Here is a 115,982-nt window from a genome sequence, read left to right on the forward strand (position 1 = left end):
GTGGAAATAATGTTCAGCAAGTGAAGCCGGACCGCCACCATTTTAGCAGGGGCAAGATAAAACATCAGCTTACCTGACACTCCCCACGAGTTTAAGATGGCTCATTTTGCCGTAGAGATACTGGCCGACGTGTATCTTTTATGTACTGGTACGTTTTATGATCAAACTTGAACGTCCTGGCAAATTTTATTGGAGAACACGTCATCAGTACTCAGCCCAAAATAATTACTTTCGTCGGGAACAACCAGAGGGAAGCGAAGCCCCGCTGTCGCATGCATGTAAACGCAGCTTATGGTTACGGCGTGAAAACATTTTTTGCGTCAATCGGCGAACCATGGAGCATAAACCGACAGGATATGACAACCAGAAGCTGAGCAGACGACGCGGAGCGAATGAGCACATCTCCTGGGACATTCGGTCTCTCTATCGGCTAAGAATTCGTGTAGCTTCCCCAGTGCTGCAGGAAACTACTGAGATAGAGTAATAATTACCCCCCCCCCACCACCAGGCGAGAGAGAGAGAGAGAGAGAGAGAGAGAGAGAGTAAACCTTTATTGCATATAAATAAAATAAGGCACGGTGGTTGGAGCCCCTATTCCAGGGCCCCACTGGCACGAGCGGCTCGCTGGGCTTGGTCCAGAAGAGCCAACTGGCTCTCCCGACCCTCGTCCGCAAGCCATGCCTCCCACTGCCTATTCCTCATTAGTGGATGTTGGTGTAATATGGAGCTGTCTATGTGCGGAGGCCTCCTGGGGCACTCCCATGTGATGTGTTTTAGTGCGGATGTGTCTGTGCACCACGGGTACTCGCCAGTGAACCTCGTGGAGTGTATTCTGTGTAGGTGGTGCAGGTTGGGGTATGTATTCGTCTGAATACGACGCCAGTCCCTCTCCTGTTGGCTGTTTAAATCGTAGTGAGAATGTCCAAAACGTCTCCGCTCCTGCCTTTGCTGTAGGAGGATGTCACGTGAATTCGGTGGAAGGTCGTGGCTAGGCCATGCCGTTGCTCGGACGTTTAATCCTCGAGCAATACGGTCTGCCCTCGTGTTTCCTGCCAGTCGCTCGTGTGCCGGACACCATACGATAGTGTGGTACCCCTCTAGTTGAGTGCCTAAAATTTTGATTATTGATTTGGGTGCCGTTCCGTGTAGAAACAGGCGGCAAGTAAAGTTGTTTCTGTCTCTCTCCACTCCACCCGGTTCCTTTTTCTCTTTTGAAGACGAGGCTGCATGAGCGTTAACGACCAAGATGACGCGTCGAAAAATCACTTTCCCAAAGCCTCCAAAGAAATTTTAAGAAAGGAAGGTGTCGACGAAGAAATCGTCCGTTCAAAGGAAGTCCTTGCTCTATTTTTCATGCTATGCCAATCGCCACACGCATTGTCTATCATCATCATCACTAGCTTAGAGTTTGTTGATTCGTCGTTTCGTCTGCATGTCCGCACACGTGAGAGTAGTGGAGAAATAGCGATAGAAAATAGCTTGGCGTTCTATATCACTATACTATGTCGTTACGTGTTTTCCCTTCGTTATTTAATCGTGCTGCACGCTACATAGGGTGTCGTCCTGCGATGCTTGTGTGTGCGCGCAAAAGTATGCATGTCCACGCAGCTTCTGAGGTATGGTTTCGTGTCCTCTCCATACTGGTCCTCAGCTTAAATCTGCATGGATTTCGCTATTTTCAGAGCCCAATACGACCAGCGGCTTCTGTGGCAGTGGGTTCAAGGTGGGAAAGAATAAAGGCACGCCTGAAATGGCAGTTTGTAACTCAAGATGTGAGTATACACTCACATCATAATAATGTTGCGGCTAGTGTGTTATTTTAACCGCAAATGCCCGACAGAAGTATATCTGGTTATCCGCACAGGCAGTTGCGTGCTTTCAACCTTTACTTTGCTCATTCCTGACAGGAAACCAGAGTAGGGTCTGTTTTCATCTACGAAAGCTGTGTGGACAAGGTGGACTTCAGAACATTCTTCTCTTGTAAGTGTTCTGTGTTCGACGAGTTACCGAGCGTATCGGGTTTACGGTGTCGTTTTTGGTCCTCTTCCGGCAGACTTCAAGCTTCAGGACACCTTCTTATCGTGGTTTCTTGTCGCGGAGCTTCATGTGTGGCAAGTGTTGGCTCCCTCCGGTCACGTTATCGTATTTTTATTCAACAGTGACTTACACCTTGAGAAGTGACTCACAAACCACTTATATTTTCTAGGATGTGCATGACGCGCGCTATGGCAGAACTAGACGATCGCAGAGCGCTTTGCCTGCAGCACGAGCTTCCTCGTAACCTCTGGAATGATACGGAGAAACGTATCGGAAAAGTTGGGGTAACGTCCTTCCTTTTACTTCATTGCATTCTGCGTGCGCTGGAAAAATAGTGCCTTTTACAATTCTCTGCTTTGTTGTTTCCTTGTCTTCAGTATATGCCAACAAAACTAAAGAGAGAATCCTTAGCATACCTCAGCGACCACTTCAATGCCATGCTGTTACTGTATGACGAGGTAAGTACCCTTATCTTAAGCTTGTGTAGAGTATCTTATAGCACGTAACTGTCATTTAATGTTTTGATCAAGCGGCCCTTGGTCACCAGGAATACATGCTGTTGTTTCAAGTGAGCTTTGTAAAATTATCAGGAACAGGCTTGTAATGATGGCAGCTGACGTTCTCTTACATCTGTTGATCACATGGATGCAGTTTGTTCCATTGCATTTGATATTTGTTGAACTTTCCCCATGCAGTATCTTCTGCTGCCCACGCGTGCTACCTGAAGGCATCAATGTTGCCGGATTCGAGACCCTCGTTATGTAATAAACGAGAAGAAAGGGAGTTAACCGGCAACATTAATGCCTTCAGGCAGCATGTGTGGCTTTATTCACCGGTTGCCTTCACCCAAAAAGATCACGTTCTCGTGACGCCTGCGGTAGGAAGGATGTTCCACATCCACTGCCAAAATCTGCGAGTGGTGGCGCTGGTTAAAACTCCCAGGGTTCTACTAGGAAACATAAATACCCAACAGAGTGGATGGGGAAACAGCGCCGCGGCTGCTCAATTGGTAGAGCCTCACACGCGAAATGCGAAGGTTGTGGGATCATTCCGCACCTGCGGCAACTTGTTTTTTCATCCACTTTCATTTACATTAATTTATTGTTTCTTTATTCTATTCATTAAGCACAAGTAATTTCCCCTATTTTGTCCTCAGTGTCAATGTTTGTTGGCTTCTTATGATATTTGATATATCCAATAATTTGTTGATATCCGTGATTTTTATTTCGAGGTGCAGCTGCATTCAATGAGACTGTCCTCAAGTAAATTTTACCAGAACTAAGATGGTTCCGCCTTCAGATAACATCACCCTCAAAAGAACAGAAGGATGCGCTAAGTTGGTATTGCATTAGGTGAAGTGTAGTGGGACGGGCTACAAAAGACGACAAATTGCTTCGTCTTCATTTTTTCTGTTGTCTTTCATACCCAACTTGCATTACACATCACTTAATACCATCTTGCTGGGCAAAAATAAGCGTTAAGAATACCGTAGGCACAATGTTTCATTGTCTCAACTGTTTTTGTGCAAGCATACCTCCAGAACAATAAAAGCCCGTTTAATCTTCACACATAAAAGCTGGTCAACAGGAGGTCAAAGCGTTTCTTGTGTTGAGCAGTGCAATTGAAACATGCGTCACGTGGGTGCTATCTACAGGGTCTCCAAGGAGATGACAAGGCACTTGCAAGCGCCCTTTGGCGTGTTTTTCTCATGTGTGAAGGCAGAGATCCTGTGGCACTAGAAACACTCGTGCACTACGTCCGAAAACAGGTTTGTGTCGTTCATAATCAAAGTAATTTCTAACCTACTTCATCAATCCAGTGTAGTTACAGTTGGTGTCAGCTATGTTTTATTTATTTCTCAGACAATTATTGCTTTAGGCATACAAACAACCATCCGCTAGGTAATTGCATTGTCTTGTTTTTGATGATAGTCAATGAGAAGTTTCCAGGCAAAGAAAGCTGAATGTTGAATACATCTTATTTTTTGTAAATCCTCTTAAGCGCTGTAAATTTTGTGTTAGTTGGCAGTCTTAGCATTACGACAGTCTTTCTAGTATAATTGGCAAATGTTTAGAGTAAAGCATTTGCATATCGTGCTTTAGCAGCTTTTCGTTTATTTCCTTTTTTTTTCTTTAGACAGCACCTTTATTACGTCTATATGACAAAAGCAACAAGCAAGCAAAACAAGCATATAAGTAGAGCTCAGCATTTTCAGTTCTTATATTCCGAAAATTCAACATACTGTCTTCCACGCATTTTTTTTTTTTCATTGAATGTACGTGTATTTTACTAGTTGACCTTTTGCCAACTTTTTTTTTCGTGGTAGATGCCTCACGTCAAAGTCATTGCTTTGCTTGCACTTGCGGCCATGTTGCCTAGGCTCCTTTTGAAAGTGCTAAAAACACTGCAGTCATGTTTCATCTGTAGAGTGCAACTCATTAGTTCTCTGAAGTAGTCCTGCCAATTGATGGCGTCATTCCCACATGTTACCACCAATGCAAGAGTGTATTTTCTTTTTTCCAGGTTCATATGCTCGACAACATGACATTGGATCAATTTATAGCAGAACACAGCATAAGCTGGACTCCTTTGTTGGACTGCGAGAGCAAGAAACAGTACTAGTGCCCGAAGATCCACAATGCGTTAGGAGTGTGCATGCCAGCATGTGTGCGCATGTATATAATAATATAGGTAATGTGGTGCCCAAATTCTTGCAATTGCTGCTGGGTTCAACACATCCTAGCCTCGTCTGTTGTTTTATTCTGGCATTAGATAAGAAACATTTCAAGGCACTTGGTGCTGCTATATTGTGTGTAGCATCACAAGTACTTTTTTGGGGGGTAGTGATGGGGGTTGAATTTACACAAGCATAATAAAGAAAACAGAAGTGTGTAGCTCTGCATTGTGCAGGAACTGCAACATTGTCTCCAAGAACTTATCTGTCAGCCTTTCATAATATTTTGAGGCTGATGGCATGTGTCCCACTGCAGAGCCAAAGCAGGTGTTGTGTCAAGCATATCTGCAATACACTATGTGCTTTGTAAACAGTGTTACAGATATATGTGAATTACCAAAGCGCCACAACATAAAATTATGTAAGTTGCATTGCATTGTTCTGTGCTTGTTGTAAGTAATGGCATTACTTCAGGTTGTAATCTGGAATATAAGCCTTTCACATGCGTAATGTACAGAAATTCACACTTAGGCTGATTGGGCTCACTTGATCTGCAATAACAATTGAAAATGGCTCATAGGAAGCCTTACAGAAACATCACCTGCGACATGATGACACTCCAGCTACCGCTATTGGCCACTTTATGCCAAATGCAGTTTATTACTGGATTTATGCATTCGGAAGGCTCGGGTTACTTACTGTGTCATACCTAAGCCTCAAGTACACAGATGTTGAAAGTTAATTGTTGATGTGGCTGGCCTCAACAAATGGTTCATACTGACGAGGAGGATTGGAAACACTGGAGGTAGTGAAAAGTACTCACAACAAATAACAAAATGGGAAAAAGAATCAAAAAGGAGACATTGGGCAACTTAAGCATAACAAAATTTTGATAAGACTTCTTTCACAAAAGAGAAAGTACACCATTGTCGCGACCTAGCAACCTTCAAATTTGTGCGGAGCAGCTATAATAGACCTATGGCTAGCACTTGACATGTGCCAAAGACAATGGGTTTGTTGTTAATAGAGTTATACTGAGCCTATATTATTGATCAGAAGTACGAGAAATATTCTATGGAGAAGCCAGGACAGGAATGAAAGTAATGCTCGATTCTTCCCAGAAGTAACGGGAGCATTTTGCGCCAACGACCTCCTCTTCTTTTTGGAAGTAATGGGCAGTGTTATGTAACACATGCCAGAAGCCATGAGCATATCAAAAAACACTCACTTTGGCCAATTTATGGATGACGCTAAGTATGAACAGCTGGGCTAGTTGTTTGTGATTAACATTATGAAACATCGTTCCAGCACACAATTGAACACGGGTGAGAAGAGAAAGACAACACGAACGCCGGACTTCAACTGAATTTTATTCATGGAAAACAGGGCTTTATGTACACAGGGGGAGGGGGCTGCTAGTGTGCAGGACCACCCAAAAATATTTTCTTGGTCCAGGCAACAGTCATCAGAAGCGTCAAAACCAAAAGAAGAAAGGAATAAAAGCAAAAAGTTCCGTTTAGGGCTATTGTCACTGAGAAGGGCTCTTGGCAGGGCATCTTGTCAAGGTATCTGCAGAAGCAGCTTAGTACCATTCTGTTAGAAGACCCTTTTCTGGCAAAAAATTCTACCGAGGTTATCAAATATTTTTCTGGCTGTGAAACCTTGTGTCAGAAGAGGTTCGCTTGTTCTATTGATGTAGAAGACCTGTTCTACTCATTGCCTCATCCTCAGCTTTTCTGCGCCGTTAAGGGTCACTTTGAAGACACGGCACCAGTGGCCTTCCAAAACATGACTGGGTTATCAAACGACAATTTTTTAGAGCTAATATCGTTTTATCTCCCATCCACCATTATCACCTTTAATGGCAGCTGTTTTATCCAAAAAGAAGGAGTATGTATCGGTTCTTGCCTAGCTCCACTTTTAAGCGATATTTTCTTAGCAAGTATTGACAAGCGCATTCAAGCGTCTCTTTACAACGCAGGCGTGCAGAAAGTTTTTAGATATGTCAACGATTATCTCGTGATAATCGGTGTGACTGATGCCCAGGATAGAGGCAATAGCATAATCATCATTCTCAATATTTTTGCTAGTAACGCCTTTAGAATGAAGTTCACGCACGAACTGCCACAGGATGGTCGCATCCAGTACTTGATGTGTCTTATTTTTCATGGAGCACGTGTGCGCTGGCAGTACAAGCCACGGTCGAAAAAAGAAATTCTTAATTATCAATCGGCCCACTCCAAGCTCGTAAAAAAAGCTACAGCAATAAACTGCATCCGTTCTGCTTTAGAGAAGTCCTGTGAACATCAAGTTCGTGACAACGTCGACGTCCAGCTAAGGCGTCTGGAGGAGGCTGGGTTCCACGGAGAAATCATGGCCTCGGTGGTAGAGAGCCAGATTCACGAGGTAAAGGTTGGTGAGAGGCGCAGCTGGAAAAAGACGCGCGCCTGCTACAGCGCCCTGTTGTAGTGCCCTATTGGCACCAGGTTTCTCACCGCCTCAAGAAGGTTGACTACAGGTGCAGGGTGCATGTTGTGTTTTCAGCACCGGAAATGCTGGGACGAATGTTTCGCTTAGTAAACGAATCCGAGAAGAAGCCAGCCTGAAAAATAAAGCACACTAAAGCCCTCGTTAAATGTGACGGTGTTGTGTATAGTATTCCCCACGCCTGTGGGAAATGCTATATTGGCCAAACTGGGTGCTGTCTGAATGAACGCCTGCTAGAGCATCGCAGGAATGCTACTTCGCTAAGTGGCGCTGGTCACTTAGCCGACCACATTCATCGTTGCTCGCACAAGCCAGCATGCAAGGCGTTTTTCGGACGAACGTGTGTGTTGCGCAAATTTAGCAATCGGAAAACCCGGGAAATTTTTGAAGCCTTTTGTATCTCCAGTGAAAACGATTACTGTGTCAGTGCTCCTTCTGTTTTACTCAGGAAAAAAGAACTTGATTATCTCACGGCAAACGTGTGTTGAATCAGCTAAGTAGGGCGGGAGATGAGCAAGATTGTATGGAGTGATGTGAAAAAGAGGGGAAGAAAAGAGAGAAAGGTTTTTTCACCTTTTTTCATTTTTTGCTTTTATTCCTTTATTCTTTTGGTTTCGACGCTTTTTGTTGCCTGGACCAAGGAAATATTTTTGGGTGGTCCTGCAAACTAGCAGCCCCCCCCTCCCCCTGTCTACATAAAGCCCCGTTTTCTATGAATAAAGTTCAGTTGAAGTCCGGCGTTCGTGTTGTCTTTCTCTTCTCGTCCGTGTTCAATAGTGCACTGGAACGATGTTTCATAATGCTTATGGATGCCGAATTTGCGAACACAGAACATATATGACTGCAGCACGTTTTAAAAGTGTTAGGTAATTGTGATGAATAAAATGTGGGTTCTAAAAATACAAAAAATACGGCGCTCCACTTCTCACGCTTTTGCTACATCCTCCACTTTCCACCTCATGTTTCCCTGCGCCCTCCTCTGCTTTCCTCCTCGCACCCTTTCCACTATCGCCACCTTTCATACCGTGCTGCGCTCCATGTTCGTTCTTTCGTCCTTCATTGTGCTCGTTCACTCAGTTTTGCTGATGCTTGCCGCAGGAACGGCCGCCTAAGAGCTGCACTCTAAAATTGTTTATTCACTTTCAGCCTGTCTTGATGCTGAGAGCACCTCAAGCTCAGAAGGCTTACAAGTGTTTAACAGGCCCACCAAGTGACATTACCCAATTGCCTATGCAGCGTGGAAATTTTCATGCAATCTTGCATCTCTGCAAATGCTAGAATTCTGAAGAAAGGTCTTCACTTAATTATGTTATCTTGCTTTACTAAGGTTGTCTTCCTGCCAAAGGCTTTAAAATGTTATTGTAGAAGGCATAGAAGCAAGATTTACCAGGAATCTTGCATTTAGCTATTAGAAAATATATGCACTGTAGTGAATAATATTATTGATACTTGGAGAAACAGAGTGCACTGCTCATGCAAGAAGATGGCGATTGAGAAGCTTGAGGCTTTCACACTGTTCCCTGCCTTTGTCAGTGTCTGTTTCATAAAAGGAGTAGATTCCAAATGCCCCCATTATATCTGGTGGAGTTTGCTGGTTCCCTATAACCCTGGATCTCCGCAGCCATACCTTGCCTCCTGTTTCTGCGATGGCCACGGACAAAGAGCAGCCAGTTGCCTCCCAGCCTCTGACTGTGGTCTGTTCTGGCACAGTTCGGCAGCGCAACCCTGCTTTTTTCAGCGGAGCCGACGATCAGGGCATGGAGGATTGGCTTACAGCGCGTGGAGGATTGGCTTCACGAGCAAGTTTCTAAGGTGCTACCTGCAGCACCTGTGCTACCGGTGACTGCTCCGCTCAACTACACAGGATCTGTCGTCACGCCTCTGCCTCCGTGCACCTTCACTGACGCTGTAGTCACACCTCGGCCTTTACCTGTCGCCAACTCCTACATGCCAACATGCACCTTTCTTGCGTTGCCTCAACCTGCACACCGGGCTGTCCGTCCTAGCTCACCACCAGCACTTCGTTCTCAAAGCCCTTGGGGCACCCTTGGCAACCACCCCATATGCTACTCATGCGGCATCCCAGACCACATAGCGCAGTTTTGCCACTGGTGTGGATTTTTCTCTCGTGAATACTTACACCCACATAACTATGGTTTTGCATCGACACCTCAGAATCCTCCATATGGTCCTCCTTCTGCTTCGACTTGCCGAACTTTCAATGCACGTCGGTCACCTTCACCACATAGCCGTTCCCTTTCACCAGTGCTGCGACCCCTTCAGCCTGTCCCTGAGGAAAACTAGAAGCTGCAGTTCCGGGGCAAGAAGTTTGCAGCTTTCGAACTCTTCAGGACCTCGTTTGTACCCTTCAAATGTTGTTGCCGTCTGCGTCAAAGCTGTGCCTGTTCTAGGCCTTGTTGACACGGGAGCCGCAGTGTCTGTAATGACTGAAAAACTTTGCCATGAACTCCGAAAAATAAAGACGATGCTTTCTGACTTTACATTGAACACTGTTAGCTCGTAACGAATCCACCCTCTCACAGCGTGCACAGCACACATCATGATTCAAGATGTTTTGTGCACCGCTGAGTTTGTTGTGCGTTCACAATGCTCCCACGATGTAATACTGGGCTGGGACTTCCTTTCCGCTCACCATGCCATCATCAACTGCTCACACCGAAGTCGAGTTTTCGCCGTTGTGTGACCTCTTCCTTTTGTCGACTCACCGGCTCTGCCTGCAAAAGTGTTTGTTGCTGCTGACAGTGCGATACCCCCTTTCTCATCCACTCTGGTATCTTTTTCTTGTGACGTGCCTACTGGCTCAACCATGCTTTTTGCTGCTTCTGAAACCGCTGTCCGTCGCAAGTGCTTTCTGGTTCGTTTGCCGTACTGACAATTGACGATACTTATTTCCACTGCCATCTATGTTTCCAATCCGTTACCCTGCACCTCCATTTTACTGCGGTGCGAGGGGCTTGGCAGTGTTGACGAACTCGATCCATTATCTACATGCGTCATTCCTGACCCACCGTCTTCTCTTCAGACTGGCACCATTGATGCTTCTGTTCTACCCTTTACTGATGCCCTTTCTCGATGCGTCAATGCACATCTTACACAGCAGCAACATGCACAGCTGATCTCCTTACTTGAATGCTTTCACGCCAGCTTCAATTACAACCTTCTTTGGTCCATATTACAATCGTAGCTCACCACATCGACACTGGTCTCCAAGCTCCTTTACGTCAGCACCCATACTGTGTGTCAGCCTCTGAGTGCCGCATCGTCGCAGGACAAGTTGATAAGCTTCAGCGTGGCGTCATACAGCCCTCAAATAGCCCATGGGCCTCACCAGTTGTTCTCGTAAAGAAAAAGGACTGTTCAATAAGGTTCTGTGTTGACTACCGCCGGCTGAACATCACGCACAAGGACGTCTATCCGCTGCCTCGCATATACGATGCCTTGGACTGCTTACGAGGTGCCGAATTCTTTTCTTCATTACACCTGAACTCCGGCTACTGGCAAGTCCCAATGGCTGAGGCTAACCACCCTGAAACAGCCTTTGTTACTCCTGATGGCTTCTATGAATTCATTGTGATGCCATTAAGGCTCTGCAAAGCACCTGCCACTTTTGAACACGTGATCCATAAAATTCTCCACGACCTCAAGTGGCAGACATGCCTGTGTTACCTGGACGATATTGTGATCTTTTCACATGCTTTCAAGACACACCTTGAATGCCTAGAAGCTGTCCTCACTTGCCTCAGTTCCGGTGGCCTGCAACTCAATTTAAAGAAGTGTTGCTTTAGTGCTTGGAAGCTGCTTAATCTTCTTATCTTAGAAGCTGCTTATCCGAGTATCCTAAACCGGCCACAGTGAAAGAGCTTCACAGTGCTCTTGGCCTTTGTTCATATTTTTGTCATTTCATTCGTAACCTTGCCTCCATCACAGCACCTTTGACTGAGCTTCTCCGCAGCAGCCGCGACATTTTGGAATGGTCACCAGCATGCGACAATACATTTGCCACACTGCACCACCTACTTACGTCACCTCCAATCCTGTGACATTTTTTACCCATTCACCTCGACCGAATTCCACACAGATGCTAGCGGGGCTGCCCTCGGCGCTGTGCTTGCCCAGTGTAAACCTGGGTTTGACAGGTACGTCATTGCTTACACCAGCCGTGCACTCACTAAAGCCGAAACTAACTATTTGGCTACAGAAAAAAAGAGTGCCTAGCCATATGTGTGCCTAGCCATATCATATGCGCCATAGGAAAGTTTCACCCTTACCTTTACAGCTGCCAGTTCGACGTGGTTACAGATCATGCGTTATGTTGGCTTTCCTCCTTGAAAGATCCATCTGGTCGACTCGCCCATTGGGCATTACGGTTCCAGGAGTACGACATTCACGTCATTTACCAATAGGGACACAAACGTTCTAATGCGGATTCTCTGTCTCGCTCACCTCTCCCACCCAGTGTTGTGACCCTGTCTGTGTCTCCCTACAATGTGTCCTCCTTAGCCATCACCGACATGCTTCAGGAGCAAAGGAAGGACCACTGGCTTGCTTCCCTTATCGACTTGTTTGTTCAACCCACGCTGCGTCCTGTCTCATGGGAAATACGCCGTCAAGTGCCCCACTTAATTCTTCGTGACGGTTTGCTATACCATCACAACTGTCTTTCCAAAGCACACAAGTGGCTCTTGGTAATTCCCCGCCATCTGCACTCTTACATATGTGCCGCCTTCCACGCTTGCCCACAGTGCGCACATGCTGGAGTATTGAAAACTTGCACCCACCTTTGCCTCCGCTACTACTGGCGTGGAATGTACCACTTTGTTCGCCATTACATCCATTCTTGTCTCACCTGCCAGTGCCAAAGCCCTGCTGCTGCAGCCCCCCTGCTGTTCAACCGCTCCTCTACAACTGTTGCCTTGTCCTGCGCGCCCTTTTGACCGCGTTGGCGTCGCCTAGTATGGACCTCTTCCCATCACCCCTCCTGGCAAATGCTGAATAATCGTTATCATCGACCATCTCACGCAATACACAGAGACTTCGCCATTGCCACCTGTATCGGCAAGTGACGTTGCCTCCATCATTTTAGCACACATCATTCTACAGCATGGTGCGCCATGTATGCTGCTTAGCGACTGAGGACGACTTTCTGTTGGACGTTGTCGAAGCAGTTCTAAAGCAGTGCCACCGTTTTTTCACCAAGCTACCACTGCCTGCCATGCTCAAACGAACGGTTTGACAGAAAGATTTAATCACACATTGGGCGATATGCTGGCAATCTACGTCGCTTCCGACCACTCAAATTTGGACCATGTTTTTCCCTTTGTGACGTGCACCCATAATACCACTACACAGACCACTACTGGATTCTCTCCATACTTAACTTATGGGCACGAGCCCTCGTGCACACTAGACACCATCCTTCCGTACCACCCTGACATAAGTGAGTCGACTACAGTCTCTCAAGCCGCTAAATACACTGAAGAGTGTCGCCAGATTGCTCGCTCGCTCACCACTGCTGATAAGCAACGCCAGAAACACCATCGCGCTGTCTCGGAGGTTCCAATGTCTAATACCCCCGACTCACTTGCATGGCTCTGGATCCCATCAACCAGCCCCGGTCAGTCGAGGAAACTTGTTTCGGAGTACCATGGCGTTACCGTGTTGTCAAGCAAACTTCACCGGTGAATTACGTCATCGAGCTACTTGAGCCACATTCAGATCAACGACGCCGAAGGCATGAGATCGTGCATATAGGCGAGCTAAAGCACTACTATGACCCTGCTGTCGTGTCCTGTCCCTAGTAGCCAGGATGGCTCTTTTCCGGAAGGGAAGTCAATGTAGTGAAGAATATTATCAATATTATCAATACATACTTGGAGAAGCAGAGTGCGCTGCTCATGCAAGAAGATGACATTTGAGAAGCTCGAGGCCTTTGCGCTGTTCCTTGCCTTTGTCGGTATGCTGACAACAGTGTCTGTTTTATAAAAGGAGTTGATTCCAAACGTCCCCACCGTAGCACAAACACACCTGCTGAACAATAACTGAGTTCCCATGTTAAACACATCGTCATCGTGTTAAACTGCAAGGCTATGATCAGAGTCCTTCTTCTCTGCTATGGCCTAGCTCAGAGATCTATGTACCTCTGCCCTGCTGACAAATATTCTATTCTTATCTCATTTGCGTTCACACGCAAGTGTATTTCCCTTACTTGGACACCCATTATACTAGGCTCTAATAGACCACGAGTTCTACACTCTCAGTCCACGCAACTTTGTTAACTTTGCTTCATCTTAGGACTTTCATCTAAGGTGCCCAACCCAACTTTGCATCTTATTAACAGTGCTATAGAGCAACATTGCATTACCTAAAATGCCGCTTTTCTCTTTATTATTATACCCATGGTTCTCTGCTCAGTGTTCTATGTCCAATCTTAAGATTGCTTTGTTATCCTACAAGTTGTATATAGCAGTTGTATACTTTTCGAGGTTATCCATTTGTTGGGAATGCCTGCCAAATATACTACAGCCCATTTTGATCCTTTTGCTAACTCCTCAAGATTTGAGTCCCCTGCAACTACTAAGCCTTGATAAACATGCTGCTTTTGTTGTACAACCACAAGTCCAGTCTTTTGTAAAGGGGTGCATGCTTGCAGGCATTCAAACCATCTGTAATCTAGAAGGCAACTTGGTGCACACTACCAAATTTCTCAATTTATTTCACATGGCAACATTTGCATGTGGGCTTTAGTGAAACAATCGTCTAGATCCATAACTAAGGTCAAAGGCCAAAGAGCAGCTCCAGCGCCACTGCTACCATTTCCCAGTGCAACATGGCATTGTTACCAATAATCATTGGTTTTGCAACATTCTTCTTCAATGTTTGAAGGAAATTCAATCATTCCAAATGTGCACAAAAATGATCATCATACACAACGTGAAAATACATAACAGATATGATTATACAATCCACTTTCTTTGATTTCTTGAATAAAATATTTCAGTTGGGAACTACTAATGTACAAGCTATGCTGCTTATTTAGCTTGTTTCAGGAGAACTATCTGTTGATCCAAGTTTACCTAGTAATTCAGCTACTGACATGATGCATGACCTTTTCCAACTGTAATATCGTATGGAGGCTATGGCTCTGCGACATCGATACCATGCTAACATGAACTCATTGATGCGCTGTGAAAACGTTGGCTGCCTCTGTGTATATATATATTAAGATCGGCTTGCTTTAGAGATGGTGTGTAACAGGCACAAACACCAACTCAAGAAGGCTGGAAACATGCACTGTTAGTACTTTACATTTATTGTAAACGATCACAGTAAGGCCAAGAGCTTGCACTTTACCCTTCACTTTCCCAATCATAGTCACATGCATAACTAGAGCAGCCCCCCACTGAACCAATATTCAACACATATCTGATTCAAGACTTCTTATTTTTGAATCTACATAATGACTATTGCTGATAAAAAGATTCCTACAACAAAGCAATAAGTTATAACCACTTTACATCAGGTAAAAAATTTTTTTTATCACTCTTCACCGAGTTTAATGTGAAATTCACTGCGATCAAAGACAAGCTTGCGTGGTGCGGCCAAAGGCTGCCAGTCCACTTTGTGCACCAAGTCGAAGAAGCCTGTGCCAATGGCCATAGGGACACCTAGGATGATACTCTCACTGACTCCTGAGATCTCGTCTGTCTGCCCATAGTAGGCAGCATCAAACAAATGGTCCGCTGTCTTCTCAAATGAGGCCAACATGAGCGCACTTTCTTTCATCCGTGCCAAGCCATGCCGTGTAATGCCGAGCACCTCTCCCCTGAAAGTCATCAGATCTGCAAGAAGCATAAGATGCCTGCGATCCACGCTGATTCCATGGCTTGCCATTGTGACGCCAATTTCCCGGATAATTGTGGCTCGAGCAGCTTCAATGCCGAGCGTCTTCTCTACCTCTGAGGTGTTGTTGGAGGATGTATGCGTACCCTTGACACCATAAGTGGCAATCACTTCCCGCAGGCCATCCCCTTCCACGAGAAGCCGATACCTGGTGCCCCCAAGCGAGTCATCAGCATGAATGACTGCCCGCGAGCTGCTCGGGATGCCCTTGATGACGACCTTTGGCAGCTGCTCCATTAAATTCTGCAATGCATAGTACAAGGATGCCTTGGAACTGGCAGTAGGTCGAACAGTCAGCAAGGAGGCACCAAGGGCCTTAATGTTTTGGCTCTTGATGCGAAGCTTGGATGTTGATATTGAGTAACTGATCGTGTCTGCTGTAACCTCCAGCTGCAGCAGCCGAATTCGGTCAATGTCAAGCTTTACAAGCACAAAGCAGTCATCAGGCAGAAAGACTTCCTCCAGGTACTCCGACACTTCGCCCAGCAAGGTTTTCTCAATGCGACCCTTGACACACCGGGCAAACTCGGCATCTTTGTCATTCATCAGGGCAGCTGTGATGATTGGCGTGCTGATTGACTGCATAAAACATACACACAATTTCTGTTATAACTCGCACAAATGACTTGATATTAAGCAGCTATTCTCTGCATTTAAACTGGTGTTCTACAAGAGATAGCCTAGCAAGAAAGCTTGTAATGCCATACAAGCATTGCGTCTGGTTGGTCCAGCATACGGGTGTTAAGGTTATTTTTTCGGCTTTGCATAAGCTGTTTGAATTGACAAAGGGCAGCTGTCCTGTTAAACCAGGAAAGCTCGATGCAAATTAAGCATCACATGCAGTATTTTAACTGTGTGCACAAAGCTGTTCGCAGAATACTCTTTTTGCTGCAGTGTCTTCTACGTAGGACTGAGCGGGTGTTTGAAAGGCCAACTGCAAGGCACCATATCAATATGTAAAATGGGAACGAGGGCTTCTTAGCAGTTCATTGCCAGGATTGTGGGTGTAGCCCACTGCTTGAGAATACTTCTGCAGCCAGCAGGCAAAAAGATGCCGGCTACCTGTAAGCCAGGAAAATAAGTGTATACTCACCCACCAATATTTTCACAGACTATGTACTGGCTCACGTGTACGCACACTCATCTGTACTCACTCACGTTCCTACTCCTCCTCCCCCCCCCCCCCCCCATGCCCAATCATACTCGCCAACACTCATTTGCATTCATAGGCACTTCTATACATACTCACTGGCACCCAACTGTGTACATACTCACATCTGCTCAAAATCACTGTCACCGATTAACCAGTTCTCATTCCTCTTCCTACTCACCAGCACTCCTGCTTATACCCACGTCCACTCGCACTGTTCCTCACTATCTCACGCCAGTAAAACGAGTCTGGAGTGATTATGAGGCGCCACTTGCGTGAGTGAGTATGCTGACCTATGCTGCCACCGCATCACTGAAACTGCATTCATAGCACAGGAAGAGGAATGTTGATTTTTGGAATGTGCAAGCAAGTATGTGCAGTCATAAATTATTTTTTCATCATCCAGCTTTGTTGTTTTCTTTATGTTTTCGTGTTCATGACATTTTTCTGTTCTTTTTTTTTCTAGGTTCTCTACTTATGTCACTTCAAAATAAACCTAACCAGTTGGAAGATAGTGCTTGTCCTCGCGTCTTCCCGTTCCTGTGTCTCCGTTAAATGTTCACCCTTCACACAAAACTGATGTAACATAAACTAGCCCAATCAGTTACGCTACCAAATGGTGAGAATTTAAGAGCGATTTCTACCTGTTCATACCCATTTTCAGCTTGTGTTTGATGCCCCTTTGTCTGTTCAAAAGCCCATACATAAATACATAAAGCCCATATGATAAATTTGTCATAAACATATTAACCTGCACAACAGCAGCAATATGCTTTGGTCAGTTACTTTCAACATGCATTACTGGCTGGCTGTATCATGGTGTACATTTACAAAGGACATCAGTGTTTTGATGATAGCCCCAGGTAGTACATGTGCATATTTGCTTCAGTCTCTGTGTACAAAACTTCTATGCAAAACAACCTATATTTCTTCTGTGAAGAGGATATTACACCATCACATACATTTTCCTTCACCATACCTAAGGTGAACCTGTTTATCTCGGTTCATTTTGTTCACGCCATCTACATGCAACCAAAAAACTTAAAGCCTACCTTGCTGGCATTGATGATTTCCTTTATCCGAGGCACGCCCTGAGTAATATTCATGGAAGCAACTCCAGCAAAGTGGAATGTCTTCAGCGTCATTTGCGTGGCCGGCTCTCCAATGCTCTGTGCACACACAGCTCCGACAGCAGTGGCAGGTTCCATGACAGAACGCAGATATTTTTCTCGACAGGTATCAAAGAAGCTGCGCAGCTGCGATGATGTCAACCGGTTCAGCTGCTTCAGCACTGGAATGTTCTTTTCCTTGACTTTGTACAGTGCATGCGTCTCTGCAACACCTTTAGCGTAAGTGTTCAGAAAATCTTCAAGATCGTTTCGAAAGCTCTCTCCACATGCACTCATATCCTGGCTGCCCAGAATCTCCTCAGAGAGCTGCAAAATCCCATCCATGTCAAGCGGTGGCTCGTCCCTGTGAGGGTTCCGAGCTCGTGTCACTTCCATGACTCTCCCAAAGTCGACAGGATTGTCCTCCTTGCCTTCCATAGAGGCAGGGTCCAACCCATCAGCTCCATAGCAAAACTGGACGATTTCACCGCATGAGTTGCGCACCGATCTGTCATAATGGCAGCAGAGGTCCTCCAGGGATTTGACCAAGCGGCGCTGCATGTAGCCTGTCTCGGCAGTCTTCACAGCTGTGTCGACCAGCCCCTCTCGACCTCCCATTGTGTGGAAGAAGAACTCAGTTGGAGTGAGACCAGAGTAAAAGCTGTCCTCCACAAAGCCTCGTGCCTGAGGGGAGCGGTCGTGCTTCTCGAAGTGAGGCAGTGACCTGTCCTCGAAGCCATTGGGGACACGATGACCACTGATGGCTTGCTGCCCGACACAAGCAATCATCTGGCTGATGTTGATGAAGGACCCTTTGGATCCACACACGGCCATATTGAGCGGGCTGTTGGTTTTATGCAACTCGCGCAGGCAGGCCTTGCCTGCGTGGTCTCTCACAACAGAGAGCTCCTTGAGACACACTGCCTCCAGAGTCTCCTCCTCATTGCAACCAGGCTGAGCTTGAAGCTTGCCACACTTCAACTGCTGGATGTATTCTTCACAGCGGGCATAGCCGGCACTCACCAGGTCCTGCTTTGCCTTTATAAGGCCAGCACCCGGAGTCACGTCACCTATGCCAATGGAGAATCCTCGATTTTGAATATAGTAGGCGGTGAGGCGCACCAGCCTCCACATGGCGTCGGCAGCGTACTGGTCGCCATAGTCCCGAAGAAGAATGTAGAAAATGTTGTTCTTTGACCCAGACCCCATGGTGCCCTTGTCCATCGTTCCACTGAGCAGTTCACTGTTGCGGATTAGGACGTATGCATCGTTGATGCACATCTCTTCTCCCGATGTATATGACTTGCCCTTGGCTCGTAGGCAGGCCATCACTGGAGATGAGCGACTGGGACGCATGATCAAGCTGAAGATTTGCTTGCCTGTCCACAAGCACACTGGCTTTAGAATTGCTGGTGGCGGGAGCTCGACACTCATGTTGGTGTCCTTGCCTGCAAACCACAAAGCAGTTTTTAACACTGAGACACATCACTGCAAGCCCAATGATGAAATAAGGCAGCCTTCACTCACTGCATATGCTTAACGCCAGTGAGTATACAATGAAGAGAGGAAATTGTCATTGCCCATTCTAATGCTCACATACTGAAAGTAATATATGCTGAAATGGCACTGTATGGCTGCAAAAATACTGCGCTGACACTAGCCATCAGCCACTAACATAGATTCCAAGTAGATAGCATGGTCAACTGGGTAATTCCATGCCAAAGGTACAGAGATTTATCTGAGATCACAGTGTTGTATCACTGTGTAATTACTATTCTTGTCTGTTAAAATACATTTCACCATAGGCACAGGAAGAATTTTTTCTGTAATTTTATTGGTTTAAAGTTTGATTTTACAACAGCGAATAACATTGTTTGCCAGGCACATGTGACAGCTCATGTAATGGACTTATTTGTGATTTTTGTCATCTTCTGCAGTTAAAAAAATTAGATTGGGAGAGAGTTATTTGCATTTATAAGATGGAATTTGCCAAGTGAAAGCTTTGCTTTTTGTTGTTCATGTCCTTTATTACTATTTATTTGTACATATCTTCCAGTGCATGAGCACAACAGATTTATTTTGAGTACCACAGCACAAGCAAGATCTGGTGCCTGACTTGTACTATTTTTTGTCCTTCACGTTGTGCTGCCCTTTCCAAATGAAAAGGACAAGTACTGATCCTGTCGCTCCTGTATAGTTCTCTTTATCTCACCTATGTAATTTTCCGTTACCTGCTCAGCAATCCTTCCTGCTGTCACAAACAAATGCATAAAAAGGAAGAGGTGCTGTCTGATCCACCAGTCATTGAACGAAAGCACACCCAACCGTAATTGACAGTCAGTCAGCTGTGGACTACCACTACAGGCAGTCTTTCCAGTATTATTATCATAGTGGAACTTGCGGCGCAGGCAGTGGCATAGTCAGGGGTGCCCTTCCCCTCCCTGTGCACCCACCCCACCCCCAACAAACATTTCTGGCTATGCCACTCGGTGCAGGTGAAATCTATCTTTAGTTAGTTAAATGGGGTTTAATGGCGCAAAACCGGCTAAGGCTATGCTGCGCCAAACACGAGGTGTTTTAAAATCCAGTTTATGAAGGAAAAGGCTGTGGTAATAATCTATATTTTATGTAAAAATCCAGTGAAATCTATCTGTTCACGTAACAAAAAGAAGTTGATCATACCTGCAAGCATACAGGACGCCAGCTGACCAGCTTTGGCTCTATCCAGGAAGACGTCCTTTTGAGTGATAAGGTAGCCACCAGTGATGAAGTCCTGAATGGCAGCTATGAGAGGCTCGCCGTTTCGTGGCGTCACTAGGTTCGCACGTGTTCCCATTAGCACCAGGGCTTCGGCACGTGCCTCCTCTGTCTGGGGCAGGTGGAGGTTCATCTCGTCCCCGTCAAAATCAGCATTGTACGGCGTGCAGACGCACTCATTGAACCGGAAGGTTCGATGAGGCAATACCTAGAAGAAGAAATTTAAAAAAGACATCTGTGTCCCATAGCTGTCGGATGTGTGGACAGGAGAGGCAGTACAAATTGCCACTTTGGATGTTGTGCCATGCAAAAGTGAAAGCATGAGAGTGATTGTCCCATGACACAGCACCAGGGCTTGTCCAAAGCTGACCTTTATTTGTGTAATGTTCCAAAATTTTAAAACACTTGCACATACTAATTGCAACAACAAAAAAGGACACTTTGAAGAGGCCCATCGGAAGAAGAAGCTGTATTGTTCAGCACAGATAAGGGGTTAATAATGATTGTTTTGCACAACAAATGTCATAAGGTGTGCTGCAATAACTTGGAGATTGTTATACCTCCAGCAATTGAAATGAAGATGAAAATGTCATATCCACACCTACGATTAAATAAGCAACAGAGCTTCATAACAACCATCACTGGTTTATCTATAAGCCTTTGCAAATCAAGTTCACTGGCAGTCCCTAGGCTGCTGTAAGCTCGAGTAAGCATGTGCTCAAATGCACTAGGGACAGCAGCAACATGTGCACTTTGTAGATGCGTGAACCGCTCCAGAGAATAAGCTGTGGCAACCCAATGAAGATGTGAACGTCTATTAATTGTTTCACTTCGAAAGATAGCTACAGTGACAGAAGATTACTGTGGTCTAGACTGTGTGTTTTTCTTTTTCACTTTTTCATTGTACTTTGATTTTACTTTCTCCCACTCTCTTTTTTTTTCTTTCATCATACTATTCGTACTGAAAATTATAGGAATAATGGTGCCTGAAATGTCAGCTTTTTCTTCTCAATTCTTTTTTGCTACAGCACTTGGGCTCTGAGATATTGATCATCGACTTTGAAACTCGGTACACTAATTTCACATTCACAGGCGGCACTCCCGACATGAAAACAAGCCCCCTATGTGACGTAACTCATTCCATGTAGCAAGCCAGTCTAGGAACTGGGTGGAGCTGATAACAGCTGTGCCCCTGCGCTCGGTTGGCAAAAACAAGACTTTATGTCAAGATTTCCACCTCTGAATGCTAATTTAGCATACTGAGCACTAAATTTGATGATAAGTGTCTTAAAGCACAATTGCTTTAGCAGTTATCAAACAAAATAAAGTTCGCTTCGAATACAATTGTCAAGTTTCTAATACAAACATATATCGTAATCACAAAATTTTTAAGTTATTTAACACATGCCTGTTAATTATTTCCTCACTCTTCTATTTTCTGAAACTTGTGTCCATGTAAGCACATAAGTTGCCTATGCAAGCAACGTTTGCGTAGCCGGCATAGTGATATCATTTAAATTATTGATACTTTAACTCTGAAAGCAGTGTAAATTGAATGTAGTTCGCAATTTTTTTCTTTTGTGTACTTACATGTGTATCAAGATGCTAATATCTTGCTCAATATTGCAGTACTCATAAATAAAAATAAATAAATAATGTAATGCAGGTGCTACTCGAGCTGACTTCTTGTTTCTCTGCAGAACAGTTGTTTCAGCTATCACAAGAGCAATAGGCAATCAATGAACCTTTGCAACATGAGCCATGATGCTGAGCTTGTGCAGTGAAGGCTGCCGGTTGAACAGCACAACATCACCATCCCTGAGGTGCCGTTCAACAGTGTCGCCTGGCCGAAGTTGCTGGGCCAGCTGTTCTCGGTTGCCATAGCGCAGGAAACGCTTGAAGCCAGAACCTCGGCACTCCAGAAAATTTGCACCAGGATGAACATCACAGCCATTGCGGATGAGCTGCCGCATCAGCTCAAGGTTGTACTGGGTGACTCTTTCCGGGTAGGTGAGGATCTTGGCCACGTGGACTGGTACACCAACCTAAAATTTGAAATGCAAGGATCACCAATCTTTTCACACACATTCACATATTTAAAATATGTTCTTGCCTTCTCAACAATATTTTAACATTTATACCCAGCTGCTGAATGAGGCAGAATTCTACAAGAAAGAAAAAATAACGCTAAGTTTGAGATTTTATGACCAAGCGGTGATACGATGGTAGGCTCTAAGGTATCTGACGAACGTGTGCATTCATGTTTTAATCTGTGCTGAACGAAGAAAAGCAAGCATATGGATACTGTGGTTGTGGGCCATATGGCACCAGCCAAACAGGCAGGCTGCTTACCTCGTCAATGCGCAGATTTGGATCGGGCGAGATGACCGTGCGGCCCGAGAAGTCCACCCTCTTGCCCGAGAGGTTTCCCCTGAAGCGACCATGCTTTCCTTTCAGCCTCTGAACAAAGCCGCGGGTGGGTTTCTTGGGTTGCATGTTGAGCGGGATGCCGCTCGTCTCGCTGTTCACGTAGAGCGCGCACTGGAGCTGGAGGAAGTCCCAGTCCTCCATGATCATCTGCATCCGGGCGCCGGTGGTGCGATGCTTCTGGATCACGTCGTTCAGGAATATGATCTCGGTCAGCTTCACCGTCACGTCGTCCTCATTCGTGCCCGCCTTCAGCGCAGACACGACCGACGGCCGAATACAGAGCGGCGGCACTGGAATGTGCGTGAGCACTAGGTCTTCAGGACGTCCACAGCGCGCGTCCATCAGCAGCAGCGGTACGTCCTCATCCGGTATCCTGCGGAGCAGGTCGCGAACGACGAGCGGGTTGAGAATATCGCTGGTCACTTTGTTGATCACCGTGTCGATCTCGGGATTGTAGCCGCGGGCTTCCTGGTAATCATCCTGGAGGTCTTTGATGACGTTTTCGTTTTTCTTGTGAGCCTTTAGGCGCTCGTGCACGAACTTGAGCAGGCTGCACTTCTTCACTTGGCCGTTGACGACGCCGCAGTACGGGCAGCTCGCCTGCTTGCGGCACATCTCGACGATCCTCTTGTGCAACGACTTCTTCGTCAGGAAGGAGGTTGACGGGCGCTGCACCATGTCGAGGAAACGGGCCCGGTCAGCTGGAGGCAACATGACACGCGCACAGGTCTTGCACACGGTGTGTAGGATGCTGTAGACCGCTTTGAAATAGCCGACGTGAAACACGGGCATCTCCAGGCTCACCTGGCCAAAGTGGCCGACGCAGTCGGTGAGGCCCTTGCCGCATGTCTCGCAATTCTTGTCCTTTTGGCTCGTACCGAGCTTGTTGTCCAAAACGCCATACGGCACAGACTTGTGCAGAGATTCTCGCTGATAGAGATTCTTGCTGACGCAGTGCACATGGCTGAGCTGCTGGATGTCGTTCGCGTTGAGAACGCCGAAACTGATGTTGGCTATTTTCATGGAGGTGTCCGCCTCGCGGAACTGCTCTTTGACCATCTTGACCGTCTTTGCCCGCAGTAGCAAAATGGTTAGTTTAATTATAGTAAAACATCGCAGTACCTGTCAAGAATTTTGAACAGCTCTTCAAATGTGATCACTGCGTTATCTTGCCTGTGCTCGGAACCACTCGGAACAGTACATGTTTTACAGTCGCGCCGAGACACGACTTCTAGCGACTTCAACTTCTTAACAATCACAAGGCTGCCATCAGTAGCTCACTGCACGACTGTACAGACTCTACCATAGAATAAAGAACCAGCTTTGACTGTACAAAAGTGAACTAGAAAGCCCTTCTAGTTCACTATAACTGTACTACAGAACACCTATACAAACTTACTGTACCATCAGTGCGTGCGGTTCTGCTCATGCAGGCTGCCATAAGTTTTCATAGTTTCCAACATGTCTTGGAAGTTGGGTCAGTTTTAGAGTCTACCGGGAAATTTTGTAGAGAAAGAATTCGCGCGACGTTTCACAATTTTTACGCGTAAAAGCTCTTACAAGCCAAATCTTAATAGTGACGTACTTTTTGTTTTCTCCAGCACATTCGGTTGCCAAGGTAATTATCGTCCCCATTATCGTGAACCTTGTATACCCCGCCTATCGCACCTCCTAGCCTGGATACGCTTATCACTTCTCACAAGTCCTGCGACTCGTTAGGCTGCTTTGCGAACTGACGAACCTGTTCTCTAGTCCCCAGTCTATTTAAGCTAGTCATTTTTATTCAGCAATTCTCCACGACAGCGTCAACCATAACGCACAAGGAGTACGAGTCTCTAGCGGCGAAGCGGTGCACCATTCCGTCGTCAAAGCGAAACAGCGCGGCGGGGCCGTCTGCTTCAGCGCGCCGCGTCCGCATCGGAGCCAAGTTGTACTCCACAGTGCCTGCTAAAAGGTGAACTATACGCTTACTGTTGTCGCCCTCATTACTTGAACAAGTTAAACTTGCTTTTATCTTGATACGCAATGCATCACGAATCACCCAGACGCGCGTTACCGGTATATTCACTTTCTTGTACGTTCAAGCATTGGGTTCCCAATCATGGTTTTCCGTTAGCGTCTACTTCACGTGCAAAAGAATGGCCCAGTAATCTACCCCACACGAAAGCTAACATACCGAAGTCACATTTCATTGGCTGCAAGTGACCTTTCTTCTTCTCTTTATTTGTATTTTTCCTAGAACGAAACTGAGGGCTCACGGCTGCAACGTCGCTCGCTTGAGCTTCGTCTCATCACGCGACAGTTTGCTGCGTGACACCAGAAAATCGTGCAACGGTGAGTTAAGACAATCTCAATGTTCCTGGTGTCCGCGACTTCCATGCCAAGCCTGAACGAGAGAGCCCGGATGTATATATAGCTTTTTGCGCGTTATTCACGTCCGCCCTGAAACGAAATGTGTAAAAGCCCGAGGTAAGTCGGCCCGCATTGCATGCGAAAGCGCAGTCTTCCACGCTTCCGAGCACTGAACGTTATCTCTTGGTTTACTTCTAGGCTTTATTGCGAGGCTGCGGTCTCTTTCGCGCTCCGGCACAATCTCTGGGCGCTGGTGCTGTTCACAGGGGGCCGTTCTGTCGCTCTATCACCGGCGGGTCACTAAAGCGTGGCTTCCGTTGAAGATATGCACACGTGCGGCACTCACTTTGCAGCAGTCGCGTGATTGGGAGTACTTTGCTAATCTTCCCTTTTTAATTGTTGCTTCCACTGCATACTTTTATTTATCAGCGCTTCCTATCTCTCTCTTCGCGCTGTGAAGAGCGCGGTAGAGCTATAAGGTATTGTCCAAATACACGCAGTGCTTATCGCAGGTACTGAACGACATATCGCGGGGCCTGCAAAGGCATAACGATACTCCTTAATATAGCCGAGGAGAATATCTCTTTAGGCGGCTTATTTAGCAATATCAATTCTTATGAGCACTTTGCAAGACGTGTCCTTGCTTCTATTAAATGCATATACGCCTATGAACGTGCTCCTGTCTACTCTAACTACACACGATTTCCATGAAATAGAGTGAGAAAAGAAAGACTAATGCAGACTTCACAGGCTGTCGGATTGGTGCGTACCCATTTGTGAAAGACGTTCTCAGTCGATACTGTGTCTAACCGTTGTATTGAGCCCTGGTTGCTGATTAGCAGATACCAAACTCTTCAGCACTAATAATAGGCTTTGTCTTGAAACAATCTTTCGCTCTTGCAGTCCTGCCTTTAGCAAGAAATGAACATGCTTGCATGTTACATGTAACCTTTGATTCGGAAATTTTGAATTGCGTTGTATTATTATTATTATTATTATTATTATTATTATTATTATTATTATTATTATTATTATTATTATATAACAGAGAGAGAGGGCTTGGAGGAGGGAGCAGTGAAATAATTTTATTTCTTTTTTTTTTCGAGCTTATATTTTGGTGGGGAGGTGTTTTCTTTTCAAACACTGCTCCGGTTAGCTTTGTTGTTGTTGTTGTTGTTTTCCTCTCTACCACCCGTGAAAGGGCAGGGTCAGTAGTGGCGTAATTAAGTAGATACAGGTTCATCGGTATTACAGGACATAAGGCAATCTAGTAAGCATAAGTTTAAAAAAAGAAGTTGCAATGCTGCTATGGGACCATGGTGCCCGATTTCGAGATTAAATGAGGGAGGGGGACAGATCGAATCCAGAAGATGATGACAGGATACAGCAAACCAAATGGTATTGTGCTCGTGCGACGTGCGATATACACGCAAGTCTAGCCCACACTGTTATTTCACCGCACACAGGCGCCTGGCAAGCGACGCTTCTTTTGTGTGTGTGTGTGGGGGGGGGAGGGCTTATCTTAATTGTCCTCAAACAATAATCGTCCTCCATCTTGCGTGCAAAAAGCGCCCGGTACTTCCAGGTCACGAATGGCACGCGCGTTATCAGCGCGACATATAGCACTCTCGAGTGCGAGCGCAGAGCTTTCAAGAAAGGGAACGCGAGCAGGATAGATGACGATTATTGTCTCGAGACAAGGTATACCCCACAGGGTGCAAACTTCTTACATTCTAAAAAAAGTTGGGGTGTATATCTGCCACACAACGATAATCATCATCTGCCTTGCTTGCGTTTCCTTTCTTGAATACGCCGCGCTCGCTACTTTCCTGTCGGCAATGCTATGTCACGCTGATAACGCGCATGCCGTTCGTTACTGGGAAGTACTGGGCTTGCAGCATTAAAGTAAATGCGGACAAGACAGGTGACGATTACCGTTGTGTGGCAAGATACAACTCAAAGGGTGTGAACTGAGAGAGTACACTCTTAAAACGGGGTTGCACCCTTTGGGGTGTATATTTGTCCCACAACAATAAGCGTCGTCTGCCATGCTTGCGTTTCCTTTCTTGAAAACTCGGCGCTCGCTACTTTCCTGTCGAGCATGCTGCGTCACACTGATAACGCGCATGCCGTTCGTGACTGGGAAGTACCGGGCTCGCAGCGTTAAAGAAAAGAAACGCGGGAAAGACAGATGACGATTATTGTTGTGGGACAAGATAAGCCCCAAAGGGTGTAAATTTTTCTAAGAGTGTTCATATGGGGGTTCTAAGCCGTTCTTTACCGTTCACCCAAAGCACGGTACGCGAGCATTCTTGCATTGCTCCTTCGTCGAGATGCGGGCACCGCAGCCGGTTATCGAACCCGCGACCTCGTGCTCCAACAGCGCAACGCCATACACTTTTTAAAATGCTTGCACCCTTTCAGGCTTATCTTGTCCCACAATGATAATCGTCATCTGTCTTGCCCGCTTTTTCTTTCTTTAGCGCGGCGAGCCCAATACTTCCAAGTCACAAACGACTTGCGCGTTATCAGCGTGACATAGCATTCTTGTCTGCGAGCGCAGATATTTCAAGAAAGGAAACGCACGCAAGGCAGATTACGATTATCGTTTTGGGACAAATATACACCCCATAGAATGCAACTGTTTTAAGAGTGTAATTTCGGTGTACTCCCTTTGGGGAATAAAGGCTTTGACCATGGTATACACTTCAAATTTTAAGCTTACATCCTTTAATTGGTGTGTATTCTTCTCCCAAAACAATCATCGTCATTTATCTCGCTCGTCACAGAACGGTGACGCGAGATAAACGACGATAATTATTGTGGGACGAAAATACGCCCTAAACGGTATGAACTGTTTTTTTCTTTTTTAGAGTGCACAATATATGAGTCCGTTACGCGCTAGCTGGCGTTGCTGCGAGGAAAGTACAGGATATGCGCAGCGCTAAAAAAAAGGGGGGGGGGGGGGGGCGTGCTCAATATCGATGACAATTATTGTTGTGTCAAAATTACGCCAGTGGGGGCGGGAAATTTTGAAGTTTGTATTTCGTCGGAACGCGGTGCAACATGGTCTGCTCGTATGTATGTATGTATGTATGTATGTATGTATGTATGTATGTATGTATGTATGTATGTATGTGTTTCTGATCGCCAGGCGAGGAGGGGGCGCCCCCCGCCCTTCCTCGGCCTCACCCCCCCCCCCCCCCTGACTTTGCGCAGCTGGTGACAATGAATTACGTAGAAGCTCCGCCCACAAAACCGCACTACACCGGCCTTCTGTGCCTCCGTGCTCCAAAACATAGTTCCGAGAGAAGCCGGTATTGAACGAAGTTTGCGCAGACGTGACGTCATAAAAATGAGCGAACGCTGTGACATTTGTAGACAATTCTCTTCGAGTGCGACAGCGGCGTATTTGCCACTGCCTTTCTTAGGTTGTTACCAACCGTAATGTTCCTGCAAAATCCGTTGCCTGCAACTTACCTTGCTGGCGTTTGACTCTATGTAGCATCGACTAGGCTTTGATAAAGACGGTATTGGGAGCGTAATACAAGTCGGTGCAGTAATTTCTTCTGATAGCTGCTGTTGGGAACTGCTCTGGCAGGACCGCGTACGTGATCCTATTATCTCGCGGCCTCACGATTTCGCTTGCTTGCGTATATCCTTCGCGTTCCTCCAATAAAAAAATATGTTTCGCTCACATAGCCGCCACTGTCTGTGCTATAAGTTTACTGACATAATCAAAGGTAAAACCGGTTTTATTATTTCTTCCGGCGCCAGTGGTCATGCCTATCCGGCATACATGCATACAGTGCGTTTCACAACTACTTCCCGCTAATGTAGCTTCCGCACCGAAGTTATTAAAACTTAGTTTAAAAAAAATTTTTGACGATAATCGACCAACTTTCAACCTACCAGTTTTGGCAAGCAAGAATTACCATCCCGTGTTGCAATTCCCTAATTCTGATAATGGTAAAGATTTGCCGCTGGAACTCTCGATACACTGATGATGCCTTTGTAGGCGTAGTGGTGCGGATTTCCTGCCCTGTATAGGGACGAGGCCACATGGCTACGCCTGTCTCGCGAGGGTGTAATCCTGTTGGTTCGTGTTTTGTTCCTCAACAACCGTCAAGTAGGCATTGTGTTCTGTGCGCCCTTCGAGTACACACGACTTCTGTAAAGAGGCGACAAAAGAGCTTGATAAGAACCTGGAAGTGCCTGTCCACGTCTGTGCCGTTTGCCCGATATGGGGATGGCGGACACAGCACTACACTACGCGCTGCGACAGCTGTAGTTCCGAGACAACGTTCACTGCGTCTAAAGAGCAACTTCTGTCTCGGGACGCGTATATGCATTGTACGTATATATCGTATAAGCAGGAGTGGTCGAGCACATCCATGACTGCTGGAACGAGACATTCCTTTGGGTTGGAACTCTTAGCTTCAATTACTTTTTTTTATCTCAAATACTTCATTTACACGGCGGTGGCGCGCTCGCAATACATGCCACACAAGCACGGTCGTTTCTGCTGAGTTCATAATAGGTGCGCGTGTGTTACCAGCTAGGACTTCAGCAAGTGTTAGAAAGCTAGCGAACATGTTATAGTGTCAGAGCTTACTCCCTGGCAATGTCAGTGACCTCAGATTTGGTGTACCTTAATGACTTCCTGCCACAGCGTCGTCTGTGCGCACGTGCCTGCCGGCTCACACCCTCAAGGCAAACCACTGTAATTGCTGTCAGTGGCGCAACCAGGGAGTGACCAGGCACGTAGCCAGTTTCCCTTGATTGGTGCGTAATAATACAACTGTTACCTTGAACAGGCCCTTGGTCTGCCTGAAAGCGTGAACCATCCTCTACCTGTGTGGGGCGGGCGTTCGAAGGATATGCGCCTTTGTTCAGAGGCGACGTGCCAGGCATAAAAGGGAGCAAGGCACCGACCGGAAAATTTCGGGGGTGGGGCTGAGGCCCGGTCACCTCCTCCCCCTTCTGGCGATGCCACTGAGGGTGGCATACTGGGCACGTAGCCCCTTCCCCGAAACTTCTGTGTTTATATAGGCAGCCCTCGTATACCCCTTCCCGGTCAAGTGGATGGCCCCTCATTCCCCCCCCCCCCACCCAAAATAAGGAAATCTGGCTACGCCACTGACTACGATCCATTCCATGATGCTCATACCTGAGCTCGATTTCGAAACAATGCAATCGCACATTTAATGTAAAGCTGTACAAATGCGACGATTCTATTACAATTCCATTCCGGTTCGTGTTAATTTCGATCATCAACATGTGCCTTACGACGCCTCATTGCCAGGAGCGACCAGTTGGCGCCATCGATTCTTGCACTGGAGGTTATATAACGGCTCGTAAAACTAACCGTTCACTAGGCCTCGCGTGTTTCGTTCGTCAGAATGGGGCTTTTGATGACAAAATCGCGATTCTGACCAATGCACGCGAGGGCAACGAACGGTCCGTTTTTTGAACTATTCTGAGATGGCATCCCAGGTAGAATATAGCCACACTACCCGACGACCCAGGCAGTGCATAAAATGCACCCGAACGCCGTTGGGGACACTGTCAAAGTCGCCATTCTGGCAACTGTGTTTGGCTGAAAGCGTGAACATATCGCGGGTTTTCTGCCCATAACACACGGAGGAAGGAAAGGACTGAAGGAGCGTTGCGCAACACGACTGAAGCCTAACCGGCCTAACACCTGATCGCCACGTCACAGCGCGCGGTAGGTTTTAGTGCTCCGTGACAACTGCGTCCCGGAATGAGGCCAGACTGTGCAGCTTGCGAGGGCGATTGTATGGTGAGCAGAGACCTTTTGCCGAAAAAAGAAAAAGGAATCTCTAATTATTCCATTATGCTCGATTCTATTACTTTCCTAATCGTTCACCGCTCGGTCAAGTGGGGCGCCGTTCGGAACTCTGGCGATGGGCGAAAATTAGGATAGTTCGAAGATCGCTGATCTAGCAGTGATATTGGGGGCGAGCTCCACCACTGGAAAAGCTGGCGCTGCCGTCGGCGTGACGCGGCGTGAGGGGTCATGTAGACACAGCGGCCGCGTCGGAAGCGCCAAAGCAACCTGATAACGAAAGCTTTAAAGTCCCACCTGCGCTGCAGTTCTGTTTAAGTGGGGAGGTTTTTCCGCTTCGGGTGTCTATTTGACAACACTAGCACGCACTATAATATGTAGTAGCTGCCTTTGAAGGCGTTCAACATGGTGGGCTACTACTCGGTGCCGCAAGCCGGACTATACGCAACGGAGCCCGGTGCCGCCTTCACACGTATCCGCGGGACAAGAAGCTGCGTGAAGCTTGGATCGCGAAACTTAGAACCAGCAAGCAGCCATCAGCTACAACGTGGGTGTGCGGCAAGCACTTCCGCGAGGAAGATTTCTGCTACGGCGTTGCAGTTGTGATGTTCAGTGAGTGGCAGAAAGCGCGGTTCGAGAAGCTCGCCCGAGCGAGCTGCCCGGCTAATGTCATGAAGTTTTGATCTATGAACTTGTTGATGCTAGATACTGGCAAGTTCAATAGAACTGAACGGGAACGGCAAGAAGCACAAAAGGAGGCATGGCATGTGTTCGTGTTAGCACCAAACAATTAATGTATATTGGATTAAGAAAAATAAGTATGGTGTAATTGCTCGCTGAGAAGACCTGGTATACAGTATGGTGCAACTTCAGAAATAGTGATATTGAAACGTCCAAGAATTTAGAAAAAAAAAACGAAAAAAATATTGAATCGTCGCGACGGCACATCACAAGTCACCATAGACGTCGAAGTCCATAGTTATAACGATATTATTTTTCAGCAGCTCTGATAAGCGTCTACGCAACACTGGTTGCTTGTGTACAGTCAAACGTTCATATGCTGAGGCCTAAAGCTCACGGCGCGATGCGAAAACTCGCTCGCAGCGAAAGCGAAACATTGCGAGGACGTGCACGCAGACGTGAAATCGGCCGCTGCGAACCGTGCGATCTCTGCATTGAGGCTTCATTCTGTTTACGTTCCATTTGGTTATACAGACAGCCATATTTCACATAGTTTGCTCTCAGCGATTGCCGACGTTTCACGCAAGAAACTTTCCGGGGGCTCCATCGCGGCGACCGCGGGCAGTGGGGGTTCATTGTACTGTACGTATTCGGTAAAGAGATAGCGTCTGTAAACCATTCTGTGCTTTCTGTTTGCAGAAGAATATTATTTTTACAGTAAATAACTTCTGTTGTTTCGAGAGTACTTACAGAAATGTCCAGGAGGGCTCCCGCGTGGTGTTTTTATTGAGCGTCGACAGCCATAGTATGAGGAGCGCGTCAAGCGAGGCGCAATTCCAATTGGTCGCGACTCGAAGTCCTCGCCGCCAATATCTCGCCAAAACATCTACACGAAGGTCTTCGGTATACAACACGGTGCATATTCCCGACACCATATATCGCATATTTCGCCGCAATATTATTTGCAGAAATCGAGTCGTGCGAGTATATATTTCCTTTGAAATCTCATCCCAGCCTGAAAGCAGAGGACCTGAGATTATTATAGAGGCAGGCGGTGCAGAATCTCTCCGGGGCAATGACGGTGCGCACAATAATGACGCGGCTTTTTTGGCGTGCAATGGTTCTGACGGCACCCAGGACTTCCTTCTTATCGGGCTCACAAAGGGCCATGCGCGCGCACGGAGTGACAATGAGAAAGCCGTTTACGACAGCGCGGCGATCATGATCAGCGCACGTGTGTGACGGATGCCTGCGCGCGCAGTCGCGCTGATAAGACAAACTGGGACGTTCCCAGGTCGTCCTTTTGTCCGTAGTTTGAAAGCGCGTGCATGCGCGTGGCTACGCCGAGGTCGCCGCGCAGTCGTCAAAACAGGCACGCGCGCGACACGACGCGGTCTGCCTGGGGCGTCACGTCCAAAGCAGACTCCGTTCGCCCATAAAGATGGCATAGCCAGGTCCGGCAAGGTTCTGACTGGCGTTGCCGAAAGTCGTGGGGTGCCGTAGCGCTGAACTTAGCGTCACAAGTTGACGACTGGATGCGATAATATTTATTTAGTAGTTTTTTTTTTACTAGTTGTAAAAGCGTGTCATTATTTCGTATTATTGAACACCAAAGCTGGAACACAGACTGGTCCGTGGGTTGGGGTTCGCCGAGGTCCCAATTAATTAATACACAGACTGCTCTGCTTCCGGCTTTGACCACTTCGATATCCCCGCTGCCTTTTGATTGCCCCGAAGAGATTCTGCACAGCCTGCTCTATTATAATCTCAGGTGCTCTCCTGACGCTTCCACTTGCCACATTTACATGTGCACACCTGAGCAGTAGTTGTAAAAAAATCCAATCTATCCTCATGACAAAAAAAGTGCCCCACAACATCTGCAACATGAGTCAGAACCTTGCCGTTAACTTCTTCTTTTCTGTCTCATCAAAAAGCTTTCCCAGAGAATGCCTAGGGCTTTACCATCGCGACAGTACAGCACCATCTTGAAAGTACATGCGGAACCGCTTGTAGAGCCACTGTACCTCTTTATGGCACCTCTGGCAAGAGCTGCTGGTGGTCCTACAGGTGGCACAGAGAGGGTAAAAAAGATGTTTGTGTGAGAGTGAGTGAGAGAGACCAAGCAGCCATCACTTCCTGACAGTGGCTGGCTAATGACAACAGCCAGCAATTAGGTGGCAGCGGTGTTCAACAAATGATATCACATGATTTTGAGGAGTTTTGCCTTTAATGGTGCACCTGTGCCATCAATTAATTTGTAGCGACACTGCAAACATAGGGAAGATTGAACATGTTTCAAACTATATGTGCTCAATGTTCTACAATATAAAATGTTTAGGGAAAGTTGCATAAATAGTCATGCCATTTCAAGGTAGCCAGAGATATTCAGCTATTGTCTGTTGAGACTCGGAAAAGTAAAAGCCAGTGATTATTATTCATTTTTTTTTTTCCAGCCATGGCTTCCATACCCTACACAATGCACTCTGCTGTGAATCTACACAAGAAGCTCACAGAAGAGCAAGAGCAAACAAAGAATCTTGGCGTCATCTTTGAACCACCGACCAGCAGTAAGTTCCAGAACTGAATCCACAAGTCGTAGCAGACTGTAGCACACAGTGCTTGTGATAGTGCGAAAAGACATTTCTATCTCACGGTCACATACCTCTCAGGACTGGAGTAGCTTAACCTACACACTTTTGTATTGTGCAGCAGTTGAGACAACACTGCCAAAGTACAACCCGAAGCTGATGAACAGCATCTGGGGTCTCTACAACCGCTATGCTCCGCACTCTTTCCAAAAGAACTGCGAAATCCCCAGCTGCTCCGTGCCCGGGATTGTTGGCGCCCAGGACAAGTATGAAGCACTTGATTATTACTTTATATGTATAGAGATTTCTCATGAATGTGAAGAGTCCTCATGCTCGCTTCTTAAAGGGATACTAAAGAGAAAAACAAGTTTAGCTGTATTAGTAAATTACTCTAAAATAACAGAAATGCCACTAATTATTGTGTGAGGAGGCTTGAAGGCTTGATAAGGCAGAAAAGAGGCAAAAATGAAGTACTGGTGGCGACACTGCCTTGAAGTTCCCACACTAGCTCACCATGATGTCGGGCATGTTGACAACTGTGCGGGTCAAATTAATTTTGTTTTGTTTTTTTGACCGGAAAGATGGACTACATTTTGTTCTAAAAGAACCAATCACTGAAGTTTTAAGAAGCTTTATTGAGCCACTGAACAGTTCAAATACGAAAAGGCACTTTTAAATCTATGGTGTCACAATGATGCGCCAGTGCTGGAATTTCAGTGCAAAATAAAAAAAAAAAGAGAAATTTCATACTCTCATTTAATAATCAACATATTACTGTGAAATAAAAAAAAACTGTACAATGGAAGAATAATTTATCCACATAAATTGATCGTGTTTCTCTTTAGAGTACCATCAAGAGGCTTTGCAACACACCTGTCTGCTCTTTTTCTATGTATTATTGTCTGTGTGTAGCATTATCGTGTCTAGTGTCCGTGTTAGCATCAGTTGACCATTGTTTTACCAGCGCATTTCTGCTCGTATACAACAAGCTCATCAAATGACCAATCTGACGCCGAACCTGCATTCTGTGAAAGGTGTAGACATATCTGTGAGTACTTGCAATACATTTGTGCTGCTATTCTACGGCCCTGTGGAAAGATTGGCTGTGAAAGCACGCTTCATGTTGTAGCTCCATTATTGATGTGAATAATGTTTGCCTGGGGACCTTTTGTGTTGATGAGAGTGTATGAAGAATTTGTGCTTTGGGTTATACAGAGTGCAGTTTGGCAGAAAATATGATATGTAGCAACATTACACTGGGTGCACACCGAAAATTAATTGTTACATTTCTTACACAACCAGACTGGTGTCAACAAAGTCAACCAAGTCTATGAACAATACTCAGTAGTGACACTTTCATGTGGGACAAATGTGCATGGAAGGTTGGTAGAGGGATGCACGTTGGAACAGTGGTCACTTTAGAATTATTCACAGTAACTTATCTTCACTGTCGCAAGCAAATATGATGGTAAAGGTGAAAGCCACCAGTGGCAGTCTTACTAGAATAAGAGAATATGGCACATGAATGAAATTGAAGGTGAAAAGGGGAGAATGGTTGTGCATGACTAACTGTACATTGCAAGCATTGCACAAGGCCTTATCCTGTCCATTGCACATATCCAACAACAAGAGAGCTAGGAAAGCTGTGGAGGCAAAAAAATGGCTGCTTCAACAAAAAGTTGTTGCAGGGCATTTTGAAGAAAATACCCTCAATGAAGAGCAACCACAAGTGCACTTAGTCTTTGAAAGTTTGCCACAGGAACATTGGTGGAACAGCTGCCTACCCTAGGGAAATTTGCTTAGATCTAGGGATCCTAGGCCTTGCCTAGGGATATTTTTACAAATCTAGGAAAAATTTGTGCTATGACATGGAGGAAAGAAAAGCTCGGAGACTTGAGAAACCACTGTAGTGATGCCTCAAGAACTTGTATGTGGAAGTACTGACGTGACAGTGTGCTTTGATTTCAGTCAGCCCAAATTAATTTTGTATTGGCATGCAAAGCAAGACTTGTGCCGTACTGTAGTGCAGTGAACGCCTCTCTTCAAGTAAACGACAAGGTGTGAATGTTCCCCTTTAGATCACATATTTATCTGTAACTGGCAAAACAAATGTATGCTGCTATGCCAAACAAAGCAGCACTTGCAAATCTTGGCATGAGCGGAAACATATACCAAGAACTGAGCAAGACCAGGCAGTCGGGGTGCTGCGTAGCCAACTATGCACTGAAATTTACTGTCCGTAGGCAGAGCAACAGACTCTCATTGTAGAGTCCCAGTGGTCATGTGTGTGGGTTCGTTTTGGCATAGAGGAAGGAAAGAAGTGCACATTCTTTGCTGCAAATGACTTGTAAGCATGCAAATGTGGTGCTGCTATGTTGGCAAACCACAAAAGCATGTAAACAAAATTTATTTCACATACTTTATATTGGTGACACGAAGGGACACACTGCTTTGACACATTCTGTAATCCGGTGCCAGCTTCCCTATATTTCAAATAAGGCTCTGTGTCAGTCTGGACATTTTTGCTGTTGTTTAAGTTTGTCTTGCACATGGAGCGAGTATGAATGTGCCGACGTCCTGTTCTGTGAACGTAGTTTCAAGCAGGAGGCTGCATTGTTAGCACAAAGAACTCTGGTTAGCACTGCTCGCACTGCAACATTACTTCAGCTTGAGTGCAGCAACTTCATTATTTAAATTTATAAAACGAGCTTGGAAATAAATTGAAACTATAAATTTTCAGTCTACTTGCATAACAAAAAGCAACATCTTTACGAAAAACCATATTGAGAAACTGAACATATGTATCTTCGAAAAACTTTAGAGAAATCTAGGGAATTTCTTTAGCCAATTTATAGGAAAACTGGCTTTGGAGGTTGGCAGCACTAATTGGCAGTTACGGCCAGCTGTTCTTTAAGACAATAATATTTTCTCTTGCAAACACAAAAGAAGAAAGTTGCACTTTTTCTGCCTGATTGAACAGAGTGGTGTCCAAGATAACTGTCCAGCAAATCACAACAGGAGTTTGTTTTGCTAAATGTACATCAACTCCAGACAGTTATAACAATGAGCAAGCCACTGCGCTCACTAATATTTTACTCCCACATATTGCAGGCCATTCGGATTGTCCCTCTGGAACCGCCTGCACTGAGGTAATTCAAGACAAGTTAAACTATACCATGAAACACAATGCTTCAGACAAGTTGGACTTGTCCAGAAGCATTCTTACAAAAGCAGGTGCTGATATGTCTAGCTCATATGCACATTGTTTTGTTTTTAATAAGTCCAAGTAAGTTTCCTGGCTTCTGTTGCATAATAATATTTCAAGCAATTCCTTTTTGCAACCAGCAAGCAATACAAGTAGCCCGAAAAACCTCTCATACACACAAGCCCTTTTGTAGCATTTGTCTGGTGGCACAGTCCATTAATGCCTTGGTCATCTCAAAAGTTCTAATGATGTTCTGGTAAAGCCTAATGCTCGATGATGTAGATGAAAGAAATTTTAGGTTTCTAATGAATTTTCATAATTTACTGCCAACCGCTCACTTGAGATGTGCACTTGATAATGCCTGTGTAACAAACTAATGTGAATGAAATGTTTCATTCAGACATGGAATAAGAATATCTTTTTGTGGTTTTGTTTCACTGTCATTTAAAGGGCTAATTTTTAACTTAATTCACCACTCTGTGCATATAACCCTATCACACGGCAAATCTAATGTAATTTCCAACAAATGACATTTGTTGAGGTTAATGTGATTATCACTGCGCGCTGTCACATGGCGAAAACTAAAGTAATTTTAAAACAGTGAAAATGACGATAGTAAACAAAATAGCCAGAAACAGCATCAAGCCCACTCTTGTCCAATAATTATTTTCCAATGTGCTAAATGCCATTGGAATGAGTTTGGCAAACTCATTTATTTGGAAATTCATTTCCAACGAATGCCATTACATTTTACCATATGACAGCAAACAAATGGCATTATGAGCAAATATCATTTGTTGTAAATGACATTAGATTTGCCCTCTCACTTTAACCAAAGCACTACAGAAGAAAGAAAAATAAGTGCCTGTTATTGTCCTCACATATTTTATTCAATTTTTTTCCAGCAAATGGCTCTGAATACCCCGGTAGCATGAAGGAGCATCAAAGCACTCACAGATTTAGAGCGCAACTGTGGTTTTTTATAAGGTTGTGTAGTAAAAATTAGCTGATGTAGAAATAAAGTGTGTGTCAATTACACCTTTTTCACAAGGCACCTCGGGGTCTTATAGCCAACAGCAAGCCCCTAACTTGAAAACAACCAGAGGTATGTTTTCGATTTTATTTCTTTACAGTGATAGCAGTGCAAGGGATGTGTTGTATGGTTCACAATGATGTACATGGTGGCTGGGCGTAATGTAGATTCTTATGTGATACACTCACAAAAACGTGAAAAACTGTCATGGCAACTGTGAGATTTGGACTTAAGTAGTGCGGGTCAGAATATAGCAATGTTTTAACCACACCACAGAGATGATTCACACTACAAGTGTGAGGTCTTCGCACATTGTATAATGAATCTCGCTGCACTGTCGTGTCAAATATTCCAGTTGTTGCAAACAAGCACTTATGGAAAAAAAAAGAAAAAGTTATGTCCATTTACATGCAGTCATGCAGAAAGATTATTTATAGACAATGAAGGATAAAGAGAAGACTGCAGAAGTGGGAAACCTAAAGAGAAAATGCAAAAAAATCATGAGCCATACCACTCTGTGAAGGTGGCTGGCCAGCGAAGCTGTGTAGCGTGAAGGTGCGTTGCTACTCAGGAGTCCGGACTATATGCGGCCTCCCCAATACAACGACAGAAGTGAAATTCAATGTGGAGAACGGGAACTTGTCTTTCTGGTTTTTATATACATTTGCGTGGACGATGGGACCGCTGCACCGAGGAGCCGGAAGAAACTAGACATGCATGACATGTCGACGGCACCGCCACCATGGGACAGCGGAAGGAAAGAAAACTAGATCAGTGGTGGTGCAGCCAGTTTAGGATTTCGAGCAATTTTTGGAGCAGGAAAAATTTCATTCTGGAACAGTTTAAGAGCAGAAAAATTTGTCTTCTTGGAACACTTGGAGTAGTACAGCAGTAATTTGTAGCCATTTGGCGAAGCTTGTTATTACTGTGCAATCAGTAAGCCATGCTCAACAGTGAAGTGAGACACAAAGTCAGCAGCGACCAATTAAGCTTGCCTTCCCATGGATGGTATGCCACGCACGGTATATGTTGCAAGCATTTTTATTCTGGTAGGCAAGGAACTTATTTGTGTAAAAAATTAAATAACATTTTGTAGGCTAATGAAAACAAAGATATGTGCCTAGGCGCAAGACAGACATAAAATTACAACTGAGCTAGAACAATTTGCGCTGTCATGCACAAGACAAAAAGTGATGGCAAATGTCATATGCATTCAAAATGACAGATGTGCTTTTATATAATATGCTTTACTGCACCAGACAAATGTGTACTACGCCCAATAACAATGCTAGAAGCTTAACAAGAGACTAAGTGTCTATGAACGGCACCAAGCTTAGATGCCTCTGTACGGCGCGTCGCAAAGATGGTGATGGCAGTGGAGAATGTTTGTATCATCTCGTACACTCACTTTCGTTGTGAGCCGCTTTGTCGGCTTCTCCTGTGTCATGTGGCCTCTGTGAATAGATACGAGTCGATTCGGCGCAAAACTGTAGCTTCTGTCACTGATACCCGACTAACCTTTCGGAGCACTACCTTTTACTGCCCCCGAGGGCTCAAATCGCCACAGGCACATCCGAAATAGCTCTGAAGGCCTGCCAGTACAATTATTAGGCATATCGGTGCTCGTAATGTGACAGGAGACGGCTGGTACATGCGTGTATAATTAAGGAATACATACTGTGTACTGTGACAATGGCCTCTTCTCACTATTGGTATGCTTCATCGCAACACTTCGCATATGCTTCACTGCGTACTACTACTGCATTGAGGCGAAGTTGACTTTAGTAAACCTGCATTATTCAATGCGTCATGCTTTCACAGCTTTGACGGCATTGTCAAGGATTACAAAGGCAGAGTAGGCGCCATTGCTAACAGCGGCGAATCATTTTAATGAAAAGCACCTAACCGCACGGAGCTTGGTAGCGAACGTCGAGGTAGCTAGGCTTAGCGTCGCCGCGGTGGTGGCTACGGCTTCCAGCGGATCTGCGTGTGAGAGTGCCTGTTTGAGGCGACGAGATAATCAAAACGGCGGCGGTGGTGGCTTTGATTAATGCCGTGTCGGACCAGCAGCTCAAAGGCAGTGAATGTAAACAGCAAAAGCTATGTTGTCTCATAATGTGCATCTACCTGTGTATTTACTAGTGACAGAGCATAGACTGCTCTGACCGTGGGACCTACCATGTTGAGCATGGTGGAGACAAGTATCTCATGAGAATATGACCAACTCACTAAAGAATCAACGAAAGAATAATGCAATGAAAAAAAAATCACAAGTAAACTTATTGTACATCTTGTGAACAAGAGAAGTGTGCCAGAACAGTAGCTTATGCAGAGGCCATTCTCCACAAAAGCCAGACATTTTATTTAAACTCACGGTCAGAGGATATTGGTTATAGCACCTATGTTTTGGAGTGAAACACCCTTTCATTACCTTTTGGTGTAGTAGGTCACGCTCAATGAGTTGAGCTGCTACTACTACTACACTAACGTGTAGCAGCAGCTCAACTAATGTGTAGCCTGCCAAAGGTCTTCTTGAACGGTCCCTCACCAGGTATGGCCATCTTAAACAGAGAAGCTCATTACACACTTCACGTGCTGACGGTCGTGTCTTGCAAAATATTACAGCACTGTGTGCCGCAGGAACAGCTAAAATTTCAAACCCAACACCATGCATTCTCCCTTTCGAGGAAGTGTTGCTTTCAGCCATGGAGTCGAGGTGAAGTGCACAAACACGTCACATAAACGCAGTCCTTGCAATATCACTCACCATGACACGTTACTTCAGTAAATCGTCCAATGCATAACATGCAACACTGGTACCGAAAATGTGGTGTGCAGCAAGAAAGAAAGAAAGAAAAAAGGTGGGGCTGGTCACGCAACTTGGCGAGGTCCCTCAGCTTCGGTATGGGAGAAGGAGGGGAAGGAACATCGCTTGTGGACGCTGCTCGAGACTGAAGGAGAGAGTGCCTGTGTTGGCAGTTGTGCTCACCTCCTGGCAGTGGGCTAAAAGGGTACTAAATTTTTTTTCTATCTCCTCCAACATTAAACAGATTTCAAAAATGATTTCAAAACTATTCTTAGACAGCATTTTAGGACTTCCAGTGTACAGCCAAAATTTGTAATGAGGCCTGGTGAGGGCCCATTAAGTGTCGTACCTCAACAAAATATTCGGAGGGTTTGCTCTCTATACTCCGTTTCATAGATAGCATACAACACCGTGGATACTAGCAAGATTTTTTGCAGTGACTGCATTTGCACTAATAAATAGTTTAGTGTTTTTCTGCCAGCAATTATGTGAAACTGTTTGTTATACAGGCTCAGCATTAAACAAAAAAAAAACTATTTTGCCCTTAAAGTGATGAAACTGTGCTATATGGCTGCTAATACAATAGACTTCTGTTAATTCGACTGCAGTTATTCAGATTTTTCAGCTAATTCAATCTCTACTGAAGGTCTCGGCCAGTGCCCAAATGTTTCTGCGGTCCTAAACTTTTGTTATTTCGACCTCGAAATTACCTTTTGTTGGATAATACAAACTTTGTTGGTCATCACGCATGCGACCGACCCCAGTGGTGACTGCAGTGTTGACTACACAAGTGGCAGTGTGTCTTGGTGGAGCTTAGGGCATAGTGAGTGTGGCGAACACGTTATCTTCCGTTGAAAATGCCTATTTCTGGCCTGCCCCAGCAATATTTTACACCGAAAATGGCAGCTCACAATGAATTACTACAGTATTTACCCGATTCTATTTCGTGCCTTTTTTTTCGAGAAAATTTGCCTGAAAATTGCTTGGGCAGTGCAATCCAATATGAAACGAAAACCACGTCAGCAACTACCATCAGTGCCAGTCGGGTTAGTGTCATCACCATTGCCTTGATAAGACGACCACCACAGATGGCAACAGAACCAATTCTCGCATAGCAAAGCATTCCACTTTGAGTCTATGGAAGCACACTCAAACGAAAGTTACTTTACATGTTAAAGGGGCCCTGAAACACTTTTTGAACATATCAAGAAAATGTTGCCAATCTGTTTTAGAGGCTGCTGTGACCATGTGAGCCAAATGTTACTGCATTGCATGCAGCAGGGAAATTACAATAGTCAAACACAGAAAAAAATTGCTTGCTCTCACTTCTGCAATATTGTCATGCAGCGTCTTCGAAAGCAGCTGGCCTATTAATGCTCTTGGCTGATTTTGTGGTTGCGAGAGAGCATTCTCGGTAATACAAGTTTGCTAATCTTGAGTCAAATAAATGAAAATACAGTTAAAACTCTAAATAATGAAATTCAATAAAACAAAATTCTCGATGTAACAATTATTTAACCTTTCATAACCTCTTGTTCATAGAACATGCAATTAGAACCTCAGTATAACAAAGTGTGTTTACATGCAATTTAAATATAACGAAATTTCACTTCCACAGCAAAAAAATGTCGAGGCAAAAAATGGAAACATCCGCAGACGCAGATGGCCAAATGATTGAATCACAAGCTTGCAAACACACCTCAAGGCACGCATGGCAGCGCGACAAGAATGAGAATGACCGCCCAAGTGAACCTGCATCATGCTCCCTATGAAGTCCAAGTGTAATAAGATCCTATCGCACCCAGCGCACTTTGTGCTTTAGGTACGAGTTAAAGTGTGCATGGGTGAGAAAGAAAGGTGGTGGCTTCACGCACGAGTGCCACCTCCCCGCACTGGCAGAGGGAAAGAGGAGGGGAGCAAGCTCACGGTAACGCAATCAAGCGCGAACATGGGACGAGGGGGGGGGGCAAGTTGACGCGCGTCGCGATTTCTGGCTCACGTATCAGCAGTGGCTGCGCATGGCTGTAGGCGCGGGTGAGCTCATGCAAAGCTGCATATCCTGCACTAGAGGTAATCTGCTGGATGTGCAAAGTGTGGGCGTGCCGAGATGGCGTGGCATCATGTAAGCTGTCTTCCGGCACGTTTAGTACTGGAGGTTGTGTAATCTCGAGCTTTGGTGGCCCATTGGAGCGAGAGGCAGACGAAGCATTCGCTCCCCGCTGCCAGCGCTTTTCATGATACTATAATGATACCGTCGTCCCAGTGGGAGTGATGCTATCAGTCACAAGGGTGGAGTACACGCGAAAGCATAGCTGGCTTTGCTTAACTCGTAGCGCCTATGTGAGGATATTGTCGACGTGGCATGAAACTGTATCATTTGTCTGCGACTCAAATTCACCAAAATGAATTGGTTTCTCATTCAAATTTGCTTTTTTCGATTGCCCGATAATTCGGAAAATTCTGTGGCCCTTTACCGTGTAAGAGAAATCGATCGGCGACTGTACTTATTTGCATAAAAGGTCAAATTTCCATACAATAAAATTTCGTTCGACATATCGAAGCAAACTGCCGATTTGCCGACTTCATTATATAGAGGTGTTACTGTATAAGTCTGCAATCTCAAGAAGACAGGAAAATAATTTCATATTTGCGCTGCGTGTAGTTGCATTTGCTGCGCGTGGCCTCAGAGATGGCAGCAGCATGCTGTATAGTCTAGTCTACCTTTAGCTGCCATGGGGTGCTGCGATGAGACCTTTAGCTGCTGCGACACTCAACTTTTGGCCGGGGCTTTGCCCTTTTGGCTACTTCGGTATGTAGCTTCCAGCACGCTACTGGAGACAAAACGAGAAAAATTCGGGTATTGGTGCAATAGCTCCACTTATAGTTGAAGGATTCAAAAAAATTTTGTGGCATGAGATTTGTGAGATGACGTCCCCTAATAGTGATGCTATGATTCTGCGATTAGTTGCAAAAGTTTTCAGGACCCCTTTAGTCTAGCGGCAACCAGTTGCATCATGTGTTTTTGGTGTACTAGAGAACTGCATGTGTCACAGGAGAAACTAGCGAGGTGGTTAGGCTAGATGTGGAGCATCATCCTATTTGCAGTTGTATCAGGGTCATTTGATAAATACAGAATACCAAATGCACTGTGAACCATATGGTGGAAACATTCTGGTTTTTTTATAGACAGTGATAAAGTGCTAAGTGATGATGATGGACATTAGTAAACAAATTTCCCTTCTGTGAAGGTACATAACACTGGTTTGGCTTTCTTCTTAATGCAAGAATAGAGGGCATGCTACATTTTTCTTGCTAAAAAATCGGGGGTTCATTCAATTTCTACTTTGTTTAGGAGCCTTAATGTAATTTTTACGCGAGTTTTCTGCTTTTGAGCCCATAAAAAGTGTATGCACATTTGATTCGGGGACATGTTTGAGACGGGGCAATATTGCCAAATGAATCAGCGGTAGGTTTTGGGGTTCTTTCTGCCTCTTGTTTAATGCAAGCAGCAAGATAATTTGACAAGTTTCATCGGTCCTATCCGGGTTGATTTAATGGAAGTAAACTGTAGGTTGTTTCAGACCATTTTGCTTTTCGTTGTGTTTCTTTTTTTTTTTCCCATCCTGCCGTGGCAGTCACATGCTGCTGGCTCGCAGTGAAGCATAGACTGGCAATAGCTGCATCTTCTTTGCGGAGTTGCGTGTAACTTCACAAACATGGTATGATGTTCAAAAGACACCAATAAAACTTCATGCGAGGAAAATTAATAAGTGTCCTCCCTCAATGAAAATGAAGAAGAGATTGTCCAGGCAAGGTGCTGAGCCCACAGCCTTTTGATTTAGAGCTGGATGCCTAGATTGCTTGACCATGAAATGCTCTTTTTTTGTTACATAGTACTGATTGTATCAAGTAACATTGTAACACATTGGTGTAACATTGTATGCGAGAACTGCACAACACATTGCACATCGATAGTCTAAAGAGGATTACGAGCACCCATGTGTGCATCCTGTGACAAAGCACACTACAAACACTTTGGTGCCTAAAGGAGGGGCAACAACAGCCAATTAATCAAGACATGGTGTCAGTCCGGTTGAAACACTGTCTAATGATACATGTCTTTCAAGTTAACAATCATTTTACTAAAGTGGAATTTTAACAGAAACAATGGGCTCAGAACTGTGGTCCAACATGTGCTCTTTCATAAACAATGTAGTCCAATTAGGAAAAACATATCCAATGCCACGTCATGTTGATGAATATCAACCAGTATGCAGTTTCAAAAGACTGTCTTAAGAGTACTCTGTAGCATGTCCCAAAACAATATTGAATCTTTACAACTCATAAAGGATTGCTTTAAAATTTTAGGTACATCACAAGGACAATTCATAGAATGACTTGACCACAGCCTTGACCATGAAATGCACAGAGTGATGCATTTTGATGACTGGACTTCTTGTGTAGCTTCCACAGCATCGCAGGCTAAGTACAAAACAAAGTACAATGTGGACATGTTCCAGATTTCTTAACGCTACTCTAAAGGAAGGCCATGATGCCATTTGAAATTTAGCATAAGGTGAATAATTAAATCTTGTACCGAAAACACATGGAGAACCATGCACGACAGAGTCATAAAAAGCTTTATTTACCAGTGGTTAAACACTTTACCTGTAGGAACAACATAAATTTACTCCTGGGCTGCACCTAAAAAAAGTACCTTATCTTTTAGGCTACAGGAGGAATGAAAATACACTACTTGTACTCCATCTCACTCATGCATCACTGGATTCTTCAGCCTTACTCCTGATTTCAGCACGCTTGTCCTTCTTTCGCCACACACCAGTCTCCCGAAAGTTGCTCCTTTCACTCAGGTACTCTTCTCTGCAGATTTGTTGGAAATCGGGATCCTCATACCTGGACAAATTGTGAGCACAAGCTATATAAACGGGGTACTCACATCCAAAGCTCTGGATGTGAGATGTGAGGTACAAAACCATTGCAGAAAACTAAGCACCTACAGAAACCATATTATAACATGCAGGAGTGCACAAATTGCAGGAGTTAACTTCAGAAAAATGCAACTAATTAACAAAATAGATTTGGTACACCTTGAAGTAAATGGGGTCTCGCACTGTTGCTACAAAATTAGCAGCTACATGCAACTTGTTTCTTGGATGATTATCTCTGATCATTAAATTGGCTATGACATTGTCGCTATGGCCACTTGGTGAAAATGGCAAGAACCATGGCGTCACAGTTTTCGCAATGTCAGGGTTAACACCCAAAAACTTCACGCGGGGATTTCGCTTTTCACTTACCCGGACTATCAGGGCTGATAGCGTCACCGAGTTCTCCTCTATGGCTCTTTGCATGCTTCCTATCAATTGCTTATTGCTAGAAGAGACCGCGACGCCATTCGTCATGTATCGCAGAGAGATTTCCTTGATATCCTTCGCAGCTGGACCGATGTTAGTTTTTAGGAGGCACATCGCGTCCTTTGCTGGAGTGTCCATATTAGTCAGTAGTACTTAGAATACTATTAAACTGAGTATTCCCAGTTTACCATTGTAACAGAGAGTGGAGGGGCCAATAATGTTAGACAAACACACACAAAAAAAAAAGAAAAAAAGGAACTGGACTTTCATGCAAACTTCAACCTATTATTGCAATTTCAAATTGCTGCCTCTAAGCCCCTCCCACAAAGAGCACCTGCCGTTTTTGCATGCGTTTTGTGACATGAACAAGTGCAATGCCACCGCTGTGCTATCTACGAAATATTTCCAAACCATGTGTGCACACCTGTGCCGAGAAGGTGCATGCCTACTGTCGTGCAAGTGCGTCTGAGGCTGACTGCTTGGACACACATGTGATAACAAAACCATGCACATATTACTCAGGGTGCATTTCATTTCATCACCCATAAGTGCTGCCAGACTGCTGTACGGTTCAACTGTGACATTAAAAAATTCCACATACAAGTTTTCTACCATACCGAATGCACTGAAATTTTGCCAGATTGCTGTGGGACACAGAGTTCAACATGCAATGCATAATGCCAATTGGAAAATTTGGCATCAAGGCCCCTTTAAGAATATGGAATTCAAGAACAGATAATATTTACTGAACAAGCCTCACTGCTGCAGCAAACATCGAAATCTGCACAATGACATATTTTGCCACTGCCTAAACGTTCTATCTGGAAGAGCAATGCATTTCATAGTACTGAGTTTGCATTTCTCGAAACTGGCGCTAGGTACAAAATTTCTGGCATATGATGCTCATGCCTTGAGGCTCACTTTAATTCTGCAATCTCAAGAGGCCCTCTAAAGCCATAATTTAAAAGTTATCTAGTTACCACAGCCACTATGAAGCTGTCAGAAAAAGATTAATCTATTTCAAATCCCCTATTTTTAATGATGAGAGGCAGTCATTCCTGGAACATGTGGTTATTATGTACCAAAGTTAAAGGCAATGATTAGCCAAAGCAAACACATGCTGTAAAATGACTTTATTTTTCAAATTTTGAATTTCAATAAGTAGCCAACATTTTAGTAAAATATTGACTAGCCACAAATATTTGCCTTAAATATGAAGATTAGAATGCATAGAAACAATAATTTGTCAGCAAAATTGCTGCATATAGACTTCATAAACCTTGCTGAAATCAATAGGCATAAACTAAACAAAGGTGAGACAAATCTCATATTTGAATTTTAGGTTGGAGACTACTCTTATATAAAGTAAAACCAAACACTAGTCTTTCCCATTACCTTCTTCTGAAAAAAAAAAAAGGAAAGAAAAAAGAAACATACATCATTAAAAAGATCAAACAGTTGTTACATAACAAGTGAGCAAAGTTTAGGATTGTGATTTTCCATCAAAAATGGTGGTCAGAAGCCGTGCATTATCTTTATTTGTTTATGAATTTTTTGTTCTGTGAGCTAAGTTTCACTTTCAGAAAACTAACCCTTATATTACTGTTTATAAATTTAGAAATTCACACGATATACTTCGTCATCAAAAATAAACATGGGAGCCAGCTATACTCTGGCAGCCGCAAGTGAAAGGGTTCTCTAATTTGCCTTCGGTTCATTACATAGTCTGCACAGTTCCCTCCATAACTCCTCAGCAGAGGTCCTTAGCCATGCTTACTCAAATGTTGCTCATTACAGATAGTTCCTACACAAGAATCTTTCTTTTTACAGCAGAGCTGTAACGGGGAGTTTTGCAAATCGTTTTCATGCTGTGGTGAAGGCTGGCTTGAGGGAGTGTGGTCAATACAAATGCAAATGCAAGGCAAAGGCACCATGTGTCAGAAACCCGACTTTGCTTAGAAACATGAACATCAATGATTATAAAACGAAAGTTACCTTGCATATATCTTATTCGAATAGTCAACTTATATGTGTGCTGCTTTTTAAACCAGTAATCCGTAATTTTTGTTTCTCAAGTTGTGTTATACCGTACCCGTGTTTGAGGTCAACTAGGCGTTTCTACAGCTCTGGTGATGAAATGCAATGCTCTGGCGCTGTGATGCAGACTGCATGGGAGTGGGCACTAATAATAGCTTGCCGCGAGCATGCTCAAATGCAGCAGCAACTGCTAGAGTGTTTGAGCGAGGTCATGAGCCAGCAAACAGACTCGTAGTACTTTTAAAGAGTGAGAGAACTTTCTTATACAGCTTCACTGTCTTGACATAAAAATTGTAACAGCGCAGACACATGCAACCACAAAGTACCAAGGACGAGACACAAGCACTGACTGTCAACTAAATTTTATTGATAGAATATGGATACCTTATATAAGGGGAAAGGCAGAAGTGAAGGGGGGAAGGAGTGATACAATCGGGGAAAATGACATTGCGCATCGATGAACGAACGTGCCGGCAGACAACAGAATCAGGCGCAGGAAAACAAGAAAACTAGAAAAAAGTAAAAAGTAGAAAAAAAGGCGATGGATACTAACATACAATCAAATCAGTAAGCGGTCGCTTCCAAAAACTGAAGCTCTGCAGCAAAAAGCGATACATATTTCTGTATGTGAAACACTTCCAAACTGACCCGCGCCGTTGCGTCTGCACTCTTACCGAGAATCTCCGTCTCTCCCACTCGAGCCTCGCAACCTGGGCATGCAATTACGTGTGCAACCAAATGTGCGTACTTGTCCTTTAAGTTACTTAAATTTCGGGCATGTTCCCCCAAGCGTTCATTAATGCAGCGGCCAGTTTGGCTGACATAAGCCTTTCCACACTTCAAGGGAATGGCGTATACCACTCCTGTGGAACACTTGATGAATGGCTTCTCATGTTATAGCTGACAACCTCTTTTTTTTCGAGTTGCAGATGCGTGGGCATAACTGTGCCAGCTGTCTTAGATGTATCAGTTGTAAGATTGCCATACATCTATGAAGGACTTTTTTTTCTTTTGACAGCCTGAGCAAGAACTGGATTAGAGCAGTTTAAAACAAAAAGCCTTGCTCCATACTCCGCAAACAAACTGACAAATAAGGGCTTTCTTATATGCACCTTCTCAGATTGACTGCTGCATGATGACATTGTGGAAGCGAGAGCAAGTGATTTTTCACTGCTCTTGACACGAGATTGTAAATTCCCCACTGAACGCAGTGCAATAATATTTGGCTCACATGTTCACAGGAGCCTCTTTAACAAGTCAGCAACATTTTATTACTATGTTAGAAAAAGTGTTTTGTGGCCCCTTTAAGCTAATTCCTATTGAATGATTTTACATTCATTGCATTATGCACTGTGCAAACATGTGCTGCTTACATGATAAAGTGACCAATAGACCACTTTCAACTTGCCCCCTTCACCATTTGTATACACACTTGTTAGTAATATACTAACAAGTAAATACAGAAATTGGGCTAACGTTTTAATTGAAAGAGACAGTCGATCCTAATGCAGAATGTGAAGCCCATCACATGAATAGTTCATAATCACTTCCAGACTAGCAAAAAGTTGACAGTGCTATAATGTCTGTGGTGATAAACTCTAGCTAAATTTGCTCCAAAAACCAAAAACAAAGTTCTGTAAAGACTGTCTATCATGCTTACATGATGGGGAGGAAGCAGTTGTTGCTAGCTAATGAGAGAAACTGCTAGTAAAGGACATGCCTGACATTTCTTGATAGTGAAAATAGAAAACTCACCACTTCTTCAAGCATGCCTTGAGAGCATCGTTTTCCTTCCGGCACATGAACGGTAACATCAAACCTTCTCTTTTGCTGCATTCGCCAAACTCTAAAAGAACAAAAACCAAGATGACCAACTGTGGTTGGACAAGGAATGTCGGCAACATTTGTCAAAACCAAGGTGACATAATGCAACAATAAGTGCTAGCACCAGCACCTGGATTCAAAATTTTCACAGCAGTGGAGGTACACGCCACATACTTCATTAAAACTTCTTTCTGGGTGAGTTGGTGCATATTTGACATAAAAATTGTTACAGCGCAAACACATGCAACCACAAAGTATCAAGGACGAGACACAAGCGCGGCGCTTGTCCGTACTTGATACTTTGTGGTTGCATGTGTTTGCGCTGTAACAATTTTTATGTCACGCCACATACTGTACTCTAATTAAAAGTACAGAGTGAAAGGCTTGCCTTATATGACAGTGCTTTTACGCCAATTGCAATGATTAAAATATAATAAGCCTCTGCTATCAAGCGTCGTACAATAGGATTCACTTTCTAATCTGACGGAATACTGCATAACTGCCGTTAGGTACAACCAGTGGCGTAGCTAGGTCGTCTGGCACCCGGGGCCCATAGGTCTTGTGTCAACCCCCCCCCCCCCAGCTGTAGTCGAGGAAAGCGAGGATATCAACAAGTTCCGGGTGTATATGACACCCCCCCCCCCCCCCTCTAGCCCCTTGCACCCGGGGCCCACGGCCCCCCCTGTTGCTACGCCACTGGGTACAACTTATCGTACTAAACAAACGTGTCAGTCAGTCTCTCAAAGTGGGAAGTCGACGGCATGAGGAAAGCACGTGTATAAGCTGGGGATACTTTTCTGTATCTTTCATCAGCTACTAAAGGGCGAGAGCATCGCATATGCCGAGTTCGGAAGAGCACTTTGCGACACGCGGCTACGCAACTAAGCACGTATTAAGTTTTGTACTACATGACCATCAATCCCCAGTATTCTTAACACCTGTACATGCACTACAAGTCTGTACTGGGCTGCAGAACCGACAATGAGTCTTCTTTCGAGACGCACTCCCCGATTCCACATCGCACGTACTTAGAACGAGGTCCGCGCACTTTTCGTCGCGTGCCTTGTTCCTCATCTTCTGAGGGATGAGGACTTCAACCTCAACTTTCCTCAGCCGTCTGTCACTTGGGTCACCTGGAACATATGCAAGAACGGTGTGTCAAGTATGCGATCAAGACGGCACCTGACAAGCAATACACACCCAAACCATGAGGTCCTCCGGAAAAACTCTTCGGCAGTACCGAAGATTCAGCATGTTCCGCGACCTCCGGTGACATTTGAAATTTGTGTACTTGGTGAAGCACTGAACAGCCAGCAACCAGTTGCTCCCAGCGAGCGACTGCAAGCAGTACTTTTTTTCTCCAGTGAATGATCACACCAGCACGAAAACTTCCGAAACGAAACTCCGCCAACTTCGCATGAACGCCAATTGATGCACCAAGATGCACCAACGAAACGCATAGATTAGCATAGACGAATGACACACCCCGCAGACGGCTTTCCTTTTATATGGTTGTCACATAAGGCACTTTTGATCGCGATAGAACCCGATCGGGATAATGCTTCTCCATCGCAGCTGATTCTTCTTAACAGGCAGAGAAAGGGAGCGAATCATGATCGAGAAATTCATCCAGATCGTGCTCGATCGCAATCGAAGGGGCCCTGTGTGACATCAGTATTAGTAATGTTAAGCAGCGCCAAAAAATATACAACAAAAAGTTTAATTGTTTGCTTTAGAATCCAAGCAATTACTACTTTCTTATTAATTACTTACAACATAGTGTGCTGAAATTATGTCGCGATAAATTTATAAATTTTATAAATGATATTGAGTAGCTGAATAGCTATAAGTGGTGGCGCCACCTGAAATTCAGAGGGCCACCGCGGAGTGCCGAGTCATTTCGCTGCGCCCGGACGATTTTGTACGTATTTCTCGAACAGTTTTCGCATGGTACGTGATACTGAACATCAGCAACATTAGTTTAGAGTCTGGGAAATGGGAAGAGTCGGGGATTTTATTCAGTGATCTTCAGCAGTAGCAAGTGATGTGATCCTCGTGTTGGTTGCGCTTCTGACGGCCGTCAAACCAACGCTGCGCGCTGGCTGCAACCTCTCGTTTCTCCTTGCAGATTTTTTTATAAACATGGACCGTTTGTTGAGATTAGGAGGGAACTTGTCCGGTCTCGGGCAGGTAAGTAGCCCAGTTCGGGCTCCAACTCTTCTGAAGTGCTTTCCGTTGAAATGCCGCTACTGGCCCGTGCTAGTCGTTGTCGGTTCATTATCAATGGCTTTGTATATTGTTATGCTTCATCGCAGGCTCCTCCAGCCAGTGATGGACCAGTGGTCGACACGGCCGAGCAAGTTTACATCTCGTCTCTAGCATTGCTCAAGGTATGTTTTCAGATCTGAATGATAAACATCGCTAACTAGCGCGCCGATGACTTCGCGCGAGTTCCATGTTTCGTGCTGCGTCATTTCTTCCCTTAGAAACTCAGCCTTTTCATCCATGGTGGATATTGTCGTGGGCGTGAAGCGCTTTCAGGGCTTGATTTCTTTCGGGAAGTTTAATGACTTAGATTTCAAAATGTCTCATTGGAACATCGTTGCGGAGAACTCAAGTTGCCTGGTTATTTACCTTATTTCTTACTAGATGTTGAAACACGGCCGAGCTGGTGTTCCGATGGAGGTGATGGGTCTCATGCTGGGAGAATTCGTGGATGACTATACCGTCAGGGTGATAGACGTATTCGCCATGCCTCAGTCTGGAACGGTAAGATTTTTTCTGCATCGTTCCTTGCGTTGAAACATTGAGTTATTTGTTGGAAAAGTATTGGTTGTTTGCGATGTGGGCCTGGCTCGACCTCGTATTTTGGACACAACAAGCTGTTGTGGAAGCACCAACGTCTTCACAAACGCACATTTGATATGGAAGCTTAGTTCATGTAAACTGTTGGTAGGTGAATAGCGCCTCATGTCACATGCTGCTCAGTCTAAAGTTTCAGACGACGGTCAAAAGTGTAAATATGATCCCCTGGGGGCCAAAATTATTTCGGAGTACGTGGGGGACTCCGGAATCACGCCTTTCGCACATAAAACCCAAGGATTCATTCAGAACTATAAATATTGATATATTCTGACAAGTTAGTTTTTCATGATTTTTCTTGTTGGCCTGCAAGGTTGTTGGAAGCACTTTGAGAAGCAGGGAAAAGTTGTACTGTGACATTGCATCTCACTAATGCAGTGCTGATTGTTTCATTATTGCTGGGTGCCATTTTTGCTTTTGTGTCCGCCCATCTTGTTTCTGCAGTAGTTCCGTGCAACAGTAGAGTGCAGTGTGTCTGTGGACCATGACTGGTGTCACAAATCTCTAATCTGCAGACTAAGAGTCATGGATGCGCAGAAACTAGAACGATGCATATATTTTTTTCCAGCATGTACCTCTCCATCATGCTTGAGTGTGTACTAATGTGAAGATGCAAATTTAGTGGGCACACATCATTAAAGAACAAGCGTGTGCTTAGTTTACCAGAACAATTCCTTTTCTTCACGAAAGCTCTTACTTTCAATGCTTTCTGCAGGGTGTTAGTGTGGAAGCAGTAGACCCTGTGTTCCAAGCCAAAATGTTGGACATGCTGAAGCAAACAGGAAGGTATGTCGCACTACCATATTTTGAGTAATCTTGTGTGTGGCAATCAGTGCCTGAAACTCCTGTTGTTTATTTTAGGCAACTTCCATTGTAGTTTCTTTGGTGGGCAGCATGCTTGTGATGGAGTTGACTCATTAAAATTAGTTTGATAACCAGTGTTTTTCAAACTGTCTTCTGCCGACTGCAATGATCTCTTGAGGGAGTGACAACACCTTTCCCATTTGATAGGAGATTACAAAAGTGCCCAAGGGCATGATAGGAGATTGTTGTTTGAAACGTGCTTTCAGTTTGTTTTCAGTTTCGCCTCATGCGACTCACTTAGGCTGCGCTGAAGTCGTCAGCCGTGCCTGTTGGTGCAGCCTAGACCGCTTGCATGAAACAAAATTGAATGCAACCTTAACGCGTTTTTCCAACAATGATCTCCAATTGCGCCCTAGAGCAGTTACCTTAGCAGCTATAAATAAAGCATAATCTAATTACCATTGCTCGAGCTCAGCGTTTCTTTGTGCCTCTTGAGGCAACTAAGGTGGTTTATGAATGGCCCGTGAGCAAGTCGAGGTTTTGGCAACCGCCTAAAATTTGAGCATTGCTTCATTAGCGGAACTTGTTTCCTTCAGGCCTGAAATGGTGGTGGGCTGGTACCACTCACACCCTGGCTTTGGCTGCTGGCTGTCCGGTGTTGACATCAACACGCAACAGAGCTTTGAAGCCCTTTCGGAGCGTGCTGTGGCGGTGGTCGTTGACCCCATCCAAAGTGTCAAGGGAAAGGTGTGTTTGTTTAGTTTTGTCTTTGTTTGCTTAACCAACATTCAGCAATTATACTATTTGGATTTGTGACCAATCATGTTGCCTTTGTATCTGGAGTACTTCTACAGAAACAATACTGTAGAATACTGCAGTAAGATGCAGTAGTTCTGCGGAAACCCGCAAAGTGGAGAGAAGTAATTATTAGAGGGAAATTCGTAGCAGTTCATTCGTAGCAATTACTACAACGAACTGCTACGAATGGGTGGATGTCTCATTTTCCCTCTAATAATTACTTCTCTCCACCTTGTGGGTTTCCGCAGAACTATTACGTCAAACTCTTGCCTTTGCTTCGAGTTGTTGACAAATTCGACTTCGCCCTGCCACCTGCTTGCCGCCAGGTCAACTCGGATAATAGAGTGGCTGCCCCGGAAAGGCGGTAGTTCCAGGTTCGAGTACCGGACCAGGACAAATTTTTCTTCAACTACGAGGCTTTTTCTTTCGAGGAAACCGTATGGGTTTACTTTGTAGCAATTGCTATGAACAGGTGGATGGCGCATTTTCTCTCTAATAAGTACCATAGTGAATACTAGATCCACCAGATATTTCCAAGAGATCTTGGAATTGGTTAGGATTGGTTAGAAATTGGTTAGAATTGTTAGCACGTGGGTGAATAATAATGTCGAGGTGTATCAAAGTATTCATTATTAACAGAATGAAAACGAGGGCAGCAGATTGTAGAATACGTTTACAAGATCTGCTCAGTGTTCCTAAATATAGTTCCTGTGAAGTTGTCTTTTAACTAAATGGTTGTACTATAATTGGTGGCGGCAGCAGTGATGTTAACATCATTCTTGATGAAGGCCGCACTTGCTTTTTGTTTTGAATTGTGATGAATAAAATCTGCACAGAGGCATTTTTCATCTTTTTGTGTGTTGCACAAACAGAAAAACAGATTATAAGAACTATTTACATTATTACATTAGCAATATATCTGCTTCAATTATTAGCATGCCTTAAAGGGGCCCTGAACCTCGGGCTTGCTGAACTAACATAGTCTGCGGGTAGCATACGTTGCTGTGAACGTCTCAGCCAAATTTTGCTGTCGTATGCGATGTGTGGAGCTCGCAAGCAGAGCGCGAAGTCACCGTTCTCTCACCGCTCTCTTTTCAACAGAAGCCTGCCTCCTTACTATATAAGGAGGTATGCTTATGCTTTATTTCATAATGAAGCGGAACACCTGCTATTGGTAGCTGCGATCAGCTACATAGCGTAGATACTGCGGCTGCCACGGGGCGCCGCAGTACGGGGCGCTGCCACGAGTCCACTGGCTGAGCGCAATGCAGTTTGCTGAGGACAAGCACATTTGGCTTAGGTTTAGCACGTCATAGGCACCAAAATCAGAAGTTGTGGCGTCTACGTTAACATCCAAAATGAAATTATAAAGGCACGCCACAGTGACAGTTGGAAAGTGGAGTGTTGTGGGTACGCCCCGCTGCGCTGTAGCCTTCACAGTGCGAGGCATTGAAGAAAGAATGGGAGTACAGCGGAGGCAGTATTTGATTGCCAATAACTCCACTTCTGCTGAACGCATTGAAGTACTTTTTGTGGCAAAGTATTTTTGAAATAACCTATTTTTACCTCAAATGCCTTTCTCCGCTTCAATAAGAAGTGGTTCAGGGCCCTTTTAATAAACAGCATGAATAGCAAAAATAGTGCTTGCTAACTTGAAGGTAAGTTGAATCATGACATGGTGCGCCAACTCATATGATTCGTTAGGTGCTATTAAAAAAAAAAAAAGAATATGCCAAGGATAGGCATTTACAATGTTCCACAGGTTCTTCTTAAAAAGCCCCTCACCAGGCCCCATAGCAAATTTTGGTTATACGCAGGGAGTTGTTACGTGTCCACTAGGGAGCGTACTGCTGCTGCAAATTTTTTTCAAATGGGCTCATTAATAGCCGAGATAGAAATATTTCAGTGCCGCGAATCCATGATTTCAGCAGGCGAGCTTCACTGCCAAGCGAGACACTCTCTCCACTTTCCCCGCTAAGCCTCCAGAAGCGAAATTAATTTCCTTCCCTGTATTCTCCCATACCCGGACCCCGAGGATCATGTGGCGCATACGTCACGGGCCCCGCCTTCTTTTTTTTTTCTCACATTTTTGCGGCGCTGCACACTTCCACTGATGTCTCTCATACGAGCTGTTGCGTTTGTCTTGTTTCGCACAGCACACAATTTCGTGCGCTGTGCACAAGAATGCCTGACTAGCAGTATAAGTCAGTGCTGCACGAATACACGATCACAGAGCATGATCCCGTGCTGGAGTAAGGTAGAAAAGTATGTAGTTTCGGTGTCTGTGCGCGCGACTGCACGATGTCGGAATAAGCAGACAAAACGGAAATGCATCTCTTGCTGTGGTGTGAAGTAAAACAAAAACATGCAGACATTCGGTTTGTGGGTTTTATTATTTCTCTAAGCTTTAATTCGTCTATTCAGGCAGCATATTACACAAATAACAGATGTTGCCTAATATAATTCTCGAAGTCACGTGAGTGACGTCGCAGTAAACGTGACCGTAGGTGCACTAGCATGTGTACATCATCCTCTGGCTTGGAGCGCGGCGGCTGCGAGGAGAAGGGAAAGGAGTGTTCGGTTTGAAATTTCAGATCTTACCGTGGCCCGTAGTAATGTAATACTTTGCAGGCACGACCATTATTGCACATTATTGTGCATTATGCTCTGCGCTTGTCAGCTCAAAATGGCCAGACCTGGTGAGGGCCCCTTTAAAGAGAGGAATTTTCTTTTCTTGTTATAGGTCTTAGTTATACCTGTGGCTGAAGGTGCATTCACAGTTGCCTGTGCTTGTTGCCTGCGCTTGTTGCCTGCATATGACTTCACATTTACTGGGAGAGTCATGGTTTTACCTCTATTGAAAGATGTCAGGTCTGAGTTCTGACATTTCTTTCTTGATAATGAACTGGGCTGTCTAGCTGATGTACTTGAACAACATTACATGAGAAGCCATATTTATTCCTATTCTGCTCAGTTGAACTCAGCTAGGGTTTGAACCCTTTTTGTCTGGTCAGTTCGAAGCCAGCCAGAGCAATCGCAAAACCACACATAGCAGAAACAGTTCGGTGCTTCTCTAGCAACTTGTTTCAATTTGCTGACCATCCTTGCTCTTTTTCTGCTTCAAAGCAATGTCAAGCTTTACATTTTCTTTTTTTATTCCTTCATGATGTTAACTTAATTGACAAGCTCTAATCTATTTACGTCAATACTATTACCATTATCTCATGTGTACATACCGTGAGTATAAATTTGCTTTCCTTTCTTTCCCTTTTTCTGCCTCCTGTCCCTAGCCTTCTTGTCCCTGACCTTCTCTTCCCTACGCAGAGTAGCACATAGGCACTTACATATGCACCGGTAGAATTCTCTCTATTGAAAAGAGCTGTAGCATGTGCTGTAGCACCTGTCACGGAAAACCTGGATCTCTGCAGACTTGCTGTGTAAATGTGTTTTAGTACAGTGAGTTGTGCAAAGCAGAATATGGAAGCAAGTACATATGTTCTCTTATTCGCAGGTGGTGATAGATGCTTTCCGCCTTATCAACCCCAACATGATGGTGCTAGGGCAAGAGCCTCGGCAAACCACGTCAAATCTTGGACACCTGACAAAACCTTCTATTCAGGTATGACCTGTGCAGAGAGAGAGTTGTATTTGACAACTGCAATGCTAGGCGGAACAGCACTTTAAATAGCATAATGGTGCTAGAAAACAGGGATATACAGTTTCCAGAGATCTAGGCAGTGTTATTGCCCGAAGTATTGCAAGAAGTTTTGGGTGGAATAATTGTGAACTGATTCATTTTCGAAACAGGAATGAGGATGTAGAAGGACTGCAGGTGAAGGAGGAGGTTGACCAAGGGCCAGCTGTAAGTGCCATGGGAGTTGTACTGGCATGTAATGCTTGTTTAGCTTCAGGATAAAGAAAAGAAACGAAAAGTGGCAGCATACCGCAGGTGAGACACGAACTGGTGATTTCCACAGGTCGATTCTGTCATATGTTCAACACCAGTTAGTGATGTATATTTTTGTTTTTTAAAGCAAAGCTTTCTTTGGCCTCTTTCCTTACTTTGTGGGTGCTGGCTGTTGCTGTTTTGCCGATTATAAACTTGGGCTACTGCGTGTGTGCCACTGGGTATGTGCTCGAATATACAACTTGAGTACGTTGGATATGCACTGGGTACGTGAACATTCTTGGCCAGTCATCCAGAATAGGTACATGTCACTGGGTAGGTATCCATATAGACAATCAGAACAAGAGGCAAGAAGTTAAGAAGTTGGCTGCAAAGAAGTGAAGTTTGCATCAAAAGCAGCCAAGTGTGGAGAAAGTAGCAAAGAGAACAAAATGGGACCAGAGCTGCATTGAGCTAAAGCACCTCCGCCCATGTGTCAGCACTGCTTTTGTTAAGTATCACCAACCTTTGATGCGCATCTCTTGTTGCTCACACCAATTCAACTCCTGCAATTTCTGGTTCTGAGGTTCCCGCTTTCCGTATTTCCGGTTCCTGAATTTTCTCTTGTCACATGCTTGCACCTCTATGCGGTAGTGACGTCGCTTCTGCCTAAAACTAAAAGCTGCAGCTGCACAAGTTCCGCTTGATGTAGAAAGCTGCACGGGTGAGCGAGGGAGTAGCGTGGCAAAGGAGGAGGGGCAGTACTTAACCTGGTAGGCAAAAACGTGTATGGAGGGGCTTTACATTGAGCAAGGAGTATTGATCTACAGAGAAGCGAAGTAGGCAACCGGAGCTTGTATTTGGCAAGCAGTGTTGAGTTACGTAGAAGTGAAGACATTTCAATGAACATTAAAGAAAGCTTCACTTACATATGCGTAGGATCTGCCGATTTTTTTGTTTAGTGTAAACAGAAAGCACAAACTGAGCCTTTTTGTTCAATTTGATTTTGAATGAGGTTTTATTATTAATAGACAAGATACAGTACAAGGGAATATTATACAGGAGGAGGTCCCGAGGTCAAAGACTGTCAAAGAATTGAAAGCATACTTCCCATATTCTTTCATTGTTTTCTTTGATTGTCAACCACATTGAAATTATAGTTGCCTGGAAGCACTATGATAATCATAACCAATTCTCATATCTGGTTTAACATGAGTGTCCTTGTTAGCCCATATCAGCCTGTTCCAGCTGATTAAAAGAATGTTTCCTGTTAATTTTTGTAATTTCATTGTGTCAGCCACATTGAACTGTAGTACTCTGGAAGCATTGTGATAATCGCTAGCCATGTTCACAAAAATTCTAGCATAACAGTGTTCCTTATTGGCCATTACAGTAGACTCTCATTAATTCAAACTCAAATGGGAAGGGACCTTGGGATTTTGTTTGAATTATCAAGAAGTTTGAATTATCAGAAGTTTTCATATATATGATTCTGGGCAAGATGACAGCACACATTATACTTACGCATCCATTTGAATCACATTTTAAGAATTTCTATGTTTTAACTACAAAAAATAGACAAGAGTAGAGGTGAAAGGTCCACAACTAGTTTATTGGCCATCTACTGGTAACCAGACCTTTGAAAAACAAAGCTGGGCCCACATTACGAGTTTGATCGTTGTCATCCAATAGGGTCATGCCAAAGATGACTGGTTCAAATATTACCAAACTCTGAATACAGACCCAGAGGTGAAAAGTCTACAACAATTGCCATCTGTTGCTGACCAGACCTTTTAGAGAAATCGTGAATGGTCGATTGCTTCCTAGCTACATGTGCCTTCAACACAAAGCTCTCTATGCCAGTAAGAGCAGCTAAGAGTTTTCTCTTGCTGTCAGAAACTTGCGGACCTGACCAATGTAGTGGAAGGTCCGTGCAGGTGTTGCATTGGGTTGCTCTTTCAACTCCTCCTCTTCACTTTTGCTGCTGCATTATGGTGGCAGCAGTTTGGCTACCAAGTCGTCAAGTGTGTCGTCCCTGCACACATACAGGTTGTCATCAGCAGCTGCATAGTCGCTGAGGTCGGCAGCTATGTTGTGCGCTTGCAGAGCAGAAAGCACTATGCTTGCGTCATCATGTTCGCAGCACTCTTCAGCTTCACTTTGCTGGCAGGCGGGCGAAGTGCCACTGCTGCAGCCAGGGATGCGAAAGGCATGCTGGAAACAATTCGGTATTGTTGTTGACGTTACAGCGTACCATGTGTCAGTGAGCATCCCCAACGATAACAGCAGTGTTACATTGTATGGCATGGAATTGTCCATATATAGCAACATTCTCCTGAGCAGCAGCTTCCTGTAATTCATCTTCAGGCATATTGATATGCCTTGATCCAGGGGCTGGAGGACAGCTGTTGTGTTGGGTGGCAAGAATTCGAGGCAAATTGCTTCCAGCTCCTCCAGGTCGCCATGTGCAGGGCAGTTGTCAGTGATGACCAATATTTTCCTTTTCGCCCTCTTTGTCTGCCCTCCAGTTTGCGGAGCCAATCCTGTTAGTAGAAACCATGACGGTTAGCCTTTCTTTACTTAGCTTTCCACCAGTACATAGCTCACCCTTGCGACACAAGGTTTGATCTGGCAGGCACTTAAAAACCAGCCCCATTTCATCGGCATTATATATATATCAGTCAGGGAGTATTCATGTAGTAGGCTCTCGAGTTGTGTCTGCTAATTCTGAATTCGACTTCAGAATGTCGACTAATTCTGAAGGGACCTCGGGATTTTGTTTGAGTTATCAAGAACTTTGAATTATCAGAAGTTGTCATATATATTATTCTGGGCAAGATGACAGCACACATTATACTTACGCATCCATTTTAATCGCATTTTAAGTATTTCTACGCTTTAACTACAAAAAATAGACAGAGAGCAGAGGTGAAAGATCCACAACCAGTTTATTGGTCATCTACTGGTAACCAGACCTTTGAAAAACAAAGCTGGGCCCACATCACGAGTTTGGTCATTGTCATCCAATAGGGTGATGCCAAAAATGACTGGTTCAAAAATTACCAAGCTCTGAATACAGACTCGGAGATGAAAAGTCCGCAACAATTGCCTTCTGTTGCTAATTCACGGATATCTGTTCTATTTGCGGATATCTTCCGCTATGTACATGCAAAAAGTATGAATGAACCGAATGATGGAGTTTGAATTAAGCTGCTTTTAAATGCATTGAAAACAGCAGGCCAACCAAAAATTTGAATTTTGTTTGAGTTAACTGAAAGTACGAATCATCAGAGTTTGAAATATCACGAGTCTACTGTATTTGGCCAGCCATCACTCGTGACAGCAATTGGGATGCTAATTGCTACCGTACTGGCCAGTTGCGGACATCATTTACGAGGTTTCTTGAATGCTGTCCCATGTATGCAAACCGTACTGCAGAAATTCAGAAGGTTTGTGCTAAAAGTGTAGAATACATGCCCTGCCTTTTACAAGACTATTGAAAAGCTTCATATACATTTAGTAAAGCAATGAAGGGGGCTAGTTGGTGAACATTCATGGTTATATTGCGCTCAGGGGTGCGATCGGAGATGGTTGTTCGGCGCGTTCGTTCGGTTACCGGCGCGCGCGATTGGCCTACTCCGCGCCGACGTCGCCAGCCGCGGGGCGCCGCCCCGTTTTTGGTGACGTCAAAATGACGACACGCTCCTGTCAATCATCCGCCCACCGAGCATTTCGTCCGAACGCGACGGGAGTTGAGAAGTTTGGAGCGATCATACGGCTTCGCATGGCGCGTCTGGTGGATTGGATTGGATCCAGCAGGCGGGCTTTTCGGCTGCGAAATGGCAGGTTTGAATCCAATTCATAGTTTAATTCTAGAAAATGGCGCTTCCGTTGGAAACTTAGGTTGTTGCGCTGGCTTTTCTAGAGGAAGGAGGAGAGCGGGTGGCGGTGCGAAACGCGTTTGAAGAGATGGCAGAAAGTGAATTCCGGCGTCGTTTTTGTTTCTCGAAACAAATAATTCGTTGGTTGTACAGAGAAATCGACAAGTTCATCGGTGCCAGCGAGCCACTGGGATGTTGTCGCTGCCTCTTGAAAAGTGCGCCACTCTTCCCGTCGTTTTTTTTTCTTTTTCCTTCTCGCTGTGCGCGACACCACCTAGGGACGACGCAAAGAACCTAATAGTTATAAATTGCAGTAGTCACACGTACTACTATTTGAAAACGTGTTTGTGCTTGAGAAGAAAAAAGTACATTTCTTTAGATAAAGATTTAATTCACTTGGAAGACGAGAAACATTTGGTTTTGTAGTACACTGTTTGCAAGCAGACGACAAACGACGCAAGTAAACTTCCGGGGAGGTCACCGCTTCCTGATTGGCTGCTCTCTCCGCACCGGTGTCACAAATTTTGCATACTGCAACTCTGTGACGTTGCAGCAACTGAACAGAAGGCGTATCGAACAAAATATCTCCGATCGCGCCCCAGTTTTACACAGACAATATTAAGTGAAGGACGGGACTTGGACGGACGTGCGCTACGCCCGCCCAAGTCCCGTCCTTCACTTAATATCATCTGTGTAAAACTGAGCGCAATATAACCATGAGCTTCATATACAGTAAAGCCTCGTTAAACCGTAACCACTTTAACAGTAGTTTCATTTTAAAAGTAGTAAAGTCAAATCCCCGACTCAGCGGCCATTGAACATAATGCGTTTTGTATCCACATAAACCGTTCAAGCTTATTGCGTACGCATCGGTTAACAAGTAGTGTTTGGACTTTTCGTAGCGCATTCACAGTGGTAGAGTGGCCAGGCAAAAGAATGAACCTCAGAGATTGGAACAGCCTCCAAGTGCAAACGTAGAGGGTGCTTGGAAGGGTGAGGCCACATTAACATCAACATCATTTCAGCGCCAAGCCAGAGATAGTTATGGCCACCTAGTGGTGGCCTGTGTATTGGCATCGTGCAAGGTAGGACAAAAACCGGATGCTCATCATAAAAGAAAAATTGGACATTGTTCATACTATCGAACGTGGCACGAAGTCGGCACTGGCAGGCGAGAGGCATCCACCGTTGACTAAGGTGTGTGGCATTTGGAATGCAAAGGAGAAGATGCTCGGCAGTGCTTCTGGGATCGCAAAAAGATGTCAACTACGAGGTTCAACTTTTCAAGGTTCGACTTTTCGCCATTGTTGCCTCTGTTATTGCTGAAGTGTTGCCTAATGACAGTGATGAGGATGACACGGAAAGCGACAGCACGGGCAATTCAGGCCAGACAGTAGCAGAAGCTGCACATTATGTCAACCTCATGAGGGTGTTTGCTCTGAAGAGGGGAGGGGGCTGGCGGAAAAGCTGACTCGCAGTTTGAGGCCACTGTTGTTGCTGCTAGGCCACCACGGCATCAAATGAAAATAATACTTTTGTTAAGCAAAATGAATAAATACTCCATGTTTTTTGCCCTTTCATCGCACTCTCAGAGTTCTGTTTTTGACAGGTAAGTGGGCGATCTCGTGCTGTTTCGGTTAAGCAGTGCTACCGTTTAGTACATACTTTTTCCGAGCTCCGGCCAACTACAGTTTAACAAAGTTTCACTGTACATATATATATCCGAAGAGACAATAGGATGTAAATGTTTCATACTATGAGCCCAATTGGTATACAATTGGTCTAAAGAGAAGGCACTCCAAATCAGATGCGACTTAACATTGAGCAACAGCAGCTTATATGAATGGCACTTCCTCATTTCTGTGTGCTGTGTGCTACTATCTTTGCACCTTGTGTAATTCTAACTTTTGTTGTGCACCATGTTCTTCCTTCTTCTCTGCAGGCTCTAATCCATGGTCTCAACCGTCATTACTACTCCATCTCTATTAACTACCGCAAGAACGAGCTCGAACAGAAGGTGAGAAAAAAATTTTGTAGTGAAGTTTTATTTCGTTAACGCGGGTGACGCGCAAGTGTATAGATGCTATAGTGCACATAATGCTATCGGCCCTCGGTGTGCTTAAACATCTACACTGTCCGCACCGTAGATTGCGTTCATGACGGGGCTTGTGTGACTGTGCCATACGCAGCAGCCACCACAGTAGAACACCCCCTTCTAAACATTCAGTTACTAACTAAATTATCTAGCTTGGCGTCAGCGCGTGTGCAGGCAAACATGAAAACTTAACTCGATGACCGCAGACACTAGTTGTCAAATCGCTGGCATGAGGAATCATGGCAGCAGCAGCCAGCGAAGTGATGCTTCAACGCAAACTGAGAGATGAGAGCACTGCGCATGCAAAGCTACGAGCCGTCGGGCCACCTAAACTGTGCCCCCCGAAGCAGATTGCTTTCAAGATAAAGCCTGTGCGACCGCGCGTGGCCAAAGTACAACACTCCTCCCCTCTCCCAGTGTCATGTGCATGACTGGATATGGTGCGCTTCCTTTTTGCGCATGTGAAGTTGAGCTGCCATCGTCGGCTCACCATCACACACGCAGCATACGGCACGCGAGGACAACATTATCCCAGTACGCTTGCCCGTAAAAAATAAAAAGCTGCAAAACGTCTCGCAATGTCTGCCCCATTTGCAGGAACTTGCTGATGCTATGTTATAGATTTGTGCTGCATTAGAGTGCCCCTGAAATGGTTTGGACAAATTTTGTAGATGCTTAGGGTACAGCTACATTAAAACATCAGCGCCACAATTTGCCATGTTTACTTATTCTAACGTGCCTTCGACTGTAACGGGCACCCATTTTCCATGATGAAAAAAAAAAAGAGGAAAGGAAAACTGCCTTCGATTTTCACGTGCATCCATTTGCTGTGAACTAAAAAAAAGTCCTTTACAGTACTGTGGACCTCATTCTTTCATACAGAAAGACAACTTCTTTCATTTGGAAAAACAAAGATTTACTCCCAATACACTAAAGTTGCGATAGTATGAGTAATCGAGCATGTCCAAATTATTGGTGTTCCAATTATTGGTCAGCGAAGTTATTGTTCTTTTTACCACAATATAGCTATAGCTGTACCATGCACAGCTCAATGGAGTTTTTTTAGTTGCCGGCATGGTATTTACTCTGGCAGCGTCAACATGTTGACAATCAGATAGACACACTTTTGAAAGCTCAGTGGAGGGCTCTGCGCTTTTGTCAGAAGGACTATCCTAGCATTTGTGATGTTCTGGGTCTAAAACACTGCTCTTAAAGGATACAATCTCTATATGCTAGGGTTGTTACTCGCAATGGCAGTTTGCTTGCCCGGGGAACATTCAAGCCATGGTCACACGGACATTTTTGATTGATAGAGGATGGGGCAGACGCTAGCTGTCATCTGTAAGACGTACAGCCTGGTAGCCTGTTGTCAGTTGTAGCACTTGACAATACTGTCCCACTTGAGCACGGCATGTGAATCACTTTGTGTTGCCGTAGATGCTGCTGAACTTGCACAAGAAGAGCTGGACAGATGGGCTGACACTGCAGGACTACGACCAGCACTGCCAGGTCAACGAGAGCACAGTGACAGAGATGCTGGAGTTGGCGAAGGCCTACAACAAGGTCAGATGGCTGCATGCATGCTTGTGTTTCATATCAAGCGATTCTTTATTTACAAACCTGGTGCACAGTAAACATCTTCCTGTTTGAACCTGCTGTTATCCATTTTGTCTTGCAGGCTAGCGGTGTCAGAAAGTTGATGGATGCATTTCACTATTTAAAAATAAAGGTGTGCATTTCAGACAAAGCCGCGTTCACTCACTGGCTGCTGAAATGCCTTTGGTAGTGTCTCTAGTGGATCACATTGTGCCCTCTTGTGTGAGGGTCTGTGAGCTTTTGACTTTCACCCACTGCAGTAGCCCAGTGACGACAGCATTGCAATGCTGAGCTTGAGGTTGCAGGTCCGATCTCGGCTGCTGCGGCTGCATTGTTCCCATGTCATGCAGTGACGCGTGTAGGAAAAAAAAGACTGTCTGCCATTTTGTATCGGTTTCTAATGTGCGATTTTGCTCTTTGATCTGCTTGCATCTGCCTCAGTGCCTGTGACTGTGGCAGCTATTTATGCAGTAAAACCTCGTTAAACCGTGCCCGCTTACACAGTAGTTTCGTTTTAAAAGTAGTAGAGTGAAAAAGAGTAGAGTAAAAGAGTAGAGTAGTAGAGTAGAGTAATTTCAGGGAGGCGGTGACACTCGCCTCCCTGAAATCATGGGCTCGTGGCGTTTCAAACATTTCTATCTCTGCTATTAATGAACTAATTTGAAAAATTCTTGTGGTAGAACCCTCCTTAGAGGGCACGTAACCACTTCCAACACATAACCAAAGTTTGCTATGTGGGCTGGCAAGGGGCCCTTAAATAAAGCAAAGTGGTCAAAATTAATCTGAAGTCATCCTCTACGGTGTGCTGCACATCTAAAAGAATTTCAATTTCAACTTTCATATGAAGTTTTATTTTTGTTTTTAGTACACGTTTTTAGTGTCTATGTGTTTCAGTACATCAAACACAGAGGACTGCTACGTGTTCCTAAGCTTAAGCTATTAGCTCAAAGCAAGGGTGAACATATCAGCCTGCTGCAGCGGCTGGAATAATGAGTATTAACTCTACAGGGTTTCATGCATGTTTTTTACTGCAGACTGATAATCTTAATGTCAGCTGATCGGGGACCTAATTTTCTTCTTTGTGAAGACACATTTGGTTGTGTTTATGATTTTGAATACACTACCTGTGCTGTGAAAATTGTAAACAGACCTGTTTTAAGAACTGCAGGCTGCAGATAGCGCAGTTCTGCTCCCTTTGCAGATTACCTAAAGATGTAAGCATTACTTGCATGATGCATCAGAAAGTCCTGTATGGCAATGAAGTTCTACTGATTCCATCTTTAAATATTCAGTTAGGGTGATGTTGCAACTGTAAAATTGATGCCAGGCTGTAATGGACTCATGTTCATTTGGCAGAAGTTGTGACTAGCACTAGTGTAACGATATGCATTCTCCAAATGTACTGTGAAACACATTGGCATTTCACTCTATTTAGTAAACACAGCTGTCTGTTGTATACATAAGCTCTGCTTTTTCAAGTAGTTTACCTGAAGGTGGAATTGCACCTTCTTGCATGGGAAATATTTTATTTGCTGCCCCCTCGCCCCTAAAAGAAGGTGGTATATGTATAAAATTAACTTTTCCAAGCCCTGTTTGAATAGTAAAAGTACTATGGTGGCCAGTGATTCAGCACTAGTGATTTCTGAATGCTTATGCGTGCTAAGCTTAATTTGAATGTTATGTTGTCTGTTTGTTGCAGTCCCTGGAAGATGAGGAGAAAATGACCCCAGAGCAGCTGGCCATCAAAAATGTTGGAAAGCAGGTAAAAATTTGGATACAGTGCTCAAGAGAACACTCTTGCTGTCCCTAGTGTTGGTGCAGCTTGTAACAGTTAAAACAGTTTCAATCCATCCCAGACTTTTCATTCAGGCAACCCACGGAGAGTGTGGTGTTTCTTGCCATGTGCCTTACATGCAGGTTTTTTATGTGCAGGTGTTTGAGGGACTGAAAGCCGAGATTTCTGAAGGACATGAACTTCCATGCCACTATTTCTGGAATACTTTATATTGTGAAGTGTGGTGGCAATGTCTTGTAGCTCTCATTTTTCAGCTTGATTCTTTCAAGAAATGGTGTAATACCTTGGGTTCATTGCATCACGAAATGGGCTTACAGCAGAGTACTTTTTGTTTTGTTCCTCAGGACCCCAAGCGACATCTGGAGGAGCGGGTGGACGTCCTCATGACATCAAACATTGTTCAGTGCCTCGGAGCAATGTTGGACACCGTTGTGTTCAAGTGATGGTGTGCTCTTTAATTTAAGACCAAAGTGGTTGCAACTGCAGCAGCAGGGTGGACAAATGCTTCTGGTGCTTGCAAAGAGGGAACAACAAAGGAAGAGGAATGCTTACTGCATAAAGTGCTCCAATGTGTGTATGTGCCAGAGGAGGCTGTTGATTAAACTGTTTTGCAACCAGCGGAGCACTTGTTGGTTGTTGTGCATGTTACTTTCTCGTGTGTGTGAATTGTCTGAGCTGCCAAGGCAGCTCAGACAGTGCACTTGGTCTGGTCACGTTTGGTCTCGGTTGGTCATGTCTGGTCACGTTTGCATTTTACCCAACTCTAGGTTGCCTATATGAATGAAGGAGCTAATTAAAGAGTCTCGTGGCATTTTTCACTGGTCGATTTGGAGCGGCCACCGAAATCCTCGGGCGAGTGCTTGGGTTTCACAAATCCGAATCGGCCAGCGGCGCGCAAAAACACTCCGCGGGGGATCACACAGGCAGTTGCGTACACGTCACACAAATCGGTTCCGGAAACCATGCCAGACTTCCGCTCTGTACGTTCCACGGCAACCCTGTGCCTAATTTGACCATGGCAGCCGCAGGGTCCATCATTTCCATGTCGCGCCCGCAAGGATTGTGCATGGACAATGTATATAGAAGGCTTCGTACAGCACCTGCGTCACCTCGTAATCGCCGTCGTCCGAGCTCTCATTGCTAAACGCGAGCTCTACAGCAGCACAGAAAGCAACCATATTGCAAAGCAACACGATGTTGCGCGTACCCATGGAGGAGTGTGTGCCGACCGGTTGCCGATTTCACTTGAACACAGAAGTGATGCGAGCTATTTACGCCCGAATCTGCGCCTCGGTAACAGAGCCAGTGACAGCGATCCGGCGCGGAGCGAGTTGATCCGAAACGATCAGCGGAAAGCGTGAGCCCGCTCCACATCGACCAGTGAAATTAGGATTTGTTGCCACGGAGCAAGAAATCCTGCTCCGAATCAACCAGTGAAAAACGCCATCAGGCACTTGTCACACCAGAATTGCACACCATACTGCATGCCTTGTATGGCTTTCAAGCAGGGTAACTTTTTCAACTGCATATACTTCCCTAATGAATAATGCTTTTTATGTGCCCCCTTGTGCAGCAAGTGGCTGTAGAATGTTTATTTTTCAGCATGTGTATGAACAATATCAAGGATTGTCTTAGGACACTGTCTGCAGCAGTGATAGGAAGACGTAGGTGCACACTGTCAGTGAAATTTTTTGGCAAACTTATACTCCAAGTTGCTTGCAAGAAGTGCTGCAATGTTTCGACAAAGGCAGACAGAAAGACAAGCAACAAGTTTTATTGACCTGTTTTGCAGAGCAGTTTGCTCTAGAGAAACGAGATGGCAGTTTCGGCACCGTGCCGCACGTTGCTTCGGTGAAAGTGAACGAATGTGAAACCATTACAGTGTCTGCCCAGCTACTGTGCGATCAACCATCGGAAATGCAACCGAGTGCTCGCTAATGCATTGTGCTCCATTCATGCTGCAAAATGGGGAACGGTCGAGTGAAGGCGTGTGCAGTGGCTGTCTGCGAAAATAGTGACTGTCGTATTAGAAAATGAAAAGAATACATCTCACTAAGTCCACGGATCGTTGCTACATAAGGAATGCCTGTGTTGCCAGCCACCATTTACAGTGCACAGCTATCCTGGATGATAAAGAAACTCGCTCTTCCACCAACGTTGTATCGCTAACCTCCAAAAAAGGGGACTTAAACCACGAAAGATTGGCAAGAATGAGTGTCGCTCGTTACACAGTGACAAAGGGAGTAGCACTGCTTCCTGGCATAGTAAGTTTCTCACACTCAATCTATGTGCATTCACCCCAACATATACACAAACTCATGCCCACCATATCAAGAATAAATGAATGGGCTCGCTCTTAAATCTGCACTGAAGCATGGGTGACACCGACTTACACCTACACCAACTACACATGAATGTTCGAAGCTGAACGTTTTGCAACAGTCCACACAGTAAGCGAGTGACTAGCGATGTGATGTCTTTGCTACAAAGCTATTACAAAGTACAGATCATCTATGCCTCTATGTTCCAAGCCCTTGTGCACAGCAAGAAAAAAATATGTCGAAACTGCGCACACCGGCGAGCGTTTAGGTGGAAAATGAACGATTGGATCGTGACCACACCTAAGAGCTTTACGGAGTCAGCTGGAAACATGACAAGCTGCTAGTTCAAAGTGATTGCCAAATAAAGAGCGAAACCCGCCGATCCTGATTTAATTCAAAAGCGGTAAGTTTGGAATACATTTCTAGCCCCGCTTCTAATACAAGCACCATATAGGTGGCTCACGCTGTTTGCACAAGGTGTAATGAGCACCCAAGGTGCTTGTATGTCCTTTGAAGCTGTGACCAAAGCTTCGTGTCGTCCACCCGATCACCGTCTGCAATATGCACCTTAAATGTGATTGCCGAGCTGCACCGGGTCTCGTGCAATCCATTGTAAACAGGGATGCAGTGGAGGTAGCTGAGGCAAGCAATGGATGCGTCGCCACATGATCAAACATAACAACACCCACGAGAGCTCCGTGAAAAGGTTCAATATCCTAGTATATTTGAGTACTATGCCTTCAGCTGGCAGACATACCGGTTTGCGATTCCAAGGTGGTGCAAGCACCACTTCGAGGTTTTTCGCACTTTCGCAACCTTGCTGGTTTTCAGTTTATGTCCAGGTCTTTCATGCCCTTACGTATGAAGTGAATATATTGTACAAATATCCATTACATATGCAGTATGCCTCCCGTATCAAAGGGAAATGCATGCCTCGCACATGTTTGTGAAAGACGACCTAACCCTTGCATCTGAAATGCAAGCATTCAGTGTCATCCTTTCAGAAAACTACAATGTTAGCCAGTTTTCAACTGTAGGTACAGTACCTCAGGAACAAAATAAATTGTTTCACATTGCTTTCGTTGAAATGTGGGTTTATTTCTTATTTGTAAAGCCTAAGTAAAATAAGCTTGCATTTATTTGACACAAAATGTACATTTCACAAATTGTGATGGCACTAGGCTGAGGATGCCATCGATGTCTTGGTGTTGGGGCAATTTTAATGCTAGCTTTCTCGCGTACCTCGGTTGCCTAATGGCTGAGCATATGACATACCTTTTCAAGGGAAATTGAAAAAAAAGTTTAGCCTTGTATTGTTAGCATCTTTCTATGAAATATAATGCAAGGTGACTGTCAGGATCGTAACAGTTAAAAAATATACACACATATATATATATAGTATATTTCTGAAAATGTGTCCATGCAAATGTATCCAGACTGCAAGTCGCACAATAAAGCTGTATTGCTTCAGGGGTTAAACATGCAGACAATTGATAACTGAACCCAGGGCTTGGCTTGTGAGCAAGCTGCAATGCAGTCAATTTCAGATCGTCCACTTAGACTGATGAGATTGTTTTTTTTTTCAACTATAGGCCATGTACGTGTTCTCACTGCTGCACAAGGAGGTCATTAGCCCAGTGTACATTGGGTTCTTATTAAGCGTTCTTTTCTTGCTCTCCTTCCGTAGGCTCCATGGTACTTAGGCAATCGATGATTGGCCCAGATTACACCTTGGCCAACCAGGCAAGGCTTGGAAGATTGTGCTTGATGTCACTAGAATGATAAACTTGGAAAATGTTATGCAACAGGCCAAGTACAGCAAACAATGTAAAAGTTTATTGTGCACATGAAAGTCTATGTACAGGGTAGTGGGAATAGCTGTAGGTTTCAATCACTGGTGTTAAATATGTTGAAGTCTTGTGTGATCAATCTTCTCCAACTCCACAAGGCTGAACAAAGAGTCAGGAAAGCCACTATAGAAAGCAGTAATCTTTATTTTTCTTCCCCACTGAGCACTAAGTGGTCCTAGAGTTATAAACCTCAAATTATGGCAATTAAATGTTTTCTTTGAAGTTACAGCACTACACCTATGCTGCGGAACAATCCTTTTTTTTTTTTATTCATTCATTCTTGTCATCTTGCCTGATCAACCGTAGTCATTGAGCAAGCAGAAAGCATTGAGATACATCGATTAGAAAGGTTGGTGATAATGGGAGATGATGTTAACTGAAGGGGAATGGAAGTGCTTTAGATTAAATCTGACCCTTTGTATGTTTGTGAGTGTTTTTGCATCTACTGTGGCTAAGTGTCAAAGCTGCAACTTCATCAGCCGCCTAACAACGCAAATTCTGAGCGACCACTGTAGGTAATAATTACATTTACCAAACATATGTTGCAGGTCTGAATTAAATGCAAACTATTTATGTAAACAAGTGCATACACTATTTTGCTCTTCATTATTCACCCACACAAACTGCAACAAAATGTACTTGCGATGTGAAAAGTGACATGTGCTCATCAAATGGTTACAGATCAACATGGTGTCAGAGACTGCAGTCTGTTGACCGACTCCGGGGAACACGTCGTGCCTTGCCACACTGCTACCATTAACAGCAGCTGCTTCGATGACCCCCAACAAAATTTAACCAATTCTTATACTTCTGCTATCACAAGCATTTGGAGCTTCACAGCATCATCATCAGCCTGTTTTACGTTCACTGCAGGACGAAGGCTTCGCCCTGTGATCTCCAATTACCCCTGTCCTGTGCCAACTGATTCCAACTAGCAACTGCAAATTAATTTCATCACCCCACCTAGTCTTCTGCCGTCTTCTACTGCACTTCCCTTCTCTTGGCACCCATTATCTAACCTGTTATCTAACCTACGCATTACATGACCAGCCCAGCTCCATTTCTTTCTCTTCATGTCAATTAGAATATCGGCTATCCTTGTTTGCTCTGTGACCCACACTGTTCTCTCCCTGTCTCTTAACTTTCTTCATTCCATCGCTCTTTGCGCGGTCCTTAACTTGTTTTCGAGCTTCTTTGTCAGTCTCCAAGTTTCTGCCCCAGATGTCAGCACCGGTAGAATGCATTGATTGTACACCTTTCTTTTTAAAGATAATGGCAAGCTTCCAGTCGGGACCTGACAATGTCTGTTGAATGCACTCCAAACCATTTTTATCCTCCTGTAAATTTCCTTCCCATGATCAGGGTCCCCTGTGAGTAATTGATCCAGGTAAATGTGCTCCTTCAGACTCTAGAGGCTGACTGGCGATCTTAAACTATTGTTCCCTCGCCCGGCTGTTGATCACTATCTTTGTCTTTTGCATATTAATCTTCAACCCACTCTTACACTCTCTCTGTTCAGGTTCTCTATCGTTGGTTGTAACTCGTCCCCAGTGTTGCTAAACAGGACAATGTCATCTGCAAGTCTAAGGTTGCTTAGATATTCGCTGTTGATCCTCACTCCTAAGCCTTCCCAGTTTAATAGCTTGAATACTTCTTCCAAGCATGCGGTGAATAGCATTGGAGATTGTGTCTCATTGTCTGACCCCTTTCTTTACAGGTATCTTCCTACTTTTCTTGTGGAGAATTAACATAGCTGTGGAATCTCTGTAGATACTTTCCAAGATATTTATGTAAGCATCCTGTAGTCCTTGCTTACGTAATGCCTCTATGACTGCTGGTATCTCGACTGAATCAAATGCCTTTTAGTAAACTATGAAAGCCATATAGAAAGGCTGATTGTACTCAGCAGATTTCTCGATTACCTGATTGATGACATGGATGTGATCCATTGTAGAGTATCCCTTCTTGAAACCTGCCTGTTCTCTTGGTTGGCTAAGGTCCAGTGTTACTCTTATTCTATTGAATATTATCTTGGTGAATATTTTATATAATATTGGAAGTAAGCTAATGGGCCTATAATTTTTCAATTCTTTAATGTCTCGCTTTTTGTGGATTAGTATAATGTAGCATTCTTCCGGTTTTCCAGGACCCTTGAAATCGATAGGCAGTGCAGATAAAGGGCCGCTCATTTTTCAAGCATTATGTCTCCACCATCTTTGATTAAATCGGCTGGTAGTCCATCTTCTCCTGCCACTTTTCCCCATTTCATGTCTTGCAAGGCCCTTCTAACTTCATTGCTAGTTATAGAAGGAGCCTCTCTAACCTGTTCATTACAATTTGAATGGAGGTATCGTTTCTGGTTTGGGTACTGTACAGGTTCTTTAGATCACGCTTAAATTTTGCTCTGGTGTTCCTTTAGAGGTGATTGGACAAAAAGCAAGTCAAAGATGATCATAGATTCAAACCAAAGAAGGATACGGTTTCAGCTGGTCTGCAAATGCCTTCATCTCATCGCCCAATGATTCCTGCAAGAAGTAAGAATGTGTAAGGTCTCTGCAAGATGGCATGTGCAATGCGTGAAATAATAACTTTCTAACATGGAAATGACAAAAGAAAGAAGTGCTTTCCCAGCCCCACTATTTCAGACATGTATGTGGCACTCTTTGATACGCAAAAAGGAATTTGGTGACAGTGGAACTGAGTTGCAGTAAAACAAATATACTGTGGTGGCAGGTAGATAAAAAAATATTGAAGTCATAGCATGGTTACTGCAGGTGCTTAGACATGCAATCAGCACATGATGAAAGAGTACAGGACACACATGCGATGTGGAGCCTCGACCTTTTTTCTGTTCTCATGCTGTGTGAAGTGTTTACTACAAATCGGTGGCAGTGACATAACTAAATTGAGCGTCACACACCACTTGCACGGCGCAAGCAGAAATAAGCTGTATACTACTACAAGTCAATCGCTAATAATAAGCAGTAATCTAGCATTATGGATGCAGTGATGTTTCACCATATATCTATAGAAAGACAGTGACAAATACTATGCAACCTTTTGTTATTTACTAAACATGCATTTCCTTTTAGCTAATACAAAGCTATCCAAACACAGGAGATTGTTTCATGACGGTGCGCTGACATTACAATGAAGGAGCTGTTGTAATGTGCTCTATAATATGTGACAGGTGCCAATTGATGGCATAACAAATGTGAGTATAGTATAAACAATATATGCTCCTGTGCTTATGTTCCAGTCATGTAACCAATTGCTAAGTGGAGGCAACAAATCTAAAGCATTTTTATGTTTAGAAAAAGCCGAACGAGTTTGTGTGAATTTGTTATTAACTACAGCGCTGTGTTGACTTCATTCTTGTCCTTTATTTTGTGCTGTAGTTCATGATTTATGCTTTAGGCCTACTTTCAAGCTTTCAGTTGATGAAAAGGACAAATAAAAGAGCAGCTAGCACAATTAAGCACTTACCTTGTAATGGTAAAGCTTACAAAACGGAATAAGCAATGGGGCAAAACACAAAAGTGTTTTGTACAATGCTTTCCCGCCATTTCTATAAATTATATTCACATTAGGAGCATGCAGGATATCAATACAACTACTACATGCAAAATATGCGCACTATGAGATGAAACATGCCAAGAAGAAAGGGTACTTTCTCACCTGCCCTGTTGGGGCTAGAACACTCAGCTCGATGATGTGGGAGTTCGAGACTGGTTCTATGCTCTCAGGGTTCCCTTGCTGAACCAGCTGTAGGCAAGACAACAAGGACGGCTGCATAAACCTTGCAGCACACAGAAACTGCATCCTTAGCTGAGTAGTCACATAATTTTCATGTTAGCACCAAACTGATATTCAATCAACAACAGCTACACAAGTAAGCGTTGGTACATGACTTGCTGGTGCATGCTAAGTAGTAATGTTCCTCAAAGAGCTTCGCAATACTTTTCGATTGCCACTGTGGTGGCTTGGTGGCTATGACATCCTGCTGCCGGGCATGAGGGCACGGGTGTCAATGTTGGCCACGGCAGCCACATTTTAATGCGGAAAAAACACAGAAACGCTTGTATACCTGATATGGGTGCATGTTATTAACCCCAGGCAGCCAAAACTAATCTGCTGCCTTTTACTGTGGCATCTCTCTTAGCCCGTCATATGTTGCGTTACGATTTAAAAATCTACAAATCAATCACTTTTAATGTAAAGCTCTCTTTTTTTTTTTTTTTTGCAAACCCTCCCAACTTTTCTGACTATGGCTTCTGGGTACTGCTACTGTCTTGCCGAACAGCTCACATTTAAAAAGAAAAAGGAAGAAATGTTCACCGACAATTACGATACTCCGTAATGCAAAATTTGAGTTTAGCTGTGTACGTACACTGATTTCGTGACATGCTGGCTGGCGTAGACAATCCGTCACGTGCGGCACATTGCAAACGGAGCAATGTGTCACGCAACTGCCTCGCTTATCAGGAGATCGCGACAGGCGGTGCATGGGTGACGTGTGGTCATGATTCGCAGCAGTCGCCGCAGACACACCTCCACTCATGCAGCACTTTGTTTCCACACAGACGCCACAAAGCCTGCCTTGTGCAGCACTATGCTTTTCTTATCACGCTTTCGCCATACCCTCTTCCTCCGCCTTCCTCTTCATGCTCTCTTAACTATCACAGTCTTTCACCTTCTGCTGCGCACCGCGTTCGCTTTCCTTCTTTGCTGTGTTCATTCGCTCAGTTATGAGGGACAACACTCAAGCGCACTGCAGGAATGGGCGCCTAAGAGCCGTGCTCTAAAATTGAGTTGTCTGCCCAATGATGGCACCGAACCTCAGTCCCCCAGCACAGCATCCCAAAACTCTATCCATTAGGCCACAATCACATGTGTAGTACTTATACTGTGTCAACACCAACTGGCTCTTTGAGATAATCACAGCGTGTCACATTGTATAGCACTAGTGTGTGAGAACACATGCGCATGCACCAGTTTCCGTTATGCCAAAGAAGCAGAAATAAAATGGGCAAATTTGTAGCATTTGATGGACTGCTTCACATAGAATCTAAGATATGCATTGGATCTGCATAATTTTTTTTTCATTCCACCAGAGGAAGCAAGACCATTTAGTCGTCTGGAATACAAATTAGGTGTTCCTTTCTATACTAGTTCAATGTGTATCCTGAATATTGCTGCTTACTATCTACTGCATTCCCAATTAAATAAGGTTTACAGGTGAAGAGAAACAATAGCAGTAAGGTGAAAACAGGAAAGGAGCTGTTTGCTATTATAGAAATTCTACTGGCATATCTTACTCGGAACACCTTGGCAACAATGACTTTCATGCGTCCCTTTTGGAACATATGTCCTTTCAGCACAAATTCAAAATCTAACCTGAAAAAAAGCAGACAGTAAGTTAGGTTAGCACAAGTGTCCAGAGTCAAAATACAGTAAACCCTCTGAGCTGCATCTGTGTATCATTACCATTATCTGTATTCTAAAGCACATTTTGAGCTCAAAGAAATCATGATTTATAAAGTTGTGAGCAGGTCATATATCCATGGAATAAACTTCATCATCAGCTTTCATCATCAGCTTTCATTAAACCCTTTTGCTCTCTCTCTCTCTCTCTGGAATAAACACAAGTTGAATGGCATCTACCACCCACCTGACTAAAGTAACCACCATTACCATTCACTGAATGTTGGATCAAGCTTTGCCCAAGTTTTATGGCATGCAGTTAATGTAGGCATTGTGCTGGTTCATAAACAGAACAGGACAAGATGAACAGATATCCAAAATGGATCTCTTGTTTTACTAACACTTGCATCATTATTATTTGTACTTTTTTTACAGGGATCACGGTTTTGGCGAATCACTTGCATGAGCAATTAATTTCAGAAGAAAAACAAAATGTTACCTTAATTTAACAAACAATTACAAAAAAGGCATTTGGAATTTCACTCACATTTATAAATTTTAAAAAATACTTTTGTTATACTTCATATCTTATAAGCACAAATTCTGATACTGATGGATAGTGGCAGGAGGGGGAAAGTTTCATATGGGGTAGTAAACTTGTTTTCTGGTATGCTTGATTGACTGCGAAGAAGTCTGGAAGAGGAACCATTCTTTGTCCCCATGCACCTCTTCTGTCCCCCTCCCCCCCTCATTCTTCCCGTCAGTCAAGCAAATCACACCTTTTGGTTAAAGAAACTATTAACGTCTTTATTAATCAGCTTAGACAATGAGGTAATTCTGTCAACTTGCTTAGCTTGAATTATCCCGCTAGTATTCTGGCTGCAATACAAAGTTGGTTCTTAATGACATTGTGGGCTTTGAGAACATGAGGCTATTTAAGACGTGCAATTTCTTCTGGCCAGTACAAATTCATTATCGATTTGCTTTAGTTGAAGGAAAAACATGGAAATGTAGTGTTGTGGAAGCAGGTGGGTGTGGTGTTCCTCTCAAGAGACAGTTGATGGTCTGCTTCTCTTTTTCTTTGTGTATGTGTGATGTTTATACATATTTACATGATTAAAAATGAAAATGATGGCTAACCGAAAACCCATCTCATTGAGAAAGTTCACAACATTGTTGGATGTGCTGACATCTATACAGCTTCTCACAACAGTGTGTCTGCTTTTGTCACCAACTTCTGGTTGCCCCAAGTAGCGTAGATGCCTGGAAAGGAAAATGCACATTTTTACATTCTCTTCGAAACATTACCTTTCTCACGTTTAGCGTCCAGTAGCTTAAGCGTTCAAGGGATGTCACAATGAATGCCAGTTAACCTCGCTGCCCCAGGCGAGATAAAAAGTTTTAAGTTTACTCCCTTTGCACATTCGGTTTGTTTATTCTGTCACCTACATAGAAATGACTAGTTCGCTACATAAAGAAACTGCAATCAAGGTCGCCGTACTTACCATGGCATTTGTGGGCTATCAAGTGATTGTCTTGCTCTCACAGAGAGCGGTGTTCCTGTGGGACCTCCTGCGAAGATTATGAAGTTGATGACAGAAAATGCACTGATAATGAGACATCTACGCATTATATTTCAGGTATATCATTTTATTAATCGTGGAAAGAAAACGAGAGGAAAGGCTCACAATAAGGGCGCTGTGTGGGGTTCCTTTGCAGTCGCCATATAATTTAGTCCAACCGTTAGTTCGATCAGAATGCGTAAAGGTAAACTGCTGCTCGAGACGACACACATACGCACACAAACTAAAGAACCACAAAACAAAAAGCATCTAGCAGGTAGGATCCCTTTCACAAGAGATCCATCTGACCAGAATGCGTGCCGATCTTTTATGAACGATCTGTGTTGTACATCTAAACTTTTCGGAGTTTCGGCGTTTAGCAGTTCTCGCTAAGGCAAGAACAACGTCCCAAAACATTTGGCTCATTACATGCAGCTAATATCACAGCAGCAAGTCCAAGAATGTACCCACTTATCTGAAAAACCATTTCGTAGTCCTGGAACGTTTCGATCGGCGAGTCCGAGTTGTCGCAAAGTCCTCGAAGCCTGTGGAGAAGCACTTCGCAGGCGCCGTCCATAATGCTACCCTGCAACAGGTACTCTTGCAGAGGCACGAGACCACGGCGAACAGCGGGTGGTGTGCCTTCCATATTCGGCAAATCAGGCGTTAATTTGTTTAAGTGAAAGAGCTGTCGGAACGCACTTTCTTGTTAATGGAGGCTTGCTGAGCACATCACTTCATTCAGGCAACAAACTTTGCCGCCATCACGTCCGTCATGTTCGCCACTAACTTGGCTAGACTTGGCGGCTTCGCCCGGATTGAAGAGGTTTTGTTTATAGATTAGTATAGATCTAATTTCAGTTGTGCGACCGCACACATTATTATAACGTTAGTGTTTCAGTTCATCTATGTATTTTAATTGTAAACAAGCTGGTCACTTGTGTTGAAACAGACATTTTTCCGCCCCATTTTCAAGGCGCGAGCTTTTGAATTGTTTGAGACTCGCTGCGAGTTAATCGTTACTTGACAATAGCCTATAGCAGGCTATACAAAAACGGTTATCTTATGCTGTGACCAGCTGTTTCTTTGCAAACCACATTACAGATCGCCTGTGTTGCCGTCTTTCCACGTATCCATATCCGTATGTTATTTTACTTCCCAATACTCGTTTGCATTGAAGCTGCTCGGAAATGCTCACATATTACAGGAACTTTAGAACAACCTTGTAAACTAAACTGACAGCTTTAATCGTGGCAAGTAAAAGCTCATTCAAGGAGAGCTCGCATCTGGAGTGTAGTGCTTCATCAGTAAAACTTTTGGCAGGCAGTTTACCAAACAGACTTACGCAACTGCTTTTCTGTCAGTCACGTGCTTCAACATCCACATAGACTGAACATGGGATGTACAAAAAGTTGTGTCTGCTTCCTAGGGTCAACCATCTATTCCTGCTCAAACAGTTGCGGTTCATCAGAAACAGGAAAACATACTTTAATGCTCCACATGATGTGATGGATGATCTGGTACTGAGTGCCAAATGAAGACTTTTCACATTCCTCTGAGGCTATGCGATGTCTTGAGTTCCATGCCTTACCCATAAAGGTGCAATAGGCCGAGTTTTTTTCTCGTGCCATTTGATTTGACAGAAATACCAAATTTCTCATTTTCCCATTTTCTTACCAGTAAGCGTCAGTTTCCCTCATGCAGTTTCAATTTTTTTTTTAATAATATTTTGATCTCCTGCTTCCACCCTACACAGAGTAGCATGTCAATCACACACACACTCCAGCCAAAATTTATGCCTTTCAATAAAGAGCAACTCTGGCTGGATGTAATGACACACAACATACTGGGCCTCAAGAAAGTCTTAATTTTTCTACTTCCATGTGCCTGCACAATGAAAAATATAAATATCGCAGATATATTCACACTCTTTGGTGTGCTTAAAAACATAACGACGGTTGAAACAGAGTGCTTGCATTTATTTCTTCTTGCACACACAAAAAACGTTTTGATGAACATAGACCCAAGAAAACTGAAACGACTAGTAGTTAACACCAAAAGCCTGACTGGCACAAGGGCTTCTGGTAAAGTTTAACGAGGTTACAAGTAATGCAACAACGGCAAACAGCCGCAAAGATTTTGAACACTCAAAAGCAACAAGAAACGCTGAACACTATAAAAAAAAAAAATCTGAACACAGCAATAGCGTGAAGATCAACATTGAAAATAGGAATAAATCCTAGACAAAAATTTCAAAAGAAGAATGAAATAATAAACAAATTTGCATATAGAACACTTTCATAGTCTAAACGAAACAAGTCGAAAACAATATCTAACTATACTCATGACCAGTATATGGTTGCACAGCTGCAGCCTTGCAAACTGTGCATAGCAACAGCCTATAAACAGAAATAAACTTGGGTAGCAAGAAACACGAACAAATAACAAAATTCTAAACGAAACAATTACTAAAGATAACTGTATGCACGATATATATGCATGAAAGACATTAGCAAAACATTAATATACTGCGTGCTTCTAAACATGCAAGCCAACAAAAAGTACCACCACAACTAGGTGTAAAAAAAATGTGAGCAGGAAATGCCAGGCATCTCTTATGCCAATAAGTCAAAACGAAAGAACTGCACACAAGTGAGAAGTAGAGTGATCGCACATTGACTTTTCTACGAAACGAAAGCATGTGTATAAGTGCACACTCCTAAATGTCCCAAGCTTATGTAACGATGAGTAAGCAGCTTATGAAAATAGTGATATAAATATACAGGATATCCTGGCACAATTTGGGAATTTTGACCTTTTTCCTTACACAACATACTGTCTAAACAAGTAGTTTTCTTGAACAAGCATTGCTCTGGTACTTCAGAAGGGCCTCACGGCAATCACATTTCTATGTTTCAATAAGCGTGCAACATGTTAAAGCAAAAGAGGCACTGTAACAAAGCAAAATGATTCATGAACCCTCAGCAAATGCACAGCTGTAGCTGTAAATTTAACTGCACGTCTCTGTGACATCCTGCCAAGAAAAAGAAAAACCCCTTGGCCAGAGCTTGGTAAAAAAAGAAAAGCTACCACTCCATATAATGACCAGCTTGTATCACTTTGGCCCTGCCTCCACTTCAAAGCGAGCATGGCTTTGAAACTAAACAAAATAGAACACTGTACACAATTCTATGATATTGCACTGCAAAGAAAGGTATCAACATGAGAAAAACAATTATAATAAAGATGACAGAAAATTGCATAAGCTCCTCCTTATGAAGTAGTTGTAAATATACATTGACAATTCCTGCTTATTTGCAAGAGGATTCAAGTAGACAAGATGCGCGGCAGTTATGATCATTTTCACTTTACTGCTACACATGTAATAATTCACATATGTAACCATAAAACAAGACTAAATTAAAAACTCAAAACAACGCAAGCAAAGCATGAAGTGCCCCTTAAATTAGGTATGGTGTTAAGGTCATTATTCCACTTGAGTGAATAGCTTCAGTGTATAATATAAGCTGTTGCAGCCTAGGAACCTCTCAGAAGTACCGTTTTTCTGAGCCGAGCAAATCAGTGACACTGAGTATGCAGTGCCAAAGTGCAGATTTATGGCCAGCATCCTTAGACCATGTGAAGAAAATTTCTTGAACAACATCACAGAAAATTAAATATCAACAGCTACGACTTCTCACAACCAATATTGTTGTTCTTGATGCCTCTATTTGCTGGCTCCAGCAACACAATCACCCCTTAGCACCCTTGCATGTTGGCTCACAACCTTTCTTTGCCATAATCCTATCATGCAGATTTCACGTATCTCATCAAAGACTGCAATGAAGCAATCTTACTCCACATAATGCTAAATGAGAGAAGGTGACAATCCAGACGCCATTAGTGCCATTAGCACCATTAGCACCTGCCGCATGAACTCGAACACATAACATCACACACACGTACAGTCTTCTCAGTGTTACAAGGCCACAACTTGTGCCACTACATGTCTGACTGGAACTTCTGCGAGTTACATGATGGGGCTTGCATGAGACAGATGGTGCACACAATTTTGTGCAGGAATGAGAACATGTTTTCACCCTCCAGAATGTTAGAGCACTGTGGATTTGACACAAACCTTACTCTAGATTCAAAAGTTAGCTGAGGTTATGCCTATCATGACTTGGGAACTTTTGAAGAGAAGCTTACAAAACTCGAAACTATTTATGACAGTTAGAAAGAGCACAGCCTTAAACACTTCCACAATACTCTGGCAGCAACTACTGTGTTATGAGCAGGGTTATGTGCACATGCAGCAGGAGGTTTACCCGGCTGTGGTGAACGTGTGCAACAACGTCAATAATGCTGACAGTTACTACCAGGTGGTGGTGCAAGAGTTGAAAGCCACGTAAATGTGTTATAAATGGCTGTGGCGTCTGTACACGCTCATTAACATTAATAGTCAACACAACAGGTCAATGCAGCAACTCTTCCATTCCTTGTGGTTTCAAATGTTGAAGTTGGGGACCAGAGCCATTTCGGCCGTATTTCTGACTACGCTCATTTCAGGCACATGCACCAGATGGCACGCTTCGTGACGACTCAGGTTGGACTTGGAGTTAAAGCTCTTGGGGCAGAAGGTGCAGTGGAAGGGTCGCTCGCCCGTGTGGCAGCGTATGTGTCGCTCAAGATTGCACTTCTGGTTGAAGCGCTTGGGGCACAGGTGGCACTGATGCGGCTTTTCGCCGGTGTGGCGCTGCATGTGCCTCGCGAGGTTCATCTTCTGGTTGAAGCCCCTGCCGCACACGGTGCACCGAAACGAGCGCTCCGGGTTCCAGCGAACCACCATGCCTGACTGGCGCCAGGCAAGCTGTCTGTTCATCCTTCGAAAGAAAAAGAAAGAAAGAGAAAAGGTGTTGCTATTCGTTTGTACTCGTCAAGTCTGTCATTACAGGTGTAGGGGACAGGGCTGCAGGTGACGAAACAATTACAACCGCAAAAAAACAAGGCAAAAATTTATGCTGCAGTCACGTATACATCAGTACAGTGCAACAGCAGAGGAGTGCACAAGGGCACCTGTGCTGTACGTAATTCAGCAACAGGGAAATTCTTAATGCAAGGTAAAGAAACAAACATATGCTTTACAAAAATGGTGTGATGATGAAGTAGTAGTTAACAGGAGTATAATATCGCACAGTAGTTCCACAGGCATCATGGCATGCACAGAAATGCGAGATATTTCATGCAGAGCAAGAAAATTGGACTGGGGAGAATGAGAAAATACAAATAAATGCTCCTGCATTGCAGACCCACTGAAATGTGGTCAGCACAGCTGATAGCTGAACCTTTGATAATATGGCACAATGGCACCGAGATCTGCTAAGCAACTACAGCTGGTAATTGTGAACATTTGTGAATTCCAATATCTCAAAGCAGCACCTCGACAATTCAACAATCCATTCTCTGCATGGAAGACTGTCTGCTGCAGGAGCCAGCATTGCTGTCGAGGAAGTATTTACTCAAAATTGCATGCACAAAAAATTTTTTGCGATAGCTTCTAGATTCTTGAAAGGTTGCTTATTCTCCTGATGCCTTCAAACCGAGTACATTTATCTAGTACAAACCTTTGTTCTGAAGGTGATACATTCATTGCAACTTTAACATGACCTGAAGTATTCAACTGACACAATTCTTTTTTAGACCAACGCAAAATACTTATAGCCTAACAATTTCAAGCACTTGGTCACAGTGTCTTTTTCTGCTGCCACTCATGATCACTTACAGGGGGTTCAGTTGAAGTGACTTGTATGTAGCATTAGATGTATTGAAGTGTAGAAGTCGTCTTTTCTGTTACTGTCATCATTAAGTTCTTACTTAAAAAAAGAAAGATCACACTAAAACAAATAGAATAGCAATATTTGATTCAATGCTCAAATCCGATATCTTCCTATTACCATAAAAATTGGCAGAAAAGTTCACTGCAGAAATACTCTTACAAGGTTCCTTAAATATTTAGTAAAGGCAACATCATAAGTTAAAGACTGACCAATTCTCTGTTGCCTTGACAACACTACAACATGCATGCATGCATGCATGCACGCACACACGCACGCACGCACGCACACACACAATCAACCTAATCACCAGGTACAGTTGGACACTCGCAACATTACGAGTGTTTGTAAATCGTTAATTGGATACACTTATGTTAGCATGCTGTCTTGCTATCTTCTCTACACAAAGTTTCAGTTACCTCTCTGTGTGCTCATCCATATGGCGTGCTTCATGAATGGCCAGGCAATGCTTAGTAGGGCATATGAAGTCACAATACCGACACAGCCAGGTAGTGACCTTTGTTTCTGCATCAAGGAAATAAAAAGATGAGTGTGTCTGGATGGCTGTAGTGATATATTCCTATGGCTTGCCATAATGCTTCCTTGAAAATTATATATTAATATACTAAATAAAGCTTTCTTGCTTAGCCCAGCACTTCTTTTGTCGTGTTTTAATTGGAAGAATTCGCTACTAAAATGAATGGCAACTGTACAAACTTAGGGTGATAATCAACTTTGTAAAAAGAAATGACCATATACAGGCCACACATTAGTGCTATCTGATATCTATAAAAGAACATTTGTATATATTACTCATGCCTACTGTGTGCAGCAACCCCAATTTAATTAAGGCTGCTCAGAAGCCCATTTTCCCTATGACTATTCTTATTAGCCCTTTTCAGATTACATGTGTTCAGGTTCATCAACATCCAATTTATAACACATAGCTGAGATCATTAGACACAACTTCTTACGAACAAGGGCAAACAATGGATGTACTAATCAGTAAATCTGAACAGTCAAAGGTTAACTGCAATGTAAGTGAGAAGTTCTAACGTCTAATGACCACTACAGACCAGTCACTGGGAGCTGCAAGTTAATGCTTGCTCGTACGTTTCTTGTGTGCATAGATGCACACCACACACAACTGCTTTTCTTTTCTACTTAAATATTCACTTGCTCAAAACATTTTGATAACTGCACACACCAGCCACACAACATCAAATAAACAATACAACACAACATTTTGTTTTGGTATGAAATTTAGTTCGCAAGAACAAATAGCCTTTCAAGCGAATGAAAACTGAAATATTAAAGCTTCCACATAGCTGCTCGAATCACCAAGGCTGAGCGTTGATTTTTTTTCTTTTTGCTTCGCGCGTGTCAGCTTTCATAGGATAACATGTTAAACCTGAGCTACATTAAGCGCGTTTAAACAAAAGTTTCTTCTCAAAGCTTTACCGAACTTGCAGTTGTAAGCACGTATGCTTTGGTGTACCAAATACTAAAACAATACAGCGCGCGCAAAAGTATTCTTTCACAGGTGAAAACGTTCAACTGGAGTAACTGAATGATTGTTCAATTTACTCATGCAACCAGCTAAAAACACAACGCACAGCCGAAAAATCGCTGTATAAGCTGGCAACTGGACAATAAGTCAGTTCAAATGGTCAGTTCCTTTCACTTCGTTTTCCGAAGTTCCGGCTTGAAGCCGCGCGAATAACACAAGGATGAAGTGTGCTATAGCGCGAGCACACTCGAACAGGAAACATTCCAAATAATTTGGCTAGTCGCATTTCTGACACAACAACAAGCAAAAATTCAATGCACAGCAGGTGTCAATCACTGTGTCTAGATATGCGTGCGGAAAGTGTTGGAGGAAAAAGGCAAAACTAGTGAGGATTAGCAAGCAACCATTCATGCAATTTGCGACTTGCAATCGCCAAAACAAAGGGCAATGCACTGAAAACAACTCATTAGAGTCATTATGCAACCACAGTCACTGCACGGCACTAAGAAACGGCCGTAGTGTCCCGCACAATCACGCCCACTGCGCTGGCCACCCGATAAGCACACCCCTCCGCAAGCTTCTTCCATGTCTAGCGCAGACCAACTACACGCACACACGCACGCACTCCATACACTTTCTCATTGTTTGCAACAGAAAAAAAATATTCGGCTTCAAATTAAGCCATGCGCGAGAACTACTCGCAAAACGTTATCTTAACGACAACAGCATTAACCCTCTGCTTATTAAAAAAAAGTAACGTTACAATTAAATCTAATGATGCATTTACTTAATTCGAAAAAGCGCCAGAACTTAAGTCGTTTTTTGTTTCGGTTTCGTTGTTGGGAACGCAGCTGCACGCTGACCTGACCCGCCCACATATCGAAGCGTATCGCGCGAAGCGAACGTTTTCGAATTATAAGTTGCGATTTTAGGTTTCAGAATTGAGCAACCAGAAAAACTACAAAAAATAAAATTGACAGCTAAGACGATTTGCCAATATTTGGAGATCGCGCGTCTACATTGCGCGATGCTTAACATGTTATTGTGGCTAATAGCTTACTGCATCATTGTTGGCGCGGGCGTGCACGAATTTGAATTCATACTTACGCTTTATTTCTGCAAACTCTGACAATAGGAGGACAAGCTCATAAGAAGCACCATTTTCTGACTTCAACATTCTTTTAAATTTTCACTGTAAACACCATGCACATATACAATATATTTAAATTATACACAGGATAAAGCTTATTATATTTTTGAAAGAGACGAAAGTAGACAATTAACAATTATTTCTAAAGGTATAGATAGCATATGCCTAGAGAATGAATATGTTTCTATATGTTCATCTCGCTTCAAATTGCTTCGCGTGTTTTTTTTCTTGTTTTTTTTTTTTGCCTTGAAAAAAAAAGAATCCTGTAGACTTCAGTGACCCCTTCGGCAAGGACTTTACCAACGGCATGTGAAATGCATGTGAATGATACGTGTCTCAGCATTGCTTCTCCTTCCAAAAAGCTATGCTAATGACTCACGAAAAAAAACCACTTCTAATAATTTACAACATTTATTAGGGATGGAAACATCGTCACTTGAATGCAGAGGTCATAAACATATGCAGGACGTCCCAATTAACTATCATTCACCAAGATTTAAAAAGAACGGCAATGCGTTACTCGAAGAAAACCTAGTGCATATTGTTTCCAGTACAGTGGAGTAGCTGCCAGTAATTTTTTTGTTACTGATATTTAATTATGTAATTGTAATTAATTATCTAACTCGAGATGTACTATCCTAATTATCAAGGTGTGAATGAGGCATTTGCAGGCACAGCCAAGTTACATATAACTGCGGTATTTTCAGCGACGTACTAATTCTGTACAAACTTTTTCCGACTGATAAACCTCGCGAAATGTGGAGTATGCCACGTGACTGCACTCCCACCCGCATCATAAAGCAGCGCCCTCGAACAAACTCCCGCTGAGTTAGCCAGAACGAAATAAACGAAATAAAGACAAAAAAAAAAACAACAACATCGTGATCGAGCTAGTGCCTTATCTGCCGCGCCCAGGCCGAAGTAGCACGTCGCGTTTGGTGTTAGAAATGAGCTATGATAGCTGTTGTCTTAGCGTAGATAAAGTGCACGGAGGGTTTTTTTTTTTTTTTGCCACGGAACCTATCACAAAAAAAAGCGAATTGACGTCACTGCAAATGTTTAAAGGTGCATTTTGTTTCGTCTCGGTGGCCATGTATTTAGCAGTAGGTTAACATGATCCTTGCCTTGGGAGCACCAAATGGGAACAAGAGGAAGGCCGCAAGTACATAACAGTCATTAAAGTGTGGCGGTAGACCAAACGCATCGACTATATTATTAGAAATCATGAAAGCCTGAGTCAAACCGGCAGCCTCAAGAAACATCGGCGGAGGGCCATCTTTGCGGCCTAGCCAACGCACGGATGTTCTAGCATTTATGGCCTCAAACCCTCACGCTAGAGTGCGGGACGGGGTCGCCCAGGTACCAATTTCCAACTCATCAGTTTGGAGGATTCTAAATGACGGCCTCTCACCCGTACCACCTTAACTAGCTTGGAAGGTAGGGATCTGTAGAATCCTCTAGATTTCTCGAATCGGGTCCTCACAAAAGCCGATGAGTCAGCGTAACTTTTGAGCAACACCATGCGCACAGATGAAGCCAATTTTCACAGATACGCCCAAGTAAATTTGCATAATGCACACTATTGGAGTGACTCCAATCCACAGTGGGTAAAGCGCAATCGGCACCAGTACCAGTGGTCGTTCAATTTGTGGTGCGGAATTTACGCCGGTGCTATAATCGGTCCCATCTTCGATCACACACTGACTAGACAGCGTTACGTGGACCACATCCTTGAAGGAGTAGTGGATGCGTTTCTAAACGAAGTTCCGCTGTCACGTCTTCCACTGCTATGGTATCAGCAAGATGGGGCACCCGCACACAGCAGCAGCCGAGCTCGAAACTGGCTAGATGCGGCTTTTCATGCGCAATAGATTGGAAGGCGTGCACGGGCCTGTAAATTGGCTGGCTATAGGTCGCCTGACCTCTCTCCACTCAATTTATTTATTTGGGGTTATGTGAAAGATCGTGCTTACATGATCGAGACGGACGTCAGATTAGTTCAAAGCAAGGATAACAGGATGTCTGCCGTAGAATTCTGGCGTCGGTCATCAAGAAAGTCACTGAAGATGTGATAAAACGGATACAGTACTGGGCGTCGCTGTCCCTATTCGAACACGTCCTCTAGGCAGCAGCTGGTGTTCACCGCAGCTTACGAATTCATAGATAATAAGGGCACACTGAAATCTTTTTTTTTCTTTTTTCTTTTGCGCAGGTGTTCCGATTGCCAATTCGGGCTCATTTAGAAATGGTATATTTACTTTCTTGAACGCATCAGTTTTGCCCTTTCTCTACACGTGGGTCGCTTGGCGGTTTGTTTATTTCGCCTATTTTTTTTTTTTTGTCACGAACCTCTTTTTGCTGCACGCATACGCTCTCGTGAGAAATAATACCGTCACTTTAATTGGGCTTTGGTCCGAAGCAAGTTTCTGGCGCGAAATATAGCCGGGCGTGCACTCTTTCGATGCGGCGCGAGCATGAAGTCAGGATTTCGAAACGTTCTGTGCCTATTACATTGCTGTTCCCGTTTCGTGTGTGGTCATAGCGGCACCTCGGCCGTGTTATCAAGGGGCTCTTGTTATCAATGTGATCAGTCGGCCTTGAGAGTCGGATAGTAAGTGTGACGTAGAAATGAGAGGAAGGAACAGCTGCGAAGCCGCGAAACCTGCTGTTTGTGCTCCTTCCGTATCCATTATCAAGGTGATGCATTGTCTCTTCGGGTTTGCGACAGGCAATGCAGTTGCTTTCAATCAGCTTATTTGAGGGCGCTGCTTTATGATGTGAGTGGGAGCGCAGTCACGTGGTATTTTTCATATTTCGTGGAGTTTCTCTGCCAGTCGGATAAAATTGTAGGCAATTAGTACGTCGCTGAAAACACCGCACTTAGATGTCATTTGGGGGCGCCTACAAATGCCTCAAGTGTATAACAGCTGTGTCATACCAGTAATCATCTACGGGGCAGAAACCTGGAGGCTTACGAAAAGGGTTCTGCTTAAACTGAGGACGACGCAACGAGCTATGGAATGAAGAATGATGGGTGTAACGTTAAGGGGATAAGAAGAGAGCAGATTGAGTGAGGGAACAAACGCGAGTTAATGACGTCTTAGTTGAAATCAAGAACAAGAAATGGGGGGCATGGGCAGGGCATGTAATGAGGAGGGAAGATAACCGATAGTTATTAAGGGTTACGGACTGGATTCCAAGAGAAGGGGAGCGTAGCAGGGGGCGGCAGAAAGTTAGATGGACGGATGAGATTAAGAGGTTTGCAGGGACAACATGGCCACGATTAGCACATGACCGGGGTACCCTAACCGGGGTAGTTGGAGAAGTATGGAAGAGGCCTTTGCCCTGCAGTGGGCGTAGGCAGGCTGATGATGATGATGATTATGATGACAAATGCCTTATTGACACTTTGACAATTATGACAGTACTTGTCGAGTTAGATAATTAATTGCAATTGCCGAATTAAATCTCACTAACGAAGGAATTACTGGCGGTGGCTCTACTGTACTGGAAACAATAAGCACTAGGTTTCCTTCGAGTAACACAACGGCTCTTCTTTAAGCCTTGGTGCATGATAGTTGGGGCACCCTGTATATTTCACTCAGTAACCTAAATGAGGTAAAGCCGAATTCCCTCGAAATCAGAATCAACAGCAGTCGTGCGTAGCAGCGCTTATACTCGAACTCACAGAAAAAGAAAACAAAGAAGGCAGTCTGCAGTTTCACCGGAAAGGAGAAGCAGTATTAGTGATAGCGAAGATTACACCACCGAGGGACGCCAGATTTTTGGTGGTGCGAAAGGACCCAGGCTGTGAAAAAAAAAAGAACAGTCTCCTATATATACTATGAGGCGTTGTAAATTCTCATAATAAGGCCGTACTTCAGTGAACAATTCTTCTAAGTCACACGAAGTTTCTTAAATTATGGGGTTTACGTGCCAAAACAACTTTCTGATTATGAGGCACGCCGTAGGGGGGCACTCCGGAGATTTCGACCACCTGGGGTTCTTTAACGTGCACCTAAATCTAAGTACACGGACGTTATCGCATTTCGTCCACATCTAAATGCGGCCGCCGTGGCCGGGATTGGATCCCGCGACCTCGTTCTTAGTAACCCAACACCATAACCACTAAGCAACCACTAAGCAACGACGTGAAGGGAAGTAGTGCTTCTTGGAGCGAGGGGCGTATTCCCAGCAGATGTGGCTGTTGCTGACGAGGAGCTTCAGGTCAAGAAAGCGGGTAACTTCTTCTACAGGAAGTTCTTTAGTGAAGGTGAGGCCTTGGAAAATGGCCGGGCTTGCTGGGGTTCGTGTTGCCTTCTCGGCTCCTTGTGCAGAAAAGTGAACGCCAGTCAACCCCACAATGGTGCCTGCAGTAAGGGTCACACCTCGCGTCCTGCGCAGTGTAGCAAGGAAGTCGCCTACGAGATTCCCACCACATGTGGCAAAACGTATATCGGGCACACCGGACGGTGTCTGAAACGACCGGTTGCGAGAATGTGCGTGCTGCGCCAAAAACAAAAATGGGAGTAATCTCGCCGTCCATTGCGCCAATTGCGAATGCAAGACACAGAGGTTCTGCGCCAATACCGAAACAATTGAGCACGTGAAATCTTTGCAACCTTCACGATGATGCGCAAAGGCCCGATTCGCGTAAGCTTTCCTTCAGTCATTCTCATCGACAAGGAATACAGACATCTATTGAGTAGTCATTGACTAATCATTATGTTTTTGTTAGTTTTTACTGTCAGACCCATGCGCGACTGGAATTTTAACTCCCCCCCCCCTATGTTTCCTTCGCCCTTTCCTCCTTTTCAAGCTATATATTTGTATGCGCACAATAAAGCAACCATTGGCAGTCAGCTGCCGTTCTGTGTTTCAACCCTGTTTTTCTAGCATAGATGCACACCAACGAGCTCGCTTTCTGACCCTCTCAAGTCATTCAGTCACCCCTTCAGCGAAGGCCCCCAATCGAGGCCCCCTTCAGCGAAGAGGCCCCCTTTGGGGCTTCTTCGTGGTAGCTGCCGTGAACGGGAGAGGCGTATCTCCCCTTGTAGTCGGGAGGGTCAAGGGGCTGTACAGTTAAGGGCTGTACGAGGTACTTACCTCGAACTTGAGCTTATCCTGTTTCCCAGCAACCGCGGTCGTATAATAATGGGAATTCGTTGCCTTATCACGTCGCCTCCCCCAGCTCGCTTATACGGGAACTGCCTCGTCTCCTCCTCTTCTTCTGTCTACAGCTTTATCTGCGTCCCCTCTGGCCTCGCACGTTAGTAGAAAGGGAAGCGCTGCAGTTTCTGCAATGCTTCTGAGGGGAGTCACGGTTAATTACAGCTGTCAAGCGGCTATGTGGCGACGGCCAGGGAGCTCCAGAGGGCATTGTGCACATTCGACGCGGTGGGGTGAAAACGAGTTTCTCCCATCCTCTTTCCTCTCTTATTCGCTCTGAACCACCCCCCGACGCGGTGTGCGCGACAGCAGCCCACAGCAGCAGCAGCAGTAGTGGGAAATCGAAGGAAGAGCAAAGAAAGCTTCGCTTTAAAACATTTTTTTTTCGGTTACCACGTAATTTTCTTGCAGCCGTCATGCAGCCATGGTGGTGCGCCATGCTAAGGGCTAGAATTACTGTATATGCTACCAAAGGCAGCAGAGTTGCGCGAAGGTCCGCCATCTTGCCTGTCAAGGAACCAAAGTTATACGGCGAAGGCACACTCCGTTTTTGCAGACTTCATACCTAGCGCATCGCCGATCGACCGTGGACACTTTTACAACGCTTGTGAACCGCTTTTCCGCCTAATTGCACACAGAGTTCATCAAGACAGCTGACTAGATAACATAGTCCCATAGAAACCCGCTGCTTTTGTCAGCGCGCGGCGTTAGATGCGACGCGAATATTTGTTTTTTTTTTTGGACTTGGACTTTGTACATAACATGCGCTCGCAAGTGATTTACCTGTGCGCCATCCCCACACTTTTCACCTGATAACTGAAGGTTAAACTGATTATTCTATAGATACGCCGGCCAAATACAGCTTTCATTAATCCCGAGAGTAACGTTAGATCGCACTCCGACTATTCTAAAGGAATGCGTTGATAATGCTATTTTATTGAGCCCACGTATTCTACAAAAAAGTGCAGAGTAAAAGCTACATAAAAAAGGACAGTCTAAGCTTCAATATAAAATACAGTTTATTCAAAAACTAGCTAAACGTTGGCATTAGAGGTAAGCAGATACCCATCAACCTAACACATGTTTTCTTTGCGTAAAGACTGTTTGGCATTCTGATTTTGTATGAAGAGAGATGATCTGATCTGAAAAAGCGCTGATCTGAGAGCCAAACATCTTTTAGGCAGTAAAACCCCAATGCAATTTTCAGGGAAACAAAGTGTGTACCTCTATATAATACGATCACGGCACAACATAGCCAAATATTTTGATCTATAGCGAGCTGTATCAAGTTCATGTTCTTTTTCACACAGAAAAACTGTGCTGAAAATGACGAGGTATATAACCTAATTAGGTTCCAAAGCTCTCAACCTCCAGGTCTCCTAAGAACGTGTTACTGCTGAACCAACATCCCACTATTCGTATTTAAACTCTGGTACGCCTTCAGATTTGGTGTAAACATGCACCTTGCACGCACCTATACCAGCAGGCACTGAGAATCATAGCCATACTTGCAAGAAAGTCATTTTAATATGTGCCTCCTCACGCTCAGGTTTCCGAGCGTGATCCTCTCTGAGGGTGTAGCGAGTCGTATGTTTTTCTCTCAGAGGGGAAGATGTAGCTGCACTGCATAATGAAGTAAAACTAGCAAAGCCCTTGCCATATCTTACACGACGACGCACGGGCCTTTTTTTTTTGCTTCCTGCCCCACATAAACAGTAGATATATTTACCTAGTAATAATCTATATTGTGCCCACAAGCAACTAATGAAGCGCTGCATTATTAACTCAACTGAGGATGGCAGAAAACTGTTGCACCGATGGCGATGGATGCACGCAACCGCGCGTACAATTAACGCCATCAAATTAACCTTCCTGAAATTGGTAGTATACTTTGAGTTTCTTGTGTATACGTGTAAGGTTCCAGTTAGACGTAAGTTGGCTTTCCCTTGCGGCAGCATTTCTAACATTTAATTTAGTGCCCTCGAAGGCATATTGAAAGTTTCCAACGGCGCCCCCGACCCGCCTATAGCATAGAATATTTTCGAGCATACTTTTTACAACCTACGCTCTACTTCTACAAAATTTAATCCAGATATATTTGGTATTTTGCAAGCGGAAAACATTTTATTCTCGAGGCAAGGATTAAGAGGACAAACAACCTATTCACATAAATATGACAACATGACGCCCCGAAGCACCTGCAACGTTTGAATTTCTCCAGCATACAGTCCACTGAAGTGCACTTACTTGCGAAGTGCCATCCTAAGTCAGATAGTTCTTAAACAACGCACTGTTGAATATCCTATCAAGTTCCATTGCTGAATTTAGCGAAGGACGTTATACAATCCAAAGACCCCAATGCCAAAATTTTGGCATTTTTTTCCCCGAAACGCGCCTTATTATCTGAAATTCTTCCAGCTTTTTTCACACATCACCCGTGACATACCTAACGTCCACTTCGAATCGACCATTCAAAAACTCTGCTGCGCATGCGCGAAATAGGTATTTTCTAACCGAAATTCTCTCGGACCACTGACTGGGAGAACACAATATCTAACAGCTTTGCCTTTAACATCGCGGTACCCTGCGCACATGTCTATTCTTCAGGGTTCCCACGAATGACAACGATGTACATTCCTTTCCGGGTTAGCCAAGTGAGCCGAAGTAGGTGTGTGGGGTGACTATAAGGGGGACATGAATTCTTGGAATAAATTCTTGGAATGGCTTTGTGCTCGCGCTTACTCTCGAAAAAACAAGGGGGGGTCGCCAAAATAAATTTTGAGGGCTCTTTTCCAACGGACGTTTTTCTCTAGTTGGACAAAAGTTTCCAATACAAAGCAGCCACCATGAGCTACTCGTATCATCCTATTCCATAGAATGCGCAGGGGTTAGACAGGGCAAGCTGGCTCGTCCGTGGGAACAATACCCTCCAATTTTTGTATGGTGATACGAGGCTCGTACCGCCCTCGCCTCCTTCAGGCATTTCACTGGAAGCGCAGGGTGCCTTCAAGGACAGGCAGGTCGGCGAGGAGGGGGTGATAAGTGTTAGCACTGTAGGCTAAAGATATCCAACATCCTCGCCTCGCAACCATAGAACCTCACTGCGCTTGCACCCCTGCCCTTCTCCCGAAAAAGAATGCACGTGGTCCAGAAGATGATGACGTCGACTAAATAAAGAATTAAAAAGAGGTGGCACGGCTGCGTGAAAAAATCATTGGCAGGAGGAAGTCGTGTCGCACTGCTGTTGGAACCAAGCTCCTCCCTTTGACTGTCCCACACTGATTCTGCGTCGATGGTCGATGTTCTGGAGAGTTATCGTAGACATCGGCCCGGCATGGAATTTAGTCGCTTCAACGCCGCCTCGTGTTTGCAGTGGTTTGCTTGATCCGACAGGTAAGGCAAATCAGATTTCTCGTTCTTTTTTTGTTTGTTTGTTGCTTTCTTTGTCCAGCAATGCTCGCCTTTCAGCCACAATATACCGACGATAGCGCGAGGTGTTACAATGCTTGGTTCGTTTCAGCGTCACTTCGTGGCCACGTGTTACTCGTTCTGAAGACGATACGGGCAGCAAACTCTGAAGTGAAAGCCTGCAGGATTCTTACAGAAGACGCTCGCCTTTCGACATGTTTGTAAGCTGCAAGCTGGTCGTACCGGCGGTAATGCTGTATTTGGCGACATTAATTTGCCATGCCTCCTGTGGATCACGTGAGTCCAGAATCTTGACACCTATTGAGGATTTATTTTCTTCGATCTCTGTCGTGCACGGATCAGATATATACGAATAGGCCTGAATGCGTTCTTTATGCAACGAGGTTATATCAGAAATTTATATGATCAGCTTAGTAGGTGGCGTTCACTTGTTCAGGCTACGGGTGCTCATTGTACAAAGCGTTCTGGCGCATCTGGGGCGAGTCTCTGAAGCAAGCGAAAAACGTGGGATGCGGGCGCAAAATTTAGAAAATTATGATTTTTTTTTCTAATATTGCTCATGTTCGAAACATTTGTGTTGTTTAGCGGATGTAACGCATGCGAAACGAATATATACACTACAAGTTGATTTATTTATTAAGACGAATTATACAATTAGGCGGAATGCAAAAAAAAAAAAATAATCTGAGTATTTACAAGCGACGGCAAGCAACGTTACTTTGTTTCTGTTCAGCTGCGTGGCATTTTCATATTTTTAAATCTTGGTGCATGATAGTTGCGACACTCTATATACAGATATATACTGTATATATTGTGGTAAAGATGCACGCGTGGTAAGGCTCTCTCTTTTTTTTTCTTACTTTTTATGCTGCAGTTGGTCGTAACGACACCACTCTGGCACACGTTCGGGTTCGGAGAACGCTGTACGGAACTCCGGAAGAGAAGTTTTTCCAGCTCATGGCCTACTACAGGCTGAAAGTAGCCGTGAAGATGCAAAAGATTGAGTGTTACAAGAGGTCCTTCTGCCAGGTGGCGCGTGCCTTGGGTACGGGATCCTCCAAAACAACCTTCGTCGGCAGATTCATGAGGTGAATATACGTTATGTTCGTCTCTCTGTACTTACCCCTTCGCGACCGCCGCGTCTCAGTACTACAGAAATGGCGCGACAGACAAGTGCGCGTTGCTGAACACAAGCAGCGGAAGCCCGCTTTTGCCAAAACGTGGCCGCAGTTGTTGGCGTGGAAACCTCTCTTCGCTGTATAAGAGGCGACATTGATGGCAGGCAGAGGCCGCTTGCCCGTGTAGTCAATGTGACGCTTTTCGTAAGCGTGGACGCGAGGAAGGTGAATTAATACAACGGCCGGTCTGGAACACGCGCCCGAACGCGTAATCCAGTCCGGCCGTGAAATTATGTAGTACGTGCACGCTTTTGCTGCGCCGTCGTTGGGAGGCGCGTTGTAACTTTACAGGAAAGACCAGTGAAAAAGAGAAGGAATTCAGCAATGTTATAATTCTTGGCAGAGGCAGGGTCAAAGAAAAGCGCGAAATTCTGGAAGCTTGTTACATAGGTTTGCATGGTGATGATTGCATTAGCGCAACTTCAGTGCGCTTGCTCGAAAAGGAATTTTCTTTTTTAGATCGGTCGCGATAGATTCGGTGCATCTCTCCCCTTTGCCATTGCCTTGTATTTGTGGCTGGTTGTGCTGCGCATGCTCGGTTAGCCTTGCAGGGAATGTGCTGTTTTCAACAAAGCACAGTTAGTCCAGTCGTTGCGGTGTGAATTCCCTCCTCTTGTCATTCGTCTCTTTGACTGTTCTTCCCTGTAAATTAAATTAATTAAATTATGGGGTTTAACCTGCCAAAACCACTTTCTGATTACGAGGCACGCCGTAGTGGAGGACTCCGGAAATTTAGACTACCTGGGGTTCTTTAATGTGCACCTAAATCTAAGTACACCTTCCCTGTAAATGATGTACCAACTGGCTCGGATTTCGACGCTCCTACGTTATAGCTCATTACGTTATTTGTTTATGCGGCGGGGCTGTGCTAAGGCTAGTGTTTTAGAATAGTGCTGCCCAGTTGGGTCACCTGGCAGCTTTACGAGCGCTTGCGTATTCGCGCATGCGCCTGGCACTGAGTAGCTCTTGCGGACCAGACGAGCGCCTGCTCCGCAAGTGACGTCATGAAGAGACTGCGCGTGGTCCATCGTCTTCCAGGAGAGATCTCGGTTCGTTGACAAAACAAGCGGCTGCAGTTATTAAGAAACCTTGTTTCGAGGAAAGAAAACAAGAATAGGCCACCTTCGTTTCTCGCGTATTTCCTTCTTACTCTCGCCACGCGTGCGCTGATCAACGGAAAAAGCGCTGTGAGGTGGCGTCCTCGTATGGAAAAAGCGGCTATTGCCTGCGGTTGTTAGGAAAATGAAAGGAAGAGAATTCAGCGATCCGGGGGGGGGGGGCGTACATAATAGGGAAATCCAGAAGGGGCTGTATGGTATATTTGCAACATTTATAGTAGCGGCTATTATCGCAATTTATTCCTAACGTGCAGGACACATCATGGGTACCTGTTAGCTAGTGGGCACAATAGGCGGCACGGACCATTTGCGGACAAGGTGAGATTCCAAGAATTTGCAAGACTATCATGCACCCTTGTTCACGGGCCAGTGTGGAGCCGTTTCCAAAGCGGAAACACAACCTACCTCTGGCAATTCTAACCTCTTAGGCGCATATGCCGATATCTGGCACAAATAGGAGTTGTAGATCTGTGTTGGCAGAAGTAGATCTTCCGCCAAAACGTGAGACACGTTGACAGAATACATAAAGAAGACAGAAAAACCTTGTATGAAGCGGTTGAGTTCTAGAAGTTACTCGTTACAGAAATTTACAGAAATAATACTCGCTTTTTTACACAATCGAACGCCAGCTGACCGCGAAACTATACGTATCGTTCCCGCTTAATGCGTGCGGGGTTGTCGAGTGCAATCAAATTGTGCTGGCGCCGTATAACGTAAAACTGTTCCAATATGTTTTTATTCCAATCTCCTGACGTCAAATTTGCGTAATCGCCGACGCAAGCATCGGGCGGTCACTCGCGGGGTTGTCTGAACAAACCAATCAAATGTTCCCCTCGTGCATAGGAGCTCACTTTTGTTTGCTTGAAAAACGAATAACATTGCCTGCACTGAGCGACTTGTCTTATCTAATCGGCTCACAAGAGGCGAGGAGCATCCTCAAGTGGAGAGGGATTCGATGGGGCCGAGCCACTGCAGTGAATATTGATAACCGGATTAAGAGGGTGGTGCCGGCGTCTGCGATCGGTCCTCGAAAAATTATAGACCGATCAGCTTACTGTCCGTTGCCTACAAACTATTTACTAAGGTAATCGCAAATAGAATCAAGAACACCTTAGACTTCTGTCAACCAAAGAACCAGGCAGGATTCCGTAAAGGCTACTCAACAATAGATCATATTCAGACAATCAATCAGGTGATAGAGAAATGTGCGGAATATAACCAACCCTTATATATAGCTTTCATTGATTACGAGAAAGCGTTTGATTCTGTCGAAACCTCAGCAGTCATAGAGGCATTACGGAATCAGGGTGTAGACGAGCCGTATGTAAAAATACTGAAAGATATCTATAGCGGCTCCACAGCCACCGTAGTCCTCCATAAAGCAAGCAACAAAATCCCGCTTTCTCTTAGCTTAGTTTAATATTTCTGCCATGCTGCGACGTGCCATGTGAGGCAATTGAATATTCTAAACTCTCACAGAGGTTGTGAAGTATGGCGGACAACAACGCCTCATTAGTTCGCTGTCAACATGAGTGCTAATTATTGTCAATCAAAGCAAACAGCACAGAAAGCGTCGCTTACGTCGGTTCCCGCAGAGTGTGGGATCCAAATGATTTTTCTTCCATGTTTCTTTATTATAGCTGACGAACATTGTTTCTTTCTATATTTGCGCCTTCTACAAAGTTCTTTGTTAAACGCCGTGGTGGCCCAGTGGCACTTGCATTTTGCTGCTGCAGCACGAGGACGCGGGTTGGGCTCCCGACCACAGGCCGCATTCCGGTGTGGGCGGAACGCTTATCGGTATCTACAGGTTCATACGCTCACCTGAATTCGTACGGAGCCTTCCATTACGGCGTATCTCTTCCCGTGTGTTGCTTTAGGACGTTAGTACACACAAATCAATAAATTGGTTGTTTCTTGATCAGAGAGCAACTAAGAGCGCTGCATTATATATTCTTTTTTTTTTTCACTTTTCCAACACCGCAGGGGCGTAGCGGAGTTGCCTGACTCCCTCTTAGGAGCACTTGGCAAAGGGTGGATTGGCCAAGACTGCGCTCAGGCGTACAGGTCGTGCGACCGAGCCAAGGACTACGTCCGGCGCATTGTGGAAGCCGTGATAAACACTAAACCGAGCACGGAGTGACACCCGGCAAGGAGCAGCTCGTTGGAGACCTTTTATTTACACGGTGGACGAGGTTTACACCTCAAGAAGGAGTATTCTTCGGCGCCATCATTGCGGGTTCCGGCAGAAGTTGCGGATCTTCGAACGGACACCGGTGTTGAGAGAGCGTGCTCGCTGTTCTTATTAGGCAACGTCGAAGCATGTTAATAAATCACAATTTTGTGTAGCACCCCACACTTTGTGTGTGAATACTTGGGGGCAAATACGGAGAAAAAATGTGAGTGCGAAATTAAACAGAGCCGAAGAAATATTGTCGTGTCTGTTTCCTTTTTTTTTTGTCCTATTTTGCCCTCGCATATTTTTCGTTGACCCAACAACCCACCTTTCGAAGCTATTTACGGGTGTATGAGCGTGGACAGGTGGGTGTTTTAACTCAGCCCATACAGCGCGCTAGTTGGCTATTGCAATAGGCTGGTAATCTGGACTGCTGGCTTCGTAAGAGCTTATCAGTCATCGTGTTCTTTTACAATGGTCTCATCTTACGAATAGTTTCTCTAACCTGCTGCACTGAAGGCAACTGTGGTTATAAGCGCTCGTTTCGTTTGCACTTATTAAAGCATGGCAAACCGGTTTAAACTTTGCGATGTAGCTGAGGATAAAAAGGCTTGCGAGCAATAGCACGAGCGCCCTCTTCACCATAATCGGCTACAAACGCTCACAATGCGGCTGTCATCTGCACACTTCTTAAGGTCTCTTTGAAGCCAAGAGCAGGAAACCAGCGAAGACTGCTGGGATCATGGCGATCATGGGATCATGTACTCCTCACGTGGTGATATATAGCAAGGCCACTTGCTTTTCAGTGATTGGAGGCTTTTTATCCAATGCTAACACGTCATAGCTGTGCAGTGAAAATGGGTTATTGAGGAAATGTGAAGCTTTGATTAAAAAAAATATCCATAAAGGGGCAGGCAGGTTTTTTGTACCGTCGCAGCGTTCGTTCGATAAACTAAGCAGCCCACGTCAATATCCGAAGGTGTCTTTCTTCCCAGCTTCGTTCCTCACAACAAAAAGGAAAAACTAGTGTCCCCCTCGCCTTAGCAAGCGCGCCAGAATACCGTCAACAGAACCCCATATCAGCCGGTGAAGACCACAAAATGGCTGACCTTTGCACTCCACTCAATGTTGTCTTTAACCTATAGGCATAGCGGTGAAATCTACAGACGTCATGCATGGTGGCAGAATAGCTTGTGCGCGTGCACTATGAGCGTTGAGACGGCAGTGATAAGTTATACGTGGTTCACCGCAACATAAAGTTGCAAGTGCGCGGAACGCACGTGCTGTGAGGGGAAGGAACCTCCGACCCAGCCAAGTTTACTCATATGCGTGCAGCGCTGTGACGTCAAAGTAATAAAGCGGACGGTGCAACTGGTGTTCCTTCACGCGCATGTTCTGGTGTACGATGTTCGCAATGTTGCATGCAGTAAAACGCTTTCGCTTTATGAACGTATTGATGAAGCAGGAAAATGTGGCCGTTATAACCGTGTCACTATTGTACCATATTCGGATTAACGCACCTATACTGTAAACGGCTTCTCATTCGTGAGCTTGGTTTTCTTGTTCAAACTACCGAACGATAGACAGACAGCAAATTTCCATAGATGGAAGCGAGTTGCACAGTCGCAACAATGAGGCTCTCTCTTTCAATGTGTGCGTGTTATGTGAATAGCGGCGCTATATATGTGCAGATGCTATGTAATCTTGTGTGCGACGGCCTGCGCAGCGGCGCGGTCAACATTATATGACGAGGTATAAAATGTATGAAATGAGTATGAGTTAGATGTGCAGCTGGATTGTGCAAAAGGCGATTAGGCCTTAGCCACCCTGCAACGTCGCGGCGGTGTCATGGAGCAGGGACCACGTAGAGATGCTCCTCGGGAGGCAAAGGGCTGTTCTCCTTGTAGTCGTCCTCCGGGTACCTGTTGGGCCGGATACCGTTCCTGACAGCCTGCGTATAATTTGCGTGTATACCCAGCCATCAAGAAATTGGAGCGAACAGGACTGAATAGTACAAAGTAATGTTTTTAGGGTATGTGTCATTTCTCTTCAAAAAGCGGGCGGCCTAGGCACTATATATAGAGTGAAAAGAAAAGAACTAAACAAGAATGGTGAAGCGCGCGGCAGAGCGCCCGTATACGACAGGGGAAAGCTATTAGGTGGGTTAAATATGTAGTACTGAACTTGGTCGGCCACCCTGCATTGTCGAAAGTAAAAATAAAATAATATGAAAAAAAAAAAAAACATGGAGCGCCGCAAGAGTGAAAGTGTGAACAAACGTTAAAGCGTTTGTCACCCAGTCCCTAATTCGGTTGCACAGGCTAGCAGACTGCGATCAAGATTAGCTTCGCCCGTAACACGGAGCAGTAACGCGATAGTTCGTGAAGTAAAATGCGCAGTGAGCTTTGCACTGTTTCGCGCTGCATTTGTTGGTGTGAACATCCACAAGGCGGAGCGAGTGAGCAATCCCCTTTCGGAAAGTTAAAAAAGTGAGTCGCATTTGTTCATGGAAGTTGTGCCTCTTGGTAGCAAAGACTGGGCTTTTCTTACTCCTCTTACATAAATGGCGGCTGTGTTGGCGCGATTGCACGCCCCAATATATATATTGTCCACTGCTCTTGCATCAGAGTAGTGGCTGAACTGTCAATCCTGAACTGCCACTCTGTTGGTCGTAAGCGTAAATACTCACGGCACAATGGAAATTTTCCTGTCTCGGTAATCTTCTCGCAAAATATTTTGGGATTCCAGCAACGGACGGTGATGGACACCGGCTGACATCAGAACGACCATGGGAGTGAGCCCGTTACAACTATCGATGTAAAAATTACGCAGATCCAGCACGCGTTTTAGAATCTATACGAAGAGAAGCTTTCGTGAAGCGGTTAATTATATGATATGGTAGTGTTCATCTTCTGCGGCGCGTTTCGCAGCATAGCTATTGCATGCCTTCCCCAGCAATATGTAGACACCCCCCCCCCCCTCCCCTCACACAAACATACACGCACGACCCACTCGAGTGTGGAGTACACCAGGGGTTGCAAACCACTCCTAATTTAGCGGGACAGTCCCGACTTATGAGTAAATGTCCCGGGCCCTAACTTGAACCAGTAGGGAGGGCCAGATATCTTGACTTATTGTTTTTTTCTACAGAATAACGATCAATGAACCAAATTTTCTTTTTATAACGCCTGCATGCTCGGTTGCACTTTTTTCTTTTGTCGTCTGTTGCATATTTATAAACATAAAATCGTTTTACATAGGAGCTGTATATAGCTAGGGTATCATAGAATTTTCGTGTCCGCACAGAAAAATTATCATCACAAATGGCTCATACCCCCGTAAGCAAGCAAAAAATGGAATGGCTCATAGCTCCGTAAGGCAGAGGCTACAAGCACTCGGTAAAGTGAACCGAACAGTGCTGACATTCTTTCAAATCACGCATACAACATACAGAACAGCATGTCGAAAACTGCCTTCATCAATGGCTCATACCCCTGTGAGGTTCATGGCTACTCGAGTTACATTACGTGGGTTAGTTGCGATGACACTACCCATGTGGCCGTTGTCGGTGATTTCAATGTGGTTGTGCCGGGGCCGAAAAGGGAGTGGTTTACGCGTTTCGTCTTGCAGACATATCGTTTGTGATGCCACACCGATCCGGCCCAACCAACCATCCAGCGGCGTACGTGCATCGATTTGACATGATCAAAAAATGTGTTTGCAGTTGCGGGTGTGCGAATCACTGTATATCATAGCGACCACAAAGCCATTGTGACTGTCGTTACTGACAATGAGTGATGCCACAAAGCCTTCACCACAATTTTTCTTACCGTGGTTTTACAGTTCCCCTCATCATCTATCTTCGCAGGGCAGAATGACCTTTTTTTTTCATCGTTTTTCTAGTTGTATTGTAGGTCCTAACCGCTCGCAATATTTATATCTGCATGGGACGTTGTGTAAGCCAGGCTACTGCACCTTTATTGTAGATCGCGACATGGTAGGTTTAGAAAATTGTGCAACTTTGTACAGTCTGGCGGCTCGTTCCTGGCCCTGACAGGGTCACTCGGCGAATTATCTCCGTCGCCGTGGTGTTCCATATAGATGGTTCGGTATTCTATAGGCAGATGGTGTGTGGTTCAAACGATGTGCTATTTCAAACGCCAAAATTGCTCTGACCTGGTTTTATGGTCCTGACTAAATTATTCCCCAGAAATTTGAAACATATTTTCCGCGTATAAAGGCCATGCGTGTTGACGACAACGAGAGAAACGCTAAAGCTACAGCACACATAGCCACATGGAGAGTCTAGCATTTAGGCCACACGTATATGCGCACGCAAGGAGGTATAGCTCCACCTGTATGTTCTTACGGACGTTCTCGACAACGGCGGCCGTTCCCTGGCGCACGCCCGTGGCGACGCCCTGGATGCCTCCGCGGATGCCGGTGCCCACAGTGGCAGTGGCGTTCTGCAGGTTCTCGCCGACGCCCACCACGACGCCCAGCAGGCTGGTGTTGCTCAACACTCGGTTGCACACCCGCTGACAGCGCCTGAAGTTGGACAGAATCTCGCTCTCGCTCGCAGCGCCTGCGATCAACGAGAGGGAGACATCGGGATTTTTTTCAGCGCTGAAAAGAAACTTCACCAGGTGGACCGACGACGAAATCAATTAGCTTTGAGCTGTGCGAATTATACGGGAGCTAGAAACCGAGACTGTGTGCACACTGCGATAATTTGTGGCGCCAATAAGCGCGTGATAGGGATATAACCTATTGATATATGCAGCATATATTCCAACAAAATTACTAGGGAGTCCTTGGAAAGCCCCGTGACTGCCGATACCAGAAACGTGGCTTTGTAGGCACCTAGAAACGACATTTAGTTCTCGGGGTCTCAGGAGCTGCATCGCGCCTATGTAAGCATAGTGAAAGCTTAACATGAGATGGACACACCTGCTCTTTAGTCAACACATGTTGTAATTGAAACATGGGCGTTTGCGAGGGTTTCCAGCATTGTGGAACATTGCGTGCGAAGTCTGGCTCTGCCAGTTTGTGATGCTCGAAAAACAATATAACATTCTCGAACTTTACGGATCACAAGCGCGATATCGATGCTGTGAACTCTACAGTGGTAGCATAAAACTTAAGCCCACATTTCTGACAATTGAACCAATGCATGCAAAGAAAAACGGCTGGTTACTACATGCATACAGAACAGACGTACACATTTCTTATGTTCCACTTGCCCCACGTTCCTCATATTTCAGACAAAACAAAACGAAAGAAAGCGTGAACAAACCGAATTCTGCTTCTGCTATACCTTAAAAGCTATGAGAATGCTGGCAAGACAAGCTACGAGCAAACATAGTTAAGTTATCCGCGAATGCTCTCGCTTGCGTGAAGACAGGGTTAAGCGAGCCGAGAGCTAGCCGAAACAAGGTGCCTAAAGAGTGAGTTTGTACGAACGGCTGTGGTGAAGAAATACGAGAGAAACGACGACGACGGTGCTCCAAGCCGCCATGACGACTCCTCTGCGAACCCGCGGACAGGCAAGCGGCGTCTGAGAGATCGATGCTTGGCGGCTGCCAGCTTTATGGCTTCTGGTGGCGACGACGCGCTGGACATGACGCGGACAAAACTGTCGTCGACTCCCGGAAGAGTCACTGCCGAAGTCACTGACCTCGTCCGAGATGCAGCTTCGCGTAGTATATTCCGCAAATGGAATATGCAGCACGCCTCGAAAATCGCCCGCGTCGTTGAGCACACAAGACGTGCGCGCGCCCCCGCGCCGCAGCTGTTCCAACAAGGAACGGACACTCGGGCGAAAGCGTGTCGGGTGGGCGGGGGCAATAACTTTCTAATCCCTGCCGGCTTGTCTTTCAGCTGTGGCCCGGCTTTAGGGCGCCGGTGTGCTTCCGCGGGTAAATCCCAGGGCAAAACCAGAGCGTAAATGCACACGGGGAACCCATAATGAAAATGCACTGGCTGTCCTATAGAGTGTGTAGAGTGTTAAGTGTTAGGTATAGTATGTTATACCTAACAACAACAAACAGGATGGAATGTCACAATTACCTAGACAAATCACTATCAACAATGTGATTTCACTATCAACAATGCCAACTCTAATCTCCATTGCGATGTATCTACATTATAACCCCATGAGGCAGGGAGTTTCTAAAGATTGCTTTTCGCAATGTTTAGGCAAAAGTATTTCCACGGTGACTGCAAGGAAATGTGTGTCGCCGCATCCTCAGTAGCGCAACAATGGTCCACGTTATTTAGGACGGTTCGTGGTTCGTCTAATTAGTGGCTTGAACATCAAGAGCGATTAAATATATCAGGTGTTATTTTTATTTTCTACAGCTAAGAAAAAAAATACACCCCCCCCCCCCGCCCCCCATGGTATGTAGCACTGGAGCTGGATTACCAGAAGAGGCGGGCATTACTTGCACATGGAATAAAAATGAATAACCGACAGTTAATAAAAATTCACTAATAAATAGTTAGCTAATTAATTTAAGGTACAACATTTCTTCACTTAATTAACGCATTGAAGCCACTGAGTCCCCGCTACATCAACTTGGAATTAGCATTGAATTTAGCACCAGTTTTCACATAACACCGTCAATATTTACGTAAAAATTCACTATTGTCCCACTTTTTAACAAAAAATATTGTTGGTGCACTTAAGCTTAAATATAATTGGAGCAAGATATTTCATCGTACATTTCGGGACACATATATCAGAATCTCAAAACTGGTGTCAACCGCAGAATTCGTTGCAAGTGCGTTGTAAACTCACAGGCTTCAATTCGTAAATTTCAATAGGTGCCGTAAAGCAATTCATCTAAAATTTATGATTAGATAAAATTGACTAAGTAATCGATTATGTATTTTGATTTCTCGTGCCTAGACAGTCTGCCTTTTAGAGCAATACAGCTAGAAAGACTACAGTTGTGCTGCATATGCCGCAGCTGGTATTAAAATATTTTGTTAATTCCAGAAAAAACAAAAAGCACCCTATATAATAAGTCCGGGACAAGCGAGACCAAACGTCCAACGACACAGAACGTCCAAACGTTCCTCTGAATGCTCAATGAGACACTTGTATCCGTACTGGATGTTTGGTTTTGTTGAACATTGGAGCTCGCTGGGCATTCCGGAGCGGAATCTGCACATATTATGCAGGGGCATTATAACGTCGAGCTATTCTAAACTTTTCTATTCCAATTCTGCAATCAATCCTCCACGATTGCTCAAACATAGTTCAAGCCCCCATCCCCTCCACCGCGCTTGTCTGCCACGCGATGTCACGAAAAGAGTGAGAACGCCCCATTTGATACGATATGTGCCCACTGAAGATGCATAATTACACCGGACGAAAGCAAAAAATAATAATTTCTGGTTTGACGCCTCTTTTTCTCCATTAGCGAAAAAGACGTCGTTTGACCAACCGAAAACATTGGTCAAATGTTTTCGGGCTGCGCCCACTTCGCCTGTCTGTCGCACGAGGTCACAAAACCGCGAAAACTCACCGCGTCATAGTGACGTGTACGTGTTAAAGACGCATTAATATGTCGAACAAGACTAATTTGTTCTGAACAGCTGGAGACAGCACTGTTCCGAAAGGGATAGAAGATGGCTGCCCGCCTATCGCTGCGGCACTGACTACTCAAAGCTGTCGGGGAACATGGACCTATTTGCGTATGAAAAAATAAATGTTGCGTGGGAGTATAACGTTATCGAGACCTTTCGGCACGTATGCGACATGGCTCTGCCACCTCTTCTCTGCTGAAGATCTGTTTTAACGGTGCTTTAACCTTTCGTCACACGCCACCGCGATTTTCGACCAGCCAACGCAAGCTAAGTAAGGGGAAGTGGACCAATCGCCGACGCCGGCACCACCCTCCTCATCCCGTTATCTACTTTCACTGTGCTGGCTCGGCGCCAAGGACATTCTCTCCACTTGAGCGTGCTCCTCGCTTCTTATTAGCCTATTAGATAAGAAAACTGTTCAATTTAGGCAATGGTATTCGCTTTGAAAGCAGAAGGTGACATCCTATAGACGAGAAGCGCGTTTGATTAGGCTTTTCAAGCAGCGTTGCGGCTTACCATCCGATGCTTGCGTCCGTGGTTACGTAAGCTTGACGTCAGGAGATTGGAGTAAAAACAGATTGGAATAGTTTTGCGTTATAGGACCCCTGCTCTGCATATGCATTATATGTATGCATGTGAGCCTAAAACACTCAAACATGCATGATTGCGAGGGATGTACCCTGCAGCCTTTCAAGTGGAACGTCCACTGGTCCACTTATTCACTTCAGTCGCGAATTGAAAGGGGCTGTCGATAAATGCACCAAAGTTACATATTGCACAATGAAAACAAAAATAAATTAGGGGGATTTACGGTGCTAAAACCATGACGCGAATATGAGCGACGCCTTAATGGAGGGGTCAGGATTAATTGTGATCCCCTGGGCTACTGTGGCACTCATGGCAATGTTAAACTCGTGGCAATGTTACTCATGGCAATGTTAAATAATCAGGAAGATAAAACTCCCCTGTGGCACGCCGCGAAATATACGTATTTCATCGCTCAAAGTGTCACCAAGACGAACTCTGATGCGACGATCATTGAGGAACGTATGTATGAAGTGCAAGAGATGACCCGTGACGCCTATAACTTGTAACTGGCTGATGATGGCTCTTTGAGACACGTAGTCATAAGCCTTGCAAACATCCATGAAAACAGCAAGTGTCGACAGGCCGTCCGCACTGTAATGTTCTATGTGGCTTAGCAGGTCCAGCCCATTGTCTTGCCCAGTGAAACCCAGTGATTCACGATGGTAGTTTTCGACCCTGCTCGATATACCAAGTGAGTCTTGTGCACGCCATCTTCTCCATTAGCTTCGCTGCACAAGAGGTCAGCGATACCGGTCTGTGTGAGTCCAGAGCTGCAGGATTCTTTCCAGGCTTCAGAACCGGTACCACCGATGCTACCTTCCATAAATGTGGGATATCCCCACTGGCCCAGACTTGGTTAAAAAATGCCAGCAAATCACGTCGTCTTACAACCGGTAGGTTAGTCAGCATCTGATTACTGATAAGGTCAGGTCCCACCGCACAGCGACGTCGGAGGCTGCTCGTAGCTAGTTCCAACTCTCTGACTGTGAAAGGAGCATTCATACGATAGCGGCGGAGGCAGGTTGGTTGTGCCGGCTGACCTGCCGGAAGAGTATATTTCAGCAAAGGTATTCGCAAGACAAGCGAGCGTCTTGCCTAACTTCAGTGCTAGGGCTTCAAATGGCTTGTTTGGTCGAAAGCTTCCAGCAAGGTTATTAACGACCCACCATATCCTTGGAACTGGCGTGAAGACGGACAGGCTTGCACAAAATGATGCCCGTTGATTTCTTCTTAGTTTGCTTGTTAATCCTTGTTAATCACTGCGTTAATCCTGTTATATGTAGTCTTCATTGATGGGTCGCCCTTCGTCCTCAGCCTCCGTTCCGCTCTTCTACGGGCAGATAGATTTTTGAGCTTTAGATCCGAAGCGGGGAAGTGGTCGGGTAGCTTCAGCTCAGCGGTAGCTAATCTCTTGCTACGTAGCATGTCTGCGAACAGGTGTCCAGATGATTCGCTTAGGCCGTCCCTGTACGTATCCCAGTTCGTCACAGGACAGGATCCTTCTCCGCAGCCTGAACGAATCAATCGAGGGACCTTACCCCGTCATGAGAATGGCGGTCTGCCAACGTTGAACCCTAGACCATCGTTAGTTCTCGTTTAGTTCACAACAAGCCCGAGAGCGATAATCAGGGCTTATAAAGAACGTTTGAATATCACATGTAATGGGTAAGTTAGTAAAGGCTTCTGCGACTGTTGTTTCTCGGTCACTCCGAGTTTGACATTCGCAATATAAATGATCTTTCCCGACTGAATGTATTATTTATTACGATGGCTTTAAGCATTACAAAACAACACAGTGACGCTGTAATGGAGTGCTCGGGATCTACTTTGACCACCAGGGGTTTCTTAAATGATCACATTTAACAACGCTGCATCTATTCAGGCTGGTAAAGTGTTCTCTCAAACCCCTACTTTCATTCGTTTGGTGGGAGACCGTTAGTCATTACAGAAAATAAAGACAAAATTTTCTTTCGCCTGAATCTCGCGCTGAAACGTCAGTGCCGGTACGTCAGTGTGGCATCACGCATTTAAATGTATATTCCGGTACCTGGAATGTTTTGACGAAGGAGAAGGTTTGGAAACTTGCTATACGTTGAGTAGCTGGCTCCTTTGGAACGCGGGATTGTCCTTCTTTATTGAGAAATGATGCACTGAGATGGGGCAGACTCTGCCAAACTCGTGACGTTTCGTTTTTTTCTTTTTTGCGTCTTTGGTAGCGGGTTCGGGTGCCGACTGCGGCGGCACTCAAACCGCCGCGGTCGTTGGAAATGGAAATCTTCGCTCGTACATTGATTTGAGTGTCCCAGAATTACATATCGTGGTTTTGGCAACTAAAACCCTGGAATTTAATTCCATTACTTTAATTTCACTGAAGCCCTGCCTCAGAGTTACGCGCTTCTGCTTTTAGGCATCGACACATGTGTTGCGTCCAACTTATCAGATATTTGGATCTATGGTGACACTTTAGCTTTTAATTCATCAGCGCTTCCACGAGCCATCAGATTATGAAGTAATCTACCGGAAAGCATCGCATCTCTGTCTAATTTTGATAAATTCCATCACCAACTTATTACACATTTCACTGAAGCCGTCATTTAGCATGTGTCATATTGATGTTTAAGCTCATGTTTATTCATGTTTCATATTCATGTTTCAGTTCATATCTTGAAGTTAAGCATTTCATTCCCCCCCCCCTTATTTTTTCTTCTTTGTTTTGTTTTTTACATTTGCTATAACACGCTTGACGAATTGCGCACTTATTCATGCGCCATGCTCTTTTTACGTTATCGTGTGCTGTTAAACTATGTACCATATTTTTTCTCGTTATTTCCGCATTGCTTAGTCCCTTCTTTTTTACTGCTATTATGTGCACAAATTTTATTTACCATGTACTATACCATGTACTTTTTTCTTCTGGTTGTGTATGAACTGTTGGGATTTTTCGCCCCTCCCCTTTACACAATTCCCTACGGGCCTGTAAGGTACTTCAAATAATAATGATAATAAATTATTTTAGCCGATATTTAGCACATGGCTATGTCAGCAGCTCGCTAGGCTTTTTGCACTCGTGCAAAACTGGATGGATGTCAGTAGTTTGCCGAAGGAGCGTTTTTCTTTTTGGCTTCTACCACAGTAACTACGACGGGAACCTCGCTTGATGAAACAAAGTGTGCGAAACAACGTTATGTGTTTAATAATACGGTCCGAACAGCCGCTACACTGCACTTCGAGGAGTGCGTTGCTTGGAGAGAAGAGAGAGAGGGAGAGCGGTAAGGAAGGCAGGAATGTTAACCAATCAAAAGTCCTGTTGGCTACCCTACGCTGGAGGAAGGGAGGAGGGAAATAGGAAGAATAGAGAGAGAGTGAGTGAGTGTGTGTGAGTGTTTGATAGATAGATAGATAGATAGATAGATAGATAGATAGATAGATAGATAGATAGATAGATAGATAGATAGATAGATAGATAGATAGATAGATAGATAGATAGATAGATAGATAGAGATGGGGGTCGAGAGACGTGCGCGGACAGCACAACAGAGTGAAAGGCGCTCTCACGAGCCAAACATGCTCAGAAAGCCAGCTGAGTGCCATCGATGTTCGGGGAAGTTTCCCTTTCACTCGCAGGCCAAACGTCAGATCTAGCCACGTAAGAGTGTTCTTGAAAGTTGACATTGAAATTGAAATTTTGTTTTTCACGGTGGTACAAAATAATGAACCGCCTGCGTAAGCACACAAGCTTGTGGTCGTAGCTGGGCAGCAACAAGCGTCGTACAGGCGCAACACCGGAACACAAAGACATCGTTATACTTAAGATGTGGCACTAAGAAAGGACGATAACAACATCCCACAAATATGATAGGGCGAAAATATAGGTAAATAACATTTTATATAATGGAACATAACGTATAGTTAGTGCTGAAAGCAAGGTACAAACTTGCGCTATATGTTTCCTGTGACTCATTACCTTAAGTATATATAAGTTAGTATCGAGTACACAGTTAAGCTTTAATTAAGTTAAATGGTATATATATAATAAAACATGACTTTTTTCCCGCAATTAGTACATATTTTAAAGAATAAGAAAAGTCACCTTGACGCAAGATTTGTTGTTTTACATTCGCATATTTAAAGACATAAAATAAAAAAAATATGGGGTTTTACGTGTCAAAACCACGATATGATTATGAGGACTCTGGAAATTTAGATCGCCTGGGGTTCTTTAACGTGCACCTAAACCTAAGTACACGGGTGTTTTAGCATTTCGCCTCCATCGAAATGCGGCCACCGTGGCCGGGATTCCATCCTGCGACCTCGACTTAAAGACATTGGAAAAACATTGTTTATATAAGACATTCTAATGTGAACAGCGGGTTAGGTTGCAGGGAGTCGCGGCGTAGTTTCAGCGCAACTAAGTATGCAACTAAGCACCAGGGAAGGCAACATTGTATTGCATTTGTCCGCATAAAGCTTGCAGGACCGGTCAGAAGACAACTGCGGAACAAGAAGAAGCTTTTAATGCAGCCCATCCGCCGCAAGGAGTGGGGGGGGGGGGGTTGAGTGCAGTGCTTAGGTTGATCCAGAGACCATTCGGCCTGCGTAGACCAGCCGAATTTAGTCCCTGTTCCGGGCGATCCAATCGAGGAACGCTGTGACGCGGGTGTAGCCACCAGGAAAGCGGCCGCCGCAACGGATGCCGAACGACACAATTCCTACCACGTTCCACCGAGAGTCGAGGTCCTGAGCAAGCATGGGTCCTCCAGAGTCACCCTGAAAAAAGACGGTAGGGTATGTGGACTTACATATTTGGCCTGGCTACACATCTGTCGTGCTACCCCAAAGATCGTAGCGCGAAAAGATAGAGGCACCTGCGCAACATGGAGCTTTCGAACTGATGACCACCATAAGAAACTTCCGCAATTTACAGTGGCTCTGAAGTTTCCGAAATAGGCCGTTTGCGAGTTTCATCGTTATCTGTCACCGTGGCGGGACGCTATAATATTTTTCATCGCGCGTCAAAGCTAAGCGATGCTTAAAAAAAGTTTTCACAGTAGATAAGAGTGTTACTGGCAGCCTCAGAAATACGCAGTCTTGCTGCCTGTGTACTAATTGTATTGAGGAGTGCTTGCTCAAGTATGACCAAATGAGCATGTAAGCTTACTTATCTCAACCTCTTGTTCACTGATCAGCTTCAAGTTACCATGCAGTGCATTAATCGTGCCGATGAAAAACAGGCTGCTAGTCACATATACTATTAAGTCACGTTATATTACGTCCCTTTATCATGCGCATTTCAGTTCTGCAGTTAAGCAATTACTAGATTTGACGCATGAAACCCACAGGTGAGCGAACAGAGCAAAACAGGAAAAGGAGAAACAAGAACTATATATAGGCAGTTCCAACGCACATGTTGGAATATATATGAAGCGAAGCTTTAATTAAATGGTTAAGTGAATGCTATGCAAACAAATGACATGCGTAACATTTTCTCTGATTTTCATCCAATGCGTAATATCACAAGGTTATCTTTATCTTTATGTTTATATATGCACCGCACGAGACACTAATTTGAACTCATGCAATGTGTATGCTTGGTCACTACACCGTTCACAAGCTACGCCGAGGTACGAACGCCAAATTGCACTGATGTGCAGTGTGAGAAGTCTACGCAGTAATGTCACGAAGACGAACGCGACGTATACTATGTTTGTCGAGGAAAGAATTTTGGTGACAGCTGCATGCACAGAAAAGTGCGACACACTGTGCCTCTTGTGGCACACTGGCACATATCGGCACACAACGCAGTGGCCAACAGAGGTTATGGGAATCTGCAATTTTAGAACAACAATGACGGACAGCACTGGCGACAATACCGGTCTAGAATCACTAGAAAGAGCTGAATAAAGCGATAAAGTGATGCTAAAGGTCCGTCTACGCCGCGTGTTAACAGCGCGTGCCCCGAGAACGCTTGTAAGGGATATGGCGACGAAAGGTCCCGTGACACAGTCAATTCTATCACCATGCTGGCGGAGCGCGGGAAACAAATGCGACACCCTGAAAATTCTTTCAAGTGACTCTACCGGCGGAGAATCGACCATACGTAACCTACTGGGACAGGGTGAAAATTCCCCCCAAAATCCACGGTGACTTATGGCCGCCCCTCATAGGTTGGATCCAGGATCCTGATTTTCATGTGGATATGTGCGCCTGGCATTTCGCGCGAAGAAGACATCCAAATCACACTCAGAGCAACAGCAGAGAAGCCAAACTCCTGCGTCACTTTCTTACCACCTATATGTGCCCTACCATGACAACCCGCTTCCCATTCCCTTCCAGTGAAGGAAGAATAATTCAGGGCGGGAGTATCCTTAAAAAAAAAAACCAATAAAGATGTTTTCAAACAAGCCTCTTCCGGAGGACAGGCCAAGAATGGTTACCTACCCAGTGGCGCTCAACCAAATGGCTTAAGTAGAGGGGAGCGCATATATAAATTATGAAAATGAAAGCTGTTGAATGTAATGCGCATTTATGATTAAAGGTGTGCGTGTGCGCGCTTTAGAAATACCTTCGTTCCGAATTTAGATGTGCATGCAGGTTTTACGTTGTGACGTAATTTACCACGCAGTAAAGAGGTGTGCTCACTGATGCTACCTTGTTGGGCACATTTCAGTTCTCTTACGGTGGCACATACCAAGTTGCCTATCAGAATGGAGTAGCCGGCAAGAAATTTAAGAAAAGTGAAAGACGCCGCTGAATATCATGCGCTATACTGCATTAGGAAGTGTTTGTTTGCTTTATAGGTCTGCTGACGTGGGACTAACATTATACGTACAGGCTTTATTTCGTGACTTATTGCGTGACGCGGAACAGAGATGCCGCACTGGCATTTCAGTGTGGGTCCTGGAGCGTGGCTCGCTTTTCTGTTGCGCGAGAAAAGGGCTACAGAAAACCGCCGACTTGGCCCAAACTTTGGGGAGGTATAAGCAAGGAAGGCTCCACTTTAAACAGGCCGAAAAGGCGACGCGCGCGCTCGCACACACACACACACACACACACGCACACACACACACACACACACACACACACACACAC

At 44.5% G+C, this 115,982-nt stretch overlaps 9 protein-coding genes across 13 annotated transcripts in view; 4 read left to right on the forward strand and 5 right to left on the reverse strand.

Annotated features, from left to right (window-relative positions):
• The first annotated feature begins 1,403 nt into the window (after positions 1-1,403).
• Uqcc1 (Ubiquinol-cytochrome c reductase complex assembly factor 1) lies at positions 1,404-16,782 on the forward strand. 3 transcript variants are annotated; one of them, XM_075688991.1, is made up of 9 exons: positions 1,404-1,616; positions 1,683-1,772; positions 1,908-1,980; positions 2,054-2,111; positions 2,207-2,321; positions 2,415-2,495; positions 3,692-3,805; positions 4,561-4,704; positions 16,735-16,782. In XM_075688991.1, exons 1-8 carry the CDS (start codon positions 1,503-1,505, stop codon positions 4,657-4,659), a joined length of 744 nt encoding a protein of 247 aa, XP_075545106.1. In that variant the 5' UTR covers positions 1,404-1,502; the 3' UTR covers positions 4,660-4,704; positions 16,735-16,782. The 3 variants fall into 3 exon arrangements, with proteins under 3 accessions (XP_075545106.1, XP_075545107.1, XP_075545105.1); XM_075688992.1 differs by lacking the exon at positions 16,735-16,782 and adding an exon at positions 16,453-16,596; XM_075688990.1 differs by lacking the exon at positions 16,735-16,782 and having other exon boundaries at positions 4,561-4,956.
• Positions 14,713-24,020, reverse strand: Polr3A (RNA polymerase III subunit A). The gene is made up of 5 exons (XM_075688986.1): positions 22,487-24,020; positions 21,880-22,179; positions 20,060-20,342; positions 17,321-18,825; positions 14,713-15,697 (listed from the first exon to the last, which is right to left on the reverse strand). Exons 1-5 carry the CDS (start codon positions 23,621-23,623, stop codon positions 14,756-14,758), a joined length of 4,167 nt encoding a protein of 1,388 aa, XP_075545101.1. The 5' UTR covers positions 23,624-24,020; the 3' UTR covers positions 14,713-14,755.
• A 280-nt stretch (positions 24,021-24,300) lies between these two features.
• On the forward strand, positions 24,301-38,237 carry LOC142578197 (uncharacterized; the record flags this gene model as incomplete). Its single annotated transcript, XM_075687599.1, has 6 exons — positions 24,301-24,518; positions 24,804-24,898; positions 33,860-33,973; positions 34,116-34,260; positions 37,106-37,143; positions 38,105-38,237. Coding segments are annotated over 5 exons (609 nt in total), but the record flags the coding sequence as incomplete, so codon positions are not given.
• A 7,424-nt stretch (positions 38,238-45,661) lies between these two features.
• Positions 45,662-51,738, reverse strand: LOC142579113 (COX assembly mitochondrial protein homolog). 2 transcript variants are annotated; one of them, XM_075688994.1, is made up of 4 exons: positions 51,566-51,738; positions 51,303-51,407; positions 50,206-50,296; positions 45,662-45,952 (listed from the first exon to the last, which is right to left on the reverse strand). In XM_075688994.1, exons 1-4 carry the CDS (start codon positions 51,732-51,734, stop codon positions 45,811-45,813), a joined length of 507 nt encoding a protein of 168 aa, XP_075545109.1. In that variant the 5' UTR covers positions 51,735-51,738; the 3' UTR covers positions 45,662-45,810. The 2 variants fall into 2 exon arrangements, with proteins under 2 accessions (XP_075545109.1, XP_075545110.1); XM_075688995.1 differs by having other exon boundaries at positions 51,475-51,738.
• A 376-nt stretch (positions 51,739-52,114) lies between these two features.
• On the forward strand, positions 52,115-68,634 carry Rpn11 (regulatory particle non-ATPase 11). Of its 2 annotated transcripts, none has more exons than XM_075688987.1 (11): positions 52,115-52,195; positions 52,403-52,464; positions 52,590-52,664; positions 52,924-53,043; positions 53,852-53,922; positions 54,537-54,687; positions 58,250-58,357; positions 64,448-64,522; positions 66,038-66,163; positions 67,896-67,958; positions 68,336-68,634. In XM_075688987.1, exons 2-11 carry the CDS (start codon positions 52,417-52,419, stop codon positions 68,432-68,434), a joined length of 936 nt encoding a protein of 311 aa, XP_075545102.1. In that variant the 5' UTR covers positions 52,115-52,195; positions 52,403-52,416; the 3' UTR covers positions 68,435-68,634. The 2 variants fall into 2 exon arrangements, with proteins under 2 accessions (XP_075545102.1, XP_075545104.1); XM_075688989.1 differs by having other exon boundaries at positions 52,137-52,224.
• A 3,492-nt stretch (positions 68,635-72,126) lies between these two features.
• Positions 72,127-79,950, reverse strand: MED18 (mediator complex subunit 18). The gene is made up of 7 exons (XM_075688993.1): positions 79,620-79,950; positions 79,092-79,158; positions 78,727-78,849; positions 77,481-77,559; positions 75,841-75,927; positions 74,641-74,687; positions 72,127-72,261 (listed from the first exon to the last, which is right to left on the reverse strand). Exons 1-7 carry the CDS (start codon positions 79,795-79,797, stop codon positions 72,213-72,215), a joined length of 630 nt encoding a protein of 209 aa, XP_075545108.1. The 5' UTR covers positions 79,798-79,950; the 3' UTR covers positions 72,127-72,212.
• Positions 79,951-81,106: 1,156 nt separating this feature from the next.
• On the reverse strand, positions 81,107-87,093 carry LOC142579115 (uncharacterized). The gene is made up of 2 exons (XM_075688997.1): positions 85,402-87,093; positions 81,107-84,031 (listed from the first exon to the last, which is right to left on the reverse strand). The coding sequence occupies exons 1-2, from the start codon at positions 85,419-85,421 to the stop codon at positions 83,656-83,658; spliced, it is 396 nt and encodes a 131-aa protein (XP_075545112.1). The 5' UTR covers positions 85,422-87,093; the 3' UTR covers positions 81,107-83,655.
• A 9,182-nt stretch (positions 87,094-96,275) lies between these two features.
• LOC142579114 (uncharacterized) lies at positions 96,276-100,958 on the forward strand. Its single transcript, XM_075688996.1, has 3 exons — positions 96,276-96,516; positions 97,115-97,328; positions 100,523-100,958. The coding sequence occupies exons 1-3, from the start codon at positions 96,435-96,437 to the stop codon at positions 100,677-100,679; spliced, it is 453 nt and encodes a 150-aa protein (XP_075545111.1). The 5' UTR covers positions 96,276-96,434; the 3' UTR covers positions 100,680-100,958.
• A 12,484-nt stretch (positions 100,959-113,442) lies between these two features.
• The window catches only part of LOC142579116 (clotting factor G beta subunit-like), an 18,932-nt gene continuing 16,392 nt past the window's right edge, over positions 113,443-115,982 (reverse strand). Inside the window, exon 8 of the mRNA XM_075688998.1 lies at positions 113,443-113,660. Within this exon, the coding sequence (XP_075545113.1) occupies positions 113,505-113,660 (156 nt within the window). The 3' untranslated portion in view covers positions 113,443-113,504. The remainder of the gene's footprint in view (positions 113,661-115,982) is intronic.

The sequence above is a fragment of the Dermacentor variabilis genome, chromosome 4, assembly GCF_050947875.1.
Source record: "Dermacentor variabilis isolate Ectoservices chromosome 4, ASM5094787v1, whole genome shotgun sequence".
Classification (NCBI taxonomy): domain Eukaryota; kingdom Metazoa; phylum Arthropoda; class Arachnida; order Ixodida; family Ixodidae; genus Dermacentor; species Dermacentor variabilis.

Bases quoted from the DNA above. Each gene is read 5' to 3' on its own strand.
- Uqcc1 (XM_075688991.1), top strand. From the start codon at position 1,503: ATGTCGTTACGTGTTTTCCCTTCGTTATTTAATCGTGCTGCACGCTAC. The intron at 1,773-1,907 runs GTGAGTATACAC...CATTCCTGACAG, and splicing joins GGCAGTTTGTAACTCAAGAT to GAAACCAGAGTAGGGTCTGT. The intron at 2,322-2,414 runs GTAACGTCCTTC...CCTTGTCTTCAG, and splicing joins AACGTATCGGAAAAGTTGGG to TATATGCCAACAAAACTAAA.
- Polr3A (XM_075688986.1), bottom strand. From the start codon at position 23,623: ATGGTCAAAGAGCAGTTCCGCGAGGCGGACACCTCCATGAAAATAGCC. The intron at 18,826-20,059 runs GTATGATCAACT...TGTGGTTTGCAG, and splicing joins GGCGTCCTGTATGCTTGCAG to GCAAGGACACCAACATGAGT. The intron at 15,698-17,320 runs GTAGGCTTTAAG...TGTTTTATGCAG, and splicing joins AAATCATCAATGCCAGCAAG to TCAATCAGCACGCCAATCAT.
- LOC142579113 (XM_075688994.1), bottom strand. From the start codon at position 51,734: ATGCGTTTCGTTGGTGCATCTTGGTGCATCAATTGGCGTTCATGCGAA. The intron at 51,408-51,565 runs GTACACAAATTT...CATATGTTCCAG, and splicing joins GCTGTTCAGTGCTTCACCAA to GTGACCCAAGTGACAGACGG. The intron at 45,953-50,205 runs GTGAGTTTTCTA...CAATTTGTCCAG, and splicing joins AAGGCATGCTTGAAGAAGTG to GTATGAGGATCCCGATTTCC.
- Rpn11 (XM_075688987.1), top strand. From the start codon at position 52,417: ATGGACCGTTTGTTGAGATTAGGAGGGAACTTGTCCGGTCTCGGGCAG. The intron at 52,465-52,589 runs GTAAGTAGCCCA...GCTTCATCGCAG, and splicing joins ACTTGTCCGGTCTCGGGCAG to GCTCCTCCAGCCAGTGATGG. The intron at 67,959-68,335 runs GTAAAAATTTGG...TTTGTTCCTCAG, and splicing joins TCAAAAATGTTGGAAAGCAG to GACCCCAAGCGACATCTGGA.
- MED18 (XM_075688993.1), bottom strand. From the start codon at position 79,797: ATGGAAGGCACACCACCCGCTGTTCGCCGTGGTCTCGTGCCTCTGCAA. The intron at 77,560-78,726 runs GTTAGCCATCAT...GCTTTTTTTCAG, and splicing joins CTCAATGAGATGGGTTTTCG to GTTAGATTTTGAATTTGTGC. The intron at 74,688-75,840 runs GTGAGAAAGTAC...TACTTCTTGCAG, and splicing joins TTCTAGCCCCAACAGGGCAG to GAATCATTGGGCGATGAGAT.
- LOC142579115 (XM_075688997.1), bottom strand. From the start codon at position 85,421: ATGGATGAGCACACAGAGAG. The intron at 84,032-85,401 runs GTAACTGAAACT...TTTCTTTCGAAG, and splicing joins ATGGATGAGCACACAGAGAG to GATGAACAGACAGCTTGCCT.
- LOC142579114 (XM_075688996.1), top strand. From the start codon at position 96,435: ATGTTTGTAAGCTGCAAGCTGGTCGTACCGGCGGTAATGCTGTATTTG. The intron at 96,517-97,114 runs GTGAGTCCAGAA...TTTATGCTGCAG, and splicing joins CCATGCCTCCTGTGGATCAC to TTGGTCGTAACGACACCACT. The intron at 97,329-100,522 runs GTGAATATACGT...CCAACACCGCAG, and splicing joins TTCGTCGGCAGATTCATGAG to GGGCGTAGCGGAGTTGCCTG.